Source organism: Salvelinus namaycush, chromosome 8 (genome assembly GCF_016432855.1).
Source record: "Salvelinus namaycush isolate Seneca chromosome 8, SaNama_1.0, whole genome shotgun sequence".
Classification (NCBI taxonomy): domain Eukaryota; kingdom Metazoa; phylum Chordata; class Actinopteri; order Salmoniformes; family Salmonidae; genus Salvelinus; species Salvelinus namaycush.
The window spans coordinates 57,529,453-57,666,632 of record NC_052314.1 but is presented as its reverse complement, the minus strand read 5'-3'; the positions used below and the strand labels follow the sequence as shown (position 1 = coordinate 57,666,632).

The 137,180-nt window shown below is 42.8% G+C and overlaps 6 protein-coding genes across 11 annotated transcripts; 4 read left to right on the top strand and 2 right to left on the bottom strand.

The window, feature by feature from the left end:
* The first annotated feature begins 10,276 nt into the window (after positions 1 to 10,276).
* On the top strand, positions 10,277 to 12,943 carry spink4 (serine peptidase inhibitor, Kazal type 4). Its single transcript, XM_039000122.1, has 4 exons — positions 10,277 to 10,376; positions 10,711 to 10,745; positions 11,154 to 11,266; positions 12,814 to 12,943. Exons 1-4 carry the CDS (start codon positions 10,322 to 10,324, stop codon positions 12,857 to 12,859), a joined length of 249 nt encoding a protein of 82 aa, XP_038856050.1. The 5' UTR covers positions 10,277 to 10,321; the 3' UTR covers positions 12,860 to 12,943.
* Positions 12,922 to 23,249, bottom strand: LOC120052222 (beta-1,4-galactosyltransferase 1-like). Its single transcript, XM_038999045.1, has 8 exons — positions 23,213 to 23,249; positions 23,043 to 23,099; positions 16,183 to 16,242; positions 15,810 to 16,045; positions 15,180 to 15,367; positions 14,377 to 14,499; positions 13,950 to 14,054; positions 12,922 to 13,837 (listed from the first exon to the last, which is right to left on the bottom strand). The coding sequence occupies exons 1-8, from the start codon at positions 23,247 to 23,249 to the stop codon at positions 13,678 to 13,680; spliced, it is 966 nt and encodes a 321-aa protein (XP_038854973.1). The 3' UTR covers positions 12,922 to 13,677.
* A 17,534-nt stretch (positions 23,250 to 40,783) lies between these two features.
* On the top strand, positions 40,784 to 55,014 carry LOC120052221 (tudor domain-containing protein 7A-like). The gene is made up of 18 exons (XM_038999044.1): positions 40,784 to 40,984; positions 41,129 to 41,276; positions 41,542 to 41,772; positions 42,424 to 42,647; positions 42,850 to 43,617; positions 43,830 to 43,966; positions 44,241 to 44,430; positions 45,289 to 45,400; positions 45,774 to 45,979; positions 47,843 to 47,977; positions 48,101 to 48,184; positions 48,376 to 48,510; positions 48,675 to 48,779; positions 50,259 to 50,672; positions 53,277 to 53,398; positions 53,666 to 53,826; positions 54,063 to 54,184; positions 54,440 to 55,014. The coding sequence occupies exons 1-18, from the start codon at positions 40,784 to 40,786 to the stop codon at positions 54,536 to 54,538; spliced, it is 3,594 nt and encodes a 1,197-aa protein (XP_038854972.1). The 3' UTR covers positions 54,539 to 55,014.
* Positions 55,015 to 55,541: 527 nt separating this feature from the next.
* Positions 55,542 to 73,645, top strand: LOC120052905 (tropomodulin-1-like). The gene is made up of 11 exons (XM_039000121.1): positions 55,542 to 55,839; positions 60,372 to 60,582; positions 62,306 to 62,462; positions 65,249 to 65,365; positions 67,313 to 67,402; positions 67,902 to 68,032; positions 68,475 to 68,582; positions 68,849 to 68,992; positions 70,067 to 70,211; positions 71,940 to 72,064; positions 72,515 to 73,645. The coding sequence occupies exons 2-11, from the start codon at positions 60,457 to 60,459 to the stop codon at positions 72,515 to 72,517; spliced, it is 1,146 nt and encodes a 381-aa protein (XP_038856049.1). The 5' UTR covers positions 55,542 to 55,839; positions 60,372 to 60,456; the 3' UTR covers positions 72,518 to 73,645.
* A 1,538-nt stretch (positions 73,646 to 75,183) lies between these two features.
* LOC120052904 (complexin-1-like) lies at positions 75,184 to 111,454 on the bottom strand. 2 transcript variants are annotated; one of them, XM_039000119.1, is made up of 4 exons: positions 111,403 to 111,454; positions 85,828 to 85,946; positions 81,469 to 81,647; positions 75,184 to 76,405 (listed from the first exon to the last, which is right to left on the bottom strand). In XM_039000119.1, the coding sequence occupies exons 2-4, from the start codon at positions 85,856 to 85,858 to the stop codon at positions 76,211 to 76,213; spliced, it is 405 nt and encodes a 134-aa protein (XP_038856047.1). In that variant the 5' UTR covers positions 85,859 to 85,946; positions 111,403 to 111,454; the 3' UTR covers positions 75,184 to 76,210. The 2 variants fall into 2 exon arrangements, with proteins under 2 accessions (XP_038856047.1, XP_038856048.1); XM_039000120.1 differs by lacking the exon at positions 111,403 to 111,454 and adding an exon at positions 91,075 to 91,122.
* Positions 100,657 to 136,056, top strand: LOC120052903 (bifunctional UDP-N-acetylglucosamine 2-epimerase/N-acetylmannosamine kinase-like). 5 transcript variants are annotated; one of them, XM_039000116.1, is made up of 13 exons: positions 100,657 to 100,989; positions 118,357 to 118,568; positions 119,258 to 119,504; positions 119,926 to 120,133; positions 121,052 to 121,204; positions 121,623 to 121,835; positions 122,195 to 122,282; positions 124,690 to 124,903; positions 127,876 to 128,005; positions 128,488 to 128,709; positions 132,377 to 132,559; positions 132,781 to 132,900; positions 134,670 to 136,056. In XM_039000116.1, the coding sequence occupies exons 2-13, from the start codon at positions 118,375 to 118,377 to the stop codon at positions 134,903 to 134,905; spliced, it is 2,208 nt and encodes a 735-aa protein (XP_038856044.1). In that variant the 5' UTR covers positions 100,657 to 100,989; positions 118,357 to 118,374; the 3' UTR covers positions 134,906 to 136,056. The 5 variants fall into 5 exon arrangements, with proteins under 5 accessions (XP_038856044.1, XP_038856045.1, XP_038856042.1 ...); XM_039000117.1 differs by lacking the exon at positions 100,657 to 100,989 and adding an exon at positions 102,367 to 102,487; XM_039000114.1 differs by lacking the exon at positions 100,657 to 100,989 and adding an exon at positions 109,217 to 109,396.
* Positions 136,057 to 137,180: the final 1,124 nt, after the last annotated feature.

Sequence of the window (137,180 nt, the reverse complement as noted above, 5' to 3'; positions counted from 1 at the left end):
TACCCTCTACCTCACTGTCAGATTTTTATTTGTGATTTTATTTCACCTTTATTTAACCAGGTAAGCCAGTTGAGAACAAGTTCTCATTGACAACTGCGACCTGGCCAAGATAAAGCAGAGCAGTGCGACACAAACAACAACACAGAGTTACACATGGAATAAACAAGCGTACAGTTAACACAATAGAAAAAAAGAAAGTCTATATACAGTGTGTGCAAATGGCGTGAGGAGGTAAGGCAATAAATAGGCCATAGTAGCGAAGTAATTACAATTTAGCAAATTAACACTGGAGTGATAGATGAGCAGATGGAGATGTGCAAGTAGAAATACTGGTGTGCAAAAGAGCAGAAAAGTAAATCAAAATATGGGGATGAGGTAGGTAGATTGGGTGGGCTATCTACAGATGGGCTATGTACAGCTGCAGCGATCGGTTAGCTGCTCAGATAGCTGATTTTTAAAGTTAGTGAGGGAAATATAGGTCTCCAGCTTCAGCGATTTTTGCAATTCGTTCCAGTCATTGGTAGCAGAGAACTGGAAGGAAAGGCAGCCAAAGGAGATGTTGGCTTTAGGGATGACCAGTGAGATATACCTGCTGGAGCGCGTGCTACAGGTGGGTGTTGTCATCGTGACCAGTGAGCTGAGATAAGGCGGAGCTTTACCTAGCATAGACTTACAGATGACCTGGAGCCAGTGGGTCTGGCGACGAATATGTAGCGAGGGCCAGCCGACTAGAGCATACAGGTCGCAGTGGTGGGTGGTATAAGGGGCTTTGGTGACAAAACGGATGGCACTGTGATAGACTGCATCCAGTTTGCTGAGTAGGGTATTGGAAGCTATCTTGTAAATGACATCGACGAAGTCGAGGATCGGTAGGATAGTCAGTTTTACGAGGGTATGTTTGGCGGCATGAGTGAAGGAGGCTTTGTTTGCGAAATAGGAAGCCGATTCTAGTCATTTTGGATTGGAGATGTTTAATATGAGTCTGGAAGGAGAGTTTACAGTCTAGCCAGACACCTAGGTATTTGTAGTTGTCCACATATTCTAAGTCAGAACCGTCCAGAGTAGTGATGCTAGTCGGGCGGGTGCGGGCAGCGAACGGTTAAAAAGCATACATTTGGTTTTACTAGTGTTTAAGAGCAGTTGGAGGCCACGGGAGGAGTGTTGTATGGCATTGAAGCTCGTTTGGAGGTTAGTTAACACGGTGTCCAAAGAAGGGCCAGATGTATACAGAATGGTGTCGTCTGCGTAGAGGTGGATCAGGGAATCACCCGCAGCAAGAGCAACATCGTTGATATATACAGAGAAAGGAGTCGGCCCGAGAATTGAACCCTGTGGTACCCCCATAGAGACTGCCAGAGGTCCGGACAACAGGTCCTCCGATTTGACACACTGAACTCTGTCTGATAAGTAGTTGGTGAACCAGGCGAGGCAGTCATTTGAGAAACCAAGGCTGTTGAGTCTGCCAATAAGAATACAGTGATTGACAGAGTAGAAAGCCTTAGCCAGGTCGATGAAGATGGCTGCACAGTACTGTCTTTTATCGATGGCGGTTACGATATCGTTTAGTACCTTGAGTGTGGCTGAGGTACACCCGTGACCAGCTCGAAAACCGGATTGCACAGCGGAGAATCCAAGCAGTTGCCATACCAGGTGGTGATGCAACCAGTCAGGATGCTCTCGATGGTGCAGCTGTAGAAGTTTTTGAGGATCTGGGGACCCATGCCAAACCTTTTCAGTCTCATGAGGGAGAAAAGGTGTTCACAACTTTCTTGGGGTGTTTGGACCATGATAGTTTGTTGGCGATGTGGACACCAAGGAACTTGAAACTCTCGACCCGCTCCACTTGTTAATGGGGGTCTGTTCGGCCCTCCTTTTCCTATAGTCCACGATCAGCTCCTTTGTCTTGCTCACATTGAGAGAGAGGTTGTTGTCCTGGCACTACACTGCCAGGTCTCTGACCTCCTCCCTATAGGCTGTCTCATTGTTGTCGGTGATCAGGCCTACCACTGTTGTGTCGTCAGCAAACTTAAGGATGGTGTTGGAGTCGTGCTTGGCCACGCAGTCGTGGGTGAACAGGGAGTACAGGAGGGGACTAAGCACGCACCCCTGAGGGGACCTAATGTTGAGGATCACCGTGGCAGATGTGTTGTTGCTTACCCTTACCACCTGGGGGCGGCCTGTCAGGAAGTCCAGGATCCAGTTGCTGAGGGAGGTGTTTAGTCCCCCCAGGGTCCTCAGCTTAGTGATGAGCTTTGCGGGCACTATGGTATTGAACGCTGAGCTGTAGGCAATGAACAGCATTCTCACATACACTACCGTTCAAAAGTTTGGGGTCACATTTTTTGTCCATTAAAATAACATCAAATTGATCAGAAAAACAGTTTAGACATTGTTAATGTTGTAAATGACTATTGTTGCTGGAAACTTTTTTTATGGAATATCTACAAAGGCGTACAGAGGCCCATTATCAGCAACCATCACTCCTGTGTTCCAATGGCATGTTGTGTTAGCTAATCCAAGTTTATAATTTTAAAAGGCTAATTGAAACTCCTCTCAGCCTCACATGAAGACACTGGCACCACAAAGAAAATTCTGATCAGCACCTCAACTTGGTCAAACAACCCCCACACCTCCACTGGAAGCCTCCTGAGGACCTCTGCTGCCTCTCCACTGCTGCTACAGGGGTATTTATTGTGAAATAGAGGCAATTGCACTGAAAGAGAATCTATGTTCAGCTCAGGGTACTGATCTAGAGACTCAACTCCCCCGTGAGAAGAGCTCTTTCCAACTTTTGCAGGACGTTTAGACTGTCCTGATCAAAACGGTCGCCACACTGAACCTCCACACCATCCAACACTTTAAAAATTCTGCCCTATATGATCCACTGCTTTGCCAGCAAATCATCTTGAGTGTGTCTCAATGGATTCAATGGAGTCAATCAATGGTGTTGCTTTCTCATACAGTGCAAGGTAGCTTCGTCATTTCTCTTGTCCCTCAGAGAGGACCGTACACACTCGACTGCAGCCTGCATACCAGAGACAGTCAGAGTTTTCTTCTGGAGTGAAATGTTTAGGCATTTAAGCTCTCCAAGAACAGCAGAAGCAAGTGTGAGGCCCAACACAGTCTTGCCTTTGCTGAAGTGCTCAAATAAGCCACTGGCAGTTGAAGCTGTCTTGGATGCAGTTTTTTCCATCTCCTCTAGGCTGCTTAGTACCCGCTCATACTGCCCTAGCACAGCTCTATTAGCAGTATTCCGCACAGCACCTTGTTGGACATAGGGGTTTCAGGGTGGTCAGATGTGTATCTTTGGACGTGGCAATTGATTCAAGCATGCTCTTAAACTGTCCTGACTGGCCATAGAGGACACGTAACTGATGGACCAAAGGAAGGGAATCCAGGATCAATGGGGAGGCTGAGCATCCAGCCTGTGTAATCAGATTTACACAGTGTGCTCCACAATGCACATAGATGGCTGCTGCCTCCTCACAATTGCCTGTGCACCTGTAACGGCTTGTCCCTGTCTTGCTACATGCCGCACCGAACTAACAATTTTCATCAAGCAATGCCGTGCGTCCTCCTGCTGTTTACCCCACGCGCTGGATAACTGGGCACTGATTGGATTTAGCTGGTGTGCTGTTACAGTTACAAAGTGGCGGTGGGTTTGGCAGTTTTGATGTGCTGTGAATTTTACAATGGCTTTTCTCCAGTTCCTAAATCCTGCACTAATGAAGGCAGCATCCGCTCTTTGGCCAAAAGATGGCTCCTTTTATTGATGGATTATAATGTAGCCAGGGGAAATTGCTAAACCGTTTCTCTTGAAACGTCAACACTGTTGGCAAGAGTTTGCAGTTCTATAAATTGTGGGTGTGGTTGATATGGTTTTGTGCCGTCACTGAGGTAACTGGACAATGCTGTGCCACTGTCCCCTATACTGGTTTTTGTATGGTTTTTGTATAAATGCTGAAAATGAGGTCTGTGGTAAAGACAAGCTTAGGAGATCTTTTTTTGTTTTGTTGTATGAGATAATCTTCATAAGCTAAAGTTACTTTTTGTGAAATTGGAATAATTTATATAATTTTAAAAACCATATGAAGACTTCATAATTCATAGGTTTTGAAAATCACAATTTTTCATCCTACATTGTGATGTCACGGAGAAGCATTTTTTCCGACTTTCTTCATATGTTTTTAACCACAAAGCATAGAAATGTGCTGTTTTCACATACTGTATGTAGACCCTGGTATGGTGCTGGAGATAATGAACACGAGGTTGAAAAGTGGCGGAATTGCCCTTTAATCATTAATGGGGAAAAACACAAAACGCAATATCAGCGTCTAGAGGCAACGGGGAACTTCACCCTATTCTGTGAATTCAGTGTGATGAAATATTCATCATAATAGAAATGTAATCAATAGAGCCTGACACAATCAGTCCCTATTCTATATGACATGTAATAATGTCATACTTGTTCTAGAGAATGCAAAGTGAACGGAAAGGCTCTGGAGCAACGAACCACCCTTGCTGTCTCTGCCTGGCCGGTTCCCCTCTCTCCACTGGGATTCTCTGCCTCTAACCCTATTACAGGGGCTGAGTCACTGGCTTACTGGTGCTCTTTCATGCCGTCCCTAGGAGGGGTGCGTCACTTGAGTGGGTTGAGTTACTGACGTGATCTTCCTGTCTGGGTTGGCGCCCCCCCTTGGTTTGTGCTGTGGTGGAGATCTTTGTGGGCTATACTCGGCCTTGTCTCAGGATTGTAAGTTGGTGGTTGAAGATATCCCTCTAGTGGTGCGGGGGCTGTGCTTTGGCAAAGTGGGTGGGGTTATATCCTTCCTGTTTGGCCCTGTCCGGGGGTATCATCGGATGGGGCCACAGTGTCTCCTGACCCCTCCTGTCTCAGCCTCCAGTATTTATGCTGCAGTAGTTTATGTGTCGGGGGGCTAGGGTCAGTTGGTTATATCTGAAGTACTTCTCCTTTCTTATCCAGTGTCCTGTGTGAATTTAAGTATGCTCTCTCTAATTCTCTCCTTCTCTCTTTCTTTCTCTCTCTCGGAGAACCTGAGCCCTAGGACCATACGTCAGGACTACCGGGCATGATGACTCCTTGCTGTCCCCAGTCCACCTGGCCTTGCTGCTGTTCCAGTTTCAACTGTTCTGCCTGCGGTTATGGAACCCCTTCCTGTCCCAGACCTGCTGCTTTCAACTCATAATGATCGGCTATGAAAAGCCAACTGACATTTATTCCTGATTATTATTTGATCATGCTTGTCATTTATGAACATTTTGAAAATCTCGGCTCTCTCTAATTCTCTCCTTCTCTCTTTCTTTCTCTCTCTCGGAGGACCTGAGCCCTAGGACCATACGTCAGGACGACCGGGCATGATGACTCCTTGCTGTCCCCATCCACCTGGCCTTGCTGCTATTCAGGTTTCAACTGTTCTGCCTGCGGTTATGGAACCCCTACCTGTCCCAGACCTGCTGTTTTCAACTCTTAATGATCGGCTATGAAAAGCCAACTGACATTTATTCCTGATTATTATTTGACCATGCTTGTCACTTATGAACATTTTGAACATCTTGGCCATGTTCTGTTATAATCTCCACCCGGCACAGCCAGAAGAGGACTGGCCACCCCTCATAGCCTGGTTCCTCTCTAGGTTTCTTCCTAGGTTTTGGCCTTTCTAGGAAGTTTTTCCTAGCCACCGTGCTTCTACACCTGCATTGCTTGCTGTTTGGGGTTTTAGGCTGGGTTTCTGTACAGCACTTCGAGATATTAGCTGATGTACGAAGGGCTATATAAAATAAACTTGATTTCTAACTCAGCATTATGTAACATAAGACAAATTCAACTCCATCTTTCATCGAATCAGATGGCTTATTCATCAGAAAACCATTTGATGTTGCCAATAATTTAAAGTATTATTTCATTGGCAAAGTGGGCAATTATATTCATGCATAAAAAAACAAATAATGAAAGAAAAGCAGTGCAATTTTGAATTTTGTAAAGTTAGTGTGGGAGAGGTGGAAAAATTATTGTTAACGATCATTAACCTCCTGGCATTGACAACTTAGATGGAAAGTTACTGAGGATGGTAGCTGACTCTATAGCCACTCCTATCTGTCATATTTTTAATCTGAGCCTAGAGGAAAGTCTTTGTCCTCAGGCCTGGAGGGAAGCCAAAGTAATTCCGCGACCCAAGAGTGGTAAAGCAGCCTTTACTGGTTCCAACAGCAGACCTTTCAGCTTGCTGCCAGCTCTTAGCAAACTGTTGGAAAAGATTGTTTGACCAAATACAATGCTATTTCTCTGAAAACAAATTAACAACAGACTTTCAGCATGCTTATAGAGAAGGGCACTCAACATGTACTGCACGGACACAAATGACTGATGATTGGTTGAAAGAAAAAGATTATAAGAAGATTGTGGAAGCTGTACTGTTAGATTTCAATGCAGCCTTTGATATTATTGACCAAAACTTGAGTGCTATGGCTTTTCAACCCCTGCCATATCGTAGATTCAGAGCATCTAATAGAACTCAAAGGGTTTTCTTTAATGGAAGCGTTGTCACGCCCTGACCATAGTTTGCTGTGTATGTTTCTATGTTTTGTTTGGTCAGGGTGTGATCTGAGTGGGCATTCTATGTTGTTTGTCTAGTTTGTCTATTTCTATGTGTTTGGCCTGATATGGTTCTCAATCAGAGGCAGGTGTTTGTCGTTGTCTCTGATTGGGAGCCATATTTAGGTATCCTGTTTTGTATTGTGGTTTGTGAGTGATTGTTCCTGTTACTGTGTTCCTGTGTTTTGTGGTGTCACTTTACGGGACTGTTTCGTCTTCGTTCGTTTATTTCGTTATTTTGTTTGTTTCACGTATTCCTATTAAAATGGATACTCACCACGCTGCATCTTGGTCCGACATTTCTTACTCCTCAGACGAGGAGGACGAAGACTACCGTTACAAGCGTCTCTAATGTCAAACATGTAAAGTGTGGTGTACAGCAGGGCAGCTCTCTAGGCCCTCTATTCTTTTCTGTTTTTACTAATGACCTGCCACTGGCATTAAACAAAGCATGTGTGTCCAGCAACCACAGCTAATGATGTCACTGAAACCCTTAGCAAAGAGTTGCAGTCTGCTTTGGAATGGGTGGCCAGTAATAAACTGTTCCTGAACATCTCTAAAACTAAGAGCATTGTATTTGGTACAAATAATTCCTTAAGTGCTAGACCTCAGCTGAATCTGGTAATGAATGGTGTGACTTGAACAAGTTGAGGAGACTAAATTACTTGCGTTACCTTAGATTGTAAACTGTCATGGTCAAAACATATAGATTCAATGGTTGCAAAGATGAGGAGAGGTCTAGCCATAATAAAGAGATGCTCTGCTTTTTTGACACCACACTCCAAAAAAGCAAGTTCTGCAGGCTCTAGTTTTGTCTAATCTTGATTATTGTCCAGTCGTGTTGTCCAGTGTGGCAAGGAAAGACCTAGTTATACTGCTGCTGCGGTATGCGGCAGAACAGAGCGGCATGTTTTGCTCTTAATTGTAATCAGAGGGCTGATATAAATACTATGCATGCCAGTCTCTCTTGGCTAAGAGTTGAGGAGAGACTGACTGCATCACTTCTTCTTTTTATAAGAAACATTAATGTGTTAAAAATCCCAAACTGTTTGCATAGTCAATTTACACACCGCTCTGACACACACACTTATCCCACCAGACATGCCACCAGGGGTCTTTTCATAGTCCCCAAATCCAGAAAAATTCAAGAAAACGTACATTATTATATAGACCCCGTATTGCATGGAACTTCCTTCCATCTCATAATGTTACAAATAAACAGCAAACCTGGTTTAAAAAAAAGATAAAGCAACACCTCGCGGGCACAACGCCTCTTCCCTATTTGACCTAGATAGTTTGTGTGTATGCATTGATATGTAGACAATGTGTTCCCTTTTAAAAATGTATGTAGTTCTGTTCTTGAGCTGTTCTTGTCAAATGATGTTATGTCATTCTGTATTTTGTTTCATGTTTTGTGTGGACCACAGGAAGAGAAGCTGCTGCTTTTGCACCAGCTAATGGAGATCCTAATAAAATACCAATACAGGGTCAAACCCAGACAATGTTGGGCCAGTTGTGTGCCGCCCTATGGGACTCACAATCACGGCCAGTTGTGATACTGGATTTGAACCAGGGTGTCTGTAGTGACGCCTCTAGCACTGAGATGCAGTGCCTTAGACCGCTAAGCCACTCGGGAGCCCCAAAATAGAATACTACATACACTTGTTGTCACTATACAGCTGAGGGCGTGTCACAGTTTACAGAAGCAATGCTTCAGGCCTCCAGTAAAACACTGAAATACATTCAAGGGGCTGAATTTAATCAAACATGCATTGCAAGGAAAATCACATATTGTGCTTCAATGACACAGATACTTTACACTGAGTAGACAAAACAATAAGAACACCTGCTCTTTCCAGGACATAGACTGACCAGGTGAATCCAGGCGAAAGCTATGATCCATTATTGATGATCCCTTGTTAAATCCACTTCAATCAGGGGTAAATTGAGGGGAGGAGACAGGTTAAAGAAGGATTTTCAAGCCTTGAGACATGGATTGTGTTTGTGTGCCATTCAGAGGGTGAATGGGCAAGACCGAAAATGTAAGTGCCTTTGAACGGGGTATGGTCGTAGGTGCCAGGTTTGTGTGAAGAACTGCAACGCTGCAAGTTTTTTCGCTCTCAACAGTTTCCTGTGTATCAAGAATGGTCCACCGCAAAGTACATCCAGCCAACTTGACACAACTTTTGGAAGCACTGGAGTCAACATGGGCCAGCATCCCTGTGGAACGCTTTCAACACCTTGTAGAGTCCATCCCCCGACAGATTGAGCTTGTTCTAAGGGGCATAGTGGGCAAGGGGGGTGCAACTCAATATTAGGAAGGTGTTTCTAATGTTTGGAATACACTGTGTATATTTCCCTCCTATGAGAGTAGGTTTCATTGAATTCCAGCTGTATGTACAATACAACCATATTGAACATAATTCTCATATATAATGCACTCACTGTAGAACTTTGAGATTTTTTCAATTAAAATTATGTTATGTTTTATTCATACCACAAGGCATAACAAATAAATCAGTGTATGACATGAACATTTGTCTCTTTACAGGGAAACCGGAATGGACATTTCGATCATGAGCATGGGAGGAAGTGCTTGACTGGCTACCAATCCACATCGCTCCGGCCAAACGGCACAGCCATTAACGTTTCTTCTCCACGTTGAGACTGGATATGCTTCCTCCCCGACGACATTCAAACCGGTTCTGATTGGTCCCAGAAACCGATGGGTTGGTCCAGAGCCGATCTACACGAATCACGAATCAGGTCGTTTTGAAGTAAGCACAAAGGACTTCTAGGATAGCAGGTTCAGACTGATGTATGGAGAGATTGTTAGAGCAGCGGAATTAAATGAATGATGAGTCGTCAGGCAAGGGAGCTGCTAGTGGGGTCTGACATCACCACACAAATGTCATCATCATGACCAGATAATAAATGAATTGGAAAATAAAGAAAGTGACCTCAGTTTATTCTATGTGAGTTTCCAATGGCTCACACATTACAAAAACACCACACTATAATACAAAGCGTATAGCCCAATAGACATTCGATAACAACAAAAAATACATCAAATTCAAGTTCACAAAATATGACACATCTCTAGGTCTGAGAACTTTACATTCCATAGCCCTTGTTTGATCTAGAACAATAACACAGTATTGGTACACCAAAAGTAATGCTGTCTTCAAATGCTCCTTGAAAAGGTGAAAGATCAGAGATGATACTTCACAACTCGTGAACTCGGGTATCAAAATCATCTCAGACTTTCCCACAACAAGGATGGTCATTTAAGGGGTTATTTCAGAGTGGAAACCTTCCTGTGGTAAATGTAAAGTGGAACTACAACAATTCACTGAAAAAAGGTACAGGATATCACCCAGGCCCCTTCACAATTAGCTCCAAAACTCTAAGGTGAATTCATAGGAATGTAAAACTACAGCACTTCAACGTTTATTTCATCATCTTCTGCCGAGTAAAGTCCATTTGTGTCTCAAATGGCACCCTACTCCCTATATAGGGCACTACATTTGACTAGGGTTTGACCAGGGTTCATAGGACTAATATAGTGCACTATATTATAGGGGATAGGGTGCTATTTGGGACACAGCCTGACTCCTGTCAGCTGTGAAAGTTCTCACACCTGCTGCTTCACAATAACCACTGAGAGACTGTTAGATAGGGCACTCTCGCTGTCTATCCACTGACAACATGGCTGGAAAAGTAGTGATGCTGCTGTGTGTGATGCTCCTCGTCGCCTTTGCAGGTCAAGTACAACTGTTTTCTGTGTGATATCTTGGGGTTTAATAAAGTTTATTGAATTTAATTAAATACTCAAAGAAAGCATTGATTGAACCGTGGAGTATTTCAGTAACTATGGGAAAAGCTTGATTCTGCCACCTGCTGGAGTCGAGGGACTATGAAACTATGTTGAAACTATTATGGCTAAGTGGCCAAATGATATACCAGTTTTAATGTACAGTACATGAGATGATGGTTAAATGAGTATGATGTTATCTAAACCTCCATGGTCTGACATTGTAATAACATTCTTGAGGTGATTTGAAAAAACATTGTAACATACTATTTGTTTTCTTCAGGCGCAGAAGAAGAGAACTCTGGACTTTACAGAAAGGTAAGGCTGATCTTGACATGTCTAATGTAAATGCTGCTTCGTAAACCAAACCTGGTGTGAATTCAGCTTGGGGTAAAGTTTCCCCTAGGTACAGATTAAGGATCAGCTTCCCCTCCCCCAATCATAACCTTAACCATTAGCGGGGAAAACACAAATCCCAAGATCAGCATCTTGGGACAATTTCACTCTAGTCTGTGAATTCAGTCTCATGAAACATTCAGAAAGTGTCAGCAGATAGAAGTGTAATCAATAGAGCCTGACACAGTCGACCCCTATTCCACATGACATGCAATCATATCGTTCATACTTGTTCTACACAATGCATTTCTAACTCAGTATTTTGTAACATTACACTCTCCTGACTGCCCATGCTCTTGGTCTTAACAGTAATGTGATATTGTTTTGCAGCCATCTTGTGTTGATATGGTGGAGATCCTAGCTTGCCCTATGAACTTGGCTCCTGTGTGTGGCTCCGATGGCAACACCTACCCCAACGAGTGTGCACTCTGTGTCCAGAGACAGTGAGTACTGTACCGACCTGGGTTAAAGTATTATTTGAAATCATTTCAGATACTTAAACTGGGCTTGATTGAGCTTGCCTGGCACAATGGAACCAATAGACTAGTTCTAAAACGGCTAACCCTGCCCATCAGGCATTCCAGACAAGTTGAAACACACAAAAAGTATTTGAATGATGTCCCTGGTACACAGCTGCTCCTTTCTCACAGCCCTGTCCAACCATATCACTATAAAGCTGAGAGAGTCCGTTTACAGAAACAACACTCAACACCTCCAGGTAAACACTGAAATCAAACCAGTATTTCAGGAAAATCCACATTCTGTAGGCTCCTACAATGTAATGTTGTGGCCACTAAAGTGCTTCTGGAACCACGTTTCCATCCACAGTTTATGTGAGTAAAGTCATACCTTATATTTTAAAAATAAGCATGACAGCTGTGATGGAAACAGGTAGTTTAGGTAACATTTTATAAATGCCGACAAATAGGCCTAATTTGTTGGACATGGTGGGTTCTTTTTGTGTCGGTATAATGAATTATGCGAGAAATGGTGGTGGAAATGCCATTAAGCACAAATATTGATATAATAACCATAATATCAAAGTAAACTTGAAGTCGCACGATGATATGGTGTGTGGTCCTCCCACTACAACTCTGGAAAGCATGTAGATTATTAGGCTACAGATTAAATAAATGATGATGAACATCACAGGGTGGTGAAAGTACAAGATGACCTTGATGCTCCTTTCCAATACATATCGAGGGTCTTATTTTGGTGACATGATGATCAATGCTTGACTACCGTTTGACAAACAAAAATATTTTCCTTATGTAGACTAGCTGTGAGCTGTTGTCTAGAGCGCAGGTGCCAAGACCAGAGTAGGTACAGTTGCTATTTAACGCAACAGTTTTTGTGACATAACTATCGGTAGAGTTGAAAATGCCATGGAAACACATTGAACTTTAGATCTTTATTCGGTACATGAAAATTTAAGCGAAAAAGTACATTTTGTGTGCGCTACGTCATCAAGCACTGAATTTGATCTGACACAGGTCCGTTTGGTGGAAACACACCACTGGTGGGAAAATGTGCTTATTTTCTTTTTGTGGACTTTAGAATCTGTCTCCAATGGGATGGAAACCTAGATAATGACACAAAGATACTACGGATATAGGATCTTAATTTGAGCCAGTTTGCTACAGCAGGAAAAAAATCCTGCAGCAACAGGAAATGTGAATTATTATGTGGATTATAATGAATGGATATTTTTGTATGGGTTAGCACATTTTTCGTTACGGAAAATCAAGTCTGAAATTTCTAAATTGAAATTACAAACTTTAGAAGCCTTTTTAAAACTCAAATACACTACACGTTTGCATTTCCTGCTGTGCAAGAAAATTCTCAGCAACAAAAGAGTGATCAAATTAAGACTCCATGAGAGCAGGTTTCGTTGAATTCCGTTTGAATGTACAATACAACCATATTGAACATAATTCATACCCAACAACATAATAAATCAATTATGGCATGAACATTCCTTTCTCTACAGGGAAACCAGAATGGACATCTTAGTCATGAAGGAGGAGAGCTGCTAGGGGGATCTGACATCACCAAACAAATGACATCATCATGACCAGATAATAAATCAATTGGCAAATAAAGAAGAAGTCTCTGTCATTTTATTTTGAACAGTTGAACATTTTGTTATTGTTTTTGGGGAGTTTCCCATGGCTCACACAGTAGCCACACTATAATAGCCCAATAACTAAAAAAGACTAAATTAAAGTTCAGATTTTCACACAGAAAATAAGGAGGAAAGGCAACACATTCGATCAACAACAATATCAAAAAGCATCTCTGAAACCTTTACATTCCATAGCCCTTGCTTGATGTACACTAGTGTAGAGCAAAAATACAGTATTTGTAAACCTAAAGTTTGCTCCCTGAAAAGGTGAAAGGTCAGAGATGAAACGTCACAACTTGGGTATCAAAATCCTCTCAGACTTTCCCAATTGTAATTGGAACTTGGAGGGGGGTTATTTCAGAGTTGGGACCTTGTTTCTCCGAGTTGCGGCGAAAGCAGTTGAAGGCAGCACTACACAAAGCTCTGCCAATTGGGCCGCTCGAGGGACAAAAGTGCCAAGTGGATATCATGACACCTCCTCAAAGATTCATGCTAAGTCATGTTACGGTTCTACAGTGTTGTATTATAACCGCTGCAGCCTCTGCAATAGGTTATTGGTTAAAGCAACAAATAGATTGTGCGCTGCCCTCTAGGTTGTTCTATTACCTAGCATCCCTCGTACTGTTCTGGGAAGTTTTCTTGACCTCATTCCAGGTGGTTCCTGCCTTCTTCACAGGGCCGGATTTACAAACGGGCACGCAGGGCTCTGCTTGTTCATCTCTTCTTCATTCATTCTTTGTCCATGTCTTCTTCATCTTCGGGTGGTATCCCCACGTCTACTGTAATATTTGTGAACAGGTCATGCTTTTCAACTGCGACAACTTCGTACTCGAGAGAGTTGAGGCCATCGGTATCCATCGTCTTTAACGTGTTAGTTATTCTCTTGAACCTGCAGGGCAAAATAATAATCTGTCATCAACATTTGGAGTATAGTTGGGGGACGGGTGGTAGTTTAAAACTTGAGGGGGAACTTGGTGAACGCGGTTGTTCTAAAGCTTTACCTCTGAGGATTGTCGTTGTTATTTATGTCTCTTTCGTGACGGATCATCCGGCATTTTCCGACTTCGCCGTCCGGACGAGAGATGGACATTTTTCTGTCATTCATCCTACGGAAATCAGACCAGTGATAGGAATTTGATTAAAATGATTTTAAAAAGGGGGGAAAAAATCACAATTTTTTAAAAACAAAACGCATCGTCTCCAGCACCCCCGCAATGTCAACATAATGTGACAACGGCAGGTTTCTATGTTTTGTAGTCAAAAAGATAAGTGATCAGTGATACGGGAAAGATGTGTTTCCGATGACGTTATCCGGAGACACTGATAACATCATCCAGTGTGCAGCATGTGATTTTATGAGCAGGCAAACGTAAGTAAGATCAAGAGTTACGATGTGCTACATGTCTATGAGGTTAAACGTTTTCTGACCTGTTGAAAATGTCGTCATCTTCACCACCCCACCCCCAGTAGTTGTTGGGAAAGCCGTTGATTTTCATGATCTGCTCTTTACTCAACGATGAGACACCGCCAAAGTACTGATTATAGGGCAACCTATGGAGGAGACGAAGACAATCAAATATACAGATATACTGGAAATACTAGCAGCTGTGATGGCCGAGTGGTTGAGGCGTTGGACGTGACGGGCTCTCCCTTGGTGGTCCACTGTAGCTCAGTGAGTAGAGTATGGAGCTTGCAATGTCAGAATAGTGGGTTTGATACTTGGGGCCAATAAAATGTATGCATGCATGACTAAGTCACTTTGGATAAAATTGTTTGCTAAATGTCATACGTTATGATATATTATAGTTTCCTGTTCTGTCGTGCTGTGCCTCCGAAGGTAGGAATTGAAGAAGTGTTAGGGATGTATCCAATCCGTAGCGCTAAAGTTCTGCGTTGGAGCCAGAGTTACATTTAAAAGAAATGTTCGTGTGTTAGTGGAGACTATATTCACGGTAAACACCGCATATGTCGGTTCTATCGAAAATACCTTGTGCGATTTAAATGCAAATCTCGAACGCTTCAGCGAAACAGATTGAATCGAGCCCTTAGAGTCCTTTTCCCCTTGGTAATACTGTAGGTATGAGGAAACATTAACAACCACTCTGGCATTTACCATGGTCATAACAACGAGTCAGCAGTTAAACATTTAAAGTGATAGTTCACTCCAAAATAAAGGTTATTGGTTGAGGTCTACACCGTACTGTGGCACTGCGATAGGACTTGACACGTACTTGAAGCCAAACTTGTCCATGGAGACAGACAGGTGTCTGGGCTGGCTGAAGCATTTGTAGGTGTTGCGGTCATTCATGGGGATGATGTCCACGTCACTGAACACAAAGCAGTCGTAGTCATACTCTTTCAGGGCCTCAGCATAGCCAATGTTCATCAGCTTGGCCCTGTTGAACGTGTTGTCTCCATCCTAATGAAGGTAAAAGGCATCCTCAAGATGAAGATTAAACATCTTACTGTAAACCAATCAAATGTATTTATAAAGTTCTTTTTAATTCAGCAGATGTCACGAAGTGCTATACAGAAACCCAGCCTAAAACCCCAAACAGCAAGCAATGCAGGTGTAGAAGCACGGTGGCTAGGAAAAACTCCCTAAAAAAGCAGGAACCTAGGAAGAAACCTAGAGCGGAACCAGGCTCTACGTCATTTAAGGGCCAGTTTTCTGGAAACACATTAGGCCTAATTCTGGGCTTAATAGCATGTTGAATGGAGAATCTCCATTGTAATCGCTATTTAGTCCAGGATTAGGCTTAATCTGTTTCCCAGAAACAGGCCCTAAGTGTTTCATTCAAGTGTTTAAATGTTAGTGTTAAATTTAAGTTTTACATTTCCAAATGTGTGTTGTACTGTACCTGATTGATAACATAGACACCATAGTCCAGCTGTTGGCGCTGAAGGATGGGATGGAGGTAGTAGAGCCAGAACTTGAGGTGCTCGTCACGATGGCGGAAGGGGATGATTAGAGCAACCTTCTGGAGGGCGACACAGTCATGTGGTTTGAAACGACCTCCTTCCTGCAGACCTGGGTTCTCCTTCCTCACTGTGTCCAAGCTGACAGGCGTAGAGAACTCAACCCTGAGAGGCCCAACTGCAGATCAGGAGAAAAGTTACATTAAAGTAACTTAAAATCTATTCATGTGGCGACTTGATGCCTTTAGAAATGGTATCAGTACTTATTGGTATTGATAGAGAATTTCATTTATTGTTTTCCATGTTACCATGTACCTAGAAGTGGAGAGGGATCTGGGCATTTCTTTAATTCTTGGGTTTTGGTCTCTGTAGTTTCTGAAAAATCAAATATTAAATTGGTTCAGGTATTGGACAAAAGAAAATGTTAATAAAATGATGCCTTGCAAAAGTATTATTTAATCCCCTTGGATTTCTTCAAATTTGATTGTGTTACAAAATGGGATTCAAATGGATTTAATCGACATTTGTTGTCAATAATGTACACAAAATACTCTGTAATGTCAAAGTGGAAGACATATTTTATATTTTTTAAGATAAAATATAGTTGTTGCATCAGTATTCAGACCCTTTGTTTAGCCAAGCCTAAATTAGTTCAGGAGTAAAATGTGGCTTAACAAATCACATAATAAGTTACACGGACTCACAATTTCTGTTGGTGTCCATTTTGAAAGTGCTGAACGAAAGGCCTGCTGAACGAAAGGCCTACCTTGTCGCAGCTCGTTTGCTTGCACTTGCTTTTACTTGGAGCTAAGTGTTAATGATAAGTGAACAAACATAATGAATTTACTGAACATAAATGTAATAATGTTTGTGTATGGTTCATGATTATTGGAGAATGCAGTTCTTATCGACTTACACAAGTCCACAAGGAGTCAGTAGAAACTTTCTTTATTCAAGCAAGTCAGCCATTATCAGGTGTAGCAGTGGTAAGGATTCACTCCATGGTGGCACAGAACGCTCTGCTGTTGGGACAGCTTTATGTAGTCCCTAACAGTTTGTGGGCACTGTTTGTCACCGTTATAGTGCAATTAATGTACTGTTTAGTGTTGTGCTGTGTAGTGGCTTTGCTGGCATGCTTAAAAAAAAATGGTTGAGTTTGCCCCACCATAATTTCCATGCTAAAATCGCCACTGCGTATTTGTACATTTTGAAGTGATAAAGTGTTGATTCTTTGAAGTGAAGTGTTTAAACTTGTTTTAATTGTTAAACCGTTATTCAAAATGAACAAGTGTCTAATGAACTAATGTTGATTAATCACATATTACAATCCTGCAATAAAGAGGGGAAGGGGTTCTGTCTGTAAAGTTTCTGTGTTTCTGTGTTGTGTTCTCAAATGAACATTTCCTTCGTGTCTAGCTGTAAGATCTCCAGTCTGTTTTATTTGACTGTCACTCTGTCTCAGTATATCAGCTATCTGAATCCATTTTGCAGCTTATCACAGGCTTACAGTATGATGGCATTACTGGCCTTATGGTCAGCTGTCATCAGAAGCAGAGAATAGCAACAGTGCATTCGGAAAGTATTCAGACCTGTTGACTTTTTCCACATTTTGTTACGTTACTGCCTTATTCTGAAATAGATTAAGTCATTGTTTCCCCTTATCAGTCTACACACATTACCCCATAATGACAAAGCAAAAACAGGTTTTTAGAAATCTTTGCAAAATGTATTAAAAATTAAAAACAGAAATATCACATTTACATATGTATTCAGACCCTTTACTCAGTAATTTGTTGAAGCACCTTTGGCAGCGATTACAGCCTCGAGTCTTCTTGGGTATGACGCTACAAGCTTGGCACACCTGTATTTGGGGAGTTTCTCCCATTCTTCTCTGCAGATCCTCCCAAGCTCTTGTCAGGTTGGATGGGAAGCTTCGCTGCAAAGTTATTTTCAGGTCTCCAGAGATTCGATCGAGTTCAAGTCCGGGCTTTGGCTGGGCCACTCAAGGACATTCAGAGACTTGTCCCTTGGCCACTCCTGCATTGTCTTGGCTGTTTGATTAGGGTCATTGTTCTGTTGGAAGGTGAACCTTCGCCCCAATCTGAGGTCCTGAGTGCTCTGGAGCAGGTTTTCATCAAGGATCTCTCTGTACTTTGCTCTGTTTACCTTTCCCTCGATCCTGACTAGTTTCCCAGTCCCTGCCTCTGAAAAACATCCCCACAGCAGGATGCTGCCACCACCAAAGTTCACTGTAGGGATGGTGCCAGGTTTCCTCCAGACGTGGCTCTTGGCATTCAGGCCAAAGAGTTCAATCTTGGTTTCATCAGACTAGAGAATTTTGTTTCTCAAGGTCTGAGAGTCCTTTAGGTACCTTTTGGCAAACTCCAAGCTGGCTGTCATGTGCCTTTTACTGAGGAGTGATTTCTGTCTGGCCACTCTACCATAAAGGCTTGATTGGTGGAGTGCTGCAGAGATGGTTGTCCTTCTGGAAGGTTCTCCCATCTCCACAGAGGAACTCTGGAGCTCTGTCAGAGTAACCATTGTGTCACGTTCTGACCCTAGTTCTTGTGTTATTTCTTTGTTTTAGTTGGTCAGGACGAGTTGGGTGGGTTATCTATGTTTTGTGTTTCTTTGTTGTGTTTTTTGTTTGGCCTGATATGGTTCTCAATCAGAGGCAGGTGTTAGTCATTGTCTCTGATTGGGAACCATATTTAGGTAGCCTGTTTTCTGTTGTGTTTTGTTGGTGGTTGTCTTCTGTGTCTGTGTGTTCCACATGGAACTGTTTCGGTTTAGTTCGTTCTCTTTATTGTTTTGTATTTTCAGTGTTCAGTTTTTGTTCTATTAAAATTCATCATGAACACTTACCACGCTGCGCATTGGTTCTCCGATCCTTGTTACTCTTCATCCTCAGAGGAGGAAGAGGAAAGCCGTTACACATTGGGATCTTGGTCACCTCCCTGAGCAAGATCCTTCTCCCCCGATTGCTCAGTTTGGCCGGGCGAACAGCTCTAGGAAGAGTCTTGGTTCCAAACTTCTTCCATTTATGAATGTTGGAGGCCACTGTGTTCTTGGGGACCTTCAATGCTGCAGACATTTTTTGGTACCCTTCACCAGATTTGTGGCTCGACACAATCCTGTCTCGGAGCTTTACGGACAATTCCTTCGACCTCATGGCTTGGTTTTTTCTCTGACATGCACTGTCAACTGTGGGATCTTATATAGACAAGTGTGTGCCTTTCCAAATCATGTCCAATCAATTGATATGTTGACTCTCATAGCAAAGTATCTGAATATTTATGTAAATAAGGTATTTCTGTTTAAATTTTTTATACATTTTCAAAAATGTCTAAAAACCTGTTTTCACTTTGTCATTATGGGGTATTGTGTGTAGATTGATGAGGATTTTTTTTTTTGAATTAGGCTGTAACGTAACAAAATGTGGAAAAAGGGAAGGGGTATGAATACTTTCCGTGTGCACTGTACATCTTGTTCCTGCCCTCTGAAGGGACACCATTTAAGAAATATAACGCTATATGAAAGCTAATGATCAAATAATTTCATCAACAATAGCCTTTTAGCTTACTATGCCACACATGTGCCATGAAATTACATAATTTAAAAAAATCTCTAGCTTATTGTCAAATGTCTTCAGTCTTCAGTGACCTTATTTTTAAAACATAATCATAGTAGTGTCCGAAAATTCATATATTTACATATATTTAGAAGTTATACAGTACATTACTTACCATTTTCTTTCGTTAGTTGTTCTTTCCCTAAGTCTGACTCCAAGCGGATACCTCTATAATCGACTCCTGATTTTGTTAATCCTTCTTCACTTTGGGAATCCTTCAAACTGGACAGCAAAGCATTCCTACTCGATTTAGTAACATTTGAGTATCTCAACTGATACCAGAAATATACTGAGAAAGATAAGAGACATAAAAGCACAAGGCTGCAGAATATTTTTCTCAGCATCTCACCGCTGTGTCCCGTGAATCACAGGCTACAACACAAAAGTTTACTGGTAACGAGCTTCTCCACCACACACATTGGTGCGCTCAACTTGCCTGGCCAGTTTTTCTGCCAACATTTGACTCAGATCACAAAACAACGATTGACCAACCTTATGTCTTTTGTTAGGCACTTTAACGTCATATAAAAACCAACCTATTGACAAGCCTCTGAACAAACCTGACAGTATCGGTATCTTGCCTTCTTAGTTTCTAGCAGCACCAGCCACCACTGGGCTATGGTAGAGTGAAAATGATTTGATTAATTATTTTCCTGTATTTGATTTACTGTGGATATGGATTGATATGGAATAAACATGACTACATGCCAGAAGACGCAGACAGATGGATTCCCTTTTGGGGAAGGGAACATGAGTTAACCAAGTATGTTTAAGTAACATATTTATTTAAGTAAATGTCACATGTGTCACGTTCATCGTAATGATGAGACCAAGGCGTGGTATGCGTACATTCTCTTTACTGAATGAACCACTTAACAAAACCAACGAAACGTGAAGCTATAGGACTAGTGCAGACAGGCAACTATACACAGACAAGATCCCACAACACAAATGAGGAAAATGGCTACCTAAATATGATCCCCAATCAGAGACAACGATAAACAGCTGTCTCTGATTGGGAACCATATCAGGCCAACATAAATATACAAAACCCCTAGACATACAACACCCCTAGACATACAAAACCCTTGACATGCAAAAACCCTAGACATACAAACTAGCTTACCCACCCTAGTCACACCCTGACCTAACCAAAATATATAGAAAAACAGAGATATCTAATGTCAGGGCGTGACAACATGTTAGTCTATCCGTTGTAACTACAGTGCCTTCAGAAAATATTCACACCCCTTGAATTCTTCCACATTTTTTTGTGTTACAGCCTGAATTTAAAATGGATTAAATTGAGATTTTATGTCAGTGGCCTACAAACAATACCCCATAATGTCAAAGTGAAATTAGGTTGTTAGACATTTTTACAATTTATAAAAAATAAAAAGCTTATGTCTTCACTCAATAACTATTCAAACCCTTTGTTATAGCAAGCCTAAATAAGTTCAGGAGTAAAACTGTGCTTAACAAGTCACATAATATGTTGCATGGTCTCACTGTGTGCAACAATAGTGTTTAATATGATTTTTAAATGACTTACCTTACCCCACACTCAATTATCTATAAAGTCCCTCTGTCGAGCAGTGAATTTCAAACACAGATTCAACCACAACGACCAGGGAGGTTTTCCAATGTTTTCCAATATATATAGTACCAGTCAAAAGTTGGGACACACCTACTCATTCAAGGTTTTTCTTTATTTTTACTATTTTCTACATTGTAGAATAATAGTGAAGACATCAAAACTATGAAATAACACATATGGAACCATGTAGTAACCCCAAAAATTGTTAATCAAATCAAAATATATTTTATATTCTTCAAAGTAGCCACCCTTTGCCTTGATGACAGCTTTGTACACTCTTGGCGTTCTCTTAACCAGCTTCACCTGGAATGCTTTTCCAACATTCTTGAAGGAGTTCCCACATATGCTGAGCACTTGTTGGCTGCTTTTCTTTCACTCTGCGGTCCAACTCATCCCAAACCATCTCAATTGGGTTGAGGTCAATTGATTGTGGAGGTCAGGTCATCTGATGCAGCACTACATCCCTATCCTTCTTGGTCAAATAGCCCTTACACAGCCTGGATGTGTGTTGGGTCATTGTCCTGTTGAAAAACAAATGATAGTCCCACTAAGCGCAAACCAGATGGGATGGCATATCACTGCAGAATAGTGTGGTAGCCATGCTGGTTAAGTATGCCTTGAATTCTAAATAAATCACAGACAGTGTCACCAGCAAAGCACCCCCCACACCATCACACCTCCTCCTCCATGCTTCACGGTGGGAACAACACATGCGGAGATCATCCGTCCTCTACTCTGCGTCTCACAAAGACACGGCAGTTGGAACCAAAAATCTCAAATTTGGACTCATCAGACCAAAGGACAGATTTCCACCAGTCTAATGTCCATTGCTCGTGTTTCTTGGCCCAATCAAGTCTCTTCTTATTATTGTTGTCCTTTCATAGTGGTTTCTTTGCAGCAATTTGACCATGAAGGCCTGATTAATGCAGTCTCATCTGAACAGTTGATGTTAAGATGTGTCTGTTACTCTGTGAAGCATTTATTTGAGCTGCAATCTGAGGTTCAGTTAATGCTAATGAACGTATCCTCTGCAGCAGATTTAACTATGGGTCTTCCTTTCCTGTGGCGGTCCTCATGAAAGCCAGTTTCTTCATAGTGCTTGATGTTTTTTGCAACTGCACTTGAAGAAACTTTAAAAGATCTTGACATTTTCCGCATTGACTGACCTTCATGTTTTAATGTAATGATGGGCCGTCGTTTCTTTTTTCTTATTTGAGCTGGTCTTGCCATAATATGGACTTGGTATTTTACCTAATAGGGCTATCTTCTGTATACCACCCCTACCTTGTCACAACACAACTGATTGGCTCAAACACAAATTAACTTTTAACAAGGCACACCTGTTAATTGAAATGCATTCCAGGTGACTGACTACCTCATGAAGCTGGTTGAGAGAATGCCAAGAGTGTGCAAAGCTGTTATCAAGGCAAAGGGTGGCTACTTTGAAGAATCTCAAATATAAATATATTTTGATTTGTTTAACACTTTTTTGGGTTACTACATGATACCATATGTGTTATTTCACAGATTTGACGTCTTCACTATTATTCTACAATGTAGAACATAGTGAAAATAAAGAAAACCCATTGAATGAGTAGGTGTGTCCAAACTTTTGACTTGTACTGTATATTTTTTTAAAGCAGACATTGATTATCTCTTTGAGCAGGGTGAAGTTATTAATTACTCTTTGGATGGTGTATCAAAACACCCAGTCACTACAAAGATACAGGTGTCCTTCCTAACTCAGTTGCCTGAGAGGAAGAATGCTCAGTGGTTTCACCTTGACTCATCTGGTGACTTTAAAACAGTTACATAGTTTAATGGCTGTGATAGGAGAAAAACTGAGGATGGATCAACAACATTGGACTTACTCCACAACACTAACCCAAATGACAGAGTATATCGAATGCACTCAACCGTCAAAACACTGCTTCCTCAAAATAAAACCTTTTTGTTTCTTACTGTTCCGCAAAGCACTGTTGAAAATATCCCGTACAATAATTCCTTTTACAGTGAGGACGAGTGACTAGCTTGGTAATGATAAACTCACAGGAAAATAAACTATCCTTTGGAGGGAGAAAACCAATGGGATCGATTCCCTTGAGGTTATCTGTTACTGCGCTCTCTGTTGACAGTGCCATTGCACGGTAACATGTCAGTCAATAAGGGAGCACAAGGTGCCACTTGTGTAGTTTGGCGTTTGGGGTCAAAGGTACGTCACATGACTGCAACTAGGAAACGGGGCTTTGAGAGCTATCAGTAGATAGTTCTTAAAAGCGATAACAGAAAGTACTATCTTTTATGTTACTCCCTTGCTCGTTGAAAGTGGTTCCGACACGATAAGAAGCAACATGTGAGTGAAATTCAAATTTTGGCTAACTACTGTATCAGTTATAAAGGGATGCTTGATAACTGTAAATCTGTACATCTTACTCACTCGTTCATGGAAGAAATGTATTATTCAGTCTGAAAGTCAACTTTCCTTTTTTAATTGTTTATTAATTTTTGTCTTGAAGGGGCTCTCCTAACCAGACCTGTGACAGTGGTGTATCCATGGCCCTCTTCTTGCACTATTCTCTCGTTCTATCGGTAAGGGGTCTCTGTGTCCAAATACAGTACATTAACATCCAGGTAACACTTTACTTGACACCTAGCGTCATAACACGTTATGATACAGTCATAACCATGTCACAGTATGTCATAACAGCTGACATAACTTGTCATAACCTGTCATAATATGATCATAACACTGTCATGACAAATATATTTACCCCTGTTGTGACATATATTGCGTTATTTTGTGGCTGATTGTGACACCTACATAAGAGTGTCAAAACCCACATTTATTCAAATGTGTTTTTTCCCTGCAAAGAAGTTTCCTTTCGTTTGAAAGTTTGTTTCTTATCCTTTGTTGTTGTATTGAATTCCTTTAAAGTTATGTTTTTACACTTTATGACACTGTCAAGAAGCATTATGACCAGTATGATCAGAATCATGTAAGCCAGATAGGCCTATCACGTACATGCCCTTATGTCAGTCATCAGTCAAAAAGAGGGTGTCTTGTCCTGCTCCTGAAATCTGTTCCTGCATTCATCCCAGTCATCAGCAACAGAGCGTTGGGGTAGGTGCATGTCTGACATCAATGATTACAATGATAATGAAATATCGCCCATTTCAGAAAATGTTATATTAAATAGAAATACTGTTGACAAGTAGGCTATGGTGTAATGGAATGTTTTGCCTTGTGTGGTAGGTTTTGTCGGTTTTGACACTCTTATGTAGGTGTGATAACCAGCCATAAAATAACGCAATATATGTCACAACAGGTGTTATGACCATATTATGACAGGTTATGACATGTTATGTCAGCTGTTGTAACATATTATGACATGGTTATGACCGTATCAAAATGCTTCTGAGTGAATGGAATACTGAACAGGGGTGAGTCAGAATGTTCTTTAGCGAGTGGAACACCAGTGTAGCAGGAGTGTCAGGATTAGATCCTCAGAGGGATCTCAGTACCTGTTGGGTTTCTCATCTCCCTAGTATCAAATCAAATCACATTTATTTAGAAAGCCCTTTTTACATCAGCGGATGTCACAAAGTGCTTATACAGAAACCCAGCCTAAAACCCCAAACAGCAAGCAAGGCAGATGTAGAAGCACGGTGGCTAGGAAAAACTCCCTAGAAAGGCAGGAACCTAGGAAGAGTACTTGATTGATTCATGAATGCCACTGTATTCTATATTGTGTACTGTAGCATTGATAATGGTGAGGGCTGGGAGTTTTTCCTGACCACATAGGATAACCTGACATGGCCCTAGTAACAATGGCATGTGCACTGCTCTCAACACAAGCATAACTTTGTCTTTGTCTTTGCAGCGTTTGTGTTCCTCGTGGGTGCTCTCGAGGTGGGCCTATTTCCCTTTCTTTGCATGTCTGTCAACCCCTTGCCGAGAGTTCGGGGCTGTTCTGGGAATCCTCTGCTCTTTGACATGGTCAGTGCACGTTTGATGTGATGTCATGGCGTAGGGTCAGGAGTTTTTACCGACCCTGAGATCTGACCGGTTGAAGTAAGGGTTGTTTTTTCTGGTCAGGATGAATAACTCCTGGCTCTATGGGGACTTACAGTGCTGTGAAAAAGCATTCGCCCCTTTCTGACCAGTTACTGACGGTGCAAATCCTTTTTACGCCGGGGAATTGGGTGTTGCATAACTTTGTTAATTAAATAAATAAATAAGTATATGTTTTTTGGGGTTATTTTATCTAATATTAGATTTTGGTTGAAGATCTGATAATGTTATATATATATAAAAAATATGCAAAAATAGAGAATATCAGAAAGGGGTCAAATACTTTTTCACAGCACTGTACCTGTAGACAGCTTGATTTAGTCATTACAGGAATTGCCCAGCTTACTGAATAAGTAGCATTGATCTAAGGACTCCCTATAACAGCCTGGTTGATTTTTATTTGCAGGTTAATCATCACACTGTGGGATACAGTGACTTGTCCCACCGGTAAGGTAGGTGAGTATTCAACACGCCAACACAGTCGTTTACCCCCTCCATATAGAATGCAATGTGGTATAACAGGCTGCTATAGCAATGTGGTTTAGCAACATATACTGCCTGCAAGCAAGAGAAATGTAGCACTTATGAAGATGAAAATGGATATCCACTCTTCTGGGAAAGGGTGACAAACTACCCGTTTGATGATTGTGTGATAGAATGTGTTGAATTAACTTTGTGTTGCCGTCATCCTGGCATGTTTGCACAGAGGTGGAAATTGGAAAAGCCTGTTTGAATAGTAGACACAAGATTTGTCTTATCCTAACTTGAATACCTGTTGTTGACTCTAATACCACTAACAAAGCACAAAGCATGTCTACATCCGTTTATTAGCATTGTCATTACGTTCAAATGCTTATACACTAGAACACAAGGGTTTTTCTTTATTTGTACTATTTTCTACATTGTAGAATAATAGTGAAGACATCATACCTATGAAATAACACATATGGAATCATGTGGTAACCAAAAAAGTGTTAAACAAATCAAAATATGTTTTATATTTGAGATTCTTCAAATAGCCACACTTCTCCTTGATGACAGCTTTGTAGACTCTTGGCATTCTCTTAACCAGCTTCATGAGGTAGTCACCTGGAATGCATTTCAATGAACAGGTGTGCCTTCTTAATGCGTTTGAGCCAATCAGCTGTGTTGTGACAAGGTAGGGGGGTATACAGAAGATAGGCCTATTTGGTAAAAGACCAAGTCCATATTATGGCAAGAACAAATAAGCAAAGAGAAACGACAGTCCATCATTACTTTATGACATGAAGGTCAATCAATCAGGAAAATTTCAGAACTTTGAACGTTGTGCAGTCGCAAAAACCATCAAGCGCTATGATGAAACTGGCTCTCATGAGGATCGCCACAGGAAAGGAAGACCCAGAGTTACCTTTGTTTCATTAGAGTTACCAGCCTCAGAAATTGCAGCCCAAATAAATGCTTCACAGAGTTCAAGTAACAGACACATCTCAACATCAACTGCTCAGAGGAGACTGTGTGAATCAGGCCTTCATGGGCGAATTGCTGCAAAGAAACCACTACTAAAGGACACAAATAATAAGAAGAGACTTGCCCGGGCCAAGAAACACGAGCAATGGACATTAGACCGGTGGAAATTTGTCCTTTGGTTTGGAGTCCAAATTGGAGATTTTTGGTTCCAACTGCCGTGTCTTTGTGAGATGCGGTGTGGGGGAACAGATGATCTCTGCATGTGTATTTCCCACCGCAAAGCATGGAGGCATGGAGGAGGAGGTGTTATGGTGTGGTGGTGCTTTGCTGGTGACACTGTCTGTGATTTACTTAGAATTCAAGGCACACTTAACCAGCATGACGACCACAGCATTCTGCAGCGATGCATCATCCCATCTGGTTTGGGCTTAGTGGGACTATCATTTGTTTTTCAATAGGACAATGACTCAACACACGTCCAGGCTGTGTAAGGGCTATTTTACCAAGAAGGAGAGTGATGGAGTGCTGCATCAGATGACCTGGCCTCCACAATCCCCCGACCTCAACCCAATTGGGATGGGTCGGACTGCAGAGTGAAGGAAAAGCAGCCAACAAGTGCTCAGCATTTGTGGGAACTCCTTCAAGACTGTTGGAAAAGCATTCCAGGTGAAGCTGGTTGAGAGAATGCAACGAGTGTGCAAAGCTGTCATCAAGGCAAAGGATGGCTATTTGAGAATCTCAAATCTGAAATATATTTTTATTTGTTTTACACTTTTTTGGTTTGTATATGATTCCATATGTGTTATTTCATAGTTTTGATGTCTTCAGTATTATTCTACAATGTAGAAAATAGTAAAAATTAAGAAAAACCCTTGAATGAGTAGATCTTCTAAAACTTTTGACCGGTAGTGTATATATACAATTTGGCATATTTAGCATTCATCTCACATATAGTTCATAGTACAGTATGTCATTGCATTCAATAATATGTGTCACGTTCCTGACCTATTTCTGTTAGTTTGTTGTATGTGTTAGTTGGTCAGGACGTGAGTTTGGGTGGGCATTCTATGTTGTCTGTTTCTATGTTGGTTTAGGGCTGCCTGGTATGGCTCTTAATTAGAGGCAGGTGTTTGGCGTTCCTTTAATTGAGAGTCATATTTAGGTAGGTTGTTTCACAGTGTTCGTTGTGGGTGGTTGTCTCCTGTGTCAGTCGCACCATACGGGACTGTTCGGTTTGTTTTGTACATCGTCATTTTGTGTAGTCTATTTTTACCTGTTCGTGCGTTCTTCGCGTTATTTGTAAGTTCGTATTGTTCAGGTCTGTCTATACATTTCGGTTTTGTTATTTTGTAGTTTATTCAAGTCTAGGTCGTTTTCTGTCTTCATTGTTTTGTCGTGTCTTTATTAAATTATGTATTCACAACCCGCTGCGCCTTGGTTCCCTCACTACTCCTCCTTTTCGGTTGAAGAGGAGGACCACCGTTACAATATGTCTTTATCATAGATGCCAAATGAGTTATTCCACTCATTTACTATATTCAAATGCTATATCCCTTACCGTTTTTGCCAAGGCATTCATCACTCTTGAAAGTAGGTGTGGCTGTTAGGCTTATGTATTTCTGCGTCTATGACTGCCATGTGAACATGAACTTGTACTCTGTAGATGCTGGGTAGTCGCCAGAAGCTAGTCTACATGTGGCCGACCATTTTGTCTCTCCTTCCTCCTGGGGCGGTTCACATACATGCTGGTCAAAGCTGTTCGGATTCGCCTCCTGCTTGAAACTGAGGTGAGAATTTCAGTTGGAGATTACCACATCTGTTTGAGGATGTGTGTCAGTGAAATTGAGTTATTAATCCCAATAGCGTATATCAGATATGATGAAATACATACTTGTGTTATTTATGACTCATATTCAAACGGGATTTTGAATATCATGAGCTTCATTTCATGCCACCCTGCAAATGTTTTTGACATCACTTCTTTCAGGACCAAGAGCAGCTAATCCAGTGTCACCAGGCCAAGCATGTACAGAGGTTGTTGAGAAGGAGCCCTATTGACCGGTAGGACAACAGTAGGAGAAACACTGGCTCATCATTAGCCCTACATACAGTAGGGCATTAGCCCTTCATTCATTAACGGCATCCTATGTAGGGCTAGTTCATCATTTCAGTTATTACCGTCACAAGTTGCAGCCATAGCCATACATATAAATATGATATATTCCGTGGTTATATAAAAGTAAATTGTTGGTAACAGCCTGTCATACCATTGAAACATACACCACCATTGGCCTGGTTTCAAAATTAGGTCTACTATGTTCTGGAGGAGAAACCTTTTGGGTTCCATGCAGAACCCTTTCTAAAGAGGGTTCTACATGGAACCCAAAAGCGTTCTACCTGGAACCAAAAAGGGTTCTCCTATGGGGACAGCTGGAAAACCCTTTTGCCTGAATATCTGTACCATTATCATTCATCAGTCTGCATAGTTTATGAATTTGTTTGTTTGATTGATTGATTTTCTAGAGTCCTGGCTAGCCACAACCATCTTTGCCAGCCTAACATCTGTCATACACATTCCATGTGTCAGCATGTTACCGGTATGTCCTGTTTGAAGCAGTTATTCCATATATATACACAGTGTACATTATGCAAATGATGTATTGGTCTGTTAATATTATTAACCGTGTCTGTTGGTATTGTTATAATTTTTGCCCTGTCACAGGAAACATCTGAAGAGATTGTGGGCTGGGGAAAAGGGCTTTCTTCCTGAGAAGTTCCATAATCCCACTTCTGCAGTCAGTGTGGTGAGTAGCAGCGCATTCCAATTCCAGAATGTTCCACAGAATGATTGGGAATGTTATTTGTTGTGTCAACATTTTTAATAGTCATATTTTGTGACATTACATGCAGGCTGCCATCACAAAATACTCCGGATGGCAAATAGCATTTACTTTGTGGTAAGACAACCTTTTCTCTTCCTTTCAGCCCATACAATACATAGTTATAAGGGGATATATAGGATGAGACATAAACAGTCACCTCCAAAATGATTGCCAATCTTGATAAAGATGGGCAAAAAAGAATGTATAACATACGTAATAAAAATACAGAGCTATATTATTTGATTAAAAAAATACAAATGTATGCTTTATTTATTTATTTTATTTAACCTTTATTTAACTAGGCAAGTCAGTTAAGAACAAACTCTTATTTACATTGACGGCCTAACAAAAGGCAAAAGGCCTGCTCCTGTCACGCCCTGGCCTTAGTATTCTTTGTTTTCTTTATTATTTTAGTTAGGTCAGGGTGTGACATGGGGAATGTTTGTGTTTTGTCATTTTGGGTGGTTATATGGTAAAGGGGGTGTTGGGTGTAGTGTATGAGTTTGTGTTGAGTGAATGTTTCTAGGTATGTCTATGGTTGAGTGAATGTGTCTAGGTATGTCTATGGTTGCCTGAGTGGTTCTCAATCAGAGACAGATGTCTTTCATTTGTCTCTGATTGGGAGCCATATTTAAGGCAGCCATGGGCATCATGCATTTGTGGGTAATTGTCTATGTCTAAGTGTTTAGTGTCAGCACTTATGTTTGATTAGCTTCACGGTCGTCTGTTTTGTTGTTTTGTTTAGTTGTATAGTGTTCGTGTCGTTTTCGTCTTCTTTCTTTAATAAAGATGTACTTTCCACACGCTGCATTTTGGTCCTCACTCTCTTCGCAAGACGATCGTGACAGCTCCGGGGACAGTGGCCTGGGATTCAAATAAATAACTAAATTCAATATAAATATAGGACAAAACACACATCACGACAAGAGAGACAACACAACACTACACAAAGAGAGACCTAAGACAACAACATAGCAAGGCAGCAACACATGACAGCACAGCATGGTAGCAACACAACATGGTACAAACATTATTGGGCACAGTCAACAGCACAAAGGTCAAGAGTCAACAGCACAAAGGTCAAGAAGGTAGAGACAACAATACATCACGCGAAGCAGCCACAACTGTCAGTAAGAGTGTCCATGAATAAGTCTTCGAATTAAGAGATTGAGATAAAACTGTCCAGTTTGAGTGTTTGTTGCAGCTCGTTCCAGTCGCTAGCTGCAGCGAACTGAAAAGAGGAGCGACCCAGGGATGTGTGTGCTTTGTGGACCTTTAACAGAATGTGACTGGCAGAACGGGTGTTGTATGTGGAGGATGAGGGCTGCAGTAGATATCTCAGATAGGGGGGAGTGAGGCCTAAGAGGGTTTTATAAATAAGCATCAACCAGTGGGTCTTGCGACGGGTATACAGAGATGACCAGTTTACAGAAGAGTATAGAGTGCAGTAATGTGTCCTATAAGGAGCATTGGTGGCAAATCTGATGGCCGAATGGTAATGAACATCTAGCCGCTCGAGAGCACCCTTTCCTGACGATCTATAAATTATGTCTCCGTAATCTAGCATGGGTAGGATGGTCATCTGAATCAGGGTTAGTTTGGCAGCTGGGGTGAAAGAGGAGCGATTATGATAGAGGAAACCAAGTCTAGATTTAACTTTAGCCTGCAGCTTTGATATGTGCTGAGAGAAGGACAGTGCACCGTCTAGCCATACTCCCAAGTACTTGTAGGAGATGACTACCTCAAGCTCTAAACCCTCAGAGGTAGTAATAACACCTGTGGGAAGAGGGGCATTCTTCTTACCAAACCACATGACCTTTCTTTTGGAGGTGTTCAGAACAAGGTTAAGGGTAGAGAAAGCTTGTTGGACAGTAAGAGCTTTGTTGTAGAGGATTTAACACAAAATCCAGGGAGAGGCCAGCTGAGTATAAGACTGTATCATCTGCATATAAATGAGAGCTTCTTACTGCCTGAGCTATATTGTTGATTTCAATTGAGAAGAGCGTGGGGCCTAGGATTGAACCTTGGGGTACTCCCTTGGTGATAGGCAGTGGCTGAGACAGCAGATTTTCTCACTTTATACACTGCACTCTTTGAGAGAGGTAGTTAGTAAACCAGACCAAAGACCCCTCAGAGACACCAATACTCCTTAGTCTAGAATGGAATGGTCAACCGTATCAAAAGCTTTGGCCAAGTCAATAAAAATAGCAGCACAATATTGCTTAGAATCAAGGGCAATGGTGACATCATTGATGACCTTTAAGGTTGCTGTGACACATCCATAACCTGAGCGGAAACCAGATTGCGTACCCGAGAGATGCTAATACAATTGCTCAGAGAAAAATATTTTGTTGAAGTAATAAAATAAATTCTCAAAGATATCTGTGAAAATGATTTACACTCCTGTTTTCAAAATGTTGTACGCCCTCCCCCTTGCAACAGCACTTAGCCTTTTTCCTATAATGCTTTATCAGATTGGAGAACACATTGAGAGGGATCTTAGACCATTCCTCCATACAGAATCTTTCCAGATCCTTGATATCCTTTGGTCTGCACTTATGGAATGCCCTCTTCAATTCAAACCACAGGTTTTCATTGGGTTTCAAGTCCGGAGAATGCGATGGCCATTGCACCCAGTTCCAATCTAAGTGCCAATGCCGTTTAGCAAACTCCCAAGAGTTTACATTTGTTGTTTGCTCTCAATAAAATAGGCTATTGGAATGGAGTTGGTGTCTAACTTTTGAGTTGGACACTTGGTGACCCCAAGATGTGACCAAGTTCTGTAATTCTCCAACTGTGGCCCCTATTTTTTGATGCCTCCCAAACCATTTTCCTCACTGTGTGTGGAGACAAGATACACTTGGGTCCTCTACCAGGCAAGTTTACCACTGTTGCAGCGGTTTTAAACTCCTTAATTGTTGCCCTAATAGTGGTAAGTGGTATATTTGGTTTTTCTATTTTTTGGGGGTACCCATTGCCTGATTTATGAAAGTCAACAACCAGTTGTCTCTTTTCATTGATTAATTATTTGCCTTTCTGCGTGGTAATGGATGACAAAGGGATTTTACACGTGTGTTACCTCATTTTTATACCCCAGTGAAACAGCAAGCCATGGAAGGCCACAATACACTTCCTTAAACTGAGATACGTAAAAAAAAGTTGAATGTTTATGCAGATTTTATTTCGATTTTATCTTCAGGGGTTCCAATAATATTGACAGGTATCTTTTTTAGATTGAAAAAAACAAACATTTAGCTTAATCTCTTTCTCTGAGCAATTGTATAAAAGTATAGAATTGTCCCTTTTTGGGGGATACAGTATAGCGCAGTATTTGTATTTACAGTCTTTTTTGTTCATCTTTATCAAGGGTGCCAATCATTTTGGAGGTGACCGTGAATAGTTATGTATTGGATAGATAAAAGATAAATAAATGCATTCTATATGAAAGTTCTCCAATTTCTTCCAGGTTTTCTAATTGTTCACTTTATCCAGTTCGTCTTTGCGTTGCTCTTTGCCTACGGAGTGGTCCTCCCTATCCAAAATGGAAGAGTGTTGGAAATGTTGACCAACCTGGGAACCGTTCTGTAAGTGTACTCTATGGGACAGTGTCCCAGACCCAGATTAACAGAGAATCGCCATTGAAAGTGTTTTTGAGTCCAGGATTAGGCTTAATCTGGATTTGGAAAACTGTCCCTTTAACTGTTTTAAACAAGATATAACTATTCAGAAATAAGATATTTTCAAGGAGCCGCTCAGTTCATATTAGAAAATGTCACTGATCACTGGTATTTCTTTACCCGTTGAGTGTCAACATAACATATTTCCTGGTATGTATGCATATCCAAGCAGTGTGAGTTTCCTTATCCTGTGTGAAGTAACTCTATCAGTTTGACCATAGGTATCGTTATAGGATTGGTTATAGTACAGGTGGTGCTGGTCCAAGTGTTCTTCCTTCAGGACAAGATCTCACCTTCAGACAGGAAGAAACCTCTGGCACTCAACAACAGGTACAGTATTATGTAATACAGGCCATGCCTCGACCTAACGTTCACCTTAGCCTGCTGGTCACCTGTCATTCACCCTTCACAACTCTGCCGAGTTACAATCTATGTTTGGTGCGCTTCTTTGGAACATTCCCACGAAGAAAGAAGAACGCTTAACATTTCCTTAGTGAAAGGATTTCAAGGAACATGCTGTAAGGATATGGTGCATGATAAAACACCCACATTTAGATGGGTACTGTACCACAGGAGGTTGGTGGCACCTTAATTGGGGAGGACGGGCTCGTGATAATGGCTGGAGCGGCATGAGTGGAACGGTATCTAATACATCAAATGCATGTTTTCCATGTGTTTTGATGCCATTCCATGTCCTCCGTTCCAGCCATTAATTATGAGTCGTCCTCCCCTCAGCAGCCTCCACTGTACTGTACACATCATACTGCACAGATCAACATTGTGACAAATGTTGGTATCGGATTTCCTGGTTTACATCATAAGATCTTTTCACAACTATTTTTCTTTACCCAGAGCCATTTACTTTAGTTTACCTTAGTTACTGTACACACAAGCTTTCCTTAACCCAGGGCTAATGCTGGGGATGAATAGTAGTGGTTCTCATCTAAACACTAAGCTAATGAGAAGCAGAAAAACACAACCAGTATTTACATGCCTCTGGCCACAGACTTGAGGAGATTTTTATGGCTTGACATTCAGCATTTCACCCAAACCAGGGCTAGTTGAGCCTCATTATGCATAAATGTGTAGCACAGACAAAGTGCAGTCAAGCTGTTCGCACACACCTGCAAGAACACACACACACACATATATATACACACACACACCGTTTGACAGTGCATGTTCCTTTTACATATCAGGAAATACATACACTGAGTGTATACAACATTAAGAACACCTGCTCTTTCCATGACAGACTGAACAGGTGAATCCAGGTGAAAGCTATGATCCCTTATTGATGTCCCTTGTTAAATCTACTTCAATCAGTGTAGATGAAGGGGAGGAGACAGATTAAAAAAGGATGTTTAGGCCTTGAGACAATTGAGACATGGATTGTGTATGTGTGCCATTCAGAGGGTGAATGAGCAAGACAAAAGATTTGTGTCAAGAACTGCAACACTGCTGGGTTTTTCACGCTCAACAGTTTCCTGTGTGTATCAAGAATGGTCCACCACCCAAAGGACATCCAGCCAACTTGACACAACTGTGGGAAGCATTGGAGTCAACATGGGCCAGCATCCCTGTTGACTGCTTTCGACACCTTGTAGAATCCATGCCCAGACGAATTGAGGCTGTTCTGACGGCGAAATATTGGGAAGGCGTTCCTCATGTTTGGTATTCGCAGTGTACGTTGACATAACCCTATGGTATCTCCCCTCTAGGAAGGCGTTCCACAACTTCAACTACTTCTTCTTCTACAACGTTGTGATGGGCCTGAGTAACTGCATCCTGCGTTTGCTGATCAGCTGCGTGGTGGGCACCTGGCTGGTGTCACGTATCGACCGTACCATCATGCCGAGGGGATACGAATCCATGGACCCTGGTCAGTTTAGTGACCTAGTTAGGGTCCAAAGGTTTTCCCTGACCAACTGACCAAGAAAAACTCTGCACCCTAATTAAAGGCTATAACTAAAGCCCATAGTTTTTCATTGTAAACTCATACAGGTGCAGCTATACACTAGCAGGTGATTCCGTCACTGTAATATAAGTAAGTAGCCACGTTTCTGTAGAGCAGGGGGTAGGCAACCCTGTTCCTGTAGTGCCGCAAACACTTCAGGATTCTGTTCCAACTAGGCACCACACCTGACCAACTGAGCTAATTGATCAGTTCAGTGATTGCCTAAATTCAACACACCTGGTCTTCCAGGTCGGTTAAATCCAAATCATGAAGTGCCTGTGTTACTCCAGGACTAGGGTTGCCTACTACTGCTGTAGAGTGAGGCAGCTTGATGTGTACAAGTACGCCCCTTGGAGAGGATGCTAGTTCCAAACTTGGTCCTGGGCCCCCCCCCCCTGAGTTCACGTTTAGTTTTTTTACCCTAACACTACACAGCTGATTCAATTAATCAAAGCATAATGATGAGTTGGATATTTGAATCAGCAGTGTAGTGCTAGGGCAAAAACCAAAGGTGCACCCAGGACTGCGCCGGTCTATCGCAAGGCCTGTAATATTTTATTTATACAGAAGGTGGCAGCATTTCACTGGATTTGAATGACAAAGATTGTAACTCTTTGACTGTCTATTTCAGGTTACAGCACTTGGATCGGGATGATTTTCGCAGACCACTACCACAACAACCCTGTCATGGTGTGTTTCTGCCATCTTCTCCTGGAGAGACAACAGAGGACCACAGAGGCAGCATCGTACTCCACGTTCAACAACACACCTTCGCCAGGTCAGTTAACGTCAAGATGTCATGAACACAGCTGCAGATCAAAAGAATGGGATGTTTGAAAGATAATTTAGTGTACGTTGAAGTTTCTCATCATGTGAGTGTGTATTAGACTAAATAGTCCTTGAGAGATTAGAAGGTTCTGAGAGCACAAATCATACTAACCTCCAGTGGTGTAAAGTACTTAAGTAAAAATACTTTAAAGTACTACTTAAGTAGTTTTTTGGGGTATGTGTACTTTATTTTACTATTTATATTTTAGCAATTTTATTTACTTTTGATACTTAAGTATATTTAAAACCAAATAATTTTTGACTTTTACTGGGTGACTTTCACTTTTACTTGAGTCATTTTCTACTACGGTATCTTTACTTTTACTCAAGTATTACAATTATGTACTTTTCCCACCACTACAAACCTCAGTAGCCCAACACAGATTGTTGATCAAAACAGACAAGTGAGCAGATCCTGGACACCTCACAACTCATACAAGTGACATTTGAGACCTGAAATATGAATGCTAGGACACTTAATCATTATTTGTAGATCATGTCAGTCTCTCTCTAAAACCACTGTGTTGTAGATTCAGCCTGTGGAAGCCTGGCCAGGCGGCGATGGATGCTCCTCTACACCCTGATGAAGAACTCACGACTGATCCTCCTGAGGAAGAACAGGACCTCCTCCAGTCCCACTGACCACCAGGACACTGTGGTCCAAGCCTGGCTGCTGGCCTCTCAGACCGAACAGATGGGATAGGCACCAGAGACGACAGCCACAGCAGTTACATCAGATCAGACTACGACCAATGGGCAGGCATTAACTGACTGATTCTGTTCATGGCTTATACATGCACAGCCTGAAATAGTGTAGTACAATAATGTGATATAACATTTAGTAAACCTACACACATTTCGGGGACACCTTTATGGCTCATGAGTGCTACATTTGATACCACAGGCCAAGCTCTTACAATGTATTGTTTTGTATGTGATGAATCATGGGAAATGGGGATAACTGGTCAGTTGAACAACTGAAATGTGTCTTCTGCATTTAACCCAACCCCTCTGAATCAGAGAGGTGCCAGGGGCTGGCTTAATTGACATCTACATCTTTGGCACCCAGGGAACAGTGGGTTAACTGCCTTGCTCAGGGGCAGAACAACAGATTCTTACCTTGTCAGCTCGGGGATTCGATCCAGCAAACTTTCGGTTATTGGCCCAACGCTCTAACCACTAGGCTAATATGATTAATGCATTATAAATTCGGAAATACCTACATAATTACTCCTACTGTGAAAAATGATAGGACAAATGGGACAGAGTTATGCTTTTTATCTCATAACGGTCCATTTGTTTTTAGTAGGCCACGTAGCCACAGGAAGTAGAGGTGCTGAGGGTGTTGCAGCACTCTCTGAAAAATCTGAATAAAAAATATACAGTACCAGTCAACAGTTTGGACACACCTACTCATCAAGGGTTTTTCGTAATGTTTTACTATTTTCTACATTGTACATTGTTCTACTATGAAATAACACATGGAATCATGTAGTAACCAAAAATTTGAGCCAATCAGCTGTGTTGTGGCAAGGTAGGGTTGGTACACAGAAGATAGCCCTATTTGGTAATAGACCAAGTCCATATTATGGCAAGAACAGCTCAAATATGCAAAGAGAAACAATAGTTCATCATTACTTCAAGACGTGAAGGTCAGTCAATGTGGAACATTTCAAGAACAAGTTTCATCAAGTGCAGTCGCAAAAACCATCAAGCGCTATGATGAAACTGGCTCTCATGAGGACCTCTACAGGAAAGGAAGACCCAGAGTTACCTCTGCTGCAGAGGATAAGTTCATTGGAGTTACTAGCCTCAGAAATTGCAGCCCAAATAAATGCTTGACAGAGATCAAGTAACAGACACATCTCAACATCAACTGTTCAGAGGAGACAGCCTGAATCAGGCCTTCATGGTCAAATTGCTGCAAAGAAACCACTTCTAAAGGACACCAATAAGAAGAAGAGACTTGATTGGGCCAAGAAACACGAGCAATAGACATTAGACTGATGGAAATCTGTCCTTTGGTCTGATGAGTCCAAATTGGAGATTTTTGGTTCCAAAAGCTGTCTTTTTGAGATGCAGAGTAGGTGAACGGATGATCTACGCATGTGTGGTTTCCACTGTGAAGCATGGAGGAGGAGGTGTGATGGTGCTTTGCTGGTTACACTGTCTGTGATTTATTTAGAATTGAAGGCACACCTACCAGCATGGCTACTACAGTATTCTGCAGCAATACGCCATCCCATCTGGTTTGCGCATAGTGGGACTATCATTTGTTTTTCACAGGACAATGACCCAAAACACCTCCAGGCTGTGTAAGGGGCATTTGACCAAGGAGGAGAGTGATGGAGTGCTGCATCAGATGACCTGGCCTCCACAATCACCCGACCTCAACCCAATTGAGATGGTTTGGGATGAGTTGGACCGCAGAGTGAAGGGGAAGCAGCCAACAAGTGCTCAGCATATGTGGGAACTCCTTCAAGAATGTTGGAAAAGCATTCCAGGTGAAGCTGGTTGAGAGAATGCCAAGTGTGCAAAGCTGTCATCAAGGCAAAGGGTGGCTACCTTGAAGAATCTCAAATATAAAATATATTTTTATTTGTTTAAAAAAAATTGGGTTTGTAAATAATTCCATATGTGTTACTTCATAGTTTTGATGTCTTCACTATTATTCTACAATGTAGAACATTGTAAAAATAAAGAAAACCTCTTGAATGAGTAGGTGTATCCAAACTTTTCACTTGTACTGTATATACATTTTAAAAATGTATTTTTTTAAATGATGTTTTCTTCTCACAAAAGTAGTGCACTGGGCCTTTACTAGTATTAGCAGACCAATATAGATGTCTGTAGCTCAAGCAACAACAAAAAAAATCAGCATCTCTGCTTTGGCAAAAAAACTAGTTGTGTAATTATGAACAGTATCTTGCAGGATTCAATAGTCATTCTAATGGGATACAGAAAGAACAAAACCATGTCCTCACATTAAAGGTGCAAAGTTATGGGCAAAGACACAAAACATTCACATCAAATTAAATATTTTTATTGATCAAATGACATGGAAAACAATGCCTTTTTATGCAGTATTAATTTACCATCCTTACAAACCACTTAAGGTAAATGTGCATTGCTGTATTGTACAGAGGCTGGTCATTTGGAGTAGCGCAACGGTCTAATGCACTGCATCTCAATGCTTGAGGCGTCATTACAGACACCCTGGTTCGATTCCAGGCTGTATCACAACCGGCTGTGATTGGGAGTCCCATAGAGCAGCGCACAATTGGCCCGGTTTGGGCCAAAATAAGAATTTGTTCTTAACGGACTTGCCTAGTTAAATAAACGTTACATTTAAAAATATATATGAATAATAATCATCTAGGTTTGTACCTGTAGACTTTCCATCACCATGAAGAAAAACAATGTACAATACAGTAATTGAGTACATTGAGACATCAAGTGGTTTGTGATAATGTGGCTCAGTTGGTAGAGCATGGCACTGGCAATGCTAGGGTTGTGGGTTTGAATCCCATGGGGGACCAGTATGAAAATGTATGCACTCACTACTGTAAGTTGCTCTGGATAAGAGTGTCTACGAAAAGGAATGAATAGACCATTTCAGTTTTCACATAGTTAAAAAAAAACATCACAAAAGTAGGGCGCTGGGCCTTTACTAGTCATGTATTAGCAGACTGATATAGAAGTATTCAGCACCTGCAACAACAACAACAAAAAATCTGCACCCCCAGCTATAATATGCCACATGTACTGTATATAGGCCACAGTCAAGTGTATTTCAATATGGTTGCATCAATGATTGTAATTGAGTATCTTTGACTTGAAAATAAATAATTACATTTATGTAAATGTCTTACAATAAAATAAATCATATATTTACTAAACGATGCCGTGATTACTAATAATTATTACATTAACCACCTGAACTTGAGGGCACGTGTGCGCCCCGCACGCGAACGTTAATTCGAAAACAGTTCTGAGGAGGCAGTGACCCAGCAAAGATTGTTAATTGATTGAAGCTAATAACAGTCCCAGGTAATCAGTATTGCTAATCAGCCAATATGAAATACAAAGTATTATACGTCCTTGGACTTTTAATAATATCCATGTAGCTAACGTTAGTTTGAAGCCTGGATACTTTCGTTACAATAACTTCCAGTGAACTTGCCAGCTAAAGCTAGTTAACGTTAGCAGACGTTGGCTAGCTAGATATCATGTTTTAGCCAACAACGTTAAGGCACTATAGCATATTCGTAGACAGTATTATAGTGCAAGGACTGACATTGGATACAGTAGCTCAGGACAATGGATGTTTAAGGAAAAGGAGAAGTTACTTTGAAAAACATGTTTGACCGCCCAAAGATCGGCGGCCTCGCATGACAAGTGCCACACTAACTTTTGTAACCTCTCTAAACATCTCTGCTGCAGTCTGTACTTTTGTTTAGTTGGCTAACAACAAACACTGGGAAGCTGTAGCCTAAGTGGGCAACCGTATAGCTAGCTAGTTGAGTTGGTTATATCTAGGCAACGGTAACTTATCCGTAGCTCAAGTATTTAAGTTTGCTAGCATATGTCACAGTAGTTGAGGCCTTGGTAAGTGTGTATAATTGTGTGTTTGGTGACTGTAGAACATAACTGACTTGACTATCTAGCGCAATGATTGGACATTCATTCTAGTCATCATTTAAGTTGGCTCCATTTGTACTTAAGAAGGAACAAAATGGCGCTGCAATACAAAGTAGTTAACGGGACTAATTTTGGGTTGACACTGACAGCAGTCTTCATTATGTTCCTGACCATGTGTCAGGATGTCTGACGATCTGATGAAGAAGATGCTCCGGGCTGTCCTCCAGGCCAATAAGAACGGGGTGTCCATCACGCGGTTGCAGGGGGAATACAGGTCGCTGACGGGGGAGTTCATCCCTGACCGAAAGATGGGTTACCCTTCACTGGAGTGCTTCCTCCGCAGTATCCCCTCCGTGGTCAGGGTGGAGAATCGCATGGGGGAGGTAAGCCCTAGGAAGTGAAGACGTGCACATTTCAGGAGGAAGGACATATTTGGAGTTTGAGGAGAGTTGAGCTAGTCAGATTGAGATTTTAAGCCAATATGTGTCACTTTGTATGAGCTTGTACTCTCTATATTTTTCCTGTAGATAATGTGCTTTGCTGCAGTCTGTCAAGAAACGGCCCACATCGCTCAGCTGGTCGCCCGTCAGAAGTCCAGCAAGAGGGCACCTGGCAGATCCCAGATGCTGAACTGTCGGATGAGGTCGAAATTGGCTTCAAATTTTGTGTTCTATGGTAGGTCTCGTCTGTCCTTGTCCCAGTCTGCGTCATCTGAGAATGGCTCTTTTCTGAATGTGTCTTTCCTCGATGGCCCAGTTTACTATTACTTTGAGAACTTGAATTTCAACAAAAAGCTAAGTATAAGGGCCTTTCAGACCAAAATTATATTCCTCTCACTCCTGATTCTTTGCACATATGAATCAAATCAGTGAGTGAAAAAGTGAAGCAGGATGCTATCATCACTGACATCTACCTCTTCCATCTCTCCCCTCATCTCCAGAGAAGCCTCGGACGTCCCTGCGTCAGCCCGACCGTGCTCAAGTGCGCTCTGGCTGGAGCCAGCCTTACACCTCCATGGGACCCTCACGGCCACGAAGCTACAACACCTGTGGAGGCTTCAGTGCTGGGGGAGACATCAGGAAGATGTACAGCCAGCATGACGAGCGGGCCAACCCCCCTGCTCCGGCACCGCAGAGTCAGAACAGGGAGTCCATCACTCAGGTGAAACCCAGTGAGAGGTGAGTGGAAGGAACACATTCTTTAGTATGAGAGGTGTGGAGGGCATTAACACACACCAATGTGTAAGGTGTAGGTGGTTTGTGACGTTATACCGTTTTCAATGTAATTTTATGTAATGTTATTGACAAATGTCTTCTCTGCATTCAAATGGTACCACCAGATGTTACTATCCCTCTATCTTTCTTCATACCAGTCAAGAAATGGATATCATAAGGTGAATGCACCAATTTGTAAGTCGCTCTGGATAAGAGCGTCTGCTAAATGACTTAAATGTAAATGTAAGAAATGTACCTTTTCTTCTAGACAGGTGAAAGAAGTCAACCATCACATTTCGATTACCACCCAAAAAGCTCCTGGTAAGTCTCAAGTGGAACCCACCTTTCTCCATTTGGAGATTTGGCTAATTGCATGACAGCAGATTCATAGTGGAGATTTTGTCTGAAATCCCAGACTAAGAATATTTCTCCTAGGAAGTCTATGCTATGTCTCCCTCTAGAGGGCATCTGGTTAGTGTCCTCTGAACACTTTAGTGGTGGTAGTGTTACTGTACAAAACATTTGAAAACGTTTTCACCCTACTGAACATGACTGTAGCTGGTATACTATGTATTAATAACATGCCATCGTTTCATCCTATTTCCCAGCTCTCGCCATTACCATCAGTAACGTCTCTCCTCCGACGCCCAAAGCCTTTAAGCCGGGAGGCTACAACCCCCAGGTGGTGCAGAGTCAGATCTCTGAGGTGCTGAAGAAGTACTGCAGTGGTCTGTGGCTCTCCAAGCTGCCCTCTGTGTACCGGGACATGCACAAACAGGACCTACCTGGCCAAGCAGTCATAGACCTGGAGAACTGGACACACATCTGCTCAGTAAGTATCTAGTGGAAAATCATATTATCTTTGTTTCCCTTCTATCAGCAACAAAATTATTTTTTTTGAGATGATAGAATAGTTACCACTCATTTTCCCCCCACAGATTTACAGAACATTAGAAAGTCGCACTGTTTTACTGTAGTGTTTTATGTACTTTAAAAATGCACTTTGATGCATCAAGTGACACTTTGTGTTTCAGGTTGAGAAGCCTGTTAGTACCAATCGAGCAGATAGGCTGGTCTACCCCCCTCAGCCCAAACCCCCCAGCCCTGCTCTCTCACCAATCAAACCTCCAACGGCTCCTTATACAGTAAAACCAGCCACAACCCTCCTAGCCAAACCCATCACTACCGCTCCAGTCAAACCAGTCACTGCCAACCCAGTGAAACTGGCCCCTCTATTCTTCTCACCGAGGAACCCCTCCTTGAACCAGAGTCAGACCTTGCCCACTCCACCGGCCCCCTCTTCGAAGCACTCCCCGACCCATACCCCCACCTCTCCAACTGCCCCATCTACCTTGTGGAAGCCCTCTCCTTCCCACTTACTCCCTATGCCCACCTGTAATTTGTGGAGACCCTCCCCTACTTCCACCTCGCCCTCATGGAAGCCAACAACTACTCCCCCCTCCCTCACCCCCACCTCCCCTACTCCTCCCTTCCTCACCTCCCCCACATGGATGGTCTCCCCTACCCCTACCCCCACCACCCCAATCCCCCTCTCCCCTACAGCGGTGAGCATCCCCGCGGAGGCGTGCCTCAGACTGAAGGAGCTGCTGTCTAAATACAGCCATGGCCTGTGGGCCCACGCCCTCCCCAAGCTCTACCAGGAGACCTTCAAGGTTCCCTTCCCAGAGGACATCCTGGCCAACCTGTCTCTCTTACTAGACATCTGCACCGTGGAGTACCCCATGTCCGACAACAAGAAGAAGGCCATCCTCTACGGCCCCACCACCGAGTACAAGGCCAAGGTAGGGCTGCCTTTTCCACTCCAGAAATGTTATTTAATTTATTCATTGTTTATTCGGGAGATCATATATCGGAGTCATTTCTGATCCCTCGAGTCGGGAATCGACTCTTGAAATTGATTCCCTCCCAAACAACATGTGCCGGGTCCAATAGAAGAAACTGATAGAGAACACATTGGCACAACTGTAGTAAGGTGTGTTGTTTGGACATGCAGGTGAGCAGCACCCCGTCTTCTCCGTCGGGTTATAAGCTCAACAGCACCCCCGTGGTTCCTCCTCTGCTGCTCCCCAAGGAGGAGTTCCCCTCAGTGCTGGTGGTGGAGGCAAGCAGCCCCGACCAGGTCATCCTCAGGTAGCTTATTTCTTTGGTCATTTGACTATTTATTTTGAGAAATTGCTGGTCAAATTTAAGGGGACTTTTAAATTTTGGGGGGGAAATTATGTCTTCGACATTGCAATTTCGGGGGCATTTCATGAACTTTTCAGGGCATTTTGCAGCCTAAAGCCTCTAATTTCCTGTTTAGAAGATTCACTCCCCTGCAATATTTCCTGCTGCTTCTGGAAATCCTCCAACCTGGATTTCAGAAAAACCTGAAAATGTTGGGAATTTTCCTCTTCTTACTCAGGTACATAGGCGAGGGCTACTCTCAGGCCCTGGAGACAATGGAGGAATCCATGAGTACCGTCTACAGCCAGCTCAGCGCTCAGAGGCTCCTCCCCTTCCCCTCGACTGGTGAACTGGCGGCCGTCAAAGTGGAGGGGGGCGAGGAGGTCGTCAGGGCCCAGGTCTGTGAGGTCATGACCGACAAAGTCAAGGTAAGGACAGTCTTGGAGAGGCAAGCTCAATGGAGAATCTCCATTTGAAAGTTCTGTTTAGTCCAGGACTAGGCTTAACCGGTGTCTAGGAAATCTCCCCTATAGGTTTGTGAAGCGCTGCAGGGAACTGAGCCAAAACACGATTAGGTGGTGAAAAGTTGAACAAACATTGGCCTAGTGGTTAGAGCATTGGACTAGTAACCGAAAGGTTGCAAGATTGAATCCCCGAGCTGACAAGGTACAAATCGGTAGTTCTGCCCCTGAACAAGGCAGTTAACCCACTATTCCTAGGCCGTAATTGAAAATAAGAATTTGTTCTTAACTGACTTGCCTAGTTAAATAAAGGTAAAATAAAACATTTAATAAAACATTTAAATGCAGTAGAAAGAGAAGTGTGTGGTAGTGGGTTACATTTTTTTACATTTTACATTTTAGTCATTTAGCAGACGCTCTTATCCAGAGCGACTTACAGTAGAGTGCATACATTTTATTACATATTACATTTTACATACTTTTACATACTGAGGGTTAGAAGGGCCTCATGAGGATACTTTTCTGCCAACTCTAGTTGGATTTTAAAGTATAGTGTGAAAAATAATAATCATGGGAAGCAGGAAATAATGAGGATGTTTTATTGGCCATTCCTATGCTAGACTTAGTTACAGGTGTCCAGTCCACATCACCTACATGGCCCTGTGTTTAACCAGATTTGTCGACCCTCAGGTGTTTTAAGTGGACCACTAGCCCAGTAACCAGCCGTGCAGGTGTACTACTAGAAGACTGTACCTTGTATGTTTTCAGTCCACAGAAAGTTCAAGGCCCTGTTTATAACCAGACTGTGTTGTTGTTGCTCTACAGGTGTACTACGTGGACCATGGCTTCTCTGAGGTCCTCAGTAGAACCAAACTACTGGAGCTGCAGAAAGACTTCCTCAAGCTGCCCTTCCAGGCGACTACCTGTACTCTAGCTGGTAACCAAGTTCAACTCCCATTTCCCCGTCTCTTCTGAGCATCGCAACTACAGTGTGTCCATGAAAATAATTAGATTGTGTGATGGAGAATACAAGCAGTTAGCTAAATGTAATGTTTATTTACACATGTCACGTCACTACAGTTAGTGGTATTCCACGTTCTGGTGTGTTTAATCTGCTGTCTTTGTCCTTTAGGGATCCTCTCAGATCTAAGTACCTCGGGGGTGTAATATGGGGCAAGAGGTTCATTTTTAATCGCTCTCGCTCTTTTTCCATCTCTCTTTCTCTCCCATCTTTCTCGCTCTTTTCTCTCTCTCCCTCACGCTGCTGTCACCATCTTTCTCCCTCTCTGCGTCTCCCTCTCTGTGTGTAGGTCTGGAGCAGTTCAGCTCGGAGCTCTCTGTGCTGCAAACGCTGGAGTCCCTGGCCGTAGGTAAGATCCTCCTGGTGGAGCTGCTGCAGCACGACGCTGACCCGCCCCAGGTGGTGCTCTACGACACGTCGCACGATGATGAGGTCAACATCAACGCTGTATGCCTCAAGGCTCTGCAGGACAAGGCCATGGAGAACCCTTTACAGGTTGTTATAGGTTTTCTAGAGTATCCATTTTTCCTTTCAATGCACATTTGATCAATTTGCATGGAAAGGATGCGCACAGACGGCATGCTGGGAGCAGCACAGGGTCAGCCTTGGATTGGGGCACATTTCTGGGTTAATGGCCTTGTTCTATGGCACACCGGCAGTAGGTAGCACATGCAATATTGTGTTCTGTCCTTCGTCCATCTGAAATGCATGCATACCCATCCTGTTTTCTCTTGCCGTGTTAAGTAATCTACCTCAATCTCACTGTAATGAGGGTTTATTCTCAGTTAGGCGTTCATGAATACGTAGTGCCATGTTGTCCCTTATTTCTTAAGTATGGAGTTTGAATGCGTCTGTGGTTTCTCCTCCAGGTCAACAGTACCTAAACTCAGCAAAAAAGAAACGTCCTCTCACTGTCAACTGTGTTTATTTTCAGCAAATTTAACATGTGTAAATATTTGTATGAACATAACAAGATTCAACAACTGAGACATAAACTGAACAAGTTCCACAGACTAACAGAAATTGAATAATGTGTCCCTGAACAAAGGGGTCAAAAGTAACAGTCAGTATCTGGTGTGGCCACCAGCTGCATTAAGTACTGCAATGCATCTCCTCCTCATGGACTGCACCAGATTTGCCAGTTCTTGTTGTGAGATGTTACCAAACTCTTCCACCAAGGCACCTGCAAGTTCCCAGACATTTCTGGGGGGGAATGGCCATAGCCCTCACCCTCCGATCCAACAGGTCCCAGACGTGCTCAATGGGATTGAGATCCGGGCTCTTCGCTGGCCATGGCAGAACACTGACATTCCTGTCTTGCAGGAAATCACGCACAGAACGAGCAGTATGGCTAGTGGCATTGTCATGCTGGAGGGTCATGTCAGGATGACCCTGCAGGAAGGGTACCACATGAGGGAGGAGGATGTCTTCCCTGTAATGCACTGCGTTGAGATTGCCTGCAATGACAACAAGCTCAGTCCGATGATGCTGTGACACACCGCCCCAGACCATGACGGACCCTCCACCTCCAAATCGATCCCGCTCCAGAGTACAGGCCTCGGTGTAACGCTCATTTCTTTGACGATAAACACAAATCCGACCATCACCCCTGGTGAGACAAACCCGCGACTCGTCAGAGAAGAGCACTTTTTGCCAGTCCTGTCTGGTCCAGCGACGGTGGGTTTGTGCCCATAAGCGACGTTGCCGGTGATGTCTGGTGAGGTCCTGCCTTACAACAGGCTTACAAGCCCTCAGTCCAGCCTCTCCCAGCCTATTGCGGACAGTCTGAGCACTGATGGAGGGATTGTGCATTCCTGGTGTAACTCGAGCAGTTGTTGCCATCCTGTACCTGTCCCACAGGTGTGATGTTCGAATGTACCGATCCTGTGCAGGTGTTGTTACACGTGGTCTGCCACTCCGAGGACGATCAGCTATCCGTTCTGTAGCGCTGTCTTAGGCGTCTCACAGTACGGACATTGCAATTTATTGCCCTGGCCACATCTGCAGTCCTCATGCCTCCTTACAACATGCCTATGGCACGTTCACGCAGATGAGCAGGGACCCAGGGCATCTTTCTTTTGGTGTTTTTCAGAGTTAGTAGAAAGGCCTCTTTAGTGTTCTAAGTTTTTATAACTGTGACCTTAATTGCCTACTGTCTGTAAGCTGTTAGTGTCTTAATGACTGTTCCACAGGTGCATGTTCATTAATTGTTGATGGTTCATTGAACAAGCATGGGGAACAGTGTTTGAACCCTTTACAATGAAGATATGTGAAGTTATTTGGATTTTTATGAATTATCTTTGAAAGACAAGGTCCTGAGAGGGATGTTTATATCAATGTGTCTGGTTTCTCCTCCAGGTCAACAGTACCTATATGAATGTGTCTGTGACCAACGTGTGTTCTGACGGAACCATCTTCTGCCAGCTGCCCTCCCGAGGTCGGGTCAAGCTCAACGAGATCCTGGATAAGATCGAGGCCTTCTTCATAACCCAGGTACATGAAGACAGTTGGGATAGTCACACCATTCTTTTTTTGGGGGGGCAAATTGCTGTTACACACATATAGCCTAATAATGTAATAGGATTTACAATATGTTGTTTATCGTCTCTTTGCCAGGTGACGTCAGAGTCTCTGGTGTCTACTTCGTTCTGTGGGAAGTGCTGCCTGGCCCGGTACAAAGGAAGGTGGTCCAGAGTAGAGGTAGGAGACTGTAGAGAATAAACTACATGGAAGGAACACTTATCCCAATGGGATGTTCTCTGACAATACATCTTTTCACCCCAAAATAAATGAATAGTGAAATCTAATGCGTTTCAAACCAATTCTCTCCTTTGTTATATTCTGCGCTATGCTTGCTTTTACCAAACAGTATGTCTGTGTATCCCTGTCAGATCACCAACCTCCATGGTAGCAGAGTGCTAGATATCAAATTTGTGGACCTGGGAGTCCCGGCCTCTGTAGAGGTCATAGAGCTGAGAGAGATCCCTCCTCCGTTCCTGCACGAGCTCATGGTCATCCCACCACAGGTCGGACGGAAAGACCCCTGGCTTTATTGATGATTGATCCCTTGTGTTGTCTCCTGTTGTCTGATGTACAATTTGCGATAGGTTATCTGTACACCATGCGTTCCTGTACTTTGTCGCAAGCAAATGTCCCTATGCGATACTAAAGTATACTACTCTCTTCCTAGGCGATCAAGTGTTGTCTGGCAGAGCTGGAGGTGGGGGTCTGGTCTCCTGAGGCTGTTCTCTGGCTTAGAGGTGCTGTACTCAACTCTATGGACTGTAGCATGAAGGTACGTCAATCACAAACACAGATCCAATTAAAGTATATACAGTGCATTCGGAAAGTATTCAGATCCCTTGACTTTGTCCACATTTTGTTACATTACAGCCTTATTCAAAAATTGATTAAATTGTTTTTTTCCCTCATCAATCTACACACAATATCCCATAATGATAAAGTGAAAAGTTTTTTTTGTGTGCAAATTTATTTAAAAAAATAAACCTTATTTACATAAGTATTCAGATGCTTTGCTATGAGACTTGACATTGAGTTCAGGTGCATCCTGTTTCCATTGATCATCCTTGAGATGTTTCTACAACTTGATTGGAGTACACCTGTGGTAAATTCAATTGATTGGACATGATTTGGAAAGGCACACACTTGTCTATATGAGGTCCCACAGTTGACCGTGCATAACAGAGCAAAAACTAAGCCATGAGGTCGAAGAAATTGTCCGTAGCGCTCCGAGACAGGATTGTGTCGAGGCATTGAAGGTCCCCAAGAACACAGTGGCCTCCATCATCCTTCAATGGAAGAAGTTTGGAACCACCAAGACTCTTCCTAGATCTGTCCGCCCAGCCAAACTGAGCAATTGGGGGAGAAGGGCCTTGGTCAGGGAGGTGACCAAGAATCCGATGGTCACTCTGACAAAGCTCTAGAGTTTCTCTGTGGGGATTGGGTTGTCCTTCTGGAAGGTTCTCATCTCTGCAGTACTCTATCAATCAGGCCTTTATCATAAAGTGGCCAGACAGAAGCCAGTCTTCAGTATTTCCACACAAAAAAAAAACTGTTTTTGATGTGTCATTATGGGGTATTGTGTGTAGATTGAGGGAAAAACAGCTACTATTTAATGCATTTTAGAATAAGGCTGTAACAAAATGGAAAAAGTGAAGCGGTCTGAATACTTCCCGAATGCTCTGTATCAACTGTTTTTGTACTGCAGGTGTGGTAACGGCTAGCTGAACAGAATGTTCAGAATGTATTTTGGGAGGAAACTGCAGTCGGCACACTTTTAAACAAAGAACTATTGAATTTGCTTGCCTCGAGCAGCAATATATAATGCTTGAAAAATTGATGCATAGACAGACGAGAGTTGATGAGACATTAGAAGCAGGTGTGATCCACAACTGCCGAAATGAAAGAATTTTGGCACAGAGTTGTCCTCATTAGCATAGCTTTCAGAAGCTACAAACTGAAAGTAGGCACACTGGAATGTCGAACTTGTGAAGCATAAAATAAAAATGGACATGAAAGGCTCTAACTTGGACTGATTTTTAACCTTCTCTTCACCTATATATAAAAGCACTTTGTAAAGGAAAAAGCTTCATAAAATGAACGATTGATTTTCCTTCTGTACTATTAGATCTTCAAGCTTTCTAACTCTCCTTTGCGCTGTAGCTCTCCAAGCTGAACTTTAGAATTAAATGTTATTGATTCTCCTATGTCATGTCCATCTCCAAGAAATGTTCAACCCTCTCCTTTTCTATAGATCTCGACGCTGGACGAGACCAAGCTGGTGCACATCTACCTGTTTACCTCTGACTCCCAGGATGTCACCAACAGTGTTAACCACCAGATGACGACCTCTGACCTATGGAAGCAACCCGGACCCCAGAAGGACGGCCTCCCTACCCCCACTTTCCTCGACACCGTGGTCACCAACATGGTGGATCAGCTTACCCTCGACAGCCCAGCCTGCAGCCCTATCCCTGTCTCCACCAACACCCCCAGCCATCTGGATGGTGCCGGGGACACCTCAAACCCCACTTTGGTCACCTCCGCTTGGGGAGAGAAGCAGCTGGTGCTGCCCCCTCTCTTGGAGCTTCCCCAGGCGGGCCAGAACATGGACGTCTACGTGTCTGTGGCCTGTCACCCGGGACACTTTGTGCTGCAGCCATGGCAGGTAACCAGTTCAAGAGAGCTGCCAAGGGTTGCATCCCAAATGGCACCCTATTCCCTACATGGTGCACTACATTTGCACAAAAGTAGCACACTATGTAAGGAAAAGGGTGCCATTTGGGATTCTGCAGAGAAATGGTTAACTTCTTATGGGCAAGTGGGACGGTAGCGTCCCACCTGGCCAACATCCGGTAAAATTGCAGAGCGCGAAATTCAAACTACAGAATTATAAATATTTAACTTTCATAAAATCACAAGTGTAATACATCAAAATAAAGCTTAACTTCTTGTTAATCCAGCCGCTGTGTCAGATTTCAAAAGGGCTTTACGGCGAAAGCACACCGTGCGATTATCTGAGGACAGCGCCCCGCATACAAAAGCATGAAAAACATATTTCAACCAGGCAGGTGCGCCACGAAAGTCAGAAATAGCGATATAATAAATGCCTTACCTTTGATCTTCTTCTGTTGGCACTCCAAAAGATCCCAGTTATATCACAAATGGTCATTTTGTTCGATAATGTCCTTTATATCCATAAAAACTTAGCTGGCGCGCTTCAGTCAATAATCCACCCAGTTTCCCTCCTTCAAAATGCATACAAAATTAATCTCAAACGTTACTAATAAACTTTTCCAAACAAGTCAAACAACGTTTATAATCAATCCTTAGGTACCCTAATACGTTAATAAACGATGAAATTTAAGACGGAGAATTGTTATTGTCTTTACCGGAGAAAAATACCAAAGAACGCACTTGGAAACACTACCGCCAAAATGGGAGCCACCTAGAAAAACTACAATTTCTGGCTCATTTTTCCAAAAACCAGCATGAAACTCTTTCTAAAGACTGTTGACATCTAGTGGAAGTCGTAGGAACTGCAATCTGGGAGGATTTCGCCTTAAAATAAAAGTGACAGCCATTGAAAACAGTGGTAGGCTGAATTTCTTTAATTTTGGGGGGGATGGTTTGTCCTCGGGGTTTCGCCTGCCATATCAGTTCTGTTATACTCACAGACATAATTTTAACAGTTTTAGAAACTTTAGAGTGTTTTCTATCCAAATCTACCGATTTATATGCATATCCTAGCTTCTGTGCCTGAGTAACAGGCCGTTTACTTTGGGCACGCTTTTCATCCGGATGTGAAAATACTGCCCCTTACCCAAGAGAGGTTAATGGAGTAGCTTAGTCTTTAGACATTGATTTTGTTTGGTCTTGGTGATCATGTGTGTCTGTATTGTTGAACTCGCGTGACAGGGATTTCTCTGCCAATGAAATCCTCGGGAGGGCCGCCCGAAGTGCAAACTGTAAAAAAAATATTGCTTTCAGTGTGAACTAAGACGACTTAAACCACAAAGTATGTAGAAAAGATAATGGTGCTATATATTTTTGGGGGATATAATCTTTGAGTACTGACAATCCCCTAAATAAAAGCTAGACAGGGAGAATTGAAAGTTAAAACAACAATGAATATAGCTGTATATATTTTATTTTGTTTGTCCAAATGAACACCATATTAGCCATGATTTTTCTTTTTGAATTACAGGTAATTAGCTTTAAAACAGCCCCAAAAATATTTTAGCTCCGTGGCAGAATATGTATAATTGCATGAAATTTGTAGTAAACTGCAATATTTCTCTCAGCTGCATGGAAAAATTTATAGAATTGCAGGAAATTTGCTTTAAAACTGCAAAAATGTCTCCACTCCATGGACAAATGTTAGAAAATGTCAGCCAGGCAGACCACGCACCCCCTGCCACGCTCAACACCTAAGCCGCTTTTTTTATCCAGAATAAACCTGCATGGCTGAGGCAACTATGTACACTGAACAAAATATATACGCAACATGTAAAGTGTTGGTCCCATGTTTCATGAGCTGAAATAAGATCCCAGAAATGTTGCATACGCAAAAAAAAGCTTCTCTCAAATTTTGTGCACAAATTTGTTTACATCCCTGTTAGTGAGCCTTTCTCCTTTGCCATGATAATCCACCTGACAGAGGTGGCATATCAAGAAGCTGATTTAAACAGCATGATCATTACACAGGTCCACCTTGTTCAGGGGGACAATGAAAGGCCACTCTAAAAGGTGCAGTTTTGTCACAACACAATGCCACAGAATTGTCAAGTTTTGAGGGAACGTGCAATTGGCACACTGACTGCAGGAATTCTCTGGTGCTGTTACTAGGGAATTTAATTTTAGTTTCTAAACCATAAGCTGCCTCAAATGTCGTTTTAGAGAATTTGGCAGTACGTCCAACCGGCCTCACAACCGCAGACCACGTGTGTGGTGTGGGGGCGAGCGGTTTTCTGATAATGTTGTGAACAGAGTACCCCATGGTGGGGTTATAGTATGGGCAGGGACAACGAACACAATTGCATTTTATCCATGGCAATTTGAATGCACAAAAATACTGTGACGAGATCCTGAGGCCCTTTTTTTTTTTTTTTTTAGGCATCTGACCAATCAATGCATATCTGTATTCCTAGTCATGCGAAATCCATAGATTAGGGCCTAATTAATTTATTTAAATTGACTGATTTTCCTCATATGGACTGTAACTCTTGCATGTTGTGTTCAGTATATTTGAAATGTGTCAAATCAAACTCAGGACCTGTACAAGCTGGTGGTGCTGATGGGAGAGATGGTTCTTTACTACAACCAGAGGGAGGAGACGCCGGGGCCCGGAGATGTACAGAAAGGAGAGGTCTATGCCGCCAAGGTGGACCATAAGTGAGTGGACAGATTAAGTTTTGGAGGCCTCCACAGTTTTGGTTTTATACAAATGTTGACTTCATCGTGTTTTTAGGCCCAGATGATTTATGGGTTTTGTGTTGTTTTCACATGGCTGAGGCAACTATATCAACTTGAAATGTGTCAAATAAATGCATGAATGTTTCATTCACCCTTTTCCCTCGTAGTTGACTCTGTTGGTCAAGGGTGTTCTCTCCAACCGCCTGGGGTCTGTGTATAACCTCTGACCTCTCTCTGTGCCCACAGTTGGCACCGTGTGCTGGTGAATAGGGTTCTGTCCAGCGGCCTGGTGTCTGTGTACGAGCTGGACTATGGTAAACACGAACTGGTTAGCTGCACCCTGCTCCAGCCCCTCATCGAGTCGTTCAGACAGCTGCCCTTCCAGGGAATCACCGCACAACTGGCTGGTGAGTACTGGACAATACTGTGCATATAATGAATGTGTGTCGAGGACATGCAATTCTGTTGGAATAGTCTGACTGGTGACTTGTAGTTTATCAACAGTGTATTTCTATCATGTTGACCTCTAACATCTGCTATCTTGAACACTTCTTGCAAAAGACACAAACAAAAAAAAGACAATCAGACAAACCTGGATAAATACAGATTTAATAAAATCGAATAACCCCTCTTCCCTCCCCAGGCGTGGAGCAGTGTGTGTGGTCGGAGGCGGCGTCCATTGTGTTCCGGAACCACGTAGAGAAGAAGCCCCTGGTGGCCCAGGTGGAGTGTGTGGTGGAGGCGGAGTTTCCCTGGGACAGGAAGGTGATTGATTTATTGAATTTATTTGAGAATGATAAAAATACATATAGCCAGTAGCAACATAAATTTCAAAAAGGATAACAGTCACTGGTTGCCTCTGAAATGGCACCCTATTCTTTACATCGGCACTGGTCAAAAGCAGCGCACTGTTTCAGACAACCAGAGCCCCCATGGGCCCTGGTCAAAAGCAGTGCACTACATAGGGAATCGGGTGCCATTTTGAATGCAAACACTGGCTTATTTCCGTTGTGCTCCAAGGTGATAGTGTACCTGGTGGACACTTCTCGGGAGGAGACTGACATCTGGGTCCACAACATCATGACTGACTTCCCAGAGGAACAGAGTACCGCCGCGTAGAACCGGACTGGACAGACAGACCACATAAGACTGTTGTGGTATCCTTATACCACACAGGTAGAACTCTGCCAGAGTCTATCACATATGCTGAAATGATGCACACCACTGGCTGTAGCATATAACTTGGTATCCCGTTCACTTATTCCACAGGTCACAAAGATCTTCCAGAGTGTCTCAGGTCATTGGGTAGCCTGCATTTATGCAGGAGCTCGGTCTATTAGCTTAGCACTGTGTGAAGCATAGAACTGTGATTTTTCTTATCGTATGGGGGGACGAATCTATTTGCAGTGTTGTGTGTGTATACAGAGAAAGGGATTAAACAACAGTACCCACCCCATCAATCACCTTAGCAGGGTATGTTGTTCAAGTGTAATATAAAAAAAAGTGTCCTTTATCGTTCAGTTTCAATCTATCAAATACTTTGTGTAGAAAGTTCTTTACTGATTTAGTTATTATTCAGCGCCAACTTTTGGTCTTGCCGTTTGTCCTTCTAACTTGTGATTTGTTTGCCTTTTACTTAAATTATTATTTAAGTTTATATTTCAGTCAATTGTATGTAATTCGTTGTTCAATACCTTGACTTTGACACTTATTTTGCTTTTTGTGTGTAATATCCCACAGTACTAACTTTACTTTTGAAGGAAATGGCTCAAATGGATTAATGTAGATTTGGCTGAATAAATTGTTCATTAAAAAGCACAACTTTGTTATACATTGTAATATTCATTACCAATAACAGCTACTAAGCTGTTTATACCGTGAGTGGAATATGAAAGGAGAGTTATGTTATGAATTTAGTTCAATTTAAACAATATACGAAATGGTATTCAAAGACAAAGGTTTTTATTCTTTACGATGAAAACGCACTTGTTTTTGCTGCTGTTCTGATGCACCGGTAACGTAAATGGCGCTTGTATCATTTGATGTCCATGTAGCACACTTGCCTGGAGAACAAGTGTGTGACATCACTTGACTGGCAGCGCCGGGTGAGGAGGAGTAGCGGTCGGAGAGTTCACTTTGCCTTTGTGGGAGTGTTGTACTACATTACGCGAACCACTGAAAGACAAGTTGAAAGCAAAGTTAAGGATTTCAACTCGGCTGCCGTTGACAACATTCGAGGATATCCGTGCGGATATCAAACTTTTTTTCGCTTGGTTGCGCCGTACTTTACTTTCCTTGTATGAAGCGACTCTTTAGTGTGACTCGACTGGCCCTAAAAGAATCCATATCTGGTCAAAGTATTCAGCTGTCACAAAGCGGGACCCGTTCGCTATAAATAGCCCGGATAAGCAGTGGAGGAGGTACGTGCATATGAAATAACTTCTTGTTCTAGCGGAAAAGTCCTTAAATACATTTAACTAATAATTTGCATATAAAAGAACTTTTGCCATATCCCATGATTTAACCCAGACTGAAGCGTCAAAGTAACTGGTTTTCACTCGAAGTGTGGAAAAAAACTAAAGTATTGTTTTACTTTGTTCTTTCAATGTATTAATTTTAGTATTCATAATGAATGCAAAGTTAAGCATTCTTCGCATTTTCACCTGTCATCGAATCTGCCTATGAATGACGACAGCTGTATAAATTCCCCACCTATCTTGTTAACCTAGGGCTTGTTAAAGCACAATCGAAGTGTATTTAATTTTAAAATAATACCAACGTATTGCAGGCCTACTACCCAATAACAAAAACCTTTCACATTATTTTGCTGCCTGGCCTGCTTAGCATCAACTCCAGAAACTGATAGGGACAATTACAAGCGTGCTTAACATTAACTTATCTCCCAACGCCTCTTTCTTTCCAAATATAGTATAACATTGTTTGCAGTTAACATAACAAATATTATTGTATTCGATCAAATGGGAACTCTAAATAACTTTGAAAAGATTGTCAAGTCAGGCATTTTTCGATAGATTTAGGTTTTAGGCCTAGATCAGCAACAAGTGTAGAGCTCTTGAATGTCACTTGTATTAGTCAAATGTCTTACAATTTGTGCTGTATGTGGTTGACTTACCTAGCTACCTTAAGATGAATGCACTAAGTTGCTCGAGATAAGAACCTCTGCTAAATTACTTAAATATATAGTTGAAGTCAGACGTTTACATACACCTTAGCCAAATACATTTAAACTCAGTTTCACAATTCCTGACATTTAATCCTAGTAAAAATTCCCTGTCTTAGGTCAGTTAAGATCACCACTATATTTTAGGAATGTGAAATGTCAATACTAGTATTATTTATTTCAGCTTTTATTTCTTTCATCACATTTCCAGTGGGTCAGAAGTTTACATACTCAATTAGTATTTGGTAGCATTGCCTTTAAATTGTTTAACTTGGGTCAAACGTTTCGGGTAGCCTCCTGCAAGCTTCCCACAATAAGTTGGGTGAATTTTGGCCCATTCCTCCTGACAGAGCTGGTGTAACTGAGTCAGGTTTGTATGCCTCCTTGCTCGCACACGCTTTTTCAGTTCTGCCCACAAATGTTCTATAGGTTTGAGGTCAGGGCTTTGTGATGGCCACTCGAATACCTTGACTTTGTTGTCCTTCAGCCATTTTGCCACAACTTTGGAAGTGTGCTTGGGGTCATTGTCCATTTGGAAGACCCATTTGCGACCAAGCTTTAACTTCCTGACTGATGTCTTGAGATGTTGCTTCAATATATCCACAATTTTCCTGACACCATCTATTTTGTGAAGTGCACCACTCCCTTCTGCAGCAAAGCACCCCCACAACATGATGCTGCCACCCCTGTGCTTCACGGTTGGGATGGGGATCTTCGACTTGCAAGACTCTCCCTTTTTCCTCCAAACATAATGATGGTCATTATGGCCAAACAGTTCCATTTTTGATTCATCAGACCAGAGGACATTTCTCCAAAAAGTCTGATCTTTGTCCCCATGTGCAGTTGCAAACCGTAGTCTGGCTTTTTTATGGAGGTTTTGGAGCAGTGGCTTCTTCCTTGCTGAGCGGCCATTCAGGTTATGTCGATATAGGACTCGTTTTACTGTGGATATAGATACTTTTCTGCCTGTTACCTCCAGCATCTTCACAAGGTCCTTTGCTGTTGTTCTGGGATGGATTTGCACATTTCGCACCAAAGTACATTCATCTATAGGACACATGACGTGTCTCCTTCCTGAGCAGTTGTCACGGCTTTCGTAAGAACGGGACCAAGGTGCAGCGGATGTTGAGTTCCACATATTTAATTCAAAGAGAAACTTAAACATAACAAAATATATCAATAAACGAACAACTAAACGTGACTACGTGGTGCACAAACACAAAACAATATCTCACAAACACAGGTGGGAAAAATAGCACTTAAATATGATCCCCAATTAGAGACAACGATTACCAGCTGCTTCTAATTGGGAATCATACAAAACACCAACATAGAAAATATAAACTAGAACACAACATAGACATTATAAACTAGAATACCCCCTAGTCACACCCTGACCTACTACACCATAAAGAAACAAGGGCTCTCTATGGTCAGGGCGTTCCAGCAGTATGACGGCTGCATGGTCCATTGGTATTTAAACTTGCGTACTATTGTTTGTACAGATGAACGTGGTACCTTCAGGCGTTTGGAAATTGCTCCAAAGGATGAACTAGACTTGTGGTCTACAATTTTTTTTCTGAGGTCTTGGCTGATTTCTTTTGATTTTCCCATGATGTCAAGCAAAGAGGCACTGAGTTTGAAGGTAGGCCTTGAAATACATTCACAAGTACACCTCCAATTGACTCAAATTATGCCAATTAGCCTATCAGAAGCTTCTAAAGCCATGACATAATTTTCTGGAATTTTCCAAGCTGTTTAAAGGCATAGTCAACTTAGTGTATGTAAACTTCTGACCCACTGGAATTGTAATACAGTGAATGATAAGTGAAATAATTTGTCTGTAAACAATTGTTGGACAAATTACTTGTGTCATACACAAAGTAGATGTCCTAACCGACTTGTCAAAACTATAGTTTGTTAACAAGAAATTGTGGTTGAGTGGTTGAAAAACAAGTTTTAATGACTCCAACCTAAGTGTATGTAAACTTCCGACTTCAACTGTATATGTAATGTAGTACGATAACCATGAGCTCGGAAACTACGAGTCACCATAATTATGTTCATAATTATGCATTGTTACAACATTGTTACAGCAGAAACCAGGCCTCTCTATAAATATGTTCCTGTTTGCCAGCAGACTGGGAGTGACAGGGGAGCTGTTTTTATCAGCTGTTCCCCATCAGAGTTTAGGAGGCAGGCCAGGCTTCATTACGCCAATTCTGTTGCAAAACGTTTTGTAACAGAAACCGTTTACTCCAAATGGAAAACGTTTTGCAACGAAAATTAGTTTCTATTGGACAAATTCAGGTAGGTCCTTCCCCGTTTTTGTTCGGTTTGCTTCTTAAACGGTATACGGTTTCCGTTTCAAGACGTAATGAATACACCCGTTGAAAGAAAAGTGCTGTTGGCCTATCTTCTTAAAGCAGTGGTTTCAAAAAAAATTGGGGGTCATGACATGTCGTGATCCCCACCGAAAGTTAGTTGTTTTTTTGTTGTTGCAAAGCCAAGTAGACTACTGTCGGAAGTTAAGTACAACGGCAGTGGTTCTCAAATGTTTTTTTTGACCCAAATGAATATAGTAGCATTTTTTTTTACGTGACCCATCAAGCCTGTCCCAATTTGCTCCCTCCCCCTTGCTCCTAATCCTCTGATGTTTGCAGATCTGAATTGTCTCTGTAGGTATAGGGCCTAAGCAATGTGGTGGTGAAGCTTCCACTATATTGATTAAACCTGACAGATCTGCAAACATTGGAGGGTAATGGATGTTTCTAGCCATGCTCTGGGCTTGGGACACAACCCACAAGTAGGATCCGACCCCACCCAGCGTTTGGGAAAAAACTCTGCCCCAAGGTATTTGGCTGAAGTGTTGTTGGACCTGCAAACAGCATTCTTAATACATTTTTTTTAACTTTTAATGGCACCAGGCACAAACATCTCTGGACATACCAGACCGTTAAGCAACACAAGTTAGTTTCTGTGAGTCAAGGGCCCACTTTCAGTGTTTATCCAACACATCACGTTATTGGTGTTTACCAATAGTCTAATCTCTAATTTCTTGGATAGATGTGGTGTTTGGATTTTGCTGGTTGGTCTGCCTTATGACTCAGCTAGTAGGTCTAACTGGATGTACAATAGGTCTACCTTATGACTCAGTAGGTCTAACTGGATGTACAGTAGGTCTACCTTATGACTCAGTAGGTTTAACTGGATGTACAGTATGTCTACCTTATGACTCAGTAGGTCTAACTGGATGTACAGTAGGTCTACCTTATGACTCAGTAGGTTTAACTGGATGTACAGTAGGTCTGCCTTATGACTCAGTAGGTCTAACTGGATGTACAGTAGGTCTACCTTATGACTCAGTAGGTTTAACTGGATGTACAGTAGGTCTACCTTATGACTCAGTAGGTCTAACTGGATGTACAGTAGGTCTGCCTTATGACTCAGTAGGTCTAACTGGATGTACAGTAGGTCTGCCTTATGACTCAGTAGGTCTAACTGGATGTACAGTAGGTCTGCCTTATGACTCAGTAGGTCTAACTGGATGTACAGTAGGTCTGCCTTATGACTCAGTAGGTCTAACTGGATGTACAGTAGGTCTGCCTTATGACTCAGTAGGTCTAACTGGATGTACAGTAGGTCTGCCTTATGACTCAGTAGTTCTAACTGGATGTACAGTAGACCAAATTTAGGATCCAGCTGGTTGACCAATCAAACCATGTTGACTAAACCTTGTCTCGTTTGTTTTTGTCGTCCACATCCTTGCAGACTTCCTTTTGAAAACATCGCTGGGCACTTAGTTGCCTTTTTATTAAATTTTTGGGGGGAGTCGCTGGGATTCTATTGCGCCGCCATGTCCACCTCCTATAAGAAGGAAGTAGTGAACTACAGGGACGTGGACGAGGATGAACTACTGAAGAAACTCTCAGAGGAAGAGCTACAGAGGCTGGAGGATGAGCTGGAGGAGTTAGATCCCGACGTAAGTCTAAAACTCTGTCTTGGTGTGTGTGTGTGTGTGTGTGTGTGTGTGTGTGTGTGTGTGTGTGTCTTGGTTATCTGGAGCTAGGAGTTCGATCCCAACACAATCTAAAATATTTATCTTTTTACGAGCTCAACAGAGATGAGAGGTCGGTAGCAGAACAGTGCATTAAATCACGCTATCACGTAAAAAAAATCTAGGACTATAAAAGGATCCTTAAATCAAACATGCAACCCTCTATGCAGTAGATATAACGCTCAGATATTAAGGTTTACAGGTGTACCAGAGCCCTGGTTTAAAGTAGCTCACTATATAGGCATTAGGGTTGACATCTGAGAGACGTGGAGAATCTCAATTGCGTCCTCTCGCCTCACCTCCTCAAAACCCATTGGAGGAGATGGTCTGAGGGGCGGGACCTCTGGCTTTCTCATCCAATGGGTTTTAAGAAGGAGGCGAGGAGCAAGGACTTGAGGAATTTACAATTGAGATTCTCCCACAGACTAAGACTGACAAATGACACTCTAACCAACTTAGTCAGGAGTAGATCTTAGCTGGAAGCGTTGTTGGATGACGACGTAGCGCAAGTCGGTCAGATTGATTTCAGATTTCATTACTTACATTCTTTTTTTTAAACCTTTTGACATTGTTATAGGGCACGAACATATTAACGTGTCATATCACGTTGATATCATATATTAGCCTATATATCGTATCCCTGTATATTCAATTCAAATATGCAGTTCTAGGTCTAAACAATACAGTGATCCTCAAACCAACTTCCCAGTGAAAGTTGAGAAAAACAGCAACTTCTCAGAGTGTAGACCTCATCTGTTATTTATAATATATGTTAAGTTATGCCTATCATATATTTATAATGCTGTGTGATGCGGCGGTGCTTGACTTCATCCCTATTCATAAGTAGCTCTTCCGTCGAGGTGTTGACACAAGCTGTAATAGGGTTATGATGAATGGTCGACGGCTCACATCAAGTCTGGACGCTTACAATACCAGGAGAGCCAGCCCAGGCTTAGATGACTGGGTGTGTGTGTGTGTGTGTGTGTGTGTGTGTGTGTGTGTGTGTGTGTGTGTGTGTGTGTGTGTGTGTGTGTGTGTGTGTGTGTGTGTGTGTGTGTGTGTGTGTGTGCGCGCGCGCCCATCTAGTTGTGCTTGTCCGTCTTTCCTTGACTTTTGACGATATCATCCAGATCTCCCACAGAGCCATGTTAAAGAGTTAAACTGATATGTCAGGTATAAATACTACAGGTATAAATAATACAGGTATAAGTAATACAGGTATAAATACTACAGGTATAAATACTACGCTGTCTGTAAGTGGCCAGTGCACTAATAGGTGCTGAAAGCTAAGACAAGATATCGGTCTATTGCTATAATATGGACCTGGTTTAGCGTGCTGCGGTCTAAGAATAGCTATCTGGGTCTGGGAACTGCCTTTGTTATTTCTGTTAGTGTTATTTTAACACAGTTAGTGATGGTGTGTGTGTCCTTTCACTGTTACATTCAGCTGTAGAACACACTAGGAAGTGTGTTACTATCCCACGAGAGTGGACGAAAAATGTAGTGTATAAACAAGTGCAATCTCACCCATTGCTATCATTATTGGCCAATGACAATCCTTCCCTGTGGTTAGAATACCCTCTTACCTAGTGTAAGTGCAACCCGTTGTTAGCATTATCGGCCAATGATAAATCCTTCCTGTCTTTAGAATGCCCTGTTGCCGGCCGGGATGAGGCAGAAGGATCAGACCAAGAAGGCGCCGACCGGAACCTTCCAGAGAGAGAACCTGGTAGCCCACCTGGAGAAGCAGGCCAAGGAACACCCTGACAAGGAGGACCTGGTTCCGTTCACTGGAGAGAAGAGAGGTATAACCTCAGTTCCCAGCATGATAGAATACCACTATAGGCCTGTGCTTCCCTGGAGAGAAGAGAGGTAGGACCCTGTTAGATCTGATCTGAGCACTGACGTAACGCTGTGCCGTGCCGACCCCCAACCAGGGTTGGGGTCAGTTCTATTTCAATTCAGTCAAGGAAGTAATCTAAAATTCCATGTGTCCTCATTGAGAAGTGTGGTAGGAGCCCAGTTCCATTTTGGTTCATACTCCAGATAGATTTTACCAATATGGCAGAATCTCCACTTGTGGGGTGTATCCATCCCCCTATCGGCCCGCAGCATACCACCCTGCATCCCACTGCTGGCTTGCTTCTGACGATAAGCAGGGTTGGTTCCTAGACGGGAGACCAGATGCTGCTGGAAGTGGTGTTGGAGGGCCAGTAGGAGGCAATCTTTCCTTTCCTGGTCTAAAAAAAAGATCCCCATGCCCCAGGGCAGTGATTGGGGACATTGCCCTGTGTAGGGTGCTGTCTTTCAGATGGGACGTTAAACGGGTGTCCTGACGCTCTGTGGTCACTAAAGATCCCATGGCACTTAACGTAAGAGTAGGGGTGTTAACCCCGGTGTCCTGGCTAAATTCCAAATCTGGCCCTCATACCATCACGGTCACCTTATCATCCCCAGCTTACAACTGGCTCATTCATCCCCCCTCCTCTCCCCTGTAACTATTCCCCAGGTTGTTGCTGTAAATGAGAATGTGTTCTCAGTCAACTTACCTGGTAAAATAAGGGTTAAATATTGTTTACATGAAATCCTGTCAGATCTATGAACACAGAAGGGATAGGGTCTAGCTTGGCTAGGAGAAGTGGCTGGAGGCCAACATGGACCGTGGCCAGGGACATGCAAGCTGTGATAATAACCTTGTGAGGTGAACCCTACTGTCAGCGTGCCGAGATACTAATACTTTCAGAACATTACAGCCATGTAAATAAAGGCCTAAAGTCCTACATCCATCAGGACCAATCAGTGGTCACAGACAATAGCTAGTTCCAGGAAACTGGATCCAGTCGCAACCCAGTCTGTATGCTGGTTCATCTGTTCTTGCATCTGTCTGGACATATCCAGCTACGAAACTGCCTGAGCTGAGTCTGCCTACCTATCAGACCAATTATGATCTCAGACAGTCTGGTTCTGGGAAACTGGGCCAGCCGCAACAGAGTCCTCTAGTTCGTCCTTCCTTATATCTGGACATATCCAGGTAGAAAGCAGGGCCTGGTGCCAGCTGACTCATCCCAGATCCACTCAGGTGTAGATGTAGCCTGCTGGGTATCAGCCTGTCTCTCTGTGTGTCCGCCAGACAGCGTACAGTCTGGGGGGATCAAGTTTTAGCGAGGTAAGGCCCGGAATCTCTAATCTTGATCACATAAGGAGTATTATTTGGGATGCAAGGTGATTTGTAGATCACTGATTCTGTGCAGTCGATCTCAAACACTCAAGCAAGCACTGTCTCAGCCAAGCCTGATAGGTGACAGGTACCGACCAACCACAGAGACGAACATCCTGCTACATCCTGGCACCCAGCAGCTAGCCTGAAGGTGAGGTGACTTTCCAGTTGAAAGTTGGAACGGCTCCACTGGTTCCATTGGTTCCACAGACCCCAGAACAGATCATCCAGGCTACAGTCAAAGCCAGCAGGACGGACACTGCTGTAGCTGATCCTGGACCTGTGACTGATATGAGTAAGACCTCAGACCTTGTATTCATAAAGTGTCTCAGAATAGGAGTGCTGATCTATGATCAGTTTAGCAGTTTAGATCCAAATTAATATGATTACTGGGACAGGGAAGAACCTGATCCTACATCAGATACATATGGCCCCTGATCTAACGGTGGACTGTGGCTACGTCCCAACTCTCTTATCCCAAAGTCTGCACTTGAGCACTTCCCGTTATGGATCAACTCCCTCCAGCCAACGATTCCTTCCATGACAGGGAGTGTGCAAGACAAGTGCACAGTCTGCAAACTTTGGGAGAACGGTTGATAATTGGACCACACACACAGCCTGTCACTGCAGCCTTCCTCCCCTCAGTGTTCATTCACATAATCCTGTTCCGGTGTTCTGAGGCTGGGGCGGCGTGACGCGGGGCGCTACATGTCAGACGTGGCTGGGTAAACTCGAGAAGGTCTTTGCCCCCATCTGTCCCAACAGGCTGCCTGGCTTTTTACAGCTCACTCTGAGTGACGATATGAAAAGCGCCCGATGACGTAATGTGATATTGCATATCAGCCTTGTATTTTATGTTGTCAGTCAGTGTTACATAGATGGAAACAAAATGGAAGTTTTCCTCACAGAGCGTACGGTCATGTTCACTGTATAATGGTAGTTGGCTACTATTGGGTAATGATCAGTCTATTTTACTATCGGGGCATTGATGGTTTCTGCTTTCCTGCAGTCAAATGACCAATTAAAAAATGGAATTAGAAACGAGCTGGTATAGTAGAGGGATGTAGCAGTCGTACTAGTAAGAATAGTAGTAGTAATAAATATATCAAATCAATCAAATTAAATTTTATAAAGCCCTTTTTACATGAACAGTTGTCATGAAGTGCTTTACAAATACCCGGCCCAAAACCCCAAACAGCAAGCAATGCAGATGTAGAAGCACGGTGGCTAGGAAAAACTCCCTAGAAAGGCAGGAACCCGGAAGAAACCTAGAGCGGAACCAGGCTCTGAGATGTGTCCAGTCCTTTTCTGACTGTCCCGGGTGGAGATGAATAGTGGCATGTACTGTGTTAACGATTGTCCTATATCTTCCAGGGAAAGTCTTTATACCTAAGAAGGTGGTGGATCCCATCATGGAGAATGTAACTCTGGAGCCAGAGCTGGAGGAAGCACTGGCCAACGCCAGCGACGCTGAGATCTGCGACATTGCCGGTAGAAAGACATGCACCTTCACGTGCACACACATTTACAGACAGACGTAAACAGATCCCTTTTTGCTATCTTTTCTGCTATCACCGTTCCTGTTTTATTTTCAGTCTATTCACCTTCTTCAGCTAATAAGTTTAAATCCATGCTAACTAAACAGTCACTTTAGAACGATCACGGACACTAAATCAGCTTCACTGTTCACTCCTCCGTCAGTAACTTCCTCCTTTCCTCTCTAACTCTCCTCCATCTCGTCTAGTGATCCCACCCTTCTTCTCCTCCTTCTCCCTGTTCCCCCTATATCCTGTCATCGTCATCACCCCTTCCATTGCTGCTCCTCACTGCTGTTGGACACCATGGTTGCCCTCTCTCTGGGCTTTATGACAAGCAGCCGCGGTATTTACCAGCCCACACACTAGCTAGGGCTAGGACGATAGCAGTAGTCGTTAGTATCTTGGCAAGGAAATGAAACACGAAGCAAATTGAACTTCTTTAGGAAGAGAGACCTAATGTTGGAAACAAACCTCATTATATTGTCATCCAGAGTCACATGTATTTATTTTCCAAGCTATAGCACATAAAATGTTATATACAACAGGTTTTTAAAGGACCAAAAAGTTTGGTCTGCTTCGTGTTTTCATTTTTGCCTCGGTGCAACTGGTTCATATATTGCAATCGTCCCGGCCCTAACACTAGCTGCACGTTATATTGCTTGTATTTCTCTCCACTTCACTAAGTGTTAGTGTTAATTAGTGACAAGTGGTTTGCTTGCCAGCGTTTGTTTTGGTCCTCCCAGACATTTCCAATGGTTTGTAATTAATCCTCAGCCTCCTCATGATGAGTTACCAACTAACTCTTCACGGCTGCTTAAAATGGACCGCTCGTTCTCTGTTGTTTATCTCAAAGATAACTAACTGTTCTCACACTCTCTGTCATACTGACAGATGAAAATAATACACTTGCTCTTTTTTCGTTGCTTTTCTGCTGAACTACTATCTTTTCACTCTCATTTGTTCATTTGTACTGGCTCCAAGTCATCTACGGTGGGTCCAGAAAGCACATTTTATTCAAGTTTTCCCATCAAACTGGACACAAGATAAAACGACTGCTACTGCTACTAATACATTTGATTTAAAGCGCTTTTCAAAAACCCAAGGACTCTGTACAGCAAAAGAGAGGGGGGGGGGGGGGGGGGGGGGTGGGGGAGCAAAGATAAAACAATTAAAACTAAGATTAAAATGAAAGCTAAAACAGGGATCTTTGCGATAATCAAGAACATATTGACTAGTCAAGCATGTTCCTGCAATTCATAGAGCCCGTTCTGTGGCAGCAGAGGACATCCAAGCCAGGGAGAATAATGTCTGCATTGTGTGACGTCTGCAACAGTGACGCATGCTATTTAAACAATGTATTTAATAATGACTTGCAGACGCTGGCATCGACTCAAGTGTTGTTCTTTTGTATGTCTGGCTATGACAGGGACGACTATCTATTGCTGTGTGTGAGATGTTTTGCGAGCCGATAGTTTGGCTTGGATGTTTGCGAGTTTGAACAAGGCAGCTCTCAAGGCCCACTTGTGGGTGTCCTGTCTGCTGTCTTAGCCAAGTAAACATAATGTGCTGAACTAAGGAGAGCGTTGGCACCCACGTCAACTCTTCTGTGTTTATCCTTCAGTGTTCACGTCATTTGACACAATGTATACTCTCTCTCCCTTCTCTCCCTGTCTCTGTTATCTCTCTCTCTCTCTCTCTCTCTCTCTCTCTCTCTCTCTCTCTCTCTCTCTCTCTCTCTCTCTCTCTCTCTCGCCTTTGTTTCTCTCTACTTAATTTTTCTGTCTCTCTCACTCCATCTCTCCCTCCTCCTCTCTCCACATCTCTCACTTAATTTTTCTTACCCGTTCTCTCTCTCGCTCCTTTTGTCCGTCTCTCCATCTCTTCTCTTCCCTCCCTCCAGCCATTTTGGGAATGCACACTCTGATGAGTAACCAGCAGTACTACGAGGCTTTGGCCAGCAGCAATATAGTCAACAAACAAGGCCTTAACAGTAAGTATACCGTGTGTGTATGTGTGTGTGTGTGTCTGTATCCCTCCTGTAAGTGCCAAAGTTTTCAGGCATCGTTTTAACGATGATTCATCTGTTTATCCTACCATGTATTGTACTTATTAGGGTTTTGTTTTTCAAGTGGATTTAAGAAAGAGTGGCACCAAAGCGTACGTGTTTCAGGCAGTTCAGGGAAGTTAAAAATAAAACATGAACAGAACCAACATCAAAGGTCCAAAGAGAACTGGACAAAATGTTCCTGTTACAACTGAAGACTTTTACAATCCTCCGTTGCAACCTTTCTGACGTTAAATAATATAATTTAAAGACATGCTGGTTCAGCCAAACAAACTAAGTGCTGCAAATAATTATTTTTCTTTCAACATTAAACACCTAGAGTGCCGTTGTTATTACTGATTTACATGATATAGGTATTGTTACTAACATATTTTCCTATAGCTGTTATCCAGTGTACTCAGTATAAGCCTGTGTTTTCCTATAGGTGTTATCCAGTGTACTCAGTATAAGCCTGTGCCTGATGAGCAGCCCAACTCTACTGACGTGGAGGAGACGCTGCTGAGGATGCAGAGGAACGATCCTGACCTGCTGGAGGTCAACCTCAACAACATCAAGGTGCTACATTATATTGATTCACATGCACAGTCAGTATAATTGATTTATATGATGTCATTATGTCCTCCTACCATAAACATTTGTAAATTTTTTGTTTTGTTGTCTTTAGTCATTTAGCAGACGCTCTTATCCGGTTTACAGTAGTTAGTGCATATATTTTCCAACTTTTTTTTGTACTGGTCCCCCCGTGGGAATCGAACTCACAACCCTGGCATTGCAATGCTCTACCAACCGAGCCACACGGGACCCCCATAGGAGACACACATGTACCACACTCTTCTCAGTCTGACTTCAAGAGGTCAGGGCAAACCTCTACTCTGGAGTCAACATTTGATTTAGGTTATTCTCCAGTCTTTTCAAATGCATTTGTAGTCCGTCCGATTTAAAACAGTAGCGCGTGTTGTGGCTTTATTGATTTGAAGTATTGCCTCTTGTGTTCCAGAACATTCCAGTGAAGACGCTGAAGGCCTATGCAGACGCCCTGACGGAGAACACTGCAGTGGAACGCTTCAGCATCGTGGGAACCAGGAGTAATGATCCCGTAGCCTTTGTGAGTATTGCTGTTATGTCTGGAACAAATCCCCTACACATATACTGTAACAGTTACGTGAGACGATGCGAATGTACACGTCTTCATTCGAAGTCATCTGCATCTGGAAATTCAGTTTTATTTAAATGACCTCCCATGGCCTTAATACCTGGGCCTGTGGCCTGGTCAAAAATATAGATGGGGGGAAATGATGCCATTTCAGATATGGGTCTAATTATAGCCCGTATAAATATACTGTCCCCATTTGCTGCGTCTCTGTGTCTCAGGCTCTGGCAGAGATGCTGAAGGGGAACACCACACTGAAGAGTCTGAACATAGAATCCAACTTCATCACAGGGACGGGCATCCTGGCTCTCATCGCCTCACTGCAGTCCAACACAACCCTGCAGGAACTCAAGATCGACAACCAGGTACAATAAAATACGGCACAATCGTTATTGGTCCATTCTACTGACAGACAGTGTAAAGGAGGCCTGGGTCCAATCTACTGACAGACAATGTAAAGGAGGCCTGGGTCCATTCTACTGACAGACAATATAAAGGAGGCCTGGGTAATGCCAAAATGTCACAAATATTACAACTTCTACAAATTATTTCTCAATGATGCTTTAAGATACAAATGTCAAATATATGTCGACAATCCTTCCTCCAAAGGACCTTTCTATGGAAAACATTTCGTGAAAATCCGAATGAAATCATGGTATTTTTTTGTCCTGGTTTCATGAGGAATCACCCTATTTTTGTTGTCACAGAGCCCGGCCCAGCCAGTTACAATAAGACATCACAAGGACCACTTGAGTCTACTGTTTCAACAGGGTCAGATTGTAAAAAGCTAATCATTCGATTGATTCATTGTGGTGTGATAATGGTGCTAGTACCAACACTTAGTAGCCGTTATTCCTTCCCAGTGGGCAAAACTGGTTGAAAGGACATCATTGCAACCTGATTAACCAGATTGCAGCCAAAAACGGTTGAAATCTGCTTGTTGCATTGACCTCATTTCAACCAGTTTTGCCCACGCTGGGCTACCTCTTGCCAGTGAATCATTTTTTCCTAACATAAACTGTGCTGAATCTCTTTGATTCCGTAAGGTTTTATATTTAGACACATGACTAACAACTTCGCCTTCATTTATTAATTGTGCTGAGTCATGGATGAACATTACCCAGTGGACAAGCTGGTTGAAATGACTCCATTTTACAACCAGGAATGGCTGCATTGTAACCAGTTATTTCAAACAGGACATTGGGAAATCACCTAGGTTCACTGGTTTACATGACGTAATGTCTGGTTGTAAATTGGTTTGTAATGGCGTCATTTCAACCAGTTTTACCCGCTGGGTGATTCCTTCTATGTCCAGTTTTTTCTCCAATTATTTAAGCTGCCCATCTGACAGTGCAGACAGGCTCAATCAAACGCTCAATTTGTAAGGAAACAAATACTATTTGAATCCAGGTCTGATTCCCCCTTTCCTCTTCCTCCAGAGCCAGCCGCTAGGTAACAAGGTGGAGATGGAGATAGCCAGCATGCTGGAGAAGAACACCACGTTGTTGAAGTTTGGCTACCACTTTACCCAGCAGGGCCCCAGGCTGAGGGGCTCCAACGCCATGATGAACAACAATGACCTGGGTGAGATGATGGTTCTGCTAACGCTAATGCTAACAACCTGGCTGATATGGAGGTTCTGCTCAAGCTGAAGCAACCAACCTGGCTGAGATGGAAGTTCTGCTCAAGCTGAAGCAACCAACCTGGCTGAGATGGAAGTTCTGCTAGCCCTAATGCTAACAACCTGACTGAGATTGAGATTCAAAGACTAACTCACTCACAATAGATTAAAATCGCTCTTTTATACTCACTGTTTCTCTCCCATCGACACTCACAATCTTAGAGATGTTCACTCACTCACTCACTCACTCACTCACTCACTCACTCACTCACTCACTCACTCACTCACTCACTCACTCACTCACTCACCCACCCACCCACCCAAATCTTAGAGATGTTCACTCACTCACTCACTCACTCACTCACTCACTCACTCACTCACTCACTCACTCACTCACTCACTCACTCACTCACTCACTCACCCACCCACCCACTCACTCCATTTTTCAAAACAACGTTGAACTAATAAAACCTGCTAGAGAAGGTGCAGAGCATGCATCAGATGTAACTCCAGACCCAGTAGTAGCCGATTGTAATCGCTCTTAATTCACCATCACTGTTTAACGTAACTAAATAATGGGAGGAGCCAAGCCAATCAAAACGCTCGGCTGTTTGGATCCCTTCCTGGAAGATGACATCACTAGAACTAAAGTGGTGCTCCAGTGAAACGCTCCCAGACTTCCCAGTGTGATCCCTCACAACAGCTGAGACACCACTAGAGACACGGGCTGCGTCCCAAGTGGCACCCTATTCCCTTTTTATAGGCACCCTATTCCATTTATAGTTCACTAACCCGTACAGTAGGGCTCTGGTCAAGAGTAGTGCACTATATAGGGAACAGGGTACCATTTGGGATGTGCACTCAAATGGGTCTATTCAGGGACTTGTGTTGTTGCCTGGCTACCCTAGACTCCTTGCTCCGGCCAAACGCTATGCCCCCCCCGCTGTCTTACGTTCCTTATTTCTCCTCAATGAGTCTGGATCTGAGTAGTTCCCCGACCCGTCACTGAATGCAAACACATTCGGGGCCGTCTGATTGGTCCAGAAACCCACGGGTTGAGCCAGAGCCAGAACACAGGTGGGTAAAGTGGCGGTTTGAAAATTCATCATTGGTTTTGATAATCTGATTGGTTAGAGACGATCCAATCGATGATGACTTTGTTTAGTACAACGCCCATTGTCACCGCAAACGACTTCAGTGACTGCAGTCTCGGACTAAAGTCTATAGCGAACGACAGAGCAGCGGGAGAATTTAGTGTGAGTCATCGGGCTACATGTTTTGGGGTCCAGAACACATGATCAAAGACATGTCAGGTCTTGTACAAAGACTGTAAAAAGTAAGAGATGGTCTTGTACTAATCTCTTGGAACTAAATGATTGACCTAGTTTGCGCACCGACATCAATGTGTCATCGGGTTGTTTTACATCACGATGACATTTCTCTTGAACACAGCATGGTACCAGTTCTATCTACTCGGTGACTCTTCCACCAAAGATGTGCATGAGCCGCTCTCGTCTTGGTTGACGTCTATTTGATCATAATACTTTTTCTCTTCTAGAGTGAGTGAAGGAGAATGCATGTCAGATCTGTCAACTGTCACTCACGGTTTTTGTGTGTAAGTGTTTCACTCATAGTGCTCGTGTGTGTGTGTCTGTTTGTTTGTTTATGTGTTTAACACTGTTGTGTTGCAGCTCGGGTAATACGATCCGATCATCACTCGGACGGTTCCTTTACTCTCACTCTGTCCGTGCCGGAACTGGAGAGGGCATTTGGTAAAAAGTTCAAGCCAAAACTCACCAAGCCCAAGACCAAGAAAGTAAAGACAGCCGTTGTATCCTCGTCCTACCTCTTCAAACTTTTCCTGCTTCTTTTCCTTGAGTTCTACCCACAACTCCCTGTGTTGTGCCTTCCATTCCTCCTCATCATCTTTCGTCATCTCTACTCTTCCCAGCAGTGGCAGATCTGGCAATCTTTCTCCAGTAGCTCTTGAGTTCTTAAGTGGGTCTTCACTGTAGGACTGATTGCTTAAGGGCTTTTTGCAGTTAGAGCTATTTTATTCTAAACTGCCTCTTTCAAACCTTTGGAACAGGTTTTTTTCTGCTTTCTTTTAAGCTGTTTTTCTTACTTCAAACTCTTCCTTCATTGCCATTCCTTTGAGTCAAGTATTTGTTGTGTTTGAGTAAAACATGATTTTACCGAAGACACAGAAGGAACTGATATGTTTTAATAGTTGGTCTAATTTCTATTTTTTCTTCTCTGACAACAGTAAGAAAGAGAAGGCTTGAAGGAGGTCCCATCTTCCCCAAGTGTCGGACAAGCGTGTAGCGCCGCCAGGCACTGCCCGGCCCCGCCCAGCCCCGTATTCAGCCAGACGCCCTCCAACAGATATCCCATCAACCCCTGCTTCCCCAACCCTAACCTCGACCCCTCCGCGTTGACCGAAATCGTTCCAATTCGAATGTCAGGGGCTTTGGCAAACCTTGTTCCTACTGTGGCATGGAGTTGATCTACTATTGTACTATTGTTTCCTTCACAGTTTTCTACTGATATTGGTTTAGATATCTTCGGTAATAATAATATCTGGTAATTGTGACATAGAGAAGCAGCCCACCTATACAGAAAATATTTATTTTGTTGTTAGTTTGTTTACTGGAGATGAACTTGTGGTGGTGGAAGATTAAATGGTGTTACACCCATAATGTATATTGTACCACATGCCATGGGCAACAGGTAGCCTAGTGGCTAAGAGCGTTGGGCCAGTAACCGAAAGGTCGCTGGTTCAAATCCCCGAGCCAACTAGGTGGGTAAAAATCTGCCAATGTGCCCTTGAGCAAGGCACTTCACCCTAATTGCTCCAGTAAGTCACTCTGCATAAGAGTGTCTTCTAAATGACTAAAATGTAAATGACTTAACTTGGTTATGACGTTAGTACCACATTATGTATTTCAGCATTTCGCAACCACTTAACGTAATGTTTTTCAGTGTGAGGTTCATATAAGATACGTTTTTAGTCTGCAACTCACACTGTCTGTAAGCAATGGCACATAAAGGTTACATAGGAGCTATGTTCAGAGGAATTGTTGCAGATTTAAAAACATTTTGGGGTGTAAGTTGTTTGTTTGTCCAAGTTTACCCCATGGAGACAGCCACTAGAAGCTGGTCCTAGATCAGTTTGTCCGCTATTGTGTAAATTCTGTAGTATTACTGATCTCTAGTCAGTTTAAGTTTTCTCAGTCAAATCTTACACAGAGGTTGCTACTAAGCGTTGGTTCTAGATCAGTTTTGTGACGAAGTCGATATCTGCTATGATCCTTTATTGATAACACTTGTTAAATCCAGATCAGTGTAGATGAAGGGGTGGAGACAGGTAAGTATTTTGAAGCCTTGAGACAATTGAGATGTGGATTGTGTATGTGTGCCATTCAGAGGGTGAATGGGCAAGACAAAAGATTTAAGTGCCTTTGAATGGGGTATGGTAGTAGGTGCCAGGTACACCTGTTTGAGTATGTCAAGAACTGCAACGCTGCTGTGGTTTTCACGCTCAACAGTTTCCCTTGTGTATCAAGCATGGTCCACCACCCAAAGGAGATCCAACCAACTTGACACAACTGTGGGAAGTATTGGAGTCAACATTGGCCAGCATCCCTGTGGAACGCTTTCGACGCCTTGTAGAGTCCATCCCCCGATTGAGGTTGTTCTGAGGGCAAAAGGGCTCAAACTCATAAGGAAGGTGTTCCTAATATTTTGTACACTCAGTGTATATTAGAAGTTTGTTCACAAGTGTATTGGTCACTGATGGACAAACTGATCTAGGACCAGCTCTTAGTGGCTGTCTCTATGAGGGTGGGTTGACTGAATCAGTACTTACACCCAGCAGATGTGATGACTTGTCATCATGGCAAGTTATGATCGATTATGTTCAATTATTACTTGAGTTACACAGTAAAGGGAGTTGCAGCATTCCCCCCTCCCCTTTTTTCAGTTACACTGGTAGAAATGCTCTTAGTTGAATGGGTCTGCAACCCCAAAAAGTGTGCAAACTAAGAATTCACTGTCATCACTGTAGCCTATCAAAGCCCAAGAAAATGCATAAAGACAAACGACTTTTCCTGCCTGTTGTAAGGTCCTATGAGATTATTCCTTAATGAACACTCCTTCGGGTATTGTTGCTATGTGGCCAGGTATCAGGGGTGTCAGGGGAGCACTGATGACTAAATTCAATATCCTATCATTAAATCTGTGTAAAATAAACAATATATATTATATTGGATGAAGGATGGATGAGGGGGATACGTGCCAACTCAGATTCAAAGAGCATGACGCTACTGATTAGGTATATTACTGTATGGTCAAAAGGGACAACTATGGTGTGTACAACAACCCATCCCAGTATGAACTACTGCTGAATATGACTGTGTTCTCCTTGCCCTAGCCTGGCTGTTGTTCTTTCTCTGCAGTATTTGCTTGAGTATTGAGTATGTTTTTGTTAGATAATTCACATTATTGTTGTTTTTTTGTTCATGGATAAATCAGGTTTGAAAGTATTGTGTACTGTGATATTTGTACTGTTTTTACGCTTCTAGGCCTATGCCTCCAAACCATGTATAACACCGCCCTCTGGGGGAGGTTGACGTATAACACCGCCCTCTAGGGGAAGGTTGAGAGAACTACATAATTCCAATCAGCCAGACCCCCAATGAGACTTGTGCCATTGCGGGATCAACCGCTGCTGCCAAAGTAAGAAGCTTTGGTCCCTTTGGATTGGTGGCGGACTTGATATTTCCTGCTTGAATACGCAAATATTGATAACTTTTTTAGTTGCATCCAATGTTAATATTTATTGTAAAATAACCGATCCCTCTCAAAATAATGTGTTTAATTTCTCTAAAGAAAAACACATACCTCCCAGAGCATTGGGGAAAAAACAACCATTGCGTCTGTGAACCAGTTTTATTCATTCTCAAGCAGAACATACATGATGGTCCTTTATTGCTGATAGCATTCCATTCTGATTACCAACATAACATTCTTACAACCAACCCACAACCAATTACAACAGAATTATAAAGCATTATTACCCTCATTCTTTAACAGTTCTTCGCAAATTCCCGACTTTGACCAACCTTCTGGCAGTCCAGTGGGAAAACAACAGATTTCCCTTTTTATTCAGGTGATGGAAAAGCTAGCCCTCCAGTCAACACAGATTTTGTAATAGCTTTAGAAATCATGATAAAAAAAAAAATGTTATAGCAAATCCTGATAGCGCTGTTGTTTAATTCCGGTTTAATGTCGAAGCATAACGTTTTAAGTGGTACTGCTACCCCATGGTCATCCTCCACGTCCAAAAACTGTAAATGAAATTCCTGAATGCATTTTATAACCATTATTACATCATACCTTATGATAATTTAACCACATTCAAAATCAGAGTTATTGCCATATATTTTTGCGTGACTAAGAGAGGAAAAAGGATATTGTACATATTCACAACTTGACTTGACAAATGGCATGCAAAGACATAAGGTACACAGAATTTGAATATAAAATTGAGTTTAGACCTACGCCATGACCGTATGGCTACACCGGGCTAGACATGACGACACAGTATGTGGACATATATACGTACTTACGTGTGTGCAAACATTTTCACATAAACCTCATAGACAAAACCAAACATTACACTAACATCATGATATGATTCTTCAAACGTCCTATAAAGATAAAATATGGCTTATAGTGTTATTCTCTGATGTTTTTGTTTTTAGACAGACGCACGGTATGATTATTTTTCATGTATCATTTTTTCCAACCAACCTAAAACAGGTGAAGCGAGGAATGTTTTTATTTATTTTTTATTTCCGGTGCTAACTCTTCGCTGCAGGGGGGCAGAAAAGTAATCTAAAACTCTCACCTAGAAGTTACCGTAACAACCTAATTTAACTCCAACAACGTTGTTGCTCGGCTACTTCTTCAGCATGTCTTGGAGAGGACCAGGGAGGTATTTCATGACCGTGTCCATGATGCTTTCCTCTTCGTCATCATCGTCTCCGCAGCCTTTGGGCACGGACGATTTGGGACGGGTCAGACTGCCCTCTGCAGACTGCTCCATAGCAGCCTGGGCCTCGGCCTCAGCCTCCTCCCTCTTCTTAATTCCGTACTGGAAAAACAACATGATACTAGCATTACAATAACGTTAATATTATTGTTAATATTATTGTTTTAACGTTATAATAACATTAACCCCCGGAAATACACTTCTTATGAACGCCACGTGGTTAGGAGGGAGGTGGGGAGTGATACAGGAATTGTCTCCCTCTTTTAATGACATAATAAAGTAAATCATTATTTTGTTAAATTGGTGATCATCGTTGGTCACTGCCTTTCAAAGTGTGTTGCATTATGGTTATGAAAATGTACTGACTTGTGACTAGATGTCGACGATTGCATGAACTTTACAAAAAAGATTTGACCAAAGGCGTGTATTAACGGATGCCAAGGGAAGCCAGGCGTCCCCAAATATTTGACCAATAAGAAAAATCCAATTTATAAAAGAATACATTTTTTGTCTCTCTGTGTTTTCATAATTTTCTGTCAATTCGTAAATTGCTAAATCTCACCGGAGAAATCAACCGAGAGAGGGAAACAGCGCCCCTCTCTCGGCCTCAGTATGTGTATTCCATGTATCTGATACTGTCTGGACCAAAAGAGTATAACATGTTGTCTTTGTAGAATTTGATTGATTGATGCCAGCAAGCATTTGGCCACCCTTGATCAAACAATTATAAAATAATTAGCCAATCAGTGTTGAGCTGAGCTCAACTGTGGGTTATCCTGGTGCAGCGAAACACCCTGCAAGGGAGGCCAGTTTGGATTTGGCTTCAGACCAATCAAAAAACAGAATTTTCAGAAAAACGTGTCTGTTTCTGGTCTGCTTGTGTTGATGTCCTGCAGTAGCTAGCTTGCTAAATTGGCCCTTTCCTAAGCCATGGATGGAGATGGGAATTTTGACTTGTGGTTTTGACTTAATTCTCTGCACAGGCCAATAATTATGAAGGCGATTCAAATCTAACCATAAATTAATGTACCACTGGCCTGAGACGATTGCAGTTCAATATGAGTCTAAATGTAGCTTAGTAGTCTCACGTTAACTAGCTAGCTAACTTAGCTGGTTCATTGTTGCCCATGCGAGGAAGTCAGGCTAGCAAGCATTTTAGCTATGTAGGTTATGACAACAAAAACTAAAAGCGTGCTGTATGACAGAGCCATAGACCGTTTTGCCAACATGAAAGAGAGGATGATGGCATTGGTGTTCAACTAGTCTACAAGAAGGGTGAGTAATAAAAAAGGGTTTTACTTGTGCACGCACACACAGACACACACACAGAAATCAGTACCATGGACAGCCACATGATGCTGTTTAAGTTGAAATGGTGCTGGAATAGCTGTGTTCCTGTTGTCTTTGTGCTGACTTGCTGTAACTCTGTGGTTCTAAATCAGTAGTTGTTTAGTAAACTGTCAAACATTAACTTGCTTGACCATGCTGCAGGAGATAACTGTGTGTATGCAGGAGATAAACAGCAGGAGATAACTGTTTGTATGCAGGAGATAAATAGCAGGAGATAACTGCTTGTATGCAGGAGATAAACAGCAGGATATAACTGTTTGTATGCAGGAGATAAACAGCAGGAGATAACTGTGTGTATGCAGGAGATAAACAGCAGGAGATAACTGTTTGTATGCAGGAGATAAAAAGCAGGAGATAACTGTGTGTATGCAGGAGATAAACAGCAGGATATAACTGTTTGTATGCAGGAGATAAACAGCAGGAGATAACTGTGTGTATGCAGGAGATAAACAGCAGGAGATAACTGTTTGTATGCAGGAGATAAACAGCAGGAGATAACTGTTTGTATGCAGGAGATAAACATCAGGAGATAACTGTGTGTATGCAGTAGATAAACAGCAGGAGATAACTGTGTGTATGTAATATTTGCTTTGTGGGCTTCACTGGACAGGTTTTGTGATGAAACAAACGTATGTGTAGTTGAATTTATTCCGCCACTGTGTGACTTGTCTTTTTGTTGTCACAACCTTATTGCATATCCCGGTGGCGTATGATCGAATGGGTTATAGAGCAAACAACGCAATTATCACATCTGTTGTAATATGTTTTTTTTACTGGTAAACTACTGGTAAAAGCTCATGTCGTTTTTTATGAAGTCACCTTCTCACCAACTGCACCATGCAGCCATCACCTGCATTGTGGGAGGCACTATTTGTCAACCAATCATTAGGGTGTTGTCGTGCCCTGACCATAGAGAGCCTTTTTTATTCTCTATTTGGTTAGGTCAGGGTGTGACTTGGGTGGGCAAATCTATGTTTCTATTTCTTTGTTGGCCTAGTATGGTTCCTAATCAGAGGCAGCTGCTTATCGTTGTCTCTGATTGGAGATCATACTTAGGCGGCCCTTTTTCCCATCTTAGATTGTGGGATCTTGTTTTTGTGTAGTGCCTGTGAGCACTCCAGACGTCACGTTTCGTTGCTTTTTATTGTTTTGTTGGTGAGTTTCATTTAAATAAACATGTGGAACTCTATGTACGCTGCGCATTGGTCCGCTTCTTTCAACTTACGTGACAGGTGTTTTTCTTTAACCCACGTGAACGTTACCCAAAATTTGACTGAAACAGGAACCCACTTTGCCAGGATTCTAAAGCTACATGGGATACAAATGAAAGTGATATTTGAGACCTCTCTCTAACCAATTAATTGTGCAAACATTATGTTTTCAGTGTGCGTGTGTGTGATATGGGGGTATATTATTTCGACATTTATACAGATTTAAAAAAAGAAACAAACAATAGCAACAATGTTGACACTGCAATGTTGATCTTTGCCTTGCAGTTGGAAAACCACTACAGTTGTCTGACTTTCGGGCTATCGCAGATGCACCTCCTCCGACTTGACTCGCCGACTTTTGTCTACAGCCGGCTTCGTTAGGCTTACCGCACGAACACACCCATTCTGTTCTAATGCTGTAATGCTGCCTCACGTTACTGGGGTCTGTGACCTCAATGCTGATTGCATGTTAGCTGTAATTCAATCAAAATCACTGACTGGAACTGGCCTCTGGGGTTGGACCAGAATAACATTCTTTGTGCACTCACTGTGCTAGGAGAATGCGTGGCATGTCATCTTGTGCAACGAAAAGAAATTCAAAATGGAAAAGAGGTATTAAAACTCGCTCTCTGTACTGCGCAAGCAGAATGTTGTTTTTGGACATCTTCTGCAAATCCGCCAAAGGTTTTTGAATGAACTACTGGGAGGGAAGTGCAGGCTTTCGTTCCAACCCTGCAGTAACACACCTGATTCAGCTAGGCAAGGTCCAGACTGAAGACTTTGATTATTTGATTTAGGTGTATTACTGCACCAAACTGCACACCCTGAGGAACCCTGGATAGGGGCTATTCCAGGGCTATATATTACAGGAAATTGAGGATAGGATTCAATACCAAATGTGGTGTGATCCATTGTTGTACGGTAGACCTACGTAATAACATGTTAAAAAAATCTATTTTCTAACTTGAATAACAGAAACTTGGAGATGTGATGTCACCCACTCTGTTGGAAGTAAGAGAGTGTTTTGTGCGTGTGTGACAGAGAGGGTGAAAACACAAATCTGTGCTAATTAATGCATCTCTCAGAACAGAAACCCAACTCTCCTCCCTCTGACATATTGTGCACAGCTGTTACTAGCGCCTTTGTGCTTTTTTGGGTTATTTTTAGGATCTGTCAAAAAAAGATACATTTTTGTTATTCCTTCCAATAACAGAGCTGTTCCAACTCTTCTCCTCTGCCTCTCCCTGTCTCTTATAAAGATGTCTTTATTTGTGTTTTACCACACTCTTAGAAAAAAAAGGTGCCATCTAGGTTCTTTGGCTGTCCCCATAGTAGAACACTTTAAAGAACCCTTCTTGATTTCAGGTAAAACCTTTTAGGTTCTAGGTAGAACCCTTTTGAGTTCCATGTAGAACCCTTTCCACAGAGGGTTCTACATGGAACCCAAAAGAGTTCTACGTGGAACCAAAAAGGGTTCTCCTATCGGGACAACCAAAGAACCCTTTTGGAGCCCTTTTTCTAAGAGTGTAGGGCAGTGCTACCAAGCAGACATCAACCTTGATATTATAGTCCATTGAGAGAATTCAGGAGAGAGCGCGACCTTGAGGATGAGGGAGAGGAGAGAGAGGTGAGATGGGGAAGGATGGAGGATAGGGGGGAGGGGGCTGGAAGGCTGAGGTCATCCTGTCTTTGGCTGCCTCTGCCGTTCTGCTTTTCAGAGTCTCTATTCCCTAGCTGTTATCTCCCTGCACTGTGGTGGCTAGTGGTTACATAGCAACCTCCGCTAGCAACCATGCAGTAGCAGTGCATTAGGCAGCTGAAGGGGAGCACCGCTTTAAACACGTTGCATCATGGGAAATGTAGTCCTTCCGGTGGCCTGATATGAGTAAACATTATTTTACAATAGTTTCTCTTTTCTTTCATTTAAAAATGAGCTTCAATTTTTGCTGAGCGCCTCGAGCGAGCCGCGTCGTGTATGAAACGTTTTTAAAAGTGAAAACAATCTGTGCTAAACTTCCCAAAAAATGGGGGGCCGTGCCATGAGAAGGGAAAATGGTTTCGTTAGAGGGCAGCCAAAAAACAAGGTCTTAGAAGAACGCATCCTCCAGTGTCCTCCCGATGCTGTCAAGCGAGTGAACAGTGGCCTCGACTGCAGCTCCATTAGCTGACCCCTGCTCTCACTGGGGCCTCTGCCAGTGTGGAAACAGGATAGCTAGCAGCTCTATACCGTCAGGCCAAACTCACTTTTACTTCCTTACAGTAATTCCAATGTTTTTTGTTTGTTTGTGTATTTAGGCTGTTTGAGAAGGTTTGACTCCTAAGCAACCTGCCTACAAGTACAATAAGCCAACAAAGCTACTTTACTAGGTCAAAGCTGTGTGTTGTAACATCTTGACAGAGTATGGGTGAAATAGGCCTTGTAAATTTACTTTTCGGCTTCAGATCTGCGTTTTTAATAAGAACTAGGGCCCGGGAGTTTTTCCAGCTCAGGTCAAGAGGTAAAGGAAAAACTCAGGGCCCAACATGAACTAAAATTGCCAGTTGATAGAAAGGTAGTGTGTATAACTGTTCAACGTCACATGTATTGTTTATTATTTCATTTACCTTGTCTCTGATGCCTTGTCGCATTGACTCCCTTTCCACCTCCATCTTTGCATATTTGTCTTTCCTCTCCTCCTCCTGCTGCCTCAGAGCCTCTTGTCTTTCTTCCTCTTTCTTCTCTGCATCGGGGTCGGGCTCCTCTTTGTCTCCTCCCATCATCTTGCCCACATCAGGTGGCCCTCCTGGGTAACACAGAGACAAAGGGCTTGTTCGACATTGCAGCCGACATTGCAGCCGACTGACTGACAAATCCCCTTGCGTCATAAACAACTACTCATTATTATTTTGTCGATCAGTCAGTCGCCATTTACCCACAATGCATCATGGTTTGATGCTCTCGGACACGGCCATTGACAACTGTCAGACAGGCCTGCTTACTTCCTTTTAACTTAGACTGTCATGTTGTCGAGTAGGCCCAAACAGACCACATTTACACACATTTTAGTCACAGACACATTATCCAGAGCAACTTTCAATCGACTTACAGCGACTTACAATCAGTGATGTGGTCACTTTAGAGTTGAAAAAAAAATATATATTACTGGGACAAGGACGAGGACAAGGACATGGTCCCAGGACTAAAGGAGGTAGCACTCTTGTCATTTTTTCCCCCAGCACAGAATATGTAACAAGATGAACTGTTTCGGTGTTCCTCATATAATGAGAAACTATGTCGTGTTCTCCTGTGGATCCATCCATTCGTAACACAAGATTCGTTTTTTTCAACACAGAGGAATGCTGAATGTCAGGGGGGGGAAAAATGTTATGTCACAGTCGGAAGCGTTCCGCCAAATGAGCAGAACCGTTACAGTCCGAGGTATTGCCCGACTGTGCCTCACGACTGCATGCTTGGTCATGCGAGAGAGAGGGAGGGGGAGAGAGAGGGAGAGGGAGAGAGAGAGAGAGAGAGAGAGCTAGAAAGAGGGAATTCCAGGAGACTGTTGTGTCGCTGGAGCGAGCTGCTAGTCTGTTTTTTTCCTTTTCTTGCTCATCAGCATAAAAAAGAACTGCAGCAAAACGGAGAGAGAGAGAGGGGTGGGGGGGGGGGGGGGGGGGGGGGGGGGGGGAAAGGGAGACTGCTGCTCCTGTAGTCGGTTGGTCAGGGCTTATAGAGCTGAATGTAAATCTACATTCTCTCTCTGATCAGATAGAATCCAGGTTATATAGCCTGGTTAAACCAAACTGAACACCATACACTCACTGGGGAGCACACTCAGCAGAGTGTTCCATCTGGTTTAACCAGGCTATATCCAGTCCAGGTTAGTATCAGCAGTTTCAAACTAAACAGCTGTGCTTAGTAATAGGCAGCATCAACGACCCCCCCTCCCCCCCCTCTCTCACTCTCTGTCTCTCTGTCTCTGTCTCTCTCTCTGTCTCTCTCTCTCTCTCTCTCTCTCTCTCTCTCTCTCTCTCTCTCTCTCTCTCTCTCTCTCTCTCTCTCGCTCTGTCTGTCTTTCTCTCTCTGTCTGTCTCTCTCTCTCTCTCTGTGTCTGTCTGTGTCTGTCTGTGTCTGTCTGTCTGTCTGTCTGTCTGTCTGTCTGTCTGTCTGTCTGTCTGTCTGTCTGTCTGTCTGTCTGTCTGTCTGTCTGTCTGTCTGTCTGTCTGTCTGTCTGTCTGTCTGTATCTCTCTCTCTCTCTCTCTCTCTCTCTCTCTCTCTCTCTCTCTCTCTCTCTCTCTCTCTCTATCTATCTGTGTGTCTCTGTCTCACTGTCTGTCTCTCTCTCTCTGTCTGTCTCTCTCTGTCAGTCTCTCTCTGTCTGTCTCTCTGTCTCTCTCTCTCTGTGTCTCTCTCTGAGTTTGTATTGTGAGTTGATATGAGCAGTAATTATAAATAGCCAGCGCTGGGTCTTGGTGGCATGTTCTGATGATGACTGCATTGTGTGTTTTCTGTTTCATTGCACATCATGTGCTTTGAAGAGGAAGAAGTGTTTTATGTGGTCGGGCACATTAGATTAAGGATTAAAGAGGGCCCTTTTTATGAAACTGTATAACTGTGCATCATCTCATAAACCATCTTGCTCTCCCTCCTCCCCCTCCTCTCCGTCCTCCTCCTCTTCATCCTCCCCCTCTTCCCCCGTCATCCCACTCCTCGGCTTTTACAGTTCTACTGTCTCTACCGTTTTGACATTGCTGGGGTAGAATTCATTATTTATAGATTCTGGGCTGTGCACTGGAGGAACTCAAGGTCACACACTCACTCAGGAAAATGATTTGCTTTGCAGTACAGAGGGAGGGAGTCGGGAAGATACAGGAAGCAGTGAGGGCACCCTCTCTCTGACACAATCTCATCTAAGTGTTTTCGAATAATGAGATTAGCTTTGACTTTCAGTCAATTATCGAGCTAGAAGAGCATCTGAAGATGCCTCCGTTCTATTTTCTGTTGAGGAAAGGGAAATAGGCCTCCACTGCGTTGTTCGTTGCCCCTCGGCAGTACAGTACCCTTCACAAGCAGGATAGATTCCCTGCAGGCTCAATAAAACTGTAGGTTTTCTTGGAGGTGAGAAATATGGCTGATTCTCCCCTAGGCTCAATGGAAGTCTAGGTGGACTGAAGCCCCACCGTTATACTGGATCTTACAACTATCAGAGCTGGTCCCTTCCGATCGGCAGACGCCAAAAGGGAAATAGGCTAGCTAGAGGAAAAAGAGGTTGTTTTCAGATTGGCTGTTAGTATTTCATAGTCTTGTGTGTTTCAATGTTCCCTTTTTCCTTTCCATTTCAATGTTTCCCATTGAGCTCCACTATGTGATTGAGTGTTTTGGAGTTCATTTGAAGGACTAGGTCTCGGTCTGAGACTGGTCTTGCTCAAGTTTAGATCCTCCTCAGATGAATCTTGAGCTGCTGCCTCGGTCACGATGACACGCTGGGTCTCGGTCTGATCAGGCTTGTGCCAAGTCAGCAATGAGACACACCTTGGCCTAGATTCCATTGAGTGTATGTGCGCTATCAGAAAATAGCTTGCACTCTATCCAACTCATACAGTTTCGGGCATCCACGGCCTGTATTCACAAAATGTCCCAGAGTAGGAGTGCTGATCTATGATCACATCCCGTCGTGGATTTTACAACGGTGGAAACTCTCTCCAGCCAAAATCCGAATGCAGCACATCAATCCATGATGGGAACGGTGCAAGTGCACACCGCAAGCAGCAGTAGAATGGGGATGCGTCTGAAATGGTAGCCTATTACCATACGGTCCTGGTCAAAAGCAGTGTACTATACGTAGAGAATAGGGTGCCATTTGGGAAACACACTGGGTGATGGAGTCGGTGTGGTGGATTCTGACAGGCGTCTGACACCAGCTACCTGGAGCTTGATTGTCAGTGTGAAATTGCTTTTTTCTGTCAGGTGACATAGACATCGAGCAGGGACGTAATAAGAGTTCAGATATATGGAAATCAGAGATGAGATTTGTGGATAAATGCATTTATATATATTTAAAACACAATAATAATTAGTTGTTGATTATGTTGTGTTCTTAAATGATTATTTATTGACTGGTGTATTTAATTAATTGATGTGTCTGTTGAGAAGGTTAAGTTCATCCCTTATGCTTTACTGTCATGACCGTTCCTCTGCATTCAGCCTCTGTTGTTCAAGTCGTTTGTTTAAATGTATTGGCTGACTCCACATTATATTTGTGACAGGTATCTCAAAGTTAACTGTAAGAAAAATGAATTTAGTCACGCCTGAATGAGTTAAATCAATACAAAATGACTAGGTTGATATTCAAATAGATAACAGGCCAGATTATATGAGTGTAAAGTAGAATAGTGCGTAGCTGTGTCCATCTACAGTCAAACATTTTAAATGCTGGTATGTGAAAAGGGGCAATGCTACTGTTTGTTTAAGGATTCGTATCATGGAGACTGTAGAGAGCACGGGGCTATGCAGAAGTTGGTGGTAGCTCCTGCATTTCAATGAGAAATGTAGGCTACCTCTCGCAATCTCGACTCCCACACACCATTTCTATGGGCTGCTCAGCCAGTGCAGCAGAAGCCCCTAACAATGCAGAAGACCCCAGCAAATATGATGAAAAAGTACCACAGATGTACAATATTATATTTCTCTACCCTAGGTGTTCACTTATCAAGTTTGACCTTAACATTTTTTAAATAATATAGTCCACATCAGTTTTGTCCATACCCATATAATGACAAAGGGACAATATAAGTCTAAATAATATGTTATGGATATAGCTTATAACTATATACCTATTCATTAACTTAGAAATAGTTCATAGAATTGAAAGAATGTCACACGTAATGTCCTTTCCCATCCCATCACGTGTACAGTATATGCTGCATTGCCTTTGAGTGTCCGACACGACTCTGGTAATGGTGCAACACATTCATCAACTCACCTCCCATAGCTGCCTTCATTACAAAATTCATGATGATGCTTTAAGTCTTGGCCTCCCCTCAGATTAGCAGTTTCACGTCAGACAGGACAGATGCTGCCCAGGTGCCAGAAGAAAGAAACCTTCGAAATGAAGACAGTAGAGGTTGAGTGGTTATACTGACCCATAACTAACTTTCTCTATCAATGACCGTGTGTATGGTCCCTCCTTTTAGTTTGCAAAGTGAATGGTGTTGTGGTTTACAAACAAGATGCGTTGTTGGCTACACCTCCTCTGGGTAATGCTAATCTCAAATGTATAAACCACTCTATTTTAGGAATTTACTCTGACGGGGTGGATTCCCGTGGATTCCCGTGAAGGTCAGAAAAAAGGTCAATTTAGAGCGGTTTTCTTGTGACATATTTTGTGAAAAGGCTATATATTGACGGCACAGGTGTCGTAAATAACCGGCCCAACGTTGGCAATCTGCAATAGCGTAGCCTAGTACGTTTCATGGGGCCAAGTAGCTTTCCTATACTGTACTTCAAATGGGAAGGAGCAGCCTCATGTAAGCATAGGCTACCAGACAAGATATAGCACACCAATGCCGATAACAGGGTTCATTTGATCAGGGGAAATATATAAGGCTAATCAATTCCTCGAGCCCATAATCCGCGTTCAATGTCAAACTTTCAATTGTCCTGATTCCGTCATATGGTTCAAAACCCAAATGCACCGCGAGTTGTAGCCTACGACGTCCCAGGTAGGCTAATCATAATCCCAACCCTGGCTAATTTGAAATGAATAGGGCCTACGATCACGTTTAAAAATATATATTTTTTATATTCCCGACACATAACCTTGTCTGAACCCACACACAGCTACAAAAGCAACAGCAAAAATCACTTCCTTTCTCGAGCGCGGAGCGATTTCAGCACCATTTTTGGGGGGACAGCTCCCAATTCGTCCCACAACATCAACATCTCTTGTGTCTTGCGATCGGGACATGCGATTACCTTTCCGAGCGCCTTGGATCTCTCAAAATAGCAACGTTATCCTGGCAAAATATGGAAGTTGTCGCGAAATGAAGAAGGTGTGGAGATCCTTAGATGCTCACTTTGAGCATCCCTGCTGTATTTCCCACCGTCTTCCTGGCTTCTGCACAACGACTGCACGCGCGTCAGAGGAGGGAACTGCAGTTGCTGTCTGATGATGAGGAGAGGAGGGTAATCACATGGAGTTCGACCAACCTTCTCCCAAACGTCCCACGCCTTCACTGACAAAAACCTACTGCAAAACGTCTGCTGCCCCTATTACACAAGATTAGGCTACTAGGTTACACTGTTTGGCAAACTTCCACTTAGATACCCCAGATTAGCTATATATAAACTCTCTGGTAAATCTATCTTCAAAAGTCTGACCTAAATGTTTTCGCAAGTAGGGTGAATGCACACTTCAGCTTACGTAGGCTTCTGTAGGTTACTCACGTCATGCACCATTTCAGTAGCTCGTTAATTCATTGGAATGGATATGTCACAGCGCTTTACATAGTTGGGGGAAACACCTCATCCACCATCAACGTGTAGCACCCACTTGGGTGATGCACGGCGACCATTTTTGTGCCAGAATGCTCACCACACATCAGCTAGAGAGGTGAGGAGTGATATATGCCAATTAGGAATGAGGGGGATGATTAAGTGGCCATGATGGAATGGGGCCAGGTTGGTAATTTAGTCATGACACCGGGGTTATCACCCCTACTCTTACAATAAGTGCCATGGGATTTTTAATGACCACAGAGAGACAGGACTCTTGTTTAATGTCCCACCTAAAAGACGGCTCCCTACGCAGGACAATTTCCCCTTCACGGTGGCATTGAGATCTCCTTAGACCAGAGGGAAGTCTGGCCCTCCAACACCACTTCCAGCAGCATCTGGTCTCCCATCCAGGGGCGACCAGGACTGACCCTGCTTAGCTTCAGAGACAAGCCAGCATTGGAATGCAGGGTGAAATGCTGCTGGATAAGCGGTTTTCATCGCTGGAAATCCGAAATTGATATATTTATTTATTTTATCAACAAAAAAGGCGTGGATTGTTCTCTATCCACCACTGATTCGGAATATAACATTTTCATAGTCATGGCATGCTTGGTTCAAAAGCTATTGTCGAGATAAAAAAAAAAACCGAATTTCCACCGAATATCCAATATAAAACGAAATATAAAACAAGATCATGTTCTTGTCAAGCATCCAATTACCCCGACATTTACTAGTAATGGTAATGTCACTGTATTTTCCTCCAGTCAATGTGACTGTGTAAACCTGCATGAAAACAACACTATATGAGACCAGTGCGGATTTGGTTCATGCTTAAAAGCCACTGTCAAATACAGCGAATGGATGGCAGTTTAAAAAAAAAACATGTTTCATTTATATTCCCCAGCAGGCTCCAAAGCTGCTCAGAAAAACTATTTAAAATATCATAAAACCATTTCTTCACCTTACCTTTATCCTACTCTTATCTGAAACTGAATAAGTGTTTCTTCTTTGTGTTGATACATGGGGTTTGGTTTGGTACATTAATTCCACATCCCGAAAGGGATACACAGGGTCAACAAGCGTGTTTTTCCTTTCTATTGTCTGTAGTCGGTTATTTGAAACCATTCAGTTTATAAGTCAAATGCATGACAATTCATTTTGATGCATTGGTGCATCTCATTTCAATTACGCTAATTGAGCTTAAGACAACCAGACAAAGTTACTAAACGTTTTATTTTACCTTTATTTTACCAGACTATCCCATTTTTCAAGGGAGAACATGGACAGAAAAATCTAACAGAAAATAAGAAAAATATACAAAAAAGCTAAATAACCCTATAGAGAGGAGAAACAGGTCTCCTAAATAACCCCATAGAGAGGAGAAACAGGTCTCCTAAATAACCCCATAGAGAGGAGAAACAGGTCTCCTAAATAACCCCATAGAGAGGAGAAACAGGTCTCCTAAATAACCCCATAGAGAGGAGAAACAGGTCTCCTAAATAACCCCATAGAGAGGAGAAACAGGTCTCCTAAATAACCCCATAGAGAGGAGAAACAGGTCTCCTAAATAACCCCATAGAGAGGAGAAACAGGTCTCCTAAATAACCCCATAGAGAGGAGAAACAGGTCTCCTAAATAACCCCATAGAGAGGAGAAACAGGTCTCCTAAATAACCCCATAGAGAGGAGAAACAGGTCTCCTAAATAACCCCATAGAGAGGAGAAACAGGTCTCCTAAATAACCCCATAGAGAGGAGAAACAGGTCTCCTAAATAACCCCATAGAGAGGAGAAACAGGTCTCCTAAATAACCCTATAGAGAGAAGAAACAGGTCTCCTAAATAACCCTATAGAGAGGAGAAACAGGTTTCCTAAAACACTGCACATGCCCAGAAGCTGCTGTATGAGTTAACTATTAATCTGCCATCTCCTATCTGCTCCCTCAATCTCTCTTCCTCTCTCTCCCCCTCTTTCTCTCTCTTTTAATTTTTCTATCTTTCTTTTCAATCTCTCTCTCACACACACTTATCTCAGCCTCTCCCCCTTCTATCTCCCTCCCTCTCTGTCTCCCCCCCATGCCCCCCCTCTCTCTCTGTCTCTCTTTCACTCTCATTCTCTCCCCATCTCTCGGTCTCTCCCCCTTTCTCCCTCAATCTCTTCAATCTCCCCCTCTATCTCCCTCCCTCCCTGTTTCCCCCCCATGCCCCCCTCCCTCTCTCTCTGTCTCTCTTTCACTCTCATTCTCTCCCCATTTCTCGGTCTCTCCCCCTTTCTCCCTCAATCTCTTCAATCTCCCCCTCTTCACTTCTCTCTCTCTCCCTCCCTCCCTCTCTCTCTGAAACAACATTTGCATTATTTAACAGCCCCTGCAAGGGTGACTTCGTCTTGGCGTGCTTGACATGCTGCCTGCACCCCACTGCCTAGTGCTAGTGCCTATATACCAAGCCCCACTGTTTGTCTTTAGAGCCAGGCAGCTATACTAATAACTGACTGCAGTAGAGGGTTAGAAGAAGGGCTGTCATAGAATCCATTCATTCATCAAGACACTGGGACTGTGTCCGGTAGAAACATCCATCATTCTCTGTATAGAACCCTCGTGTGCTGTAAAAATGACATCACTCCGTTACGGAACTCACACCAGAGAGGAGGGTTCTAGGAGTTCCATTGAGCTGTATTGGAGAACGTTGGAGGAGAGGAAGAGATTGAACCGTTTCACTAATTGACTGCTAACACAGTGGTTGGCTATGTGAGAAACGTTGCTTTTAGTCCTGTGTAAAAAGCTCCGATTATCAGTAAAGGATATTTGACATTGTGGAAAAATGTTGTGGGGGCCTGTAGTGTTTTCAGTATCATTACACTCTGAGAAATATTAATCAATTGTACATTTCACATATACATTTTAGTCATTTTGCAGATGCTCTTATCCATAGCGACTTACAGTAGTGCACACATTCATTTTCGTACTATCACACTCCCTATGATATTCTTAGTTCAATTCCCCTCATCTGTGCAGAGCTGAAGGACACCTCTCTCTCTGTCTCTATGTGCTTTTCCTGAAGTAGAGCAGAGCCGAGGAGGAGGGCACGTTTGCTTTGATATTAGTGTCAATCAACTGCACTCTGTGGTCTCTGGAGTAGGTGTGACTGCCTGCCTGTCTGCCTAGCTGGGCTTCCACTGCAATGCGTAAAGGGTTCACTCCCCAGCGAGGGCGGGTCCAGCTCGGCCGGACGTCCTGCAGCTATTGTGATGAGAGAGACATTTAAACGTGTTAACCCTCGCAAGGCTGCCGGCCCAGACGGCATCCCTAGCTGAGTCTTCAGAGCATGCACAAACCAGCTGGCTGGTGTGTTTACGGACATATTCAATCTCTCCCTATCCCAGTCTGCTGTCCCAACATGCTTTAAGATGGCAATCAATCAATCAAATGTATTTATAAAGCCCTTCTTACATACGCTGATGTCACAAAGTGCTGTACAGAAACCCAGCCTGAAACCCCAAACAGCAAGCAATGCAGGTGTAGAAGCACGGTGGCTAGGAAAAACTCCCTTAGAAAGGCCAGAACCTAGGAAGAAACCTAGAGAGGAACCAGGCTATGAGGGGTGGCCAGTCCTCTTCTGGCTGTGCCGGGTAGAGATTATTACAGAACATGGCCAAGATGATCAAATGTTCAGAGATGACCAGCAGGGTGAAATAATAATAATCACAGTGGTTGTAGAGGGTGTAACAGGTCAGCACCTCAGGAGTAAATGTCAGTTGGTTTTTCATAGCCGATCATTCAGAGTATCTCTACCGCTCCTGCTGTCTCTAGAGAGTTGAAAACAGCAGGTCTGGGACAAGTAGCACGTCCGGTGAACAGGTCAGGGTTCCATAACCGCAGGCAGAACAGTTGAAACTGGAGCAGCAGCACGTCCAGGTGGACGGGGGACAGCAAGGAGTCATCAGGCCAGGTAGTCCTGAGGCATGGTCCTAGGGCTCAGGTCCTCCGAGAGAGAGAAAGAACGAAAGAAAGAAAGAAAGAGAGAAAGAAAGAGAGAAAAAGAGAGAGAATTAGAGAGAGCATACTTAAATTCACACAGGACACCGGATAAGACAGGAGAAGTGCTCCAGATATAACAGACAGACCCTAGGCCCCCGACACATAAACTACTGCAGCATAAGTACTGGAGGCTGAGACAGGAGGGGTCGGGAGACACTGTGGCCCCGTCCGACGATACCCCCATACAGGGCCAAACAGGCAGGATATAACCCCACCCACTTTGCCAAAGCACAGCCCCCACACCAATAGAGGGATATATTCAACCACCAAATTACCATCCTGAGACAATGCAGAGTATAGCCCACGAAGATCTCCCCCACGGCACAACCCAAGGGGGGGCGCCAACCCGGACAGGAAGATCACGTCAGTGACTCAACCCACTCAAGATAGCCTACAGAGAGGAGGTGAGGGCACTCGGAGTGTGGTGTCAGGAAAACAACCTCTCACTCAACGTCAACAAAACAAAGGGGATGATCATGGACTTCAAGAAACAGCAGAGGGAGCACCCCCCTATCTACATTGACGGGACAGCAGTGGAGAAGGTGGAAAGTTTTAAGTTCCTCGGCGTACACATCACGGACAAACTGAAATGGTCCACCCACACAGACAGTGTGGTGAAGAAGGCACAACAGCGCCTTTTCAAACTCAGAAGGCTGAAGAAATTTGGCTTGTCACCTAAAACCCTCAAACTTTTACAGATGCACAATTGAAAGCATCCTGTCGGGCTGTATCACTGCCTGGTATGGCAACTGCACCGACCACAACCGCAAGGCTTTCCAGAGGTTGGTGTGGTCTGCACAACGCATCACCGGGGGGAAACTACCTGCCCTCCAGGATACCTACAGCACCCGATGTCACAGGAAGGCCAAAAAGATAATCAAGGACAACAACCACCCGAGCCACTGCCTGTTCACCCCGCTACCATCCAGAAGGCGAGGTCAGTACAGGTGCATCAAATCTGGGACCGAGAGACAGAAAAACAGCTTCTATCTCTAGGCCATCAGACTTTTAAACAGCCATCACTAACACAGAGAGGCTGCTGTCTACATACAGACTCAAAATCATTGGCCACTTTAATAAATGGATCACTAGTCACTTTAAATAATGCCACTTTAATAATGTTTACATATCTTACATACTCATTTCATATGTATATACTGTATTTTATACCATCTATTGCATCTTGCCTATGCCGCTCGGTCATGGCCCATCCATATATTTATATGAACATATTCTTATTCCATCCCTGTAGATTTGTGTGTATAAGGTAGTTGTTGTGGAATTGTTGGATTACCTGTTAGATATTACTGCACTGTCAGAACTAAAAGCCCAAGCATTTCCCTACACTCGCATTGCAGACGACACAACAGTGGTAGGCCTGATCACCGACAACGACGAGACAGCCTATAGGGAGGAAGTCAGAGACCTGGCCGGGTGGTGCCAGAATAACAACCTATCCCTCAACATAACCAAGACTAAGGAGATTATTGTGGACTACAGGAAAAGGAGGACCGAGCACGCCCCATTCTCATCGACGGGGCTGTAGGTTGAGGGTTGAGAGCTTCAAGTTCCTTGGTGTCCACATCAACAACAAACTAGAATGGTCCAAACACACCAAGACAGTCGTGAAGAGGGCACGACAAAGCCTATTCCCCCTCAGGAAACTAAAAAGATTTGGCATGGGTCCTGAGATCCTCAAAAGGTTCTACAGCTGTAACATCGAGAGCATCCTGACTGATTGCATCACTGCCTGGTACGGCAACTGCTCGGCCTCTGACCGCAAGGCACTACAGAGGGTAGTGCGTACGGCCCAGTACATCACTGGGGCTAAGCTGCCTGCCATCCAGGACCTCTACACCAGGCGGTGTCAGAGGAAGGCCCTAAAAATTGTCAAAGACCCCAGCCACCCAAGTCATAGAGTATTCTCTCTACTACCGCATGGCAAGTGGTACCGGAGTGCCAAGTCTAGGACAAAAAGGCTTCTCAACAGTTTTTACCCCCAAGCCATAAGACTGCTGAACAGGTAATCAAATGGCTACCCGGACTATTTGCATTGTGCTACTCTCTGTTTATCATATATGCATAGTCACTTTAACTATACATTCATGTACATACTACCTCAATTGGGCCGACCAACCAGTGCTCCCGCACCGGGCTATCTGCATTGTGTCCCACCACCCGCCAACCTCTCTTTTTACACTACTGCTACTCTCTGTTCATCATATATGCATAGTCACTTTAACCATACCTACATGTACATACTACCTCAATCAGCCTGACTAACCGGTGTCTGTATGTAGCCTCGCTACTTTTATAGCCTCGCTACTGTATATAGCCTGTCTTTTTACTGCTGTTTAATTTCTTTACTTACCTATTGTTCACCTAATACCTTTTTTTCACTATTGGTTAGAGCCTGTAAGTAAGCATTTCACTGTAAGGTCTACACCTGCTGTATTCAGCGCACGTGACAAATAAACTTTGATTTGATTTGATTAACATCTGCTAACCCTGTGTATGTGACCAGTACAATTTGATTTGATTTGATTTGTTTGTTAAGAGCTTTGAGTGATCTCTCCCCCCACTGACAGCTCCCTCCCTGACTCTGTCTGGCTGGTGCTGGAGCTGGGCAAAGGAAACAGCCCAGACAACAGGGAGGGAGCTGGGTGAAGGAAACAGCCCAGACAACAGGGAGGGAGCTGGGTGAAGGAAACAGCCCAGACAACAGGGAGGGAGCTGGGTGAAGGAAACAGCCCAGACAACAGAGAGGGAGCTGGGTGAAGGAAACAGCCCAGACAATAGGGAGGGAGCTGGGTGAAGGAAACAGCCCAGACAACAGAGAGGGAGCTGGGCGAAGGAAACAGCCCAGCCAATAGGGAGGGAGCTGGGTGAAGGAAACAGCCCAGACAACAGGGAGGGAGCTGGAAAGTGTCCAAAGTGCTGCATCCAGTACAGAGAGCTGGGGATGTTCTGTAGATTGCGACCCGACTCCCGTTCCTAGACTACTCTGAGGCAGCCAGATCATTTTCTTAGCCCTCCAACCCCACCCCCATACCAAATGGCCCCTACCCTCCTCTCTCTTTCACACATTACACACCCCCTTTCACTCCGGGTTTTTAAGAGAAAGCATTTGTGTATGACGTTGGATGTGTGTTGCTCCTGAAGGGTTTTGGGTTCTTCTAATTAGCGCAGTGAGGGATCTTTGGCTGAAAGCAATGTTAACTCGATTAGTAGAGGGAGTACTCTGTGTGTGATACAGAAAGTCTTGGTGCCAAATGTGAATATTAGCACCGATGTGGAACCCAACTGGCTTCCGCTCCTTGCTACTGTGCATAGGGAAAATGCCCTCGCAAAATCATACTTCAGTAAACTAGTGGAACACCGTTCAGGTTTTTTCTTTCTCCGTGTATACTCATGCTGTTACCTTTTGATCTTTGCATGCACATCAATGCTGGTTTGATTAAGTCATAATTCTGTGATGTCTTGCGAAATAATACCTCAGAGAGACTGCAACTGTACTCCTCCCCCCATTTTGTCAGAGTGTTTCTGAACGGTCTATGTCGTAACCTCTCCCTGCATTGCCATGACAAAAAGCCTTTTGTACTTTTAACGCTCAGTGATATTCATCACTGGTCATCGGAACCCTCTAGATCCATACCCAAAGGCCTCCGTCACGCAAAACAAAAATATCCATCCTCACAAAAGGTATCCATCCACCATCTTAGTTTTTTCCCCAATGAGCATTGAATAACATGGTTCTAGATTCGCTAACTCTGCAGAAAGAGAAAAATCTAGGGGCCACAGTATATGCCCTGTATTGATTAAAGGCTGTTGATCGATACTGCACGGTTGATGGTTAGTAGTTTTATGAGGGGCAGTCATGCCGTCCCACTTTGTTTTATGGACCCCCTCGCCCTCTGCTGACCCAGCACTCTTTACAGGCTCTGGCTAGGGGCCAGGCAGGGGGAGGCAGACAGGAAGGCAGGCTGGGGGAAACAGACCAGTCAGGGAGACCAGGTAGGCGGGGGGAGACAGACCAGACAGGCAGGCAGGGAAGTATACGCAGGGAAGGAGGCAGGACAGAAAGGCTGGAGGAGGCAGACCAGAGAGACAGGCAGACAGACAAGCAGGCAGACAGACAGGCAGGCAGAAAGGCAGGGGGTGCAGGGGCATGTCTTCAGTTCAGCCTCCTAACATGCTCTGGAGTTCAGTGGCCGAGGGAACGTTTGATATTGTGTTCATTGTTTACTAAGGGCTTTGTTTGTTCTCTCTCTGTGTCCTCGTAGAACAGTGAGCTTTTATTCTGTAGTGTTTGAGTAGTGCTTTGCTGTTACTGTGTCCCTCATCGACTGTGAGTCATATATTGAAAAGAGAAGTACAGTCAAACTGTTATTTTGTTATAACAATGATATTAACATATCCGTGTAAACATTTGTGTATAACATTCAGTGGTTGAATAGGAGTTGTGTGGGTGGTAAAGGTGGATCTAAATCAGTTTGCATTTTCACAATCATTTTGAAGAGAGATTTGTTTAGTTCTGTTCTGTTCTATGCTGCTGTCTCCTGACGACTCCACACAGACCGTGTGTTGGTGTATTGATGACATGATTTCCAGCTTTGACACACACACACACACACACACACACACACACACACACACACACACACACACACACACACACACACACACACACACACACACACACACACACACACACACACACACACACACACACACACATACATACAAGGGCAGGTGCGCACACAAATCACACAAACTGCCGATGCTGGTCTTTCAATCCATGAATACATTTAGTAATATATTCAAGGGGTCATACATATTTGACAGCTTTAAAGGGTAGGCGAGGGTGAAAACAGTGAGTGACCAGATATATCCAAATCTTTTAAAGATATTTCAGGTCATACCTCTCCTTTAAAAATGATCTCCACTTCAAATGATGCTAGCATATGCAGTACATAAACTATGCCATAATTGACATGCATTGTGTGGTCCACACAGAAATGCCTCCAAGTGTGTGTGTATGACTTTGCAGATATAATGGGTTGCCCTTGAGAGACCTTCACTAGCATTGCAGGGATGATGAAATGCACTCTCTCTTACTGTATTCGCTCTACCTCCCTCCTCTGACCAAACCAGGGAACTGCACCCGAATCAGACGAGCAGTGACCACACCGGCGTTTAAATTGCAGGGGTGGATCGCGGGTGGCAGGCGTACGCCTGAATTGTTGGTCCACACAACCGTCTGGGTTGTTCAAACAGCTTCCTTTCTGCTGTAATTACTTAATTCATTATTCAAATTATAAACTGCTTTTAAAGGGGTGAATTGGATGCTATCCTAGCTCCTACCCTGTAACTTATATACAGTTTACCCTACACCTAAAATTGCTGTTAATGGCAAACACTATCCAAATGGTCATGTCAGTTAGTCAACCGACATTTGAAACATAATCCAAATCAAACGTAGATGCCCTGGCTCCTGAGCATAACAGAGCAGAGCTTATTTGTTGTGTTGTACCAAATTAAGTGACAAATATAATAGAAAATACATACATTGTCGATGTAGCCTATCTATTTGGATATTTACCTCGTATTTTTTTCTTACAGATAAGTCCTCCTATAACACAGAGCACTGCATTCCTGTACTGCCCCATAAGCAAACCTGAGTTGAAAGTGGACAGAAAAATTATCTTTTGGCTTGGTTGTTCAATAGTGGTGATGGGGGGGGGGGGGGGGCTGGAGAGGAAACCCAGTGTAGTGGGGGAACCCATGAGCAGTGGAGCTGGATAAGAGAGGGGAATACCAGATAACCTGCCCCTTGTGGACAATGCAGATGTAATGGGGTTGTGTCGTGACCGCAGGCCAGTGAAGTAAAGGTCTAATTATAAGACTTTTAAGGGGCGACCTTATAGTCAGCCAGATACTGTGCATACTTCACAAGGCGACTGTTAAGTGAGTCAACCTGGGGACTGGCAGTTCGCTTTGTTTACCTAACGCCCATTGAAAGAGGTGTTTGCAAATAGCTAATTTAATCTAAGCGTGCAAAAAAGAAAAACGTGTGCTGTTTGCATGTGTAAAAAGCATGAAATAGGGTGCCAGCTGAAATCAGAGTCAGTTCCAAGGAGCCCATTGCAGCAGTGTGACAGCCTTTGGTTCATTCAACACTTACCTGGACAAGTCCCCGGGGTAGCGCTGTTCTTTCATGATGTCTGGGGTTGAGTGGTGGGGGGTAGGGAGGGGTGTTGGGAAGAAGGAGTGTCTGCATTCTGGTCTCTATGCACGTCCTACTGCGTCACACAACCCGCCCCCTCCATCACCCCCCTACCTCTCTCTCTCCCCTCTTCTCTCTCACTTTGCAGCTCTCAAGGCTTAACACCAGTCAGCTCTTATGCAATCCAGCCCTCATTTGTGGAAATAGCCCTGCAATGCAGCACAGTTATAAAATAGCAAGCCGCACTGCTGCTGTTGGGTTGTGCTCAGGATGGGGGCTGAGAGATGTGCTCAGTGAAGTGGCTGCAAGCGAGAGAGCGAGGTTCAGCACACATTAGCTGTGTTTAAAGAGGGGAGATTGAACACTCAGAGAAGAAAGTCCTTGAGAAATAACCGTATTTTTCAAATCTTCAGTTTTTCTGAAGGCTAATTCATTGCTGCCTTTGATGACTGTATGCAAGCATGCAGATTTGCAGAATTAAGAAACTTCATAATGGAGAAAGAGTTGATCAGACATTTGATTGAATATCTACCCTAAGAGGACCAAAATAACTTGAAAGGTGTCGTAGCAGAGGTAGCCTGGTAGTTAGTTCGCTGAGCTACGTGCTCTCATTTGCCTGATGGGTAATCTTGCCTGAGACCTGAAGCTCATAGAGATAACACTTAGACTTTAGCTTAGCGGGATATTATGAGTTGAGTGACAACCATAGACCGGTGAGGACCAACATTTGATACACAGCCTGTTCAATAAAACTCATCCAGGCCAGTGGTAGTCATTGATTAAAGAAACATTTCAGAGAAATAGCTCCATCAACTGGCAATGAGAATCCTTCAGAAACTAGAAAAGGTACATTTTCTGAAGAAAATATATGTGTTCTTGCTTCAGCTTTTACTACATGTTTTAGATACAGTGTGTATAGTCTAGTTAGATGAGTTGTAAGTATTGGTCTAGATTAGAGCTAGCCTGGTCCCAGATCTGTTTGTGATTTTGCCAACTCCACTGCTGTCATTGTCAAGCCATACATACACTACCGGTCAAAAGTTTTAGAGCACCTACTCATTCAATGGTTTTTCTTTATTTTGACTATTTTCTACATTGTAGAATAATAGTGAAGACATAAAAACTATGAAATAACACATATGGAATCATGTAGTAACCAAAATAAGTGTTGAACAAATCAAAATATATTTTATATTTGAGATTCTTCAAAGTAGCTACCCTTTGCCTTGATGACAGCTTTGCACACTCTTGGCATTCTCTCAACCAGCTTCATGAGGTAGTCACCTGGAATGCATTTCAATTAACAGGTGTGCCTTCTTAAAAGTTAATTTGTGGAATTTCTTTCCTTCTTAATGCATTTGAGCCAATCAGTTGTGTTGTGACAAGATAGGGGTGGTATACAGAAGATAGCCCTATTTGGTAAAAATACCAAGTCCATATTATGACAAGAACAGCTCAAATAAGCAAAGAGAAACGACAGTCCATCATTACTTTAAGACATGAAGGTCAGTTAATACGAAACATTTCAAGAACTTTGAAAGTTTCTTCAAGTGGAATCGCAAAAACCATCAAGCGCTATGATGAAACTGGCTCTCATGAGGACCACCACAGGAATGGAAGACCCCGAGTTGCTTCTGCTGCAGAGGATAAGTTCATTAGAGTTACCAGCCACAGAAATTGCAGCTCAAATAAATGCTTCAGAGTTCAAGTAATAGACACATCTCAACATCAACTGTTCAGAGGAGACTGCGTGAATCAGGCCTTCATGGTCAAATTGCTGCAAAGAAACCACTACTAAAGGACACCAATAAGAAGAAGACACTTCTTGGGCCAACAAACACGAGCAACGGACATTAGACCAGTGGAAATGTATCCTTTGGTCTGGAGTCGAAATTGGAGATTTTTGGTCCTATGATTGAGTGTAGTCTGGCCCAGGGGTGTGAAGGTGAACGGAAAGGCACTGGAGCGACGAACCACCCTTGCTGTCTGCCTGGTCGGTTCCCCTCTCTCCACCAGGAGAACGGGGAACGCTATTACGGGGGCTGAGTCACTGGCTTACTGGTACTCTTCCATCCCGCTCCTAGGAGGGGTGCGTCACTTGAGTGGGTTGAGTCACTCAAGTGATCTTCCTGTCCGGGTTTGGCGCTCTCCTCGGGTTGTGCCATGGGGGAGATCTTCATGGGCTAAACTCAGTCTTGTCTCAGGGTAGTAAGTTGGTGGTTTGAAGATATCCCTGTAGTGGTGTGGGGGCTGTGCTTTGCAAAGTGGGTGGGGTTATATCCTGCCTGGTTGGCCATGTCTAGGGGTATCGCTGGACGGGGCCACAGTGCCTCCTGTCTCAGCCTCCAGTATTTATGCTGCAATAGTTTGTGTGTCGGGGGGGCTAGGGTCAGTCTGTTATATCTGGAGTATTTCTCCTGTCTTATCTGGTGTCCTGTGTGAATTTCAGTATGCTCCTTCTAATTCTCTCTCTCCCTCTCCCCTCCCAGAGTACCTGAGCCCTAGGACCATGCCTCAGGACTACCTAGCCTGATGACTCCTTGCTGTCCCCAGTCCACGTGGTCGTGCTGCTGCTCCAGTTTCAACTGTTCTGCCTGCGGCTATGGAACCCTGACTTGTTCACCGGACGTGCTACCTTGTCCCGGATCTGCTGTTTTCACCGCTCTCTCTCTACCGCATCTGCTGTCACTAATTCGTAATGCTCAGCTATGAAAAGCCAACTGACATTTACTCCTGAGATGCTGACCTGTCGCAGCCTCTACAACCACTATGATTATTATTTTTATTTGATCCTGCTGGTTATCTATGAACGTTTGAACATCTTGGCCATGTACTGTTATAATTTCAACCCTGCACAGCCAGAAGAGGACTGGCCACCCCTCAGAGCCTGGTTCCTCTCTATGGTTCTTCCTGGGTTCCCGCCTTTCTAGAGTTTTACCTAGACACCGTGCTTCTACATCTGCAGTGCTTGCTGTTTTGGGTTTTAGGCTGAGTTTCTGTGTAACACTTTGTGACATTTGCTGATGTGAAAAGGGCTTTATAAATACATTTGATTGATTGCTAGCTAACTAGCAAGCTAACACACAGTGTCGCCAACTAGCCTCCCGCCTGCTGTACTAATAACCAGTAAACAGTGTCCTTCTCCCAAGTCTGTCGGGCAATTTTTTCGCACTGTTCCGTTAACGAAGGCAGGTGTTTGAAGTATGTTTTTTAAGATTTCGCGCACAAGAGTAATATATGCACGAGTAATGTTCAATTAGTTTGAGTAGCTAATCCTAGCCTCTGACTCATAAGTACCCGGGACCATTTCACTTTCACGCAAGCCTACATCTGAAAGAGACATGATGAGAGCCATTGCATGAGATTAAGAAGATCCGCTTGAATAAAGGTAGGTAAAGTTAATTTAGTGCAACGTTCACGCTTCATAGTGCATGCCAGCGATAGCTTGGTGGTACCTAGCTAGCTAACTTTGATCTAGCTACATAGCTAGCTAACGTTAGCGGAACAACACTTTTGGTTAGAGTTATCTAGCTACCTAGCTAACGCAAGATGGACAAGACAAACATATTGTGCTCAGTTATAACAAACTTCGCTATTTAGTTAATGTAATATGCGCATTTTCACTATGAATCACAAAGGTAGTTAGCCTAGTTGAAAGTTAGCTGAAGTTAGCACACGTGAGCTAGCTGGCTAGTATACCGATAGTTATCTAGCTAGCTAGCAAGTAGGCAAGGTAACACTACTAGCCAGCTAATCGTCATAACGTTACTAGTAGTCAACTGTCTAACTTATCAAACGTTAAATGTGTAATTGTTTGCTAAGTAATCCGTGTGAATAAAAGCGGGTTGAGCTAACTAGCTATCACGCTAACGACGTTACAAGCAACAGTTAGATAGCTAACTGCTAATAGCTTGTTAGCAACAGAACCGGGCCACCATCACTTGCTGATTTAGGCGAACTTTTTAAGCTAATAGGTATGTAGCGAGATAACGTTAGCTACTTTTATCAATTGAAACTGACTTTGATATGGCAAGGCTGACTATACAAAAATGTATATTCAAACTACAAATGAACAGTTAGCCTAAAATGTATTTCCTAGCAAGTTTATTCTAGCTAACTAATATACTGTATCATTGAAATAGCTACATTTGAAAGAGATTTGCGTCACTCACACATTGTAAATAGCTAGAATAGTTAGACCTTTCATGAGAAATATAACGTTATAGTTAGTTGAAACTGGCTAATTCTCTTTACCTACATCGGAGTTCAGCAATGCCCATTACACTATTATTTAATGTACATTTGTGCCGTGAATTTATAGATGGAGGAATGTGGGCTGGCTATTAGAGAATACAGTAGATTTGTGTTTGTTGCATCAGGTGTGGAATCAAATATTTTGTCCTACCACCACCTACCTACTGTATGTACATCAAAGTACATTCTTAGTATCACTCTATTTACCAGTGGGTGGCGCAATTTCACTATGAGCAACACGTTATTTTCATAAAGTGCCTTTGGATTTGACAGTATATAATACAGATGTACAGTATAATATAAATAGACTAGGATCTGTCTTTGATTAGGTACGAAATAAACGTGTTATGCAGGCCTATATCTAGACTACACAATCTTGGAGACATGCCCTTTATATCCTAATCAGACAGCTCCAAATGTTCTGAAAACACCAGCCTGAGAGTTGTAGGAAGTCAAAACAAAAAGGCAATGACTATCGGCTGCTACAGAATCAGAGTTCACAGGATGTCTACAATACAACAGTGAATAATCCGTGTGTGCTCTGTCCTTTTACATCCAGTCTGGCGTCAACCACTATCAACATATGAGAATAGTCCATTGAGTATCAAGTCTAGTGACCATCAACCCGCACCGTGAGTATCAAAAACACTGGAAATCAGTTTTCAAACAATTATGCTGCCTCGAGGTCACATTGCAAAGTGGTGGGTGACGTGCTGTTAGTCAACGGTAGGCAGGCTATAGACTATGCATCCGAATGGGAGGCGCGCTTTACGAGTTGAGATTGATAGATAAAAATAGTTCCTTTTTAAATCGTAGCCACAACTTTTTAACGCGATTCTATTTAGAAATGTTTTTTGTTGCGCAATGACTGAGTTTACAAAAGCAGGTTTCACTCCATAGTCTACAGGCTTTTTGAGGAGCTACTATCGCGCTGTCTGACAGGTGGTAGGTAGGCTATAGACTCTGTATGCTGTGATATTTAAGATGCATGACCACTAACAAAAATACCCACGAGCCAATTTGATTCCAAAATGTATGCAAATTGACCTATAGACCGATAAACATGACTGGTCAAATTTATTCTCGCCGCCGATTAACTGTTAACATCTCTACCCCCCCAAGACATGCTAATCGCTCACCATTACAATAACATTTTGGGAGGGTATGATATTTATGCCTCTAACGTTCTCACTCCGCATGATCAACGATTCATTCAGGACGCTCCGTAGCCAATGTAGCATCTACATTAATATAGAAGTGTTTAGAAACATTATATTCCCATATACAATAAAATGGACCTCAAAATGTCAACACATTATTTACCGTTCATTTCTATTGGGCCACAATTAATCTGAAACACAACCAAAACAGCAAATGCATCCAACAAGTTTGTAGAGTCACACGCTTGATGTAATCATTGCGTGCAAGGAATATAAGGAATATGGGACAACATACTAAACATTTGACTACTTTAATACACATAAGTGAATTTTGCCCAATACTTTTGGTCCCCTTAAATGGGAGGGACTATGTACAAAAATGCTGTAATTTCTAAACAGTTCACCCGATATGGATGATAATACACTTAAATTAAAGCTGACAGTCTGCACTTTAACCTCCATAGTCATTATATAATTTTAAATCCAACATACTGGAGTACAGAGCAAAAACAACAAATAGGTCACTGTCGGAGCTTACTGTAACTATCTCATGTTAATATACCTTGCCTAATCGTGATCTATGTTTGGGCTAGGCGATGTGGTAGGATTATTAATATCCTATGCAAGCAATGTTCTCCCTATATAGATGGAGAATGGCGGTGTCTGTGCAAACAGTGTCTATTCAGTGTCCTCGGCTTGGACCAGGATGGATAAGAGGATGTAAACAGACAGCAGGTGAATGGGTCCAAAAATAGTTTTTTTTTTCTGGTTGCTTATCAAAGATTGCTTGCTAACTCCTTGATCCTGCTTTGTAATATACCCCTCAGGTTGTATCATTGCACCGTTCCAACCGGTCCCTCAAACCTGGTAAAATAAGGGTTCAAAATAATAATTTCAAACACTTGGGGGGGAATAAATCTCCTTAATCAGACGTGGCAGCTTCCCATCTGGACTATGATAGTTACACAAAGGAAGGCCAAGGACTCTGGATTTAAGCCTAAACAAACAAGGACCAATAGAAAGACACCCTGAAGATGGCAGAGATTGCAAGAAGCCACAAGTACATCTTGGAGGAGTTGGGGAGGAGCTAAAGTCTTTACATTTGTTCTTTTATGAGTAAGATTTATAATAACCTTAGTAGTAGGGAGACAAATCAAATGGGTACTATGGTGCAGTAGACCCATCAAACGGGTACTATGGTGCAGTAGACACATCAAACGGGTACTATGGTGCAGTAGACACATCAAACGGGTACTATGGTGCAGTAGACAAATCAAGTGGGTACTATGGTGCAGTAGACCCATCAAACGGGTACTATGGTGCAGTAGACCCATCAAGTGGGTACTATGGTGCAGTATACCCATCAAACGGGTACTATGGTGCAGTAGACACATCAAACGGGTACTATGGTGCAGTAGACAAATCAAACGGGTACTATGGTGCAGTAGACAAATCAAACGGGTACTATGGTGCAGTAGACCCATCAAACGGGTACTATGGTGCAGTAGACCCATCAAACGGGTACTATGGTGCAGTAGACCCATCAAACGGGTACTATGGTGCAGTAGACCCATCAAACGGGTACTATGGTGCAGTAGACCCATCAAACGGGTACTCTTTTTTTTTTTAATGTAGTTCTGCTGTGCGTAATATGCGGTAGTCTATAGCCTATGTATTGTATAACGGCACTAAAAAAATATAAATATTCTGGCTTTTTTGAGGGGCTTGGGCTCATATTTACGCGTATGGATAAGAACTACATTTAAAAAAAATCCCATAGATTTAAGAAGTATTTTGGTACATACAGTGCATTCGGAAAGTATTCAGACCCCTTGACTTTTTCCACATTTTGTTACGTAACAGCCTTATTAAAAAATGTTCCCCTCCATCAATCTACACACACTACCCCATAATGACAAAGCAAAAACAGGTTTAGATTTGCAAAAAATTCTATCAAATGAAATGACATTTACATAAGAATTCAGACCCTTTTACTCAGTACTTTGTTGAAGCACCTTTGGCAGCGATTAATGACTTGCGTCTTCTTGGGTATGACGCTACAAGCTTGGCACACATGTATTTGGGGAGTTTCTTCCATTCTTCTCTGCAGGTCCTCTCAAGCTCTGTCAGGTTGGATGGAGAGCGTCGCTGCACAGCTATTTTCAGGTCTCTCTAGAAATGTTAGATCGGGTTCAGGCTCTGGCTGGGCCACTCAAGGACATTCAGAGACTTGTTCCGTGGCCACTCCTGCGTTGTCTTGGCTGTGGGCTTAGGGTCGTTGTCCTGTTGGAAGGTGAACCTTCGCCCCAGTCTGAAGTCCTGAGCACTCTGGAGCAGGTTTTCATCAAGGATCTCTCTGTATTTTTCTCCATTAATCTTTGCCTCAATCCGGACTAGTCTCCCAGTCTCTGCCGCTGAAAAACATCCCCACAGCAGGATGCTGCCACCACCATGCTTCACTGTAGGGATGGTGCCAGGTTTCCTCCAGACGTGACGCTTGGAATTCAGGCCAAAGAGTTCAATCTTGGTTTCATCAGACCAGAGAATCTTGTTTCTCATGGTCTGATAGTCTTTAAGTGCCTTTTTGGCAAACTCCAAGCGGGCTGTCATGTGCTTTCTACTGATGAGTGGCTTCCGTCTACCATAAAGATCTGATTGGTGGAGTGCTGCAGAGATGGTTGCCCTTCTGGAAGGTTCTCCCATCTCCACAGAGGAACTCTGGAGGTCTTTCAGTGACCATCGGGTTCTTAGTTACCTCCCTGACAAAGGCCCTTCTCCCCTGTTTGCTCAGTTTGGCTGTGCGGCCAGCTCTATTAAGAGCCTTGGTGGTTCCAAACTTATTACATTTAAGAATGATGAAGGCCACTGTGTTCTTGGGGACATTCAATGCTGCAGACATTTTTTGGTACCCTTCCCCAGATCTGTGCCTCGACACAATCCTGTCTCGGAGCTCGAAAGACAATTCCTTCGACCTCATGGCTTAGTTTTTGCTCTGTTATGCACTGTCAACTGTGGGACCTTATATAGACAGGTGTTTGCCTTTCCAAATCATGTCCAATCAATTGAATTTACCACAGGTGTACTCCAAGTTGTAGAAACATCTCAAGGATTATCAATGGAAACAGGATGCACCGGAGCCCAATTTCGAGTCTCATAGCAAAGTGTCTAAATACTTAGTTAAATAAGGTATTTCTGTTTTATTTTTTATAAATTTGAAAAAATGTCTAAACAAGTTTTCACTTTCATATTATGGGGTAATGTGTGTAAATTTAGATAAAAAAATGTTTTAAGTACATTTTAGAATAAGGCTGAAAGTAACAAAATGTGGGAAAAGTCAAGGGGTCCGAATACTCTCCGAATGCACTGTAATTGGTCTACTGCAAAATGAAACAAACTCTAGTAATCGGCTTTGAGTGTGGACAGTATTATTATGCATTCTGTATGGACTGGTTCTTATGCTACGCTCCAAACATTGATTGTGCAGGGCGACTTACAGAATAGTTAGCCTACAATATATAGTGCAATTTTTATTTGATTTTCAATAGTAAATATATACATTTTTATAATTAATAGGCTGACATGACCTTTCTATCTACAGAATATTTCACCACTGTGCTTTCCATCGCCACCTCTTGCTCTCCTTCATTCCTTTCTTGAGCGTGCAAAGAGAGGGGCTGTCAACAGGGAAATGTTTAGATGTGAAAACATGTTAATAATATGATTGTTCACAGATTTCACTTGTTTATTTGTTGTGGCTTGTTGTGGCTTTATTTGTTGTGGCAGTCAACCTGATTTAACTCTGTTTTTTAAAATTCAAATTCTTTCATTGCTAAGTGAAAATTATTGTTCTGGCAAATAGGTTCCGGAAAGCAGCAGTTAAGCTCTGATGCCAGCCCTGTTCCTGGTATCAGCTTGTGCCAAGCCTGTTTGTTTTTGCTCCAGTTGTGGAACCTGATTCAGCCCTGAACTACGTCTATTTCTCAAGTGATGTTTTGGAATTGCCAGTGCAGGGAGTAGTTATTTCAACTCAAATGTATACAACAAAAAAATAGAGATATTGGGCGTGGAAGGAACAATTTGGACAATGGAACAATGGATGGGAGTAGTAGAGCTAGGACTAACGCAGCATGAGGTGAAATCTAGCCTCTTTCTCAAGTGTCGTGACATTGCATCAGAAAAGTATCCATAAACATTCCGGTGCTCGCTACGACTAACCTAGTCATTTCCTTTTGCTAGTGTAGCCTATTTTGCGAATTGTTTCTGACACAGGATAGGCCTAGATGTTTCATTCTGGACCACATTTCAAACTGTGTGCTTAGAGCTAACATGGTTCTTGTTGGCTGGATCCATTTAAGTGTATCAATCCACACCCAGTGTGTCAATAGCCCATGCTGAATGAAGTCCTATGTCATGCCTGGAGCTCAACTGTTATTACTAAGTATCTGTCTATTGTGAAGTATCTCACCGTACAACTATTAGTAACTATCTCTATTGTTTACTTTACTCAAATGATTAGCCTAATTATCTGTGACTGACTTATGCTGTTCTTTGAACAAGGCTAGTAAAAAATATGTGTTAGTACTACTAGCCTGGGGCGACACCACCAATAACTAGCTAGAAGTGGACTATGGCTAAAGAGAGTGGAGTCCAGGCTAGGTTGATGTTACCTGCTTTTAGTTGAGTTTCACTGTCTTTCTTCTGCACTGTTTTTTTTAGAGGGGAAGACTGCACTGTGAGTTGATATTTTTGTCATTCTATTTGGTCTAACGTTACTGCTTTATGGAGGGAGGTTAGTTGAGCTTTTATATTTTACTGTGGGTCGGTGAATTTGAAAAGGGCAAGTTTTTTTCTTTTTGCTAGGTTATAGAAAGGAGCACAGTATTGTCTTTTATAAGTCTAGTAGTATTCCTGGCAGAATTATTGTGTCATGCGTCTGGGATGGAGAATATGTCATCAAGTTCTTGTCAATTCTTTACTTGCTGGGCCGGATCTATTTTTGTGTTACTACATTGGCCTATGCGTTGTCCTTCCGTTTTGAACAACAATGGAAACTTTATTCAGCACAGAGGAGGCTTTTTGGCTTGAGAGAATTCGGCATTTGTGTACGTGCATGTGTAGAGAGGCGCAGGCTACAGTAAGTGTTTAGGACTTAGGCTTATCTACAGTAGTAGTGATGGGGGGAATTCATAGCTACGTATCGCAATATTACGTTGGCCGATATTATATCGATACTTTGACTCAAAGTATCGAATTGTAAAAATATGTTTGTTGTTGCTAGGTAGCCTTTGCTAGCGCTGGTTGGCTGTACCTGTGCAAAAACTCCCCAAAACTCCAGTATTCATCCTGTAGCTTGTTCTCCATCTTTTTAAATAGTGAGCCAACATGTTTTTAGTAGGGATGCACGATATATCGGTGAGCAGTTCACACCCAGTAAGTGTATGTCGTGAATCGCCCATAGATTTGTCCATATCGCCCAGCGCTAAGCTAGGTCTCCTACTTCAAAGGATGGCTGATCAAGTGATTATCTAAGACAAATATTGGGCCTGCCACTCCAAGGAACTGGAAAGGCTGACAAATGATGCCAAACAAAATAAAAACATGTTTGACTCCATCACAATGAAAAGCTTTGAGTAGGAAGAAGTGTTCTAGAAATGTTTGCGAAATGGTTTGAGAGCATATCTATGGCCACCATCGTTAAAGAGATGGGCTCTTGCAGTGTTGTCAAGAAACCCTTAGGTCTATAATTCACTGCTGATGTGTTGATACTGACATACTTATTGATAAGGAAGGGGGAAATGATGGTCATTGATTCCCAGACCTATGGTTGTCACGGTACCAGTATTGCAATACCACGAATCATGATGCTTGATTTTCCATGACAACAAAGAACACGACTGAACTCTATTGTCCTTAACCTGCTGTTTTAAAATATTGTGTGACGGGCCTTTTAGCTTTGGGGTGACAACGGGGTGTGACAACAGAAATCTGGGTTTGCAACATTAGGGGGGAAAAGAAAACACATTTCATATTAATCATTGATTTATCTGGGTTGAGATCATGGTCTGTAACATGTTGGGCCCTGGCTGTAAGAGGCATCGATGCAGGAAGCTTCAACCGTTCCCTCTCGCCCAGCAGCCAATCAGGGCTCTCTTGAGTCAGATGAGGGAAGCCCCTCCCCTCTACTCTCTCTATCGACAGGCTGCTGCTGCTTTGTCGGGCTAGGAGGAAGACCAGCTATCCTTTTTACAGTGAGCCTTTCAAATGATCCGAAGGGAAGGGAAGAGACTAAATAAAGGGGGAGAGAAGGATGGAGAGAGGGAGAGGAGTGGATCACGGAGTGGGCTGACCATGCGTCCAGGGCCTATAGCCAGAAACCCTCATGTGAGTCAAGGTGGCTTTTATCCTATTTTTTTCCCTCCTTGCCTGCTGCTGCTCCCCTCATTGCTAGGAAGCAGCCCTGGTCTTGTGACACTTCATTGGAAACAAGGGCAGTGTGTGTCAGAGGGAGGGGGGATTCTGGCTCGGAAGGCTGCGTTTTAGACAGGCAGACCCATTCTGATGATATATTTGTTTCTTATGACCAATCGCATCAGCTCTTTTTCAAAGCTGATCTGTTTGGTCATTAGACCAATTCGTGAAAAGACGATCAGAATTGGGCTGCCTATGTAAGCGCAGCCTAAGAACCGACCCAGTGCAGGGAGGAAAATGCCTGGCTAGTATGTTAGCTTTTCAGTGAGACAGCCTGTAGACTAGGCCGGATATGTGTCTGAAGAAATGAGGTGTGTGTGTGTGTGACAGAGGGAGAGAGATGCAGAGAAGGGAGGGGCTGATGAGAGACCGAGGAGTTGATGGATTGTTGTGATGAATGCATGGACTATCTGTTTAAATGCCTGGACTGACCAATTTGTCTCTATTGTTGTTATTCAACAAACCCAAAGGATAAAGATTTAATTTCATGTTGCAGTTGAATGGGATTTTCTCATGCCTCTTGTATGACTGTGTGGGTATTTGGCCAATGTTTGTTTATTGAAAAATGCGACGGTTTCTCTTCTGGTTGTTTGTGTAGCCGAATCATTTTTAATACTTCTTAAATGGCTTTGAGAATATGTGACATGTTCAACTGGGGCACGGTGTCTTTCATCACTCCACATGTCATTGAATAAAATGTGTTTGTTTCCAAGATTACATACTACAATGTTCAGCTTGTAGGCTAATACATTGATGAGGCCAAACTTTGACTCCTTATGTTAAGAATGTCACAACATTTGGGTCACTAGCTATATCTTTTTATGATGGTCAGAGCGGTTCACCGGCTATACCTTGATATCCCAGGTTTATTGGGAAAAGGTCAGCTAGGTGTTTCGAGTATTTGTGGTCGTTTTGGATGCTGTGACGATGCCTGAATGTAGGCCCACTGTCTTAATCCTGTACTACAGTAGTTATTTTGTTTAACCGGGTGTCATCGAAAGCTTTTATGAGAAGCCTCAAAACTGTACTGTGGTGAGCAGCCTTGGTTTTTAGCCTGTCCTAGATTTTTAAAAATCATTTTCAGTGGAGAAGGCTTAATCGTGGGTCTGTGGAAACCGAACTTAAATCTCAGTTTACATTGATTTATTATCATCTGCTCCAAAGTTGATTACTTCAGGACCAAGTCTGGCACAGTCTGGTGGTAAACCACCTCCAGGAAGGTCCAGGCTGGGTTATTTGTTTGACGCGTCTGTCAATATTAGCCTGTAGTTAACTAACTTTTACAGTCTTGTTCTTTTGGCAGCAGTTGTTTTAGGAGTCTGTTTGCCTGGGCGTTGGTAGGGCTGCGTTTGTACACTGCCGCTCTGCTGCTAGTTAATTATTACTTTTCAGCTAGTGGAAGACCTCTCAATGTTCTCTAGTCTTAGTTCTGTTGAAGGGGTGATTCGTTTGTAACAATACAAATTGAATCAAATTTGATTGGTCACATACACATGGTTAGCAGATGTTATTGCGAGTAGCGAAATGCTTGTGCTTCTAGTTCCGACAGTGCAGCAATATCTAACAAGCAATCTAACAATTCCACAACTACCTAATACACATGCATCAAAGTAAAGGAATGGAATAAGAATATGTACATATAAATATATGGATGAGCCATGACCGAGCAGCATGCAATAGATGGTATAATATACAGTGTATATACATATGAGATGAGTAATGCAAGATATGTAAACATTATTAAAGTGGCATTATTAAAGTGACTAGTGATCCATTTATTAAAGTGGCCAATGATTTCAAGTCTGTATGTAGGCAGCAGCCTCTAATGTGCTAGTGATGGCTGTTTAACAGTCTGATGGCCTGGAGATGGAAGCTATTTTTCAGTCTCTCGGTCCCAGCTTTGATGCACCAGTACTGACCTCGCCTTCTGGATGGTAGCGGGATGAACAGGCAGTGGCTCGGGTGGTTGTTGTCCTTGATCTTTTTGCCTTCCTGTGACATCGGGTGCTGTAGGTGTCCTGGAGGGCAGGTAGTTTGCCCCCGGTGATGTGTTGTGCAGACCGCACCACCCTCTGGAGAGCCCTGTGGTTGTGGGCGGTGCAGTTGCCATACCAGGCGGTGATGCAGCCCGACAGGGTGATCTCAATTGTGCGTCTGTAAAAATTAGAGGGTTCTAGGTGCCTAGACAAATTTCTTCAGCCTCCTGAGGTTGAAGAGGCGCTGTTGCGCCTTCTTCACCACACTGTCTGTGTGGGTGGACAATTTCAGTTTGTCCGTGATGTGTACGCCCAGGAACTTAAAAACTTTCCACCTTCTCCACTGCTGCCCCGTCGATGTGGATAGGGGGTGCTCCCTCTGCTGTTTCCTGAAGTCCAAGATCATCTCCTTTGTTTTGTTGATCATTTCAGGGGTTAGCCTATACTGTGTAAATATTCACCTAGGAACAATCTTGATGTGTTATCAGTTCTGACTTAAAAAATAAATAATTGTTTGGTCTTCTGTTGAATTTGATTTTAGCGTTTGACCAATCTTGAATACACAGCATAGGCTAGAGTAGGCTATATCAATACTTTTCTTAATTGAGATACCACTGAAGTAGATTCATAATACGTTCAGAAACATTCTGTAATCAGGACGGCTTACAGAGTATGAAATGTTTTATTGACAAAGACAAGCAGAGACATGACAGGCGTCAAAGCAGGCAGCCATGACAGGGCACCCGGGAGAAAAGTACTAGACATCTGAAGTACATTTTCTCAAAGCTTTACTTCCTTGTTAATCTCTTTTTTTATACCTGCTTTTGTGTCATGTGCCTTAAAAAAATGGTTACAGTAATCAAATTAAACATATCACAACAGTTTGAGTGTAGAGTTTCAATAAACCAGTAGACCATGTCTGGCTAAGCTTCCAGGTGACCAACTTCACCATTACATCAGTGTTGACATTTCTTGACCACATATACAGGTAATTTGTTAGTGGCTGGAGTGTACAGCAGGGCCTTCTCTCTCGACCTTTGGAGGAAACTCTCCCCAACTTAGACTTTAATGGATTCATACAAATATTTAATTTGTTTCAGAGACCACCTGCAGGATGACCCCATATTCTATGATAACAGAGAATGTATTTTGTTTTTCAAAAAAAGTGGATGTCACTGTCCATTTTGAGCTTACAAACAAAACACACAGAAGCATATTTATATACAGTGCATTCGGAAAGTATTCAGACTAGTATTACTATTTATATTTTTAACTACTTTTATTTCACTACATTCCTTAAGAAAATATTTTCCTCGACACCCAAAAGTACTCGTTACATTTTGAATGCTGAGCAGGACAGGAAAATGGTCCACTTCACATACATTTCAAGAGAACATCCCTGGTCACCCCTACTGCCTCTGATCTGGCGGACTCAGTAAACATACATGCTTCATTTGTAAATGATGTCTGAATGTTGGTGTGACCGTGGCTATCTGTAAATAAAAACAAACCAAGAAAATGGTGCCGTCTGGTTTGCTTAATATAAGGAATTTTGAATTTATTTATACTTTTAACTTTTGATACTTAAGTATATTTTAAACCAAGTACTTTGACTTTAACTCAAGTAGAATTTTACTGGGTGACTTTTACCTTCATAGAAAATGACTCCAGTATTTTTACTTTTACTCAAGCATGACAATTGGTTGCTTTTTCCACCAATGGTTGAGAATGACAAATCATTGTGGTTGGTTCGCTAAATGTCTATTGCAAATCCCTATGACCCCACCTCTCTCTAACCCTTTATTACATGCAATGGCAGCGGGGGCACTAAACTCTGACCTATGACTTTTCCGGGAACCTTCACTGTGCACCTTCAACATCATAGCTGTGATTGGTTGTCATAAGTTGCAGCCAATGATTGTGGAGATAATTGTCAGACTGTGTCCTTACATTCCATATCAGAACAGGTGTCTGTCCATGAGGACAGGACTATATAAGGCTAGTATTTGTTTATTAATTAGTTTTGCGATTTTGTTTTTTTACCACTTTTTTGGGGAGGGGGTCTGTTTTCATGCAACAGTGCCTGCATAACAGGAGAAACCATGTGAGTATTGTCCTGCATGGAGATACAATACGAGGTGTTACTGTTGTAGTGTAGATGAGAGTAGCCCAGGGTCCATATTCATAGTGGCTTTTTTAGATTATAATGAATGTACAGGGGGGGGGGGGGTTCTGATCCGAGATCAGGACTCCTACTCCTAGACGCTTTGTGAAAACAGCCCCAGGTCAGAGTTGTTGTAGTCGGATCAGAGGAATATACTACAAAGCTGGCTAACTTTGGTGATCCTGCTAACTTGGATAACAATCGAATCAGTCCGTACCAATGTCAAGCATATATTCCTAAATGTGAAGTTATTTCTGAACATTTAAGTTAGCTAGCTGGCTAACTTATTGATCCGGCTTCGTGACATTCCCTTCTAGATAGTAGTAGTCCCGATCAGAGTTGTTGATAGAAGTAGCCTTGTAGGTTGAACAACAACAGATCACCAGGCATAGTTAGTTGACACAGCAGACCATAGCCCTATACTATGAATCTGGTTTGAGGAGATAGTGAGGAAACTTTGGTCAACTCTGAGGGTAACTCACGAACGTCTCACCTTTTTAGCCAGGTACATTTCTTTGGCAACGAATCCTTCAGAATAAAGCTGCTCCAGAATAAAGCTGCTCCGAGGCAGGCTAACTCCATTTATCCTGAATGAAAGTGTGTCTGCTCTGCTGCAAGTTGAGGACCAATGAAATCAGATTCCCTCCCTCTCGCATAGATTGTCAACATCCCTTTCATTTGAGGAAGACGGGCCTAAAACTAACTCGTTGTATACCAGTCACTGTGGCAGGTAGATAAAAAATAATAATAATAATCTACCAGCCACTCGTTTAAAAAAATATATATTTTACCAGCCCAAATATTTTTTTGCCATAATTACACAAAGGAACAGTCTAACTGCATTTGCAGTGATGATAGCTCCAGTAATTCCTGATTTTAGTTACCGGTAGATCTTTTTTTTTTTTTTTTGTATAATCCATTATTCCCTTTTATGATCTTATTATTTTTCTCTCTTGGCACGCGCAACTTCGTTCCCCATTGAACTGGCCAAAAGCCTTATCAAATTTCATCAGTTCCCAGTAACTTCCAAATGTATTCATAACACACGCACAGTTCCAATATTTATCAATAATTTCTGCTACTTCCTTCGTAAATACTCTCTAGTAAAGTCTTATTCAGTTTCCAGTAACCTTTTAACTTTTTTTTTGCTGACAAACCATGCATATTTATCGTTATGAAATCCCTTTATGGTCTATTGAAGTCGATGGTTCAATTGAGGCCGTATCAACCTTGTCGGCCTTATCTCCAGATATCAGACCTCAATACGGGACTATATAGATAAGTCTTTAGTACTCCATGTAAACATCTTCTTATGGGTTCTTATGTCTCCAAATATCTCAAACATTTAACCTTAAACACAATTCCTTATCTCGCAATCAGAGTTGCTATTCTTAGGAGGCCATCTATCTAGATGATCATGTCATGCTGTATTAAAATCTCCACCCTCATATTACTTTGGCCAACGGAAATGTTGACAACTTTACTAGACAACTTTGTCTCTAAGTAAAATAGATACTCGACTTGTAATTGGTAGCACAAGTATTCACCACAATGAATTGAATGTGGTTGACATCTACCAATGGCATAATCCATGTCCCTGCGTTGTCTGCTTCCTCAGTGTATGATCCTTAAAGTAGATTTTTAGAAGAGTGACACCTGCTGACTGACTGGTACTAAATGAAAGCCAAATATCATTACCCCATTGACGCTTCCAAAACACCGTATCTGTGGAACAGGCATGAGTTTCTTGAATTAAATAAGTCGGCACTTACCTTTTACAATACAAAAATAAAGACTTCCTTTTCAAAATATTACAAATTCCGCTGAAAAAAAAAAAATCATATTTACTATCACTATATGAAGAATAATTTTTATTTGTTTTTCACCTTTTATTTAACTAGGCAAGTCAGTTAAGAACACATTTTTATTTACAATGACCGCCTACCTCGGCAAACCCTAACCTAGACGATCCTGGGCTAATTGTGCGCCGCCCTATGGGACTCCCAATCACGTCCGGTTGTGATACAGCCTGGAATCGAACCAGGGCCTGTAGTGACGCATCTAGCACTGAGATGCAGTGCCTTAGACCGCTGCGCCACTCGGGAGTTTTTACATGTAACGGGTTCTCACAAAATTAAACGTTCTTGCCAGTTACAAATAAAACAGTCCTTTGCACCATGCAGGTGAAAACATATATATATATATATTTTTTTTTACCAATTGTAAGTTAAATCTAACATTTGCGCCATCATTGGTATAACGAATAGCCATCAAGCTAACATTAAGTGTCAGTGTGAATTTCTCTGCCATAAAAAAAACTTTACGAAAAACAAAGAATGCTCTTTCCTCACAAAATGAAACATTTTACCAGTTGCAAATAAAATAACTCCTGCACCACTCACTTGATAAATCCAGTAGCCGTTAAGAAGCTAGTTGTCAGTGTGAATTTCCCTGCCATTTGACAAGCCTTGACTCCTGCGAAGTATGTACTTTTCCCCTCCTTCCTTGCTCTCTCAATCATCGGCCACAGACGATTCCAAGCTTCTTTTATCAAATGCTGTCCATTTTGAACCTCAGGTTGTTGTTCTTGAAATAGTCATTTGTCTTTGCACTTTTCCATGTCCGATCCCTCGCTGTACTGGAGATGAATCTCATGATCACTGGTCGTGGTGGCTGGTTGTTCTACTCATCTCTCAGCCTACGCAGGCGGTGCACCACATCCAGGGAACCTGCAACAACACTCAGCCCGGCCTCCGGGACTATTGCCCAGCAAATGTCCTTTACATTTGCTTTAATGTTCTTGTCAGATCTTTCTGCGATTCTGTACATTTGAAGATTCCTTCTCCGACTGTACCGGTCAGTCTCGTTAACCTTTGACTCCATTTCTGTGAGTTTTCAATGTTGCTTTAGAGTATTTACTTTCTTTCTTCAGGTTAAGGATGCTGAGTGTTCTTTTTCACCCAAGTCCATGATGTCATCTGCGCTCTCTTTGATTTTAGCCGTGAGGATGCGGACGATGTTGTCCTGTAGCTGAACCAGTGATGGTTCGCTTCTCAGCTTCTTTGGAAGCTGCTCCTTGGTTGGGGTATTCGGGCATGAATCCCATTCACCCCCCTTTTCTACACTACAAGCATATGAATGAGTTTCAGCAATACCTCTTTTTTTCATTGGAAGTCTCAACATCCTTTATCTCGGCAACAACAACAGTTTGTCCTGACTCCATGCTGCTAGCTATGAAGATGTTAGCTAAACATGCTGAAACTTTTCAATAGCTAGCTAGCTTGTTCGTTGGAAATCGGCCCAAAAATATTTAAATGGCTTGAGTAATTACAAAATTATTCAAAATAGCTACACTGTATGGTTCTATTTTTTTTATTACAAGTGCAGCCTAAAATTATAAACTTTGAGAGAACCCTAAATTGTTCTTCAGCTAGAAATTCTATGACCTCTAATGCCGCCATCTTGAGCGCCCCCCGCCCCCCCCCCCCTATAACGTTAGATTTAGAAATCTTTGTGGATTACCATATATGAAACAAAATGGCAGAAATTCTTTGAAAACAGCTACTGCAGCATTTATTTATCTATAAATCACAACTCGCACTTGTGCCCATACTTGACTGTTATTATAAAATTCTCACACTGTAGGTTAGTGTGACCACGTGCTGTTGAATTAGACATTCTTACCCGACAATGCCAAAATCTACCCGTGTTTGGCGGGTGTTCATTTAAATATTTTATTAATCAAATGTTTTTTACGTGTTAAATAGTAATGTTAAAGTAGCTAGTAATGACAGAATGCATTTGAAACTTCCTGCGCAGGAAAACTTTTTGTATGACTATTTTTATCAATGCTATGCTTGTGCATACCAAAGATGGCATTAACTGTACGAAATAAAAGAACACTTCAAAGAGCCTATTTCACACCATATCCTGCTGAATTTGCAAAATAACCTTTTCTTTCATTTGGATTTCAGCACAAATGAAAATGTGGCACTGACTCACCCATGGATTGATGTTTCAATGAAGAGTTCAGAGTTCGACTAGCCACGTGCACAATGAACGCGCAGTTACATTCCCAGCTCGAGCAGGCTCGAGTAAGCTGCGGGTGCACGATCAATAGCCATAATACATATATAACCTGAGCTGGAAAGTGAAGCTGACTAGCTTTATAAAAACCTGAGGAACATCTAGCTTGCTTTGTAGTATACCCCTCAGAAGAGCCAATGAAGATTGTCAGTTATTGCTCAACCTTAAACCTAAAATCTTTAGTTAAAACAAAAACAAAGCGTTCACCGCCGTTGTGGTAAAAAGCTGAAGGATGGGCCTGGCGAAATGTAGCCCCTCTCAGATTCATAGATGGAGCTATGGATTCAATGACTGGCCATCCATGATGTCAAAATTATAGTTTTAACCATGTTGAGTTGGTTTACATTTATACCGTTTACAAACAGAGTAAAACAAGCTTATATTCTGGGGTTCTGATGAGGTACGACAGTTGAACTTAGCTCATGAGGCATTTTATAAGTTATGTTCTTCAAGAATCAATGAGTATATATCATTAATTGCTTAGTCCAAAAACAGATGTAGCAACTGCAGATTCTACCTTTAACCTATATCCACCATGCCATAACAGGACGAGGAGCATCAGACCTCATTGTTTTCAGCACAGCTTCTTTTGACTGACATTCCAGCATCTCAACTCTGAACACCATCGCTTTTTCTCTGCTCACCAGGAACTGTACTATCTGAGAATGCAGAGGATGAGAGAGAAGACTGACAAGATGGAGGAGAACAAAGCCACGAGGAAGCTGCGGGTGTGCGTGGCGACGTGTAACCGGGCGGACTACTCCAAGCTGGCGCCCATCATGTTTGGCATCAAGGCCAACCCGGATGAGTTTGAGCTAGAGGTGGTGGTGCTGGGATCCCATCTCATTGATGACTATGGGTGAGTTTGAGCTAGAGGTGGTGGTGCTGGGATCACATCTCATTGATGACTATGGGTGAGTTTGAGCTAGAGGTGGTGGTGCTGGGATCCCATCTCATTGATGATTATGGGTGAGTTTGAGCTAGAGGTGGTGGTGCTGGGATCACATCTCATTGATGACTATGGGTGAGTTTGAGCTAGAGGTGGTGGTGCTGGGATCCCATCTCATTGATGATTATGGGTGAGTTTGAGCTAGAGGTGGTGGTGCTGGGATCCCATCTCATTGATGATTATGGGTGAGTTTGAGCTAGAGGTGGTGGTGCTGGGATCCCATCTCATTGATGATTATGGGTGAGTTTGAGCTAGAGGTGGTGGTGCTGGAACTAGTTTTTCCCGATCCACTGAAATCACAACTATTTGCCAATGTTTTTACAATGACAGTCATTGTTTATTTGCACTCTGAGGAAAAAGTGTTAATTGAGTAATCATGTCTCAAGTTTTTTCTGATTGCTTAACCTGACCAGGAAAAACTCCTGTCCTAAATGAGGACCACAATGGAAATAAGTCTGAATTTCTGTTTTTATCCGTGACGATATTTTGTGTTTATTCTTCATTTCACTTAGTTGAATCAACTATATGTGTTTTTAATTTGTCTAAAATGTATTCTTTCATGAATGAAATGATTGGTTTGACCACCTGTCCTCCTTTAGCAACACGTTCCGGATGATCGAGCAGGATGACTTTGACATCGGCTCCAAGCTGCACACCATCGTGCGTGGGGAGGACGAGGCAGCCATGGTGGAGTCAGTGGGTCTGGCGCTGGTCAAGCTGCCAGATGTTCTCCACCGCCTTCGCCCCGACATTCTGGTCGTCCACGGCGACCGCTTCGATGCCCTCGCCCTGGCAACGGCTGCCGCCCTGATGAACATTCGCATCCTGCACCTGGAGGGAGGAGAGGTGAGGGGATGGAGGAAGTGATGTCATGTATCAAGGTTTTTCAGGAAGTAGGGTATATCTGTGTTGGGAGGTGAATATAACTAGATTAAATTATTGGTTGGCTCCCTCCACTTGTAGTTACCTGGTATTTGATATAGGACGTTTTTGAGCTGTCGTTTTGTGTATTTTACTTACTATTTACTCTGTAATTGCCATTTTAACTTTTATTAGAGTTATTACCATAAAAAAATAACGAGGCTACCAAAAATACACAAAAGTACTGGAAACCAAAGAAGGCAACATAACAGAGATAATGATAGTCTTGGTTCAATAAAAACAACTATTTGTTCCCTAAGGGCAATAGCAGTGCTTTAGACACTCAACGAACCGCCACAGAGACAATAAACAGACTTTTACCCTGATTCCTCCTTTCCCATCCCAGGTGAGTGGCACCATCGACGACTCCATCCGCCACGCCATCTCCAAGCTGGCCCACTACCACGCCTGCTGCACCCGCACCGCCGAACAGCACCTCATCGCCATGTGTGAGGACCACACTCGCATCCTGTTGGCCGGCTGCCCCTCCTACGACAAGCTGCTGGCCGCCCATCACCGTGACGACTACATGGACATCATCAGGAACTGGCTCGGTACGTGTAGTAGTACCTATCCTTCACCCTTAAATCAGTGGCGTTCCAACTTTTTCAGCGGGGAACGCAGTTCAATGCAGTATACCAGACTAATAGCCAGGTTCCAGGGCCCAGAGTTTTTCCTGGTCAGGCAGGGAATAACAACCTCTGCTGTCAGTGTCATGCCACCAAACTAAAACGGCTACCGTTTCTGCACAGCACCAGCTTTGAACTCCTATTTGAATATGCAGAGATCTCTTGGTCGGACATAGTACTGACCTTGATGGCCTAGTCCGCTACAGTTATTTGGACTGAGGACAGTGATGGCGTTTTTGTTTTAGGTTGTAGGTCATGGCCTGCCTTTACATCGCCAAGGTGACAAGGTCGCTGTGTCTTTGTCATACAGTTATAACGAACACTGACTGACATTACACCCAACATGAACCCACTAGCATTTCAAACACGCACTCATCAAATGACGCACAACACTTCAGAAACGGCATTTGAAAAGTCCGTCAGCATCCCAACAACTTGTCTTCTCGAGATACAGGTAACGTACCCTAACATGGAGCGTGAGTAGGTGGTGCCCTGGAGTGCGTCCAAGTGACCTGATTGGTTGGAATGAGGTGGAGGCTTGAGTAAAAGGGTGATTGACAAAGCTGCAGGCCAAGCGGGTTGAAAGGGCCACCCTTTTTATTACAGCTTTTAGGACAGTGGTATAGTATATATATCACTATATAGTACAGTGATATGGTACAGTAGCTAGTACCTTCGGCGTGGAAAATGTGTTATAAGAATGTTGTTAAATCAGTTCACAGATTTATGGGGCTTTTAGCTAGTCCCTACGGGGCAGAAAGAACAGTGGTAGCGGTAGACTGTTGACTTTCCCTTGTTCAGAAAGTACTAGAATGCTGAGAATGTTCTAAATGACATTCACAGGAGACAATGTGAAGGAGCACGACTACATCGTGGCCCTGCAGCACCCGGTCACCACCGACATCAAGAACTCCGTCAAGATCTACGAGCTGATGTTGGACGCCCTCATCACCTTCAACAAGAAAACACTCGTCCTCTTCCCCAACATAGACGCAGGTCAGTGGTGATTCTCTGTTTGTTTTTTTTCGTCGCCCTTTCCTTATTTCTCTCCTCTTTGCCACGTCATATTGCGCAACCACACACACATCGTGGAGCTGGAGCTACAGTGTCAGCCCTCCCTTGGTCAATAGTGTGAGAAGGCTGCTCTGTTGAAGGTATCTGCTTATCTAGTTCAGCTGCAGTCCTTCAGTCTGTCTCATGATTAGGGCTAGGACTGGTTTGAAGGGCATAGAACTTCCCCAGAAAGGATTAGATACCAAGTGACCAGTACTTAAAATCCAACAAAACACTATCGCAAAACATGACATGGCTAGAGTTGAATCTCCAACTGTAGACTGTGTAGGAGTCGGTGAAATTAGACATCCCACAGTCTTCTCCGTTCCGTCTTGTAACCCCTGTCCCGTCTCCTCAACAGGAAGTAAGGAGATGGTGCGCGTGATGAGGAAAAAGGGCGTCGAGCAGCACCCTAACTTCCGGGCGGTGAAGCACGTGCCCTTCGAGCAGTTCATCCAGCTGGTGTGTCACGCTGGGGCCATGATCGGAAACAGCAGCTGTGGTGTCAGAGAGGCGGGGGCCTTCGGGACCCCCGTCATCAACCTGGGGTCCAGGCAGACTGGGAGAGAGACTGGTAGGTGGGTCTACTGAAGTCAATGACCATTTACCAGGTGGTCTAGAATCATGGGTTTTGTCCAAAATGGCACCCTATTCCCTATATAGTGCTTGAATATGGGCCCTGGTCAAAAGTAGTGCACTAAATGGAGAAATGGTGTGCCATTATGGAGGCAAGCGTGGCCTCCATTTGGAGCAGACTAGGGGGCCTACTTGTGGTTACCAGTGTTACTTTTTCATTATATATTTCCTGGTATAGTTCTTAATTGAAGGCTTTGCCAGTACAGTATGAGTGTTTGGCGATTGCTTTGTTGTCATTCTTCCAGTCGTCCCATTACGAATTCTTATAGGATGTTGAGCTGTATTTTCTATTCCCAGGTGAAAACGTCCTCCATGTCCGAGACGCAGACACTCAGAATAAGATCTACCATGCCCTGGAGCTGCAGTTTGGGAAGAGATACCCCTGGTAAGCATCATTACATAACCTCTAGAAAAGGGGTTATTACAGGGTTATAACAAGTTCCAACAGGGAGACACCACCCAGCGCAGAAGCAGAGAAAATGTCTAACTGGCCTCTTGGAGACAGGTCCTTTTATATCCTAATCAGAAAGCACCAAATGTTCTGGAAAGACCAGCCTCTTGGAGACAGGTCCTTTATATCCTAATCAGAAAGCACCAAATGTTGTGGAAACACCAGCCTCTTGGAGACAGGTCCTTTTATATCCTAATCAGAAAGCACCAAATGTTGTGGAAACACCAGCCTCTTGGAGACAGGTCCTTTTATATCCTAATCAGAAAGCACCAAATGTTGTGGAAATACAAGCCCGAGAGTCTTGTAGTCACAGAACATCATCAGTACAATACAACGGTGAATAATCAGTGTCCTTGTACATCCAGTCTGGCGTCAATCACTATCAACAGATATGACAATAATCCATAACATTCAGTATCAAGTCTAGTGACCATCAACCTGCACCTTGAGTGTCACAAATAGAACACTGGAAAGTGTGTGTTACAGAAACTCTGAACTGAACTTAAAGGTCAACTGGCCCTTAGAACCAACGTATTTGGTTTTAAACGGCCTATGTGGCATCGATACGAGTCAAACATTCATTCTAGTGTCAAAATTGATTACAAAGTGTAAAATAGGATCATTTTGGTCAAAGTCAGTCTCGTCCAAAACTGAGTTTGTCACGACATACTTGGGGATGGATTGCGATCTTGCCCAGTGCCCACTAACAGAAGAGAAACAGCAGTGCTGATTGCGCTCTATCCAATCGTAGCAGCCAGACCCTCCAGACAGTGAGACGGGCCTGCCCATTACTCAGCACCTCCAGACTTGTTTACGTAAGAGAACATGTCGCCAATGTTATGTTGAAATAACCCTGGGCCCTAAGCCCTTTTATGGAGTGGCCACTTGCTGATGTGTTTCTTAGTGTCAATCACTTGAGTCTGCCACTTATTTGGCCAAAATGAGAATTGAGACGATCAGAGTGCACTTGTATCCCAACTGGAACTTGTCAATATTCTTAAACCAATTCGTAAGCATAGTGTCCCCCCACAACCTGTTTTGTAACATCATTCCCTATTAAACACTGCCGGACAGGCACACTCTGGTAATGGTGAGAAAGTTGTAAAAAGCTAAACTGCGCCGACGCGTACACGTTACACCTCGCCAGTGACTTGATAAGCTGATTGTGGCCTGGCTGTTCAATGTGCCTGACGGCTACTATTTTCTAGCTTCATTGACAAACACAGAGTTGGAACTTAGCTAGCTAGCAAGTGATTTTTAAGGCACTGATAAACAGCGTGTAGCTTGTGCTTTATTTGCTTCTACACCTGCATTGCTTGCTGTTTGGGGTTTTAGGCTGGGTTTCTGTACAGCACTTTGAGATATCAGCTGATCTAAGAAGAGCTATATAAATACATTTGATTTGATATTTAGCATAGTTTGACAGCTTGCAGATGATGAAGTTGTAGACATGTTGTTGTTCTCAGAAGTCAGTCCCGAGCGTGTAGCCACTCGATAAACTAGTCAGTGCACAGCAGAGAATCTATCATGCACATTTTGTTTACTTGAGAAATACTGCACCAAACACCTTAGCTAGATGTCAAATTGCGTGACTAAGACCTTCTCTGCAAAAACTTCTAAATCAAATACAGATTTCTTGATTACAGATTAATTCTATTTAAATATTTTGAGGAAGTGGCTATGTTGTTGCTACGGTGACTCGGGAGGGACAAACAACAGTACCTGCCACGGTACAATTAAGCAATATGGCCTGAGGGGGTGCGGTATATGGCCAATATACCACGGCTAAAGGCTGTTCTTATGCACAACGCAACGCCGAGTGCCTGGATACAGCCCTTAGCCGTGGTATATTGGCCATATACCACAAACCCATGAGGTGCCTTATTGCTATTATAAACTGGTTACCAACATAATTAGAGCAGTAAAAATACATGTTTTGTCATACCCGTGGTATATGATCTGATATACCACGACTGTCAGCCAATCAGTATTCGGGACTCGAACCAACCAGTTTATAATATGCAAACATATCACACCCACATCAATCCACAACTCTCATTCGGCTTCAGTCATGGCCGCTAGCATTTCTTAATGAGCAATCTTCAAAACGAGGCCAAATCAGTGCAGTCATCGTTTAAGACATCTTCTTATACCTTTAATAAAAATTAAAAATATGAATTTCTTTGCGGCAGCATTGGCTCTTTCAGTGTTTCCTATAACTGAGATTTGGTCTAAAAGCTAAAATCCTCTATTTTTATAGTAACCATCAAAGTTGCAATTTTTCATAGAACTGAAATCTCACTAAAATTCCCCTTTTCATCCTGTGGGATCCCCCCCTCAGCTCGAAGATCTACGGCGACGGGAACGCAGTGCCTCGCATCCTGAAGTTCCTGCAGACCATCGACCTTGATGAGCCGCTGCAGAAGACCTTCTGCTTCCCCCCCGTCAAGGAGTGGGACATCTCCCAGGACATCGACCACATCCTGGAGACTCAGAGCGCCCTAGCTGTCGACCTGGGGGGGACCAACCTCCGCGTGGCCATCGTCAGCATGAGGGTACGGTGATAGGGAGGGGGGGGGGGGGGTTGGAGAGGGGGGTGCGTGAGGTGGGGGTTACACCGCATGTTAGATTCATTATTATTCATCTTATTAGTCGTGATTGGTTTAAACCATAAATCATCTTCCTGGTTGTACATCAGCAAAATAAACATACAGTACATTACACTATCCATCTATTCTCACACTGCCGTGTGCTTCCAAGATTTCTATCTCACCATCTATGTGTGTTCATTATCCCTCTACACCCAACTAGTTCAGGTTTGTGATGAATACCCATAACCACCAAAGATGGAACTAGAAAAGTTGCAGATAAGAAGATGATGGACAGTTGAAGTCTGAAGTTTACATACACTTAGGTTGGAGTCATTAAAACTCATTTTTCAACCACTCCACAAATTTCTTGTTAACAAACTATAGTTTTGGCAGGTCGGTTAGGGCATCTACTTTGCATGACACAAGTAATTTTTCCAACAATTGTTTACAGACAGATTGTTTCACTGTATCACAATTCCAGTGGGTCAGAAGTTTACATACACTCAGTTGACTGTGCCTTTTAAACAGCTTGAAAAATTCCAGAAAATGATGTCACGGCTTTAGAAGCTTCTGATAGGCTAATTGACATCATTTGAGTCAATTGGAGGTGTACCTGTGGATGTATTTCAAGGCCTACCTTCAAACTCAGTGCCTCTTTGCTTGACATCATGGGAAAATCAAAAGAAATTAGCCAAGACCTCAGAATTTTTTTTGTAGATTTCCACAAGTCTGGTTCATCCTTGGGAGCAATTTCCAAATGCCTGAAGATACCACATTCATCTATACAAACAATAGTACGCAAGTATAAACACCATGGGACCACGCAGCCGTCATACCGCTCAGGAAGGAGACGCGTTCTGTCTCCTAGAGATTAACGTACTTTGGTGTGAAAAGTGCAAATCAATCTCAGAACAACAGCAAAGGACCGTGTGAAGATTCTGGAGGAAACGGGTACAAAAGTATCTATATCCATAGTAAAACGAGTCCTATATCGACAACCTGAATGGTCGCTCAGCAAAGAAGAAGCCACTGCTCCAAAACCGCCATAAAAAAAACAGATTACGGTTTGCAACTGCACATGGGGACAAAGATCGTACTTTTTGGAGAAATGTCCTCTGGTCTGATGAAACAAAAACGGAACTGTTTGGCCATAATGACCATCGTTATGTTTGGAGGGAAAAGGGGGATGCTTGCAAGCCGAAGAACACCATCCCAACCGTGAAGCACGGGGGTGGCAGCATCATGTTGTGGGGGTGCTTTGCTGCAGGAGGGACTGGTGCACTTCACAAAATAGATGACATCATGAGGGAGGAACATTATGTGGATATATTGAAGCAACATCTCAAGACATCAGTCAGGAAGTTAAAGCTTGGTCGCAAATGGGTCTTCCAAATGGACAATGACCCCAAGCATACTTCCAAAGTTGTGGCAAAATGGCTGAAGGACAACAAAGTCAAGGTATTCGAGTGGCCATCACAAAGCCCTGACCTCAAACCTATAGAACATTTGTGGGCAGAACTGAAAAAGAGTGTGCGAGCAAGGAGGCATACAAACCTGACTCAGTTACACCAGCTCTGTCAGGAGGAATGGGCCAAAATTCACCCAACTTATTGTGGGAAGCTTGTAGAAGGCTACCCGAAACGTTTGACCCAAGTTGAAATTGTTTAAGGCAATGCTACCAAATACTAATTGAGTGTATGTAAACTTCTGACCCACTGGGAATGTGATGAAAGAAATAAAAGCTGAAATTTAATCATTCTATCTACTATTATTCTGACATTTCACATTCTTACAATAAAGTGGTGATCCTAACTGACCTAAGACCGGGAATTTTTACAAGGATTAAATGTCAGGAATTGTGAGAACTGAGTTTAAATGTATTTGGCTAAGGTGTATGTACACTTCCGACTTCAACTGTACCATACCAAGGTGGCGTGATGTACAATCTGTTCTAGACCTACGCATATTTAGTGACGTTGCACTTCTCATGGAATAAGCCCGAGGCCTGTACCATTTCTAGCCTTTTTTACCCTGACCCACCTTCCTCTTATCAAGCCATGAACTGTCCCGCTCCATCTTTGGAGGATGCCGCTTTCAAAGACTTGGCCTCTATTGGTTGACCTAACTATAGCTAGGCTACTCATGATGTATTGCTTGTTTATTTTTTGCTTTTGAAGTGGTTTCAGGTGATGAAAGCGCTATAGAAATGTAATTTATTTGTCCCGGGCATGTGTATTGTCTAAAACTTATTTTCGTCGGTGAGTAAGTTGGAGTTGAACACAAATGTCAACAGTGAGAAGTCATCTTCTAACCATTAGTTCTGAAGTTGGAGATTTAGAATGTCAACAGTCAACCGATCATTCTTTAGCCTAACGGAAGTCGTCTTAAACACACATTTTTTTTATTTGATTAGGCCCCATTTTGATTTAAGATTTGACTTTACGTGAGAACCACCATGAGCATCTGCTGCTCAGATGAAAGTGGCTGTCAGTTATAGCATTCTACTGAGACGCTGATTAAATCCCTGACGTCAGACAAGCACTGACTTGTCAACCAACACATTGTGTTGTCCATTGCTTGTGTGGCCTTCCTTATCAAATAATGTACCAAATGTACTTATGGGTTGATTGTGTTTGAACAAGTGGATTGATCTGCATGAAATATATTTGTGGGCAACAATTTAAAACTTTGTGGTTCTCTGTGGCTCAGTTGGTAGAGCAAGGCACTTGTATGGTTGTCGGTTCGAGCTCTGCTGTGGCCACCAATAGTGATGCATACAAGGATGACTAAGTCGCTTCGGATAAAATTGTCTCCTAAATGGCGTATACTTTCTTATTTCATATATGGGCAACAATTAAATAACATTTAATTTTTAAAGAACATTTTATTTGAAATATTATTGTATTGGTCTGATTTATACGTATTTTTAATTGTAGGGTAAGATAGTGAAGAAGTACACACAGGCGAACCCCAAAACTTACGAGACGAGGATGGAGCTGATACTGAAGATGTGTACGGAGGCAGTCATTGATGCTGTTCATCTCAACTGCCGGATTCTGGGAGTGGGTATGTGGCCTTCTCTCCTTCATGAAATGTCCCTTTTTATGTTTTGATTTGCACTTGAATTTGGCAACATTTTCTTATGCGAATCTGTCAAGAAGCACATTGTTGGGTGGGGCTTGCAATTGAACCATTTCACTGTTCTTGAGCATGTGTCAAATAACTGAACTTTATTAAATGTTTTTAAATGCGTAAACCGTCACAATCTCTTGCCCCAATTATTTGTGCTCAACGACAATAAATACGCTTCAAAGTCTGCATAGACCCTAGTTTTCTCACTATATAATCATTTTTACATTTGAGTAATTTCGCAGACAATCTTATCCAGAGAGACTTAGTGCATTCATCTTATGGTAGCTAGGTGAGACAACCACGTATCACAGTCGTAGTAAGTACATTTTTCCTCAATAAAGAAGTGGTCAGTAGCTAGTAGGAAAATACCCCTAGTTTGACAGGATCTGATTCTCTTGCAATCTCCCCCCCCTCAGGTGTGTCGACAGGGGGCAGAGTGAACCCACAGGAGGGTGTGATCCTCCACTCCACCAAGCTGATCCAGGAGTGGAGCTCCATTGACATCCGCACCCCCATCTCTGACGCCCTCCACCTGCCCGTCTGGGTCGATAACGACGGCAACTGTGCCGCCCTGGCAGAGAAGAAGTTTGGCCACGGTAAAGGAGTGGAGAACTTTGTCACCGTCATCACTGGAACAGGTAATATTGCCACCATAGAATTAGAATGATTCACTTTGGTCATTCATTTTCTGTTCATTGTATTTCTATGAAATATACATGACTGTCATTATAAAAAAGAAAGTTAAATTAAGTTAAAAGGTTATGGTAAGTAAAGGTTGAGAATTAATTCCACACCCATAATGGCGTGAGATGAGATGGATAGTAAACAATGACAGTATGGGTGGATCGAGTGCATAACAGGCCAATCGAAACGAGGCAATCAGATGTCAATCAGTACCTTTTTCCTTTTGAGTGGATTGAAAAGGTATTGAAAAACTGGATTTGTGTCCTGAAACAGTCCTCCACGGCTACCCCTATTGAATGAGGGATTGTTGTTGAGGCATTTGCAAACCATTTAGTTTTACAAAAGTGAGAGACTAAAAGAAAAGACCTCACCGTAAGCATGTTTTGACAATGCTACTGATACTATTAACCTCTTTGGGATAAGGGGCAGTATTTTCACGTCCGGATGAAAAGCGTGCCCAAAGTAAACTGCCTGCTACTCAGGCCCAGAAGCTAGGATATGCATATTATTAGTAGATTTGGTACTGATACTATTAAGATGTCTAATTGGTTCACTTGAACTTTTCCTGGGGACAATATTTTAATGGCATGAGGCATTGGAAACGATTGCAAAGATGAAAGCACATGCTTGTATATAATCTCTTAATTAAGGCAGTGCTTATGTGTAAATCATAATTAAGCTGTCATTAACCTAAAGCTTAAAGTTGAGACACCTCGTTATTCTATCAATAGGCTATATTTTCCCTTTCCTCGTCCCTACCTGGCCTCGAACCAGGAACCCTCTGCACACAACTGCCTCCCAGGAAGCATCGTTTATCGCTCAACAAAAGCCGCGGCCCTTGCGGAGCAAGGGAAACAACTTCTTCAAGGTCTCAGAGCAAAGTGACGTCACCGATTGAACCACTATTAGCGCACACCCCGCTAACTAGCTAGCCATTTCACACCGGTTACATATACATGCCAAAAAGATGTTGGATTCTGGGTAAACTTTGAAGATTGTTATACGCATAAGCATAGTATATAAAGGAGTGGAAGACTGTTTTTTATTTGAGGTTAATGGTTCTCTGTAGAAAGACAGATGGCTTTGGAATGTGTTGGGTGGACGGGAGGAGATCACAGGATTGCTAGAGGGGAAGCGGATGGACATCTGTGGATTAGGCGAAGGAGGGGTTGAGGTCAGGTCAGACAACCTGAAGGGAGAAAGTATGGTTCATTATCCTGTTACCCTCTTCCTGTGGAACCATAAGATGTAAGGATTGGCGAGAAGGAGTAGTGCCTAAAGTGGAGTATATATACTTGTAGTGGAGGAAAAATGTCTTTGTCTGAATACAGCTGTGTCGACCCTTTGGGAAGAATTCAACTTGGTTAAGCTTCTCTAGTGTCCGTGAGTTATTTACTTTAGAACCTAACAGATGGCGCTGCGAGCAGGGTTCACCACGATTTGTAGTCAAACCAAAGACTCCAGATCAGTGGAGCAGAGCTGGCAACAGACAAGGTAGGCAAGTTCCTATATCTGTTTCCACTCATTTTGACATTTTGGGGAGATGAGAATCGTAGGCTGAACATTATAGGATACGGACCTGGAGAGCCTGAGTTTAATTCAGTAGGCCCATTGTGTAACGACCGGTAGTAGCTTTGTGGTAGATGGTAAGTCCCGGAAGGTAAACCTGAACAGGTTGGTACCTGTAGGGTAAGTCCTAGGGGGTAAATCCTGAATCGCCATTTGTCGGATAATCTATTTCACTGTTTTTTTAGTGCATAATTGTTTGGGGTTTGAAACGTCTGTCTGCAAACCTGCATGGTGACATTCTTTCCATGCCTCTATCTTCTTTCATGTCAGACAACAATAGTATGGTTTTCTATAGTCATGTTCCACGTTCTGGTTGGTCCTTGGCACGTTGACAGGAAATGTGGCATGTCTGTACATTTCAAACCCTGGATGATGACTGTAAACTCTTATGACTTTTTTGCCGAAACACATTGGACGTCCTCCAGCGACATCCCAAGTATAAATACAGTTATGTATACACACTAAAGGGTAAAACAATACGTTTTGAGCAAAATAATGTGTTTCAGACCACTGCAAACCTCAGAGTAGGGCATTCAAGGAATTGGTCTGATGGCTTTCCGGGATGTCGTCGGCCTCTCCGCTTGCTTGAGGAACAAAAGAGGAGCAATAGAGATTTTTTTATTTTACTAATACATACAAAATAAATACAAATATTGGTCATTTTAATTACTTAAACTTAACCAGTCATATCTAGAGTTGGGCCAATGCAGTTTCTGTCTGAACGTCCGGAGAGAACCACTTTCTCATCCATAGCCGCTGCTAGGTTATAATTGACGCTTCCGTGCTGTTTATTTCTGAATGGAATGGGAAAACTAATGAATATGTCCAGTGAAAGCTGATATGCAATTTGTTGACAACACATGACAGACTTGGATACACATGTTAATCAATAAAAACGTCAAAATTCCCTCCGTTTCGCATGTTTACAGCTGGTCATTTCATAGAGGGAATTGTCGGCAGCGCTCTCGTGTTACATCTCCAAAATGTAGAGAATAAAGACACTAACATGGCATCCGTTATAAAATCTGACCGCCCGCACTCTCTATATATGTCTCTGGACTTGACCGTTGTGTAATTTCTGAACAGGTGTAGCTACCCAATGAGCAATACTCTTCCTGCTTTGCACAGGATCCGTTCTTAGCTAAATGCCGTCGTCCATAGTGACAAATTAAGTTGTTTTGATTGCTACGTTGCTCTACCATTTGTATTGCTAGCTGAAGTATCTAATTATAAAATGTTAAACCTACGCCCCGGTTTGTCATTGATCAAGGAGCAAACATAACAATTAACTGAATAACTAGCAATCTTGCTTAGCTAGCTAGTGTTAGCCATCATCAAGCTGGTGCACAACAAAGATACACCACATGTTAGTTTTTCTGTGAGTCACAACATAAGGCTTGTTCGTTCTTGCCAGCGTAGATACTGTGGCAGACCAGGGGGTTTGGTCAAGACGTTTACACAGATCAGACAGAGTAGGATTAGCTCGGTTTCAAGGGTGTTTATTTAAATAATACATCAAAAGGATAGGTCTCCCCCATGAGACCCTCTCCGGGACACCGTCTTTTGGGCTCCGGGTCTTGCTGTATCCTGTCGGGCACAAAAACGGAACTCCCTCCTTTTAGCTCGGGCACCGTCTCCAACTATACGGAAGTCACCTTTCTTGCCTTGTGTGCTGCCCTTCTGGCAACTTTATGGGACTCGTACAGCTGGTGAGCAATCAGCCCTTGATTACCCACCAACCACAATCAGCCCCAATTAGTCCTGTCCGGAGAGCCCGTCGAGAGCTGGCACGTCCAGCAGAGGGAGCCATCGCCTCGTGATGTAGACTGTCTGCCACCAGGCCTCGAAGAGTTTCCCCCTGGTGGCTGACCTGCTGTACGCCACAATACGTATAGCTACGCATCATGCGTAGCTATCAAACATTTGTCACTATAGGGGTGACTTAACCTTGCTAACAAAGGACCCCAAACGAATAAGGTAGTCGTGCTGATCGGGAAGCCACACCGACATCGGCGGTGGCACCACTAACCATTCTGTTTGTTTTGTGAACAGGCATCGGCGGGGGCATCATCCAGCACAACGAGCTGATCCACGGCAGTACGTTCTGCGCAGCTGAGCTGGGCCACATTATGGTGTCTTTGGACGGGCCGGAGTGCATGTGTGGCAGCCGTGGTTGCATCGAGGCCTACGCATCAGGCATGGCCCTGCAGAAAGAAGCCAAGAGGCTCCATGACGGTTAGTTAGAACACTTCTTAATTAGATTGTTTGGTAATCCTTTACATAAAACCAAGAGGCACAATGCATGGTGGTTATAATGCATTGAAGCAGGCACTTGTTCATTGGAACACATTGGGTGTCAGTTTTCACCAGGGAGGGGATGCTAAGCTTAAAGCAACATGTCTTGTGAAAAAGAGATGTTGATTCGACCCCTGGCCCGTGTCTGTTTGGTTCTCCAGAGGAACTGCTGGAGGTGGAAGGGATGGTGGATCTGAAGAAGGCTGAGTCCGTCAGCGCCATCCACCTCATCAACGCAGCCCGCCTGGGCAACCGCAAGGCTGAAGCCGTCCTCAGAACAGGTGGGTCCACACTCCTTATGTTGGTTGAACATCACCTTAAATCAGACCTACTCCTTCATAAGTTAAAGTAATACCTTGCCCATAGAAAGTCTACACCCCTCTTGGATTTATTCACATTTTATTGTTACAAAGTGGTATTACATTTTATGTCGTCAATGATCTACACAAAATACTCTTAAAGTGGAAGAAAAATGAAAACATAAAAAAAAAAGGTGAATGAAAATAAAGCACTAATATACCTTGATTAGATAAGTATTGACCCCCAGTAGTCAATACATGTTAGGGACACTTTTGGCAGTGATTACAGCTGTGAGTCTTCTTGGGTAAGTTTCCTAAGAGCTTTGCACACCTGGATTGTGCAATATGTGGCCATTTTATATATTTTTTAATTCTTCAAGCTCCGCCAAGGTTTTTTGGGATCATCGCTAGACAGCCATTTAAGTCTTGCTTTCAAACAGATTTTAAGTCAATTGTAACTTGGCCACTCAGGAGCATGTACTGTATTCTTTGTAAGCAACTCCAGTGTAGGTCATTGTCCTGCTGAAAGGTGAATTCCTCTCCCAGTGTCTGGTGTAAAGCACACTGAATCAGGTTTTCCTCTGGAATTTTGGCTGCGCCTAGCTCCATCCTGTTTCTTCTCACCCTGGAAAACTCCCCAGTATTTGCCGATGTCAAGCATACCCATACCATGATGCAGCCACCACCATGCTTGAAAATAAGGAGGCAATTGCATAGTGATGTGTTGTTGGATTTGCCCCAAACATAAGGCTTTGCATTTTTTTTTTTTTTTCAGTATTACTTTAGTACCTTGTTGCATACAGGATTCATGTTTTGGAATACTTTTATTCTGTATGTTTCTTTTCACTTTGTCATTTACGTCATTATTGTGGAGTCACTACAATGTTCAGTTTTACTCCTATCACAGCCATTGAACTCTTAACTGTTTTAAAATCACCAATGGCCTCATGGTGACATCCCGGAGCAGTTTCCTTCCTGTCCTGCAGCTCAGTTCAGAAGCACTACTGCATCTTTGATGTGTCTAGGTGGTTTAATACCTCACCCACAGTATTATTATTAACTTGACCTTGCTTAAAGAGATATTCAATGTCTGATTTGCTAGTTAGTCATCTACCAGTCACTGCCCTTCTTTGAGGCTTTCGAAAAGCTCCCTGCTCTCTGTAGATTAATCTGTGCTTGAAATTCAATACTTGACTGAAGGACATTAGATGTTGTATGTATGGGGGAGAGAGGTAGTCATCCAGAAATCATGTCAAGCCCTATTATGTCACACTGTGAGTCCATATAACAAATTTAACTTTTGAACTCATTTAGGCTTGCCTAAACAAAGGGAATGAATACTTGTGCAATTAGTTATTTAAATTGTTATTCATTTGTAAAAATGTGTAGACTTTTCTTTTCACTTTGACATTATGGAGTATTTTGTATAGATCATTGACCAGAAATTACAATTCAATCCCACTTTTTGTAACGCAACAAAATGTGAAGAGTTGAAGGGGGTGTAGACTCTCTAGGTATTGTCCATTTATTTTCCCTCAATGACTGACCTGGTCAAATACATTTGATAAACCACTTTCCTCCCACCATCGTTTTAATTTACTAGCTGAATTATGATGCATGACAACAAGGTATCAAATGTTACCAAATGTGACATTGACATCATCGTCTAGGCCCAGTTCGAATCATTGTGCCATCTCTATGAAAGCCATCCTGTATTTTATAGCTAACCCCTCTCCCCTTTTCCTCCTCAGCTGGCATGGCCCTTGGAGTGGGCATCGTCAACATCCTCCACACGGTCAACCCCTCCCTGGTCATCCTGTCGGGGGTGCTGGCCACCCACTACCAGGCTCCTGTCCAGCAGGTCATAGGTCAGAGAGCCCTCACCTCCGCCCAGAGCATCCAGGTCCTGACATCCGACCTCGAAGAGCCCGCCTTGCTGGGGGCCGCTAGCATGGTGCTGGACTACACAACCAGGCGCATCTATTAAGAACATTACGGTGGTGGACTACACAACCAGGCGCATCTATTAAGAACATTGGTCAGTTGCCAAGTTCTAGTTTTCATTTAATTGGTCACCAAAGGAGGAGGGCCATATCTTGCAATTCCCTGGTGTAGAAAGATGAACTTGCTATTAGCAAATAGAAATGGCTAAGATCTACAGATAGATCCACCCAATAGGACCTACATCTATACTACTATCTGACATGCTCTTCTAGCTATCGCACCTTCTATTGGACGAACCATTGGCGATAATTTATTTGTCAGACAATGACAAGTTATGTGTATTTTCCAAAGGTTTCTTCAGTGATAGACTAATTTTCAATGTCAACATATTATCATTTCTACAGCGGATGAAATGCCTAATACAGTACTTAAATGGTAGTACTATTAACTACAGTACTAAAATGGTAGTACTATTAACTACAGTACTAAAATAGTAGTACTGAAATAGTAGTGTGTGTGTGTCTGAATACATATAACAGCCTATACAGTCATGAGTACAGCCACAGTACCAGTGAATAGCTGGGTGTGTCCAGACAAAAGATTTCAAAAGATGTGACCAAATAAGGATCATTCGCATTCATTTATGCTTGTACTACATGGCCATATTTTGACCCTCATAATTCCATGGTTTTTGTTACTTCTTACTTCTAAACGTAGAAGATGTTATTTTTTGAAGCCACGCTATGAAAGCAGCATGTTGCTACGATGTATTAACAATATATGTATTTGTCTTACCGAGCTGTAAGAGCTTCGCGCCACTATCTTATTTTGAACCAGTTCTGCAACCCACGTGACTGACCCAAGGCCTACCTTCTCTAGGACCACAGTTACGACCTACCCTCAAATGTAGTGCCAAGGCCATGTATGTCATAGTTGTCTTGACTGTGCTTCAATTGAAGGTGTGCTGCCAAATCACTTGTCTTCATTATCATTCTTTTTTTGTTTTATGCACACCTTTTTTTGCCTTGTCATATTTCAAGAGATTACGGTGTACAAATCAGTCATGTGATAATCCCATTTTGTGTATTCCTGCTTTTGATCATGTCATGGATAGAAGTTTATTTTACTTCACCTGGGTACTTTGTGACCTATCAATGCAATGGTCATTTTACACATTAAAAACACTAGAAAATGGTTTGGGGTGGATTACTATATGATTAATTCAATGCTATTCATCGTTTTAGGTGTGGCTGAACTAGGCTACATCGTAAACACACCGCAGGGCTGGTTGGAATGCCAGCCTGTTTGTGCTATCATAGGATTTGCCTTTAATGTCCCAGAGGGGAAATAGTCTTCAAAACCAGCTGCGCGCGTGCGCCATTGTGCATAAATGTATTTTGTCCCTCCACACCAAACGCGTTCACGACACGCAGGTTAAAATATCAAAACAAACTCTGAACCAATTATATTAATTTGGGGACAGGTCAAAAAGCATTAAACATTTAGCTAGTTAGCTTGCATTTGCTAGCTAATTTGTCCTATTTAGCTAGCTTGCTGTTGCTAGCTAATTTGTCCTGGGATATAAACATTGAGTTATTTTACCTGGAATGCACAAGGTCCTCTACTCCGCCAATTAATACACACATAAAACGGTCAACCGAATCGTTTCTAGTCATCTCTCTTCCTTCCAGGCTTTTTCTTCTCGACTTTATATTGCAATTGGCAACTTTCATAAATGATGTGCATTACAGCCACTGACCTCGTTTGGTTATACCCACGTGGGTGACTGAAAGACAATGAGGAGATGGCACGTGGGTACCTGCTTCTATAAACCAATGAGGAGATGGGAGAGGCAGGACTTGCAGCGCGATCTGCGTCAGAAATAGAACTGATTTCTATTTTGGCAACGCAGACGCTCGCGAGCAGTGTGGGTGCAATAATTGAATAACAGATTTCTAAATTTATTTTGCAACGCTCGGCAATGCGTATGGAGCTCAATTCAACCTCTGCCATTGTGTCACACCCTCCATAGGAGCCTCCGACCACATTTTCATATCAAGCAGAAGTTGGCTTTAAGAGTTGAATACTCCTGATATAGACGTTCCAAATTAGGTTGCATTTGTAAAATCCACAATAGCTTGTTGCTACACAAAATATATATGAACATAACTTATGAAGCCATTAATTTGAACAGATTCAAGCTCAAAGATGTCACATTTTGACTGGCCACCTCCCAACCAACAGCGTGGCTTTGATCAAAGGTAGGCAGGTAGCCTAGTGGTTAGAGCGTTGAGCCAGTGACCGAAAGATTGCTAGAT

Bases quoted from the DNA above. Each gene is read 5' to 3' on its own strand.
- LOC120052903 (XM_039000114.1), top strand. From the start codon at position 109,277: ATGATCCGAAGGGAAGGGAAGAGACTAAATAAAGGGGGAGAGAAGGAT. The intron at 109,397-118,356 runs GTGAGTCAAGGT...TCTGCTCACCAG, and splicing joins CTATAGCCAGAAACCCTCAT to GAACTGTACTATCTGAGAAT. The intron at 119,505-119,925 runs GTGAGGGGATGG...TTCCCATCCCAG, and splicing joins TGCACCTGGAGGGAGGAGAG to GTGAGTGGCACCATCGACGA.
- spink4 (XM_039000122.1), top strand. From the start codon at position 10,322: ATGGCTGGAAAAGTAGTGATGCTGCTGTGTGTGATGCTCCTCGTCGCC. The intron at 10,377-10,710 runs GTCAAGTACAAC...TGTTTTCTTCAG, and splicing joins GCTCCTCGTCGCCTTTGCAG to GCGCAGAAGAAGAGAACTCT. The intron at 11,267-12,813 runs GTGAGTACTGTA...CTTTCTCTACAG, and splicing joins GCACTCTGTGTCCAGAGACA to GGAAACCAGAATGGACATCT.
- LOC120052904 (XM_039000119.1), bottom strand. From the start codon at position 85,858: ATGAATTTTGTAATGAAGGCAGCTATGGGAG. The intron at 81,648-85,827 runs GTGAGTTGATGA...TGTGTTACCCAG, and splicing joins AATGAAGGCAGCTATGGGAG to GAGGGCCACCTGATGTGGGC. The intron at 76,406-81,468 runs GTAAATGAAATA...TTGTTTTTCCAG, and splicing joins GACAAGGCATCAGAGACAAG to TACGGAATTAAGAAGAGGGA.
- LOC120052222 (XM_038999045.1), bottom strand. From the start codon at position 23,249: ATGTTACCGTGCAATGGCACTGTCAACAGAGAGCGCA. The intron at 16,046-16,182 runs GTACATGGTAAC...CCTGATCTGCAG, and splicing joins AGATCCCTCTCCACTTCTAG to TTGGGCCTCTCAGGGTTGAG. The intron at 15,368-15,809 runs GTACAGTACAAC...TACCTTCATTAG, and splicing joins GTGTCTATGTTATCAATCAG to GATGGAGACAACACGTTCAA.
- LOC120052221 (XM_038999044.1), top strand. From the start codon at position 40,784: ATGTCTGACGATCTGATGAAGAAGATGCTCCGGGCTGTCCTCCAGGCC. The intron at 43,967-44,240 runs GTAGCTTATTTC...CTTCTTACTCAG, and splicing joins CCCGACCAGGTCATCCTCAG to GTACATAGGCGAGGGCTACT. The intron at 48,185-48,375 runs GTAGGAGACTGT...TATCCCTGTCAG, and splicing joins GAAGGTGGTCCAGAGTAGAG to ATCACCAACCTCCATGGTAG.
- LOC120052905 (XM_039000121.1), top strand. From the start codon at position 60,457: ATGTCCACCTCCTATAAGAAGGAAGTAGTGAACTACAGGGACGTGGAC. The intron at 62,463-65,248 runs GTATAACCTCAG...TATATCTTCCAG, and splicing joins GTTCACTGGAGAGAAGAGAG to GGAAAGTCTTTATACCTAAG. The intron at 68,583-68,848 runs GTGAGTATTGCT...TCTGTGTCTCAG, and splicing joins GTAATGATCCCGTAGCCTTT to GCTCTGGCAGAGATGCTGAA.